Source organism: Carassius carassius, chromosome 29, assembly GCF_963082965.1.
Source record: "Carassius carassius chromosome 29, fCarCar2.1, whole genome shotgun sequence".
NCBI lineage: Eukaryota > Metazoa > Chordata > Actinopteri > Cypriniformes > Cyprinidae > Carassius > Carassius carassius.
The window spans coordinates 793,407-937,585 of record NC_081783.1 but is presented as its reverse complement, the minus strand read 5'-3'; the positions used below and the strand labels follow the sequence as shown (position 1 = coordinate 937,585).

At 40.4% G+C, this 144,179-nt stretch overlaps 4 protein-coding genes, 1 long non-coding RNA gene and 2 pseudogenes across 10 annotated transcripts in view; 2 read left to right on the top strand and 5 right to left on the bottom strand.

Moving 5' to 3' along the window:
* Positions 1-24,808, bottom strand: part of LOC132109357 (ankyrin repeat domain-containing protein 50-like) — a 164,480-nt gene extending 139,672 nt beyond the window's left edge. For 2 of the 5 annotated variants that reach the window (XR_009424488.1, XM_059515377.1), the window contains exons 1-5: positions 24,639-24,808; positions 21,972-22,710; positions 18,290-18,507; positions 3,015-6,550; positions 1-780 (exon numbers count right to left, since the gene is read on the bottom strand). The exon at positions 1-780 is cut by the window's left edge. Coding sequence is in view for 3 of the 5 variants with exons in the window: in XM_059515377.1 (XP_059371360.1) it covers positions 3,018-6,550; positions 18,290-18,507; positions 21,972-22,432 (4,212 nt within the window). In the remaining 2 variants the exon portion in view is untranslated. Of the gene's footprint in view, positions 798-3,014; positions 6,551-18,289; positions 18,508-21,971; positions 22,711-24,638 lie in introns of all 5 variants that reach the window. The other 3 variants (XR_009424487.1, XM_059515378.1, XM_059515379.1) reach the window with 3 other exon arrangements.
* Positions 24,809-29,917: 5,109 nt separating this feature from the next.
* On the top strand, positions 29,918-78,375 carry LOC132109375 (uncharacterized). The gene is made up of 3 exons (XR_009424489.1): positions 29,918-30,070; positions 31,726-31,760; positions 78,253-78,375. It is a non-coding gene; the product is annotated as an uncharacterized LOC132109375 (long non-coding RNA).
* Positions 50,398-63,825, top strand: LOC132109364 (uncharacterized). Of its 2 annotated transcripts, XM_059515385.1 has the most exons (6): positions 50,398-50,528; positions 51,501-51,830; positions 61,109-61,444; positions 62,515-62,748; positions 63,122-63,214; positions 63,307-63,825. In XM_059515385.1, the coding sequence occupies exons 1-6, from the start codon at positions 50,486-50,488 to the stop codon at positions 63,381-63,383; spliced, it is 1,113 nt and encodes a 370-aa protein (XP_059371368.1). In that variant the 5' UTR covers positions 50,398-50,485; the 3' UTR covers positions 63,384-63,825. The 2 variants fall into 2 exon arrangements, with proteins under 2 accessions (XP_059371368.1, XP_059371369.1); XM_059515386.1 differs by lacking the exon at positions 61,109-61,444.
* On the bottom strand, positions 75,919-100,030 carry LOC132109362 (tripartite motif-containing protein 16-like; annotated as a pseudogene).
* Positions 82,803-83,383, bottom strand: LOC132109371 (E3 ubiquitin-protein ligase TRIM62-like; annotated as a pseudogene).
* Positions 100,031-109,636: 9,606 nt separating the features above from the next.
* Positions 109,637-118,413, bottom strand: LOC132109360 (tripartite motif-containing protein 16-like). Its single transcript, XM_059515382.1, has 6 exons — positions 117,732-118,413; positions 115,935-116,030; positions 115,622-115,855; positions 114,976-115,135; positions 114,805-114,852; positions 109,637-110,349 (listed from the first exon to the last, which is right to left on the bottom strand). The coding sequence occupies exons 1-6, from the start codon at positions 118,302-118,304 to the stop codon at positions 109,826-109,828; spliced, it is 1,635 nt and encodes a 544-aa protein (XP_059371365.1). The 5' UTR covers positions 118,305-118,413; the 3' UTR covers positions 109,637-109,825.
* LOC132109374 (tripartite motif-containing protein 16-like) lies at positions 109,637-142,740 on the bottom strand. Its single transcript, XM_059515394.1, has 7 exons — positions 142,138-142,740; positions 141,693-141,788; positions 141,380-141,613; positions 140,892-141,051; positions 140,704-140,751; positions 139,881-140,476; positions 109,637-109,753 (listed from the first exon to the last, which is right to left on the bottom strand). Exons 1-6 carry the CDS (start codon positions 142,708-142,710, stop codon positions 139,890-139,892), a joined length of 1,698 nt encoding a protein of 565 aa, XP_059371377.1. The 5' UTR covers positions 142,711-142,740; the 3' UTR covers positions 109,637-109,753; positions 139,881-139,889.
* Positions 142,741-144,179: the final 1,439 nt, after the last annotated feature.

Sequence of the window (144,179 nt, the reverse complement as noted above, 5' to 3'; positions counted from 1 at the left end):
CATTTATGAAAATAAAGGAAACACAAACAAATAAAAGACAGGTCCCACAGGGACTAAATAATGAAGTACGTTAAAGCCAGAGTTACTCTTCTTTAAGGGCATCAATAATGCTACAAACATAATTAAATGAGTTAAAATGCCAGAGTAAGAGATTTGCGGTCGAATAATAATAAAAAATATATAACAGGCAAAGCCAAAACATAGCACCATGATTTAAGCAAATACAGCATACACAGAAGCGGCTTTTACTCTGAAATAAATATGTGCGAAGAGTAAACTTAAGACTGGTTTTGTGATCTTATGAGTGCACCGAAGGACTAATGGAGACTTTAAGAGATTTAAAGATGTGAATACAACAGAGAGTTTGTGATATCTGTCAAAGAAACCAACGTACTCCAGTGGCACATTGCTGTCAGTTGCACTTATGCAGGTCAAGATAAAACAAACAGAAACATGTAAATTTATTTTTTAAAATAAACTCTGAGAAGCAAACAAACAAAGCATTAAAAGGCCAAAAAAGGAAGAAAGTGCAGCCACTGCCTATTAAATATTAATGCATTAAATAAAAGCGTCTGTGTGCATCATGGTCACCACAAGAAGGCTGGAGCATCGACAGGCACGTATGAGTTTGCATCACCGTTGGTTGATAATCCCTCTTCGGTTTCTCTCACGTTCCTTTTCTTCTTGAGACCTTCCACAGAGAAGTGTGGAAAATGGTTTCAGTTCTTTTGCAGATGAAAGCATTCACTTTGTCTCTTTCTGAAGGATGAATTGGGACATCTGAAACTGCATCAAAACTACTTGGGTCAGTTTTGAAAAGTTACTGATATTCTTACAACATGTTCTTAAACATTTCAGACCAAGTACCACCTTTGATCGAATCAGGGTGTCTAAGCACTACCCAGTCGCCAAGTTTCTTCGAAAACCAACATATTTAACCACATTTTGATTATTATTCCTGTTGTTTAGATAAATCGTGCTGCTGTTTGCAGTAGAAGAGCATCAAAAAAACGTACATATCACAATAGTAGCATTTAGCTACTACATATATCACGTACCATACTTTGAGAACCACTGACGTAAGGTTTTTTTTTTTAAGACAAAGGTAGGGCTGCAACTAACGATTATTTTGATAATCGATTAATCTGGCGATTATTTTTACGATTAATCGATTAATCGGTTTATGTACTTATATTTTAGTTTTTTCCATTTTTCCCCCAAAGTAAATTATTAATAAAGGGTCTTTATCATTCAGCATAGATTTTTAAGAGATTTTAATAATTTTGCATTGTCATATCCTCATCACAAATATACCTGAAGTTGTTTTATTGTGTTAGTAATCCTTTGTTGAACTCTTCTGCAATCAGAACACTGACCCATACTCTAGCAAATTTCACAAGGAGATTTCAAATAATGTTTTCACCATGTCAGTCCTTAGAGCTCCTAAAGTAGTTTAACATCCCGGACAAAGCTTATTAAGGAATCTTTCAGAACATATTTTCACGAAGAATAAGGATAAAACAGAATAAAATTGCAGTGCATTGTATTTTATTATTTACTGGGAAACAGCTTTATAGCTTATGCTGTGAAATTGTAAACAATCCTTCGAATAAAGTGCCAATGGCATGAAACCTGAATGGAACTCACAATTTAAAGTAAAATCCATCAGAAGGTTGTCCAGAAAAAACGGACACACAAAAAACCTGCTGTGTGAAAAAGAGCAGTGAATACTTAGGAAAAAAAAGTGCATTTCAAATATCTTTAAACATTTACCTCTCTTATTCAGTCATAATTAGGCTGCACGACTGAATTTTGAACTGGTAAACGACAAACTGATCACAGAACATGTTTGTAAAGCTTTAAATGTTAACTGTTAAAAAGCAATGTTATCAGCTTTTACAACTAAAAATTTGCAAACAACATTGTACTGGAGAATCTGCACAAATAAAAGGCTTAGGGGCCGTTCACATATCGCGCCTAAAACGCTAGGCGCACCCATAGACTGTGCGCACCGCTTTCTCCTCCTTTCCCAAGCGCTCGGGAAGAAGCGCCCCTGAGGCGTCTGCCTTTGATAAGCAACCATGACGTGCTCTCTCCTTGAAGACGCGGAAATTTCAGCAAAGGATAAATGGATTTGCAGCTCTAAAAATCGCTTGCAGTAGCTCTGCTACTAAATTTATTTCAAAATGGGAATCCATATACAGCTATGATCAGCTGTTCCTTCATCTTGGCTGAGCTTTTAACGTTGTTACGGGAAAGGATGAAGCTGATTATTTAGTTCTTGTCACATGACCCGCGGTGCGCTTGCTGCATTCTGAAAAGTTCAAATGTTTTTAACTCGATGCGGTGTGCACGCGCCTGGAAAAACGGGTGCGTCGCGACCGCGTCGCTTCCATTATGAGCGCGCATACTGCGCGCCTACATTGGAAATAATGAACATGAGCGCGCAAAAGACGCGATATGTGAACGGTCCCTTAAACAGTTCAGTAGTGCAGAGTTTACAGGTTAATCTTCTTTTTTGAAGGCTCAAAATAAAGTACTCCCACATCCTGCTGAATGCTGCAGAGACGCCGTTCGGGAAGCACGTGACATAAAACGAGGCCAGCTATTGGCTATTCGCTACTTCTCCTGTTGTACTGGCTGAGTAAAACCTCCGGTGGCTCATTACTGCCACACTTTGGTCACCGCAGATCTGAAATATGCACGAAATAAGCCGCTTACGGCAAATAAATTATTTAGCAACGAATCGATGACTAAATTAGTTGACAACTATTTTAATAATCGATTTTAATCGATTAAATCGATTCGTTGTTTCAGCTCTAGACAAAGGCTTTATATTCTAAAACACACACACACGTATACATATATGACTATATATAAACACTACAAAACTAACAGCTTTATGTAATAATACACTGTAAATATACATGACAATCTGATTATATTGTGAATGGAAGTTTAAAAAAAAAACGTGATTTCAGCCACAAAATAATCTTTAAATGTCATATACTCACCAGTTATAACGGTGTCTCTTTTTTGCAGTTTAACCCAGAGTCTGATCCTTCAATTTGGAGCTGTAGAGCTTGTTTCAGGCTTAATTCGGTCTCCCCTATTGGGTAATTGTCCAGAAGGTCCTGGTGGCCCCTGTTGGTAACAGTTCTGGGGACTGAAACTCTCCCAAGAAAAACCTGGTTTCTCTGTAGGTGGTAGTTGGGGTTGGTCATAATACCATTCCTCTTCTTCTCTGCACAGCTCTGGGGCTCAATGTAGAACTTCTCCTGCGATTGGACAGAATCCAGAGTGCAAGATCTTCCCATCTTACATTGAAGATCTTTAACTGCAATGCTGGACACTGGCTTACTGAGCAGAAGCTTTTTATCAAACTGAGTCAGTTTGTACTCAAGAACCTGGTTCTGTGAATAGGAGTCATTTTTGCTCTTCTTCTTCTCACCAGATGTTCCTTTGTTTGAACAGTTTTGGCCATTCTTAGACGCTTTGGTGGACTTGAGGCCTGGCTTCAGCTGGCTCCAATCATACTCGCTGGTTGGAGAGCCAGGCTGGGTGCCGATGGACCTGGTGGTGGAGGAGGGAGAAGCGATTGATTGACGACTGCGACTGCGAGGCAGTGAATGTTGCTGGATCTGTTCAATAAAAGAAAGGGCATGGACACTGTCAATGGGGACAGTTTGGGCAGTCGCAGTAGATGAGGTGGTCCTCAAGGAAGAGTTCTTTGAACTTTTGAGTGAGTTATTGGAGAGGGAGGACTTCTGCCGATCCACTGTTGAGTCTGGAGACTCAGACGGTGAGCTGAAAGCATGAACAGGTCCATTGGATTGTCCTCGCCCTGCTGAATGCACATCGCCAGCTCCTGTGCTTCCAGAGCTGCTGGACTTTATAGTAAGTGACTGTACTTTACCAGCAACCGAAGCAGGTGTTTGCTGCTCCATGGTGTGAACAGGAGACGGGTTGCAGCCATTGATACTCGTGGCACCATATTTCTCCAAGAGTTTTATTATAGGGGTGTGACCACCCTTGGCTGCCACTCTCATGGCAGTGCGTCCAAACTGATCAGCGTGGTTCGGATCTGCACCATGCTCTAGAAGAGACTGAACCACATCAATGTGCCCCTCTTGAGCGGCGATACCCAGAGCTGTAGCACCCTGGTTGCATGTGTGGTCTACAATGGTGCCATTGTCAATCAAGATTTTAACAATCTTTATGTGACCCTGCCAAGCTGCCGACTGGAGGGCAGAGCGTTTCTCATTATCACACGAGTTCACATCCGCATGGAAGTTGATTAGTAACCTGACCATCTCAACATGTCCTTGCCAACATGACACATGCAAGGCAGTTCTTCCTTCCAAATCACTGGCCTCAACATTGGCTCTGTTTTCGAGGAAGTACTCCGCCATGGCTAGCTGATTCTCAAGTGCCAGGATGTAAAGAGTTGGGCGACCGTCTGCATCTTTGAAGTCAATTTCCGCCCCGTGGCTCAACAACAACTCCACAATGTCTCTGTGTCCTTCTAGTGCTGAAACTCGAAGAGCATTTCTCCCATCGTACCCTCGCTGGTCAATACATGACTTGTTCTCCAGCAAGATGTGCACACAGTCGTAATGACCCTCTTGAGCAGACAGAATCAAGGGGATACGTCCATCATTGTCAACCTCTGTGCAGCGGGCACCTTGTTCAATAAGAGCATCACAAACTTGTCTGTGTCCCTCAAAAGCAGCCATGTGCAGTGGCGTCCAGCCTGCATCATCTCTGTGGTTTTCATCAAGTCCTCTGTCCAGCAGAGTTCGAACGACTTCCACGTTCCCCTGTGCGGATGCAATGCTCAGCACAGTCCTGCCTTCACTGTCGATACTGTCCACTGCCGCACCCCAGAAAAGCAAAGTGTTGACAACTGAAGCGTGTCCCATAGATGCTGCAGCAAGCAGTGGAGTTCTCCCATTATTATCAGTGTGATCAACATCCGCTCCTCCTTCTAGAAGAAGATCAACCACATCCACATGGCCTTCGTAGGCAGCCACTAGAAGCGGGGTCATGCTGTCTTTGTCACAGTGGTCCACCTCGGCTCCACGGTCAATCAGCAGGCTCACGACGGCACCGTGGCCTTTGCTGGCAGGCACACAAAGAGCAGCAACAGAGAGTGCCGTCCTGCCATCCACATCCTCATGGTTGACCTCAGCTCCATGATCCAACAGATGCTCCACAATTTCTCTGTGGCCCATGTATGCTGCAGCAATCAATGCAGTCCGTCCTTCATTATCCGCCTTGTTGACTTCGGCTCCATGCTGAAGAAGGTTGAGGACAATATCTTCATGACCTCCCCAAGCGGCAGCTCTCAGGGCAGTCCTACTGTCCGCATCTGCACAGTCCACTTTAGCACCTGCATACAGGAGCGCAGACACAACTTCCGAGTGACCTCCCCAGGCTGCAGACCTAAGGGCGGTCCAGCCGTCATGGTCCGTGTGATTGATATTAGCATCACACCCAATGAGACAGTTGACCACCTTAGTGTGGCCTTGTCTAGCTGCCAGAGTAAGTGCTGTCTGTCCATGGCTGTCCTCCAACTCCATGTTGGCTCTTCTGCATATAAGAAGGTTCACAACGTCCAGATTTCCACTGTAGGCAGCATTGGCTAAAAGAGTTCTCCCGTTGGAGTCAGTTTGATTAACAGAAGCGCCATTATCTAGCAGAGTTCGAATAGAGTCCTCACGTTCCAAGGCCTGTTGCAAAATGCAGGAAGCATGGTCATCTTCATTGCTGACGTGTGCCCCAGCTTTGACTAGTAGTTGGAGTACCTCCTGTTCTTTTGGGATTGAAGTGGACAGAGAGTCTTTAGCAGGGGTTCCATTCCACACCATCCAAAGGGCGAGATTAAAGGGCTCAATCTGCAGGTTCGAGTTGATCAGGTGATAGGCAAACTCCTGCACCTCCAGAGGTTTAAGCTGTTTTGCTCTGCAAGTGTAACTCATGGCCATCATTCGATGTCCTTCTGCTGCATTGCAAAGGTATTTCTGTGTGCAGTGTTTAACATCCAGGAGCCATTCAGCAAAGCTGTAGTGAAATAAGATCTTAGAACTGCCAAGTCCATCAATTAGCAACTTGGAGAGAATGTCCATCTTCTTCTGAAAATCCTCCATTGTCAAAGCCATGTTTTTAGTCCAGACTGCATGATAGAGCTCCCTGACAGTCAACGACCTGCAGGCAGCCAGAATCACATTAAGGATGGGCTGGACTTTGGCGAACTGCTTCCTGACAAACAGTCTCTGGCAGAGCCAAAGGTAGAGTCCATTCAGTGTCCCCGGGATGTCTCGGATTTCTCGCAGCATGATGAAGTTCTCAACCACTCCGTCAAGAACTCGTTCAAGGTACAGGAAGCAGCCGCTGCTTTTGATGTGAAGCTGGTTCAGCATCTCTGCTGTCTCCTTGGTAAGGTGTTGTCGCAGGGCTTCCTCCTGGTCTAGGCGGTGGAGGATGTATTGCTGCACATCTTTTACGATGTAAGCCTTTCGTAAGTCATCTAGGCTGATCTTTCTGAATCCTAAAAGAAGGACAGAGACAAAAGGTGATCAGTTTGGCCTGAAGTCTGTACAGAAGATTGCTAGCGTCACATTTGGTCACACTGAGGTTTTTCTATTAAGAAACAAAGAGACAAAAAATGTGTGTCTCCCTCAATTGTGTAAAGCTCAAAATGTGCTTTTTCTAAAGAACAGTGGCAGCTTCTCTACTCAAGACAGGACCATTTATGTTCATTCAGTTGTTCTTTTGCTTTGTGGAATGTATCTGTTATGTGAAACCGCTTCATCAAGCCAAAACTAAATAAAAAACAAAATGTATTATTTTTAAATGTTAAACATCTTACAGATGCCACATGAGGAATGTAAACTTATGCACTCAACTGTATCAGCCGCATTGCAAACACACACACACACACATCTTCATGCACAATATACAAAACTCAAGACCAGCAGTGACAGATAAAGGCAGTTTTCCTGCAGAAAGGATGATTGGAATTTGCTTTGTTTTCTCTGGAAAATAAAACAAGACTTGTAATGATTCCTGTGGCAGAACTAGGTCACATCTGCAACTTCACAACGTATGAAGCACACTTGAGAGTTTCACATAAACTGTAAAAAGACTTTTTCAAAATAAAACAAGGCTGAACCAAGGGTTTTACAAACAAGTACTCATGCCAACAGATGTCAAGGCATTCTGCTTCAGATAAGTGTAAATTCCATAGTTTTTCGGGATCGGCATGCATGTTTAACAGTGGCCCAAAGGGCATATCAAGCATTTTAAGCACAGATTTTATTTACAGTTCTCATGGACTCAAGACGCGCCGAGGTCAAAGGAAAGGAAAAAACGAACTCCTCTGTAATGATAAAACCTTTCTAATCATCGGGAAGAAGGAGGCGGTAACCGGCGGACAATCAAAATGAAACTTTAATAATCAAAATAAACACAAAACAGCGCATCAGCCCCTCGCAGATGACTGATGCGCACAAATAAAAACCTAAACAAAGTAAAGCCCAGGCCTGGTCCTCTCTCGTCCTTCACTGTCGTCGCTCCTGTTTTAAATCCTTCCATCTCCTCCGTGGGACTCAAGACCGGTGCGTCGAACAGGTGTCGTTCATCTCCAATCACTCCACCGGCCTCGCTCGTTCCCACGTCCCTCGGCCCCGTCCCACTCGTCACATCCTCTAAGGTCGTTCACATATGTCTCAATCTGTCTGTAGCCCCACTGGTGGAAGAGCAGCAAAACATTCCTTTTCCATATAATTGAATTGGTCACTAACTCACACAGTCTATATGAGTCCGATTTCTATGGGAAAGAAGATAAAAATAGGCCGCCTTCCTCTCTTAAATGAGCGTTTACAACAATCCCAAGTAAATACAATACTCTTTTTCAAGCCAAACCCCAGAAAAGTGTTTCAATCCTTCAGAAAGGCAAACCAGCAACACAAAAACAGAATACAGATTACATATTTCCTGGCTGAGTTTAAAAAGTTCACAAAACCGCTTTGACTGAGATTATATAACGTCCATCTTTCTGAAAGGGTTCAGGAGTTATTTTCTTTGTCTTTGGTGCTGAAGGCCCGAGGCTGCCATCAACTGCTGAGGTTTCCCAAATAAAACCAGTGTGAAATCTAAACCGGGGCATGAATGACAACAGAGGCACACCTGTGGACAATCATCCCACCTTCATGCCATCTTTTTTCCTCTAATCTGTCATACCGTTGGCCTTTAATATCCAGTTATAGAGTTCATTAAAGCCCACCCACATTTCAGCTATGGTGGTTCTGGAAGTAATTTTCCCATATGGATTTTTAAAAAGTCTTTGTTAAAGCATTATAAGCCATGAACCAAGCCAACCAGCTAAGATAACAATCATAACATTACAAACTTTGATTTGAAGTAAATGCAAATCGAACAATAAGATAAACGTGTGATCAATAAGAACAAGGCTTTAGTGAGGGAAGTACTACAATCTCAAGAAGCATTCAAATTACATTCATCAAATTAAAAACTAAAATATTAATGTTGTTGGTTATGTCTATACAAACAATGTTCATTGCAAAAAAAATGCATATTTCTAAATATAAGTTAGTATTTTGAGAATCTTTATGTGACTCGAATTTTGCAGTGCATCATGGGAGTGGGAGGAGCTTCACAAGACTGGGTAGAGCTGAATATGTATTCTGGCGCAATCTGCTCACTGCAATTCTAGAGGAATTTTCTCTACAGCATCATGGGTAATGTAGTTTCAACAATAAATTCTGCTATTAAACACGGTTCCTTAAAAAATAAGTTGAATTAATGTGAACAGAAAGGTTCAACAAAAGCACATTAGATTAAAATCCTCTATTAACACATCTGTCTTTGCAGATTTATCTGTAAGTGTTAAAAAAATCAATCTCTCTGGAGAAACCAAATGACATTTTTTACTTCCAAAACCTGACTGTTGCGCTCTTTCATAACATTTCGCTCCAGTTCACCATAAAAACCTTTAAATGAAGTCAGAATGGCCACTAGCATGTAGTGTAGTTTACAGCCCATGTTCTCTCTTTGAGTCCTGGTGCGTCTAAGGCTTGTTTTCATTAGTGAACTAACTGACCCAGACCTTCACCCTGCCTTCAAAACACACAACAGTCTCCAAGCCTTCAGCCTGTGTGTGACTCCGGATGAAGGAAATAGAAAGGCTTAAAGAGGAAGGGGCCTTGCTGGGGGACTAAAAGTGGGGCAAAGGAACAGATGACCCAAATATATTATTTGGCCGGCGGGTCCAGCACGTAACAAACTCATCTGTTTAAGTGGGTTGAAGGGATGTTGGGTTTGGAAAGCCGCCACTGGTTAAAAAATTTACCGGGTTTAGATTACAGATGACAAAATACTGTCTAGTAAATACTGGAGGCATTTCAAGCGTTCATCTTTTTAGTCTTCTAAAATAACCTGGAGCCATCTAAACCTCTTCCATTGTTTTCAGTATCCTCACAAACACATGTACTTTCGAGGAAACCCTAAGAGGACGCCGGTGCCCTATCTGACCCTGTTTTCATGTTTCTAATGAAGAAAACACATCATATGATTAATATGCTTTATATTTTTTAAATATGCTACATGGGGTTGGATCTGATTAAATTCTGGGAGCCATGATGAAATTTTAAAACAATCAAAAATGTTTGTTTTATTATTATTGAATGAGTAAACTCTGAACATCATATTCACTGAATGATGAATGTTATAAATCAGATACAATATTAACTATTCTTAAATGATACTCAATTATAATTATCATTTATTAAAAATAAATTAAAATAATTGTACGTTAGGAATTATAATATAGCTTTAAAATATATATGGAAATATAAGGTAATTAACATTGCAAGCAATTAAGTTCAAGTATAAATTTGGGTATAAATTCAATTTATACATTCATTAAAAAAAAGGTTTTTCCTCACATAATTGCACTGTGATCATATTTGAAGTTGTTTTCTCTCAGATCTTTCGATTCCAAATTATTTAACATTTTTCTGTCGGCTTTTACCAAACTGTCATTAGAGAAAATACTCTGCTCCTTTATTTCACTAAATATTAAATCAACACAAATTATGTCTGATAATGAGATCAAATAACATATTAGTATGATCTATGTAATGTAGTAGTAACATTTTTTGGTGGTAGTTTAACTTCACCAGTTGAATACAGCAGATTATTTCAGCGTATGAATAAAGCATGTAATGTTTTTTCCAAGGGCAGTCAGGGATTTTTCTTTTTTTCCTGAGCATTATTGTTGATGACAGCAGCAGGTTTAACAGGTCTAGTTTAACAGATCACATTTTGTCTCGTCTTGTCTGTTTGGGAGGAAACTGGATCTTCCACCATAAATGAATTCATCGATCATGCGATAGAGCGACAGACAGGTGTGCTTACAGAAGGAGTGGCCTTTGTGAACAACACTCGGCTGTGTGAACTTCACATGCACGGATTCATTCAGCTTGTGTTCCCACAGGAAAGAGATTTCACAAACCAGATCTCCTCCACATCTCAGCTGTCTGCAATGAGAGGAAACTTTCGCTCAAGTCTCCCGCTTCTCTTGAAATAAAAGTGTCTCTGTAGTCTCAATAATGTCTCGAACTGTGCTCCGATTTGCCAAGATCCCAAAGCCTAAGGTCAAACTGCATTAAATCTGAGTAGAGCTGACATGAACATTACAGAAGATCATCGTTAGATTAGTTAACGGTTGCAGGCCTGTGTCTGAGTTAAGAGGGTGTTTCTGTTGATGTGGTCTTTCCAGTCCGTCTGAAATAGAGACGTAACCGTCCGATGCTGAAGCGGCACAGAAACCCTAAACCCCAGGCACATGTGTGGCTTGATTACTTGCTATTTTAACTCGCTTTCTGTACATGCGGTGAAGGCTCCGCATGAATGAAACATCGCTCGCCCTCAGCCGCCCGAAAACATGCAAGTGTCCACCGCTCCGCGTTTGTAATTACGCCAGGCGAGCGAAGTTTCCTAAAATACACTTGAATCAGCAAACTTCCCAAACGCGAGCCGCCCAGAGCTCAAGTGTGTGCGTTCTGATCCAAATCCAGTGTTCAGATTACACACGAGTGTTGAGTCAGAGGACCGAGAACTAAAATCATTATATACACACACACACACATCAAACCATGTTCAGACATGTTCTCTGCTGCAGACTCAGATGAGAGACTGTTGCACTATTGTTGAGACAGATGCAATGATACTGTAGTTTAATAGTGCACTGGTTATTTTACTCTAACTTTACGTCTCACTGCATACAGCTACAGTTAAGTACAAATTACATTATATGGAGGATTGATCAAATTACAGATGAAAAATGCATCTGATTTCACTGTTCTGAGTTTAAAACTAGTGAAACGTTATTATTTTTATAAACATTATTGAATAAAAAATGTAATTACTTGTTTTCATTTTGTAATTTTTATATTTACATTTATGTACCCGGCAGACATTTTTATGCAGTTTCATCCTGGAATATGACTTTGGCCACATTTACACATAGCCGGGTATTTAGAGAAACGAATATTCCCCCCCCCCCTCCGTTTTCAAAAATAACATCGTGCACACAACATCGTTTTCAAAAAGTTGTCGTTTACATCAACCCGCATAAATACGCCGCCGAGCGCCATCATAACTATGCCAGACCTACGGGCAGCAGTGTAGGGAGAAGGATAAAGCCATGCAAGCCAATCAGAATCCTCAAAATCGAGCAACTTCCTGTTCCTTTCAAAACAACACAGACATGGCCTCTGCTCCTCGATATAATACAGCAGTTGTGTTTGCAAATGCAAACAGACCAAAAGCGTTTGCACAAATGTAAATGAGTACCACCTCAACAGCATCCATGATCAAACAGTAACGTTACCCAAACAAACTCTAAACATAGGGCGCTCACATGACGTTAAGCATTTTCTGGCGCATAATGTGACGTTTGAGAACCTAAAACCCCGTTTCTCCCAGTTGACACGGCAACACATAACCGGCGTTTTCAGAAATCTCCCCTTTGGCCGGAGTTTTTAGAAATAATCGTTTTCAGGGATAAAAACGGCGTTTTCGTGTAAATGACAGGCCAAAACGCAGGGAAATATCTGCGTTTTCCCATCGTGTAAACGGGGCCTTAGTCTCATATTCAACACATGATTTCAGCACTTAATAAAATAATAATTATAAAGGAAGTAGCAAGTAACACAAATTAAATATGAAATTTTGATTTAGAGAGACTGAAATAGTGTGGTTTTTTTCTGTGCAGGTTTGTTAGTCCAATCCAAACAATTGTCCAAAAAATGTAAAAAAAAAAAAAAAAAATAATAAAAATAAAAATGATGTTAAAAGCCTCATCCGATCAGAGCAGAGGCTCATCATCAGTCGGATGACGGCTCAAGGATCAGGACGTTTGCAGGAAAGACAGAGACACCAGACTCTTCCTGCTCTCACTTCAGTCATTTAACACTTCTCTCTTCTCCATCACTTCAGAGGGTTTGTTCTGCCAGCTAAAGGTTAATGTGTGTGGCGTTTCTCTCTGGAGAGACGGACAGAAGACGGAGGGTGCGGGTTTGATGCCGTTTTTAAAGGGACTGCATTTCTAGGCAGAATCAGCAGTCTAGAGCATGATGGGATATGATCGCACACACAAAAACAGCGTGAACATCACGCTGGTGAGTCTGGCCTGTCACCAACAACAATATAACACAGAAAGAGACAGAGAGAGATTCCAAGGGAAGGAAACGTGAAGATTGTGGAGACGCTCAGGGAGCAGATATAGAGTTCACCTGTGGACAAGGGGCCTGTGTGTGTGTGTGTGTGTGTGTGTGAGAGTGTGTGAGTGTGTGTGTGTTTGTGTGTGAGTGCGCGTGTGTGTGTGCGCGTGTGTGTGTGTGTTTTTCTTTCTGCTCTGTGGTGATTCCCAGAACTGAAAGGGGAAAATGAACCATTAATATTCAAAGCATATTACAGTCAGCAACCTTTTTGTTATGAAGTGCCCTTTTTAGTGTTTCTAGCTGATCACTGTGCTGATATAAACACACACAGTACCAATAACAGCTAATACAAACTGAGCAGTAAATCATCATATTTTCATGATTTCTGAAGATCATGTGACACTGAAGACTGGAGGAATGATGCTGAAAATACAGCGGAGCATCACAGAAATAAATTACACTTTAACACAGATTCACACAGAAAACCGCTGCTTTCAATTGTAATAATATTTCACAATTTTTACTGTATTTTTGTGTAGTTTTACTGTATTTTCTGTTTTTAATAAATGTTCTTGTTAATAATGTTCTTATTTCAACAATTTGAAATTATACACAATTGCATAAACATGTTCCAAGCTTTTTCAAGAGAATAAAAATGTATTAGTTCATTTACAAATTACGAATGTAACAGTTGAGACAAAGATCCATATTTTCCACTGCATTACAATATCAATCATAAACTTGTTTATTTGATTAACACAGAAGTTGTGTAAAATAGCGCTGTGCCGATAGACGATAGTATCGTGTATCGACGATCGTCAGAGATGTACATAAGCAGAATTCTCTGTCGATAATCAAGACGATATTAGGCTCATTTTCCTATTAATATAAAACGCACTATGTGGTGATGACGTAGAAGGACTACGTGAGAACTACTATGGATAATAAGTTCAATCTGCCGCCTTGTTATTATTTTCATGCACACCGCACTATAATGTGATGCATGCAAAATACAGAGTTTTGGTCGTTACCAAGTCTCCATCCACAAACAGACGTACATCGTCTGTAGATATAAGGTGTTTGATTGCACTTTAACAAGTAGTCTAAACGGCCTATATACTGTATGTGCAATATATTAAACGAGTCCTCACTAACTGAGTTTAATGTCACAGTTATATTAGATGCATCTCATTCTTGTTTCTGTGACGGTGCGTCAGACTCGTCATGAGGCGCGCGGTCCGGAGCGATGTATGACTGATGCAGCAGTTCAATTCAACTTTACTACAAATATATCAACTTACCTGTTTTAAATACTTTATATTTAAATGTTCGTTTATGCCCAATATTAGTGTTAATCTGTTGGACTTTAAATTGAATCTACTATTGATTTTGACCGTTGACTGATTTTGCAGAACATTTAGACTGATAACTTCCCTGCGCAGATGCGGACGTGCGATATGACAGTTGCGTCCGACTATGTATGAACTAGCTGTTTTAAATACAGTATTTTCATATTTAATGTTAGTTAAATCAGTCAGTATTTTTGAAAGTAATTTTTTTTGATTATTGGTGACTCCATAGGCTCTCTCTCGCACACCTGCGCGGTTTAAAACACCCAATAGTTCTGCTATGACAAGAACAAATAGTCTCTCTCTTGCTCCACCCATGCTCGATAATATTGTGTATCGTCGATCTCACGGGCTGACGATATGACGATTTGAAAAATGACCATATCGCCCAACACTAGTGTAAAATACATTTTTCAGATTTAATAAAGGAAAAAAAAACTTTCAAGAATCCTAAAAGTTGTTTATTTTCAGGTGTAAAATAGACTTTAAATAAGTTTTCCAGTGTGACTGCTGAACATCACTGTATGCGTGTTTGTGCTTCATCACTGTTAGTTGTGATGTCATTGACTCAAATCATGATTAACACACTGAGTATATTAGCTTCTGATCAGGGATTTAAATTTGTATTAAGAACAACTAATTTCATTGGTTTTCAGCTTAAATTAGATTTTGTTATTGTGTCAACCACACTTCAAACTCATTTACACCGGCAGCAGAGCAACACATGACAGTTCTGCACTGTTTCCCACAGATTAGCCTTTGACCCCTGAGCCCCCGTCGTCATGGGAATGGCACAGAGGTCACAGGGATCGGCCCCTCACACCCAAACAGCGCTAACGGTCAAACGTGTTAATGAATAGACGTGTGCGGGTGAATCTGACATCTGACCCGACTCACAGAACACAGCTGTCTCAATTAGAGGTCTTCACAGTGCACCCGAGACCCGTCGACCCCGGACCCGACCCGGGACCCGTACGGGTTCGGGTCTATATTTTAAATCATCAGCCGGGTCCGGGTCGGGTCCGAATCTATTACCTCGGGTCCCGGGTCTGTTTAAAATTGTGTGTAATACCCATGCGATCGGAGTCATTGGACTCGGAGTCGGAGAACACCCGGCCATGATCAAAGACTGCTTGTGTTTTTTGTAACTTGCAACTTGTAAAATTAGGAAAAGAAAAGAGGGAGCCAAAAAAAGTGATCTCTCTCTCTGCTTTTAGAAGCAGAGCGCGCAGATTCAGAGTTAATACAAGTGCACGCACGGTATTAATGCTTGCAGACTTGACACACTCATATTTAATATATTTCAAATCAGCAACACAATCTGAGGTGGACTGTCACATGAATGTTTTCTATGACGCTCAAACTGCGTTAAAGCATTTTAGGTTGATACAGCTAGCACGCATGTGCAGTCTCGAGCGCATTTCATGTTTCTATGGCAACCAGTGAGGGACACTTCGACCGCCAAACCGCGTTTTACATTTTCTCCCATTTTTATAATATTATAAATGAACCGTTTAATCTTAAAGTTTTAGTCATTCAGATTCAGACTCGATGCAGAGCAGAGAGCACAGAGATCAGATGATAGCAAATAAATAACGTCAGCGGCCATGGCATTGCACGAGCGATCGTTATTATAGTTCAAAAGGGCAAACAGTGGAAGTTATTATGCGAATTAACTCGAGTCAGAATGTACATGTGCACAGTAGCATTTGTCATCCGTCACCGTGACATCAAGTGGACTTTTGAAACTGAAATAATGAGTGGATTCAGCTTGGACTTGGAATAACGAGAGGAATAACATGAATAAATTTCTTGTCGGAGGATTGTAATGCATCACAGGCAGTCAGGTACAAGGAGGAGAGACTATGGCTCTTTAAATTAGGTAAGACAAAAAGCTGTATTTTTCGCAACAGGTTTATTGATTTGTAATAGCAATTTATGGTGGAATATGTGAACGTCGGGTCCAGTCGGGTCTGTGTCTTCCCGGCGGGTTCGGGTCCAGATTTCAAATAATATACGGGTCTGGGTCGGGTCCGGGTAGGCATTTCTCGGATCTACACGGGTCCGGGTCCAGCTTTTGAAATATTAGACGGGTCCGGGTCGGTTCGGTGTAGTACATTACGGGTCTCTTTCGGGTTCGGGCACGAATTTTTGGACCCGTGAAGACCTCTAGTCTCAATCAGACTCTGAACACTGGGATGAAGAGCAGGATGCAGTAATTTGATCAATTAAACTGAAATATTTTTACAATGTAAAACAGCAGTTTTCTGTGTGAATCTGTGTTAAAGTGTAATGTATTTCTGTGATGCTCCGCTGTATTTTCAGCATCATTCCTCCAGTCTTCAGTGTCACATGATCTTCAGAAATCAGAATAATATCATGATTTACTGCTCAAGAAACATTTCTGATTATTATCAGTGTTGAACACAGTTGTGCTGCTCAATATTTTTGGAAACCATAAACATTTTAATTTTCAGTATTCACAGAAGAATAGAAAGATCAAAAGAACTGCATTTATTTGAAACAGAAATGTTTCTTATCATTATAAATGTTTTTAGTGACACTTTTGGTCAATTTAAATGTAGCCTTGATGAAGAAATGCATTAGATTCTGAGTGAAATCATACAGGACGAGTCATGATTTTATCTAGCAGGATCTGATTGGATCATTCGCTGTGATGTTACTAGCTAATATTAACATTTGCCACCAGCACTCTTTCATTGGCAGACAATGGAGTAGCGAGTACAATAAGAGCAGGAGAGTGTTATTCAGGATGTAAACAGAGTGAATGTCGATGTCATGTTGACTGTAGAGCAGATGTTTATAATCTACGGTTGAATGCATCTGAATTTAATGCTGGACACGAACCACTTTGGGAATTTAGTTGATCTTTCGGGCTAAGGTCAGTGTTTACTAGTCACGGATGTTTACTGTGAGCCACCACACACACACACACACACTGGAGGAAGTGTTATTATGGATTATAGACTTTATGTATTTGTGTTAAAATCATCTTAATGCTGGATGTGTTTCATCTTTTGTCTTCTCCAGATGTTCACTGATGGACTGGAGTGCTGTGGATTATTGTGATGTTTTTATCAGACTCTCATTCTGACGGCACCCATTCACTGCAGAGACATTGATGCAATGCTACATTTCTCCAAACCTGATGAAGAAACAAACTCATCCTGATCTCTGATGAACTGAGGGTGAGCACATTTTCAACACAATTTTCATATTTGAGTAAACCAATGCTTTAAATCACATATTTCAGTGGTGCAAGAAAATCACAGGGAAAAATGATTCATGTTGACTCATTCCTGCTGGCAGATAGTGTTAGGAACAAAACTAGCCAACCAGAACAACCAGAACAAAAACCAAAATGCTTTATATAGCAAATAAAACCAAAATAACACATCCCGAGCCTTTCCATGTTAATAGCTTCATATTCTGGAACACTTTATGAGCAAAGCCCAAAACAACAAGCCAAAAGATGCTCATAATAAGTGCCAATGCAAACTAAATCAAGACGGTTTTGGTGCAAGACAATTTGAGAAAGTGTTTGTTTTTGTACTGCTATGCCAAATTCAACAGTTATTTTCATTGAAAAATAAGTTGAAATCCAAGTTAAAATATATATAAAAAATTAAAAACATATGCAACGTTTGAGATTAATTTCACACAGAAAGAAAGAATAGAGTGGTACTAAAATTAATAAAAAGCTAAGAGTTTGTAGAAACGTCACAGTAGGAGAATCACACAAAAGATTTAACTTAACATACTCTGTCAATGAGCTGTTTTCTTTCACACTGAATCTGTACGGCCAAATCAAACAGCAGCGTTGATCTGTCCTCACATAACACACGCTCACTGTCTCTGCTCATTAGAAATATTCACACATCTGCTGCTGATTTCCTGCTGGAGGCCTGAGAAACTCCTCCAGTCTGATCTCCACTGACACACAACAACGCCTTTACTTTCTAGCACTCGGAGACATTATGTTTTCAAATGAACATTAGTCCTAAAAAAAACAAACATTTTGTAACAATTCATTTTTATGCAAAGTAACACTCTGATGCACCGCACACACACAACTCTCCATCTCAAGGTCAGTGATTCAGTACAGTTGCTGATTTGATCTGATGGTGATGTAAACGCAGGAAATAATCAGGTTGAGGTAGAGGCGGTCACCTGTGAAGAGTTTGGTGATGTGTTTGTTCTGCCGGCGTGTCGAGAGGACGAGGAGAAGCCACGGCGGGAAGAGCTCGTGATGAGCGGCCAGCAGCTCGCCGATGTTTGCTGACCTCTGATCTCTGTCTCCGGTCAAACAGCCCTCGTCCACCGAGTCCACCAACACAAACAGAGCCTGAGACGGAGCCGTACAGCCCAGCAGCGGCAGCAGCACACACCTGAGACACACACACACACGGATACAGCATTGGCAAAACAAATCAACTTGGTCAGATTCAGCAAGTTATTTGTTAGTGATTCAAAACCGGTTTTATTTTTCATTTTCCATTAATGTTTTTCTCGATGCCGTTTTATTGATTGATTGACTGCCATATCAGCTGCAATAGCGATACTCACATGGCAAATTTAATAGTATGTAAATATTAAAAGACAATTATCATACAACATAATATCAATAAATTGTTACAATAATAAAAAAGAAAAAAAAGAAAATCAACATACAAAAATATACATACACAAAATAATAACAACAACAGCAATATTAACAATTATGTAGAATCTTTCAATCTTTCTAAGAGTGATTTATGTTTTAATAATCAAAAAGTATATGAATTAATTTAACTTATAAAACAACTGAATTATTTATTTTAAATTTAACTATAATAAAGCCCTATAAATAGTGTTTTGTTTTTGTTTTTCAGAAAATGGATACCGTTTTATGATTTAATAAAAAATGTATTATCAAAAAAAAAAAAACGGTGGCAAACATGACGAACAGACTTCCTTATTGAAATTTGATCAAATTGAACAATTCCTTTCATATTTTGGCAATCAAAGATCTGTACAATAGCTCAGTTAAATGGACCCCATCATTGCTGCTGATGAGGTTTTGTTGTTTCTAAATCAGTAAATCATGACCAATGTGCACGTGTGTCTGATCTGGTCTGTCTCTACACAGCCAGCAGAGATGAAGCAGTCATCATATCACTGCTCTATTACTGTAATACTGTACGTCTGACTGAACAACACACAGAGGAGTCTGAATGTATCAGTCCACAGAGTCTCACACACATCAACAGAGCGATGCTCAGACACACAGTGTGTTTGTGCACGTGTGTGGACGCATGGCCTGGAATCTCCCAGCATGCACTGGAGCAGAGAAACACAGCAGATAGTCAGGTAGCAGTCAATCAGAACAACACAGACATGATTCATTTAACTGCAGCAGTGACACACATCGCTACACTACATCGTTATGAACTGAACAAAACCTTACAGGTTTTTACTCCTTAATATCACTATCAAGGCAACATTTCTCATTTTCATTTAAGTACTAACATAACTAAAATTAAATAAACTAAAATTTATTTATATATATATATATATATATCAACAATATTGACACAAAATGTAACTACATTACTGTCCAGCTCTAATCTTCTAAATACAACTACTAAAGCATGAAGATAATAAGATACTATAAACATTAACATCACAACCTTCTGTAAAGCTGTAACAATTTGCATTGTGAAAAGTGCTAGGAAATAAAATTGACTAAAAAGTCAATTTAGTAGAGTCAGGAAACTCTAGAGATCTGTGCTGCATCATGTACCAAAGACACTGATTAAATTACCCTGATATTCAAACCAGCAAACCAGCATCACAGTGTTCATGTATCATAATCAATTACATCATTGTTCTGTGGAAATGCAGGCTGAGAGGCGTTCACAGATTCACAGCTCAGACAGACAGAGAGAGAGAGAGAGAGAGAGAGAGAGAGAGAGAGAGAGAGAGAGAGAGAGAGAGAGAGAGAGAGAGAGAGAGAGAGAGAGAGAGAGAGAGAGAGAGAGAGAGAGAGAGAGAGAGAGAGAGAGAGAGAGAGAGACACACACACACACACACACAGTCTGCTGAATCATCTCTGAGAGAACGACAGAGACGGTCTGAGCTCCTCCCTGTTCATCCTTCATTAGTTCACCACACGACCAGCCCCCCAATAAACCCCATCTGTCCAGGAACAATGCTCAAGATCAGTGTCCAGTCCACACAGACAAAACACTCACATAACACAGGTTTTCCATATATCTGAAATCAGTTCTTGAAATGTGATGTTTGAAGATGTCCTGTAATGACTGATCAGTGGTGAAAGCACTTAACCTGCCTGCGGTTCAAACACAGACCTCATCATTGGGCTTCAGTTTACCATCACACTGTGCATTTCCTTCCACAACACCACCACATCCTCATCTGAGGTCTGGAAGATCACGGCTGAAACCAGCCTACAAACAAAACCCTGTGAATCAACACCAGCTGCACACGCCCAAGCACACACACACGTTCTGTTTTAATCACAACCTAACCGTTTTAATCACTTGAATCAGTAATTACAAACCAAATGCAAACCTGAGGATATATTCTGTCAACTGTTAACATCATTATGACAAAGACCCACTGTCCTTCCCTCTTATATTCTTTACAGATCTCTACACAACACATCACATCATAGTTTCCACAAAAATATTGTGCAGCACAACTGTGCTGATAATAACACTGATAATAATCAGAAATGATTCTTGAGCAGTAAAACATCATATTATCATGATTTCTGAAGATCATGTGACACTGAAGACTGGAGGAATGATGCTGGAAATACACCGGAGCATCACAGAAATACATTACACTTTAACAGAGATTCACACAGAAAACCGATGTTTTACATTGTAAAAATATTTCATTTATTTCAGTTTTATTGATCAAATTACTGCATCCTTGGTAAGCAGAAGAGACTTCTTTAGAAACATACTAGCCCTTAACTGCTGAACAGTAGAGAGAACTGATACTGAATAAACCAGATGTTGACTCAGAATTCAGAGAGATCTTTTAACACAAACACACAGCTCTTACAATCATCTACAGATCTTCTCTCTAATCCAGCAGAACTGCAGAGCTCATGTGTGAGCTGCAGGGGAGACCTTCACTTGAGGTCACGTCAACACACACACGTCAAGAGAAGAGTTCACACACACACACGTGTGATGCTCGAGGTGTTTCAGACTCTGCTCTCTCTCTCTGATCTCCAGAGCTGCTGAGCACTCTAGTATTTCACATTTGAAACAATACACAGAGAAAGTCACGTCTTCACTACCACGGTCACAATTAAACATTTGGTTTAACTTTAGCAAATTATGACAGAAATATATTACTATTTACAGTTTTAAAATATGTATATTTATGTCAAAACAGGATAAATATTTTAACTAATAAAAAACACCATACTTCCACCAGATGATTAATCGCAGTTTTTTTTTTAAATGGTATGTTTGTTTATGTAAATAATAAATATGCACGCATTTGCATACAAACAAAAATCTGAACTTTGGATCAAGCCAGGCTAAAAGTTCTTATTTGATCTTGTTGTCACAGAGTTGAAAGTTTTCCAGAAGGGATTTTTGATTTCTCTTTTCATCTCTCAGTAAATACTTTTATTAAGTACTTTTATTAATAAAATAATATTAATTAAATACTTTATATTTAGGAAAAAATATATAGATCTAGTTGATTATAAAGTCAATAGATTAAATTTTTAGTAGTTCATTAATTAAGCATTAAAATGCAGAGCTGTAACCACTACACCACGTCACCTGAAGCTGTGAATGAAAGATGCCGAACGAATGCTGCTCACCTCTTGAACGTCTCAGCAGGGTTTCTCTCGATCTCTCCCAGCTGTAGTGCGCTCTGGACCGCCGGCTCTCTCACTCTCTCCTCGTATTCCGGCACGAGTCCTGACCGGAGTATCTGAGACACCAGTCCACGGATGAAGCCGCTCACACACAGTGTGTCCGAGTCCTCGGCCCGGCAGAAGTGGAAGCCCAGACAGTGCTGATGTAGGCCTCGCTGGACGCCGTGAACCGAACTGGGCCACAGTAACTCCGTACACAGAGCAGTCTTCCCGCTTCCGGGACCGCCGACCAGCAGGACCCCCCACGAGCCGCCCTTCCCCGCCCCGCTGACAGGGTTGAGTGTCTCTGAGGTCCCCGGGGCGCTGAGGTTGCTGGTCTTCTCCTGAAGGCAGTGCTGGATCTTGTGGAAGACCCACTCACGGCAGTAGAAGCGTTTGCCCTGCAGCAGGCTGGTTTGGGCCATGATCTGTGTCCTGCAGGTCGAGAGGCGTTCAGATGTTACCGGGCATGCTCAAACCCTGAGAGGGCATCTGTGTAGACACCCGTTCATCATCACCATGAGTCTGAGTGACCCTTCCTCCCTTTGATGAACACAGAGGACCAGTGGACTGCAGAACTGGACCCGGAAGGTGATGGGGTTAAATCCTCAGACCCTACACAGCGAGGTCTCCATCAAATCCATACATATCTCTGAGACCACAGTGTTGTCATAATGCAGCTTTAACGGACCGATGAAACACCCTGAAACAAACACAGTCATCTTTAACATTTACTTGTAACACATGTCATAGTGAACAATCATCTCGGACATGGCAGTAGCAATGCAATGGTCATGGGTTCAATGCATGAACTGGTCAAAAGCATACATCAAATGCAAGACAAAGCACTGGCCAATTGCATAAATGCAACACATTTGTCTTCATAATCATTCATCAACATTTAATAACTTGATCCACCTGTGAAAGTTTATTAATGTCTTAAAAAATTGATTTGAAATGATACTCTAATGCCCCAAAACCTGTTACGTGTAGCACTTTCATTTGATTATAAATTCGATAGATAGCATTTTATAAACAATCAGCAAGGACTCTTGTTGCTCAAACATGGCACTAATGGTCAACTGTGAAGGAATGGGTTCAAAGTGATCGAATGCATACACCAAATGCAATGTATGTCACTTTGGATAAAGCATCGGCCAAATGAATGTTCGTCAAAATCCTTCATAATAACTTGCATCATCAACCATTCCTAAATTATCATTACTATCATTAAATATATCATATAAAAATATCAGCAATATAAATCAGCAAAATAGATTGTAAACACATGGTCTTGCTGACTTTATACCTGTGCAAAAACACTCAGTGGGTGCCGACCACCGAAATTGTAATTCTAAAGCATTATAGGTTTTTAGTTTGGCATGAAATATGCATGCAGCAAGCACTTTGGCCAACATTCAAAAGAGCAACAAACCACTGAAACACATGCAAATACTGAGCCAAGTGCGAGGAGAAACACAAACACTTCAATAAGTGCAGGACAGTCAAGCATCCAAGCAGCTTGTGAGTCAGCAGCATTCTTGGGAATCTAAGGAAAGACTTGGAAAAAAAAAAGCTACATTTGATGTACTTTTGCATGCCAACAATATTAGTGATTGACAATGGATCTTACCATGCCACAAAAATGTTGTTGACTCAGAAATGATACCCCAAAAATAACTTGTACAATGCACAAATATTGCTGATTAACAACAGATCTTATAATGCTGTCGATTCACAAATAACGCTCCAAAAATATTGGAAATTGACAATGATAATTTGATGACCCGAAAAGACAATGGATCCTACGATGCCCCCAAGATTTTGATGATCGACAGCTGATGTTTTGATGCCTCAAAACGTTATTGATTCACAAGTGATGCACCAAAAATATTGGTGATTCACTATAGCCCAAAAATGCTGACTAGGTTTTGACACACAGCCAGTTTCCTAATGGAAAAACGTCAATTCATGGCTGTCGACAGATAATAAAGCCAACAAAGCCTGAACACAACAGCTACTACTAAAAAAATCACGGTAAATAAATATGCGAGCTCTATAAAACACAGTTTAACAGGAAGTTATAAGTCTTTCTGATGACAGTAGTTGCTAATGCTAATAAGTTAACTTACCAGAGTTTCACAGTGGTAAGAATCACTGTAAGTTACTATAGTTTTTAACGGAAACATTGGTTCACTGTGAGCCGTGATAAATCAGAGCGCTCTCCACACGGACCTTTAAACGACATCAAACCGAACCCGTTCAAACAAACAACGAACCTACAGTAACGGGTGACAAAGACTCTGAACACACACACACACACACACACACACACACTACACGGGTTCCCGGTTTTCTTTCATTAGAAATTCTTCCTCAAATTTAAAAACATTTAACGTTATTTGAACCGTGGCGGTTATTTAACGGCTATTCTGACTGAAACATCCCGTTGACTCTGAGAGCGAGCGAGCGACGCGACGCGTCAACACCAGAACGCTCCTGCTGTCGGTGCCGCAAGCGTTGCGTTGATCATAATGGGATCGTTCTAGTTTGTCGCGTCGCTCGCGTCAGACGCGGCGACACTGAGAGGAACTTCAGCCGAACGCTGCAAATATCTGACAAATATCTCACCTCCAGCGCGTCTGTTCTCTCAGATATCATATCGCGTCCACAGAGAGACACTCTTGTGACGGTTTTCTGTCTTTATTACCAATCCTGAATCTTCCGTTCACATTTTCCACTCCGGTTGTGTGTCGGTTTGCTCTGCGGAGCTCCTCCCGCAGACCGATGCTCGCGTACTTGATGCTCGCTGAAGCCGAGGCTCCGCCCATCAAGCATGACGCAAAGACGCATGCGCAGGGGATGATGGGAGAAGTAGTTCTCCCATCATACGTAGTCATACGTACCCACACAGACATTGTAGTTTGTTAACGTTAAACATTACAAAACAATACAAACGTAACGTTGCTACTACAGAGTAACATCATGTTCAACACACAACACCTCTGCACTTATTTCTGATTTCTCTCAACATGGCAAAACAAGCGCTGTGGAAACAAATTAACTGGTGTTATCTGGAAATTCAGATATTCTCAGATATCTTCTTGTAAATAAAAAAAGTAATTCATTGCTTTATTGGTTACTTGACAAAAGTAATCTGATTACATACCTCTCGTTATTTGCAATGTGTCAACACTGAACTACATGACTCCTGTCACTGGTGATGTTTCATGTATTATATGAAACCTGAAGCCAGCCAAACCAATCAAGAGAACTCAGATAATTGCTGCAATTTTCTCTCTTTGTGTTGGTGGCAGAAAAATCTAAATCTGCTAAATCTGGGGCCCCTGGGGGTCAGAACGGCCCCGGCACTCAGGGCTTTGTGAATAAGTAAAGTGCCCTTGGCCAATCTGTCCTTCACACAGCTGTCAGCTTTTCTCCTTTACCATCATCAAATGCAGCGAAAGTCATTATTAGTCGACACTTTCCATGTGCCAAACACAAAACTCTTGTCAGGTGTTGGTTCACATGAATATGTTTGCTTGGATGCATTTTCAGGAATAACCCACCTGACAAGGAACCTTTTTTTTTCGTTATATAAATCTTAGGACAAAACGTTCTATGTGTTTATGAAACATTTTTATAACTATTGATATTTGACATACATTTTCATGATGTTGAGAGAAAACGATCTTAGAACAACTCGAAATGATCTCATGATGTTATTTGTACTTGATGAACCGAAATGTTTTTAACCTCTAAATAACACTCTAATCATGACAAGAAAACTGGAGTATGAAAATAAAATAAGTTGAATGTTGCATTAAATGGTTTTGTAACCTTGAAATACTTTTGTAGTAACATTCATAGGAAATTTTATTTCTGAAATGTGTTTTTAGAGAACATTTAAAAGTAACGTTGCCGTAAGGTTTACAACATTCTAAAATGGAATGTTGCTTTAACTCTTGCTCACAGAACATTCTGAAATAACTTAACGAGAATGTTAGCAAATTATTCTTATAACATAAAAATAATTGTCTTCGCTAATAAAGTGTATTTGTTGTCGTGATCCTCGGATGGTTTTTGTTTCTCATTAAAGCTTGTGTTAAAATCACAGTGACAAAACAAGCACATCGGATGCTCGTGACAAACAAAAAAGCATGAGTGTGATTTGAATGAGAGAAAGGTGATAAATAAATAATCACATGTAAATGAAGGACAATTACCAATCAGGTAAAGCAGAAGATGAAGAGATGAATAATCACAGTCAATAGAGGTCAAAGACTCGTCTGAAGCACACACAGTTTCTCTCCGTGTCTCTGCTCGGTGTTTGTGTCATCACTCTGAAGTGTAAAGGTTAAAGGTTAACATTGTTCTGACCTCTAATCTCCGTCCTGTCACCAGCACTGCAAACTGAGCAAATGACGACTGTATGCTTGAGGATGATTAAACAGTTTTAAATAACTTTTATATCTTCAGTAATATCTCCAGATGAACTCTTCCTGGACTGAAGCAGCTCAGCTTTACTTGATTCTCCATCAATCAAGTTTTAGAGTCTCAAATCTGATCCTCAGGATCTTTTGAGGAGCGTTTGTTTCCAGAAGCTTTACTTTCTCTGTTCCTCAGCGGAGGAATGATCTTCACAAGCCTCCAGAACATCTCACATCTTCTGAGGAGCCTTGATTTCTTCAGCTCTCAGTCACTGTGTTATATGTGCGGATCATTTACATCTCATCTCTTCACTGGAGATACAGAGCACAGACTCATATCTACATCAGTTTATATCAGTATCTGCTCTACTGTTAGAAAGATCTCAGTGATTTAGATCACAAGCATCTGCACCTAGTTGAATATTTTTGCCCTGTTTGAGTTTTTGAATAAAATTGAGCTGCTTTTTTAATATTCTCACTATTTATATGACTATATGAGACAAGTACGCATAGATTCAATAAACTCTTCCATTTCAAATAATGCATTTTTCTGACTATTTTAACATTTGTGTGATCATATATCTAGTATTTCATAAGGAACATTTCTAAGCGTATGTCTGTGTTGAATGCGGGTACATGAAGCCCCAGAGGTGTGTGTTTGAGTGTGTGTGTCGAGTCTTATCAGCAGTCTGTGGCTCTTTCACTCTGTTTGGACTGCAGCGGTTCAGATTATATCAGTGTGGAGACTGAACGCTTGAGCTCGTCTAACATCAGCGTGAACATCACACTTATATACCGTTCCCCTCACGTTTAACAGGTCGGGTCACCTCGCATCAAAACCTCTCACAGTCTCACTTAGTCATTTGATCTTGTTTTAAAGCTGTTTGGAGTCTTATTCAAAGACACAGATCAAGGAAATGATTTTTCCAGCATATTGAGAGATTCTCTGTATTTGATTTGATCCTCTGCTGCTCAAAGGTCTTTTCAAAATGCGAGTCCAGCAAATCCAAAAAAGTATTCAATACATCAATGTTTTAGTCTTTAAAGAACTGTCCCTTTTTCCTTTGTGACACTTCTGTTGCTGGTTCTCAGAGTCAGAGTATCAGTGTCTGGCTGATTATGACACTAGAGAACATTCAGAAATAATGTTTTCATATAGTGTGAACAGCAGAAACCATCAGCTCAAAAACACAGACTTATGGGATTGTCTCAGACGTCTGACCAAATCTATCAGTGAACTGTCTGCACAGACTCTTTAAAACACATTAGTGTCAAACGCCAGCAGAGGAAACGCTTCAAATCATTGTTGTGTTGTAATTCCATTAACTAGGAGGATAATACAATCACCGCAGCAGTAATGGAGACCAGTGTCTGTCAGAGAGACGAGACATGTTACTATCAATATCATATCATCTCTGAACAGATACGTCTTTTCATAGAAACAAAGGCTTCAGAAGCAGTTTCCCCAAAATAACTTTTTTTTTTTCTTAATGTGAAGAACATTTTAAAAATCTAAAGAACCCTTTTTTCTACTATAAATTAAACTTTTGTGCAAAGATTACATGTTACAGATTCTTCATGGAGCCATCAATGCCATAAAGAACCATTGTTTTTCAGAGTGTATCTATTCATTATTCTTTGCGTTAATTTATTAGAACAGTTTGTTTTAATACAGCACTTGCTCATAAACACTGAAAAGACATTGTAAGTGAGACACTTCAGGACATGAAGACTGGAAGTATTAATGTGTGTTAAGACCATTGGCCCACTCGCTCATCATCAACAGAGATGGGCTGAGTAACGTGTGTGTGTGTGTGTGTGTGTGTGTGTGTGTGTGTGTGTGTGTGTGTGTGTGTGTGTGTGTGAAATAAAGAGAGAGCGTGTGTGTGTGTGTGTGTGTGTGTGTGTGTGTGTATCTGCCCACTCACTGAATGACGAACAGCACTTATACTGTATTCCAGTTTGCTAACTTATAATATATGACCTAGTCAGTACCGGAGTTCGTAGCGGGATCGCGAATCATTTGAGTCAGTTTAGGGATCGCGAATCATTTGAATCAGTTCGGGAGTTCAAAGCGGGTTCGCGAATCATTTGAGTCAGTTTAGGGATCGCGAATCATTTGAATCAGTTCGGGAGTTCAAAGCGGGTTCGCGAATCATTTGAGTCAGTTTGGGGATCGCAAATCATTTGAATCAGTTCGGGAGTTCGTAGCGGGATCGCGAATCATTTGAGTCAGTTTAGGGATCGCGAATCATTTGAATCAGTTCTGGAGTTCAAAGCGGGTTCGTGAATCATTTGAGTCAGTTTGGGGATCGCGAATCATTTGAATTAGTTCGGGAGTTCGGAGCGGGATCGCGAATCATTTGAGTCAGTTCGGGAGTTCAAAGCGGGTTCGCGGATCGTTTGAATCAGTTCGAGAGTTCAGAGCGAGTTCGTGAATCATTTGAGTCAGTTCGGGAGTTCAAAGCGGGTTCGCGAATCATTTGAGTCACTTTGGGGATCGCAAATCATTTGAATCAGTTTGGGAGTTCGTAGCGGGATCGCGAGTCATTTGAGTCAGTTTGGGGATCGCGAATCATTTTAATTAGTTCGGGAGTTCAAAGCGGGTTCGCGAATCATTTGAGTCAGTTTGGGGATCGCGAATCATTTGATTTAGGTCGGGAGTTCGGAGCGGGATCGCGAATCATTTGAGTCAGTTCGGGAGTTCAAAGCGGGTTCGTGGATCGTTTGAATCAGTTCGAGAGTTCAGAGCGAGTTCGCGAATCATTTGAGTCAGTTCGGGAGTTCAAAGCGGGTTCGCGAATCATTTGAATCAGTTCGGGAGTTCGTAGCGGGATCGCGAATCATTTGAGTCAGTTTACCCAGCTGGCACATGACCGACCTTCAACGTTGAAATATGGTTGAAATAAGGCCAGTTGTTTTAATGAAACAACATTAAAAATGTTTAATACTAAATGGTTGAAAAAGGTTAAACTTTTAAATTATTTATATTAAATTATTATAAATTACCTATTATAAAATCTAAAGGTATATGTTAAATATTATCATCATTAACAACAATAAAACTAAATACATTTCGCTGCTTTATCACACTGAAACAACTCCTATTGTTAGTTTTGTTTTATTACTTTGATCATTATTGGTTAATCTGGCTGTCATTCAGGAAACTGGACAATGAATCGGTCGGCGCCTTTCTACATTTAAAAATATGACCGTTATTGTCGTCTTTCTGTGAGTGTCGGTGACTGAGGCGGCTAACTGTGAGCTGCTGCTCGTTATAACCAAACTGTCTCTGTTATAACTGACTGCTCGGTCGGTCCCGAATAATTTAATATTTGCCTGTTAATTTTTTTTTATTTTGAGCGAATTTGAGTCGTGATATGTCAAAGGAGAACAAAAACTGAACACAAGAAGGGTCAGATGTGTTCTGTGAGGTCCTGCAAACATACTGGCAAAATGAGGTAAGAAAATCGCTACCTTTATTATCTTTTGAAAATAGTAAAGTATAACCAGAGTTTACAAATGGGTAGCTTAAAGGACATGTAACCTGCAGATAAATAAATACCCGTGTGTGTATTTTTGCATTGCTTTATCACAGATGATCAAGTTAGATGCTCACCTACTGTGTTGCTGGTAGAGTTGTGACGTTCGCGAACGAACCGATTCTTTTGAACGGCTCATAAACATGAACGATGGGAGCCGAGTCGCGGCTGGAGGGGAGCCGTTCTTTCTGTCGTTCTTTTTTCCTATGCGTGTTTCACACAGATGCACACAAATGAGCTCCTCCGCGAGACAGAACAGTTATAGGGGGAGGGGCGCACCCAGCGCAGGCAAACCCTTTATAGCGTGATGATATTAGTTATTAGTTGTGCATGCATCCTTCACGTCCTTCACATCCTGCGTGCCTCTGTCATTGGGTAGGAGCGTTGAAAAAAAAGCTGTTTTGCACAGACATTCATTGCAGCCCACTTTGTTATTGTTCATTGACTTGAAGGGGCTGATGTTTGCAAAGTTTACAGTAGTAATTGTATGTAGTATGTAGACATTTCCATTTTATTTATTCTAACTTTAAATATTTTTTGTTTTCTATCAAAATGTTCTTGTGTGATAACAATGTTCTTGTGTGGAAGTGTTTGCAGTAAAAGCTGTTTTGCACATAAATTCATTGCAGCCGGCTTTCTTTTTGATGTTTATTCGCGAGTAGGTACTGTATGAATAACATAAGTCAACGTAGCTTTACACACACACACACACTTTGTACTAAAGGTAAATCCAAAATAGTGATGTCACTGTCTAAGCAGAGGGATTTGTGCAACCCTATGGAATATAGTCCACACATGACAAACGAGGTATTAATCAATATTTCAGAATAATTCAAACTCAGATATTGGTGTGTGATATCTGAGTTTTAATTATTTGACTACAAATCTCACCTCATCATTCTTCCCAGTGATTATTTCCGGGATAAACTGAGATGGCTCCAAGCTGGCTTCTTAAAACTGACTAAATATTTAAAAAGAGCCAAAAGAGCCGTTCTTTTGAACGGCTCTTTGAAAGGAACGGATCGCGAAGATCCGGATCCCCTCAAAGAGCCATAAATCCCATCACTAGTTGCTGGTAAGTTATGTGTTAATATCTGTCTTTTAGAGATTTTTCCACATTTTCCTGATATGAATCCCATGCATTAGGTGTGTTATTTATGTTTTTTTATTATTATAATAGTTTCAAAGTGTTTTCTGAAACATATAAGTGCAAATGTCGGTACAATTTTAATGAATTAATGAAAATGAATTTAAAAATGAATTAGGATTGTTTAAAGCAGTGGTTCTCAGTGCCAGGCCCCCTCTAGTGGTTACGCAGGTGATTCACTAATTTAAATATTAATGTTAATACATTTTAATTTAATCATTGAGTAAGTTTTTTTTGTACATTTAAGTAACGTTACAGTTAATGTACAGTAAAGTTATGTAACTTTAAGTTTTTATTTACCTGTACGTAAGCACAGTGTAGTGTTAATGTTCAAACTGTATTTCCCATGGTAAAGTGGCTGACAACAATAAATATTCTAATTAGAATAAAACTGCCTCATTTTTAACTGTAGAGCTGTAGCTGAATAGTTTGGCCTACTACGCTGCTGAAATTTAATGTTGGTCATTATGGTGGAACTTAATCAATATTTTCTGAAGTGGTACTTGGTATAAAAAGTTTGAGAACCAATGGTTTAAAGAAATGGTATAAAATGAAATCTAATAACTTTTCAGTAAACCATTTCTTCTTTCCTCTTGTAGAGTCATCAAGGATCCAGCTTGTTCTTGAAACATTGGTAAGAAATGCTGCTAGAGTCACTTCTGCTAGAGATGCTTTGACCTTTTGTGATAGGTTTTGATTTTACTTAGTTTAATAAAAATTTACTGAATTAGATTTTACTTGTTTTCCTACACTGTAATGCTAGTGTTCTGATTAAAACAGTGTAACTGGGGGCTCGGAAAACACTGCTTGTGAATAATTTGTGAATTGTAAACTTTCATCTGAATACATTACAGTTTTTTTTATTGCTAAACGACAGTGAGCACAACTGGGGCTACATGTGCAAAACTCTAACTACAGTCTGCACTAGCAACAGTCACCTGAGCTAAACAGTTCACATCACCTGCAAAACTCATTCCAAGCAACACAACTCTTAACACACGGCTCAGAACAGGCTCAGTGCAGCCAAACACTACACACAACCCTCACTGAGATAACACACACTGTCACTCAGAACACACTGAGAGGAAAAACACTAGCATCAAACACCAATACAGAAAAAACTCACTTATTTCATCTTTACAGTTTGAACAATTTCAGTGACTTCATACAAAGTAATATTTTCTTCAAATAAAAGAGGGACATTCTTTCACATGATTTATTTACATTTTTAGAACATAACAATTCTTTAAGGTAAATGAAAATGAGCAGTTTGCTTCAATAGTCTGTAGTAATTTACAGAATTACAGCAATGAGAGAAAAAAAAAGTAGAAACTAAAAGTACATACTGTAATTCAAACAAATAATTGAGGGGCTAATCCTGAAATTGCGGTCAGCAGTGTTTGAAATCTCTTCTGTTTTGAGTGTGTGCTTCACAGTTTTGACAGCAGTGTGTTAGCATTTGAACAAAGTGCTGTAAATCCACAGTGTTGTGCAGGTTGTGGTTAAAGTCGTGGGATAAGTGTGTAGAGTTTTGAAAAATGTGTTCAAGCAATGAAAAACGAACTAGAGTTTGGTCCACATGAACTGCTGCTCAGTTTTCCACATGTGACTCCACTTTTTTTCCAACCTCACTGTTACTGAACTGTAAAGTGAAAATATTGTGTGATTTATTTTGTATTCAGTTTTCAGTTAAATATATTTCACAATATCAAAGTTATTGTGAAACATTGTGAACATACCTAGACTCACTGGTTAAATCTTATGTGCCCTCCAGAAGTTTGCGCTCTGCAAGTGAACGACGCCTTGTGGTACCATCCCAAAGAAGTTCAAAATCACTCTCAAGGACCTTTTCCTGGACTGTCCCCAGCTGGTGGAATCACCTCCCAATCTCAATTCGTACAGCTGAATCTTTACTCATTTTCAAGAAACATCTAAAGACCAATCTTTTTCGGCAGCACTTAACCAACTAACACTAGTACTTTCCTCCTTTTCTTGTCTTTCATATTTAAAAAAAAAAAAAAAAAACACCTGGCTATGCGTTCTAATACTAGACTAAATGAGACTTGTCATGGCACTTGTATACTGTTGTTGTTCTCTTGTTGACCTGACTGCTTCTATTGTTCTCATTTGTAAGCCGCTTTGGATAAAAGCGTCTGTTAAATGATTAAATGTAAATGTTTATACAGGACGGTACAGAAAGTGCACAAGTGGGAGAGAGTGGAGGGGACGGCGTCAGAAAGGACCTAGCGCTGGGACTCTTTCAAGGATCACCCGAAGCACAACCACACTATATGCACGAGGCTGTTGGTTCTAACATTTAAGAGTCCCCTTTGGTAGAAATCTCATTCCGCATTCCCCACAGGAAAGAAGACACAGTCCGGGGGGTTCCCCTTAGAACCCCCCCCCCCCCCCCCCCACACACACACACACACACACTGGGGTGCCCTCTCTAATGCTGGGCCTTTGGAATTGTCCTAATCTTCCCTCCCCTTACAGCGTTCCTGGTTGAAGGTTCCCTTCTCAAACTGTGCAACACATTTTCACTGCACAAATGTACACATCTCTTTTCATGAGACACATTGCTCAAACATGTTTTTGTCAGAAACTGTAGTTTTCCTCCAAAATAAAAGATCAACTGGTTTCAGTCATAAAAGTACAAGGGTTTCTCTTGCAAGTGCCACAAAAATATGCATTTATATGCCAAATTATTTTACAAAAAACTTAAAATATTATTGTATTTGGATTGTTCTACTACATGTTTTTAACAATACATCTATGCATACTCTGCAAAAATAAAGTTTGGGATTATTTTCATCTGTTTTATACAGTATGTTTCCAAAATAAAACTGCGGTTATATCATTTTGTGCATCTGGTAGTTTATTGAAGTTGATTGTAAAGCCATTGCTGCCAGTCCTTTGATTTTTAGCCTTGCATGTACAGTGTTACTCTAAATGCCAACTAGGATCTAGATGTATTTAAACACGGTGCAAGGTACGACGGGGCAACAACGTCGTGTTCTCAACGTTGATTAACTTTTCAAAATCAACACCTCATTCAGCTTTTATCCCAGGTCTGCAGAACGACCCTAATTCACCCGTAATGCAGGTAAGACGGTGAATCAACGTCGTGATTTCAACGTTGATCCAATTTGCAAAATCGAAAGGTAATTCAACGTTGATTCAACCATGGTACCTGACGTTGTTTCAACGTTGAATCATTTGAGTCAGTTCGGGAGTTCAAAGCGGGTTCGCGAATCATTTGAGTCAGTTCGGGAATTCAAAGCGGGTTCGCGAATCATTTGAATCAGTTCGGGAGTTCGTAGCGGGTTCGCGAATCATTTGAGTCAGTTCGGGAGTTTGGAGCAGGTTCGCGAATCATTTGAGTCAGTTTGGGGTTTGCGAATCATAGCTGTATATGGATAGGCATTTTTAACTAATTTAGTAGCTAGTTCTAATTACGTTTTGCAAGCATGTTTAGGTGTGATATGTGAACTCGTATTTTTTGTTTTAATAATGTGCCTTTTAAAAGTATCAAGTATATTCAAAAACTAAACAAATCGTGTCTAAAAAGTGCATGCATCTAGGCTAATGTAAAGTTACATGATGAAGTCATTCTAGTGCGCGTGTGCATTTTGAGTGTGTAGCACGCCTGCCGTCCGGCTGGCGGTACTGCAGTAAATGTTCTGTTTGATTAAAACAAAGAGACACAGACAGTTATGCTGTTGTTAGCCACGAGTCGCTCTTGTAATCTTTATTACAATAATTCAATATTATATGTATTGTATAATCAAATCACAATATCTTGTCACCATACATGTGACTCACTCAAACAAAACACCAATAAACGTGTCACATCACTCTTGTGTCTTTCTTCTTATACTCAATTAGTATTTTCCTCAGTTAACTTAATACTTTCTCTGTAACCCATTCATCTCAATGTATTACCGTCTCTATAGTCTGAGCAAAAGTGTCATAGTACATACTGTATAACTAAGTAGTAGAGCGAACCATAGGTTAGATCCTATAACCATTTAAACTTAATTCCTAAATACAGTACTCAGGCTATACTTAATCAACAGATCAATGAAACATTATAAAATACAAATATCAACAATAACCAATCTTGTATGCAAATATTATATAAGTATAATATTAAACAATTACATATACTTCAGTCTTTAAACCCAGGCGATTGCTCAAAACATCGATCTTTCTACTATAAACACAATTATAACACTATTAACATTACGTTACCTTAGGGATTCAGTGTGTTGGAGCCTTAAACCATTCAGATTAAATTATATTAATACAAGGCCAGCCGCGAATGCACCGTCATTTTCATAAACATATCACCATCTCTATTCGATGTCTTAACTACTCAGGAAATGTATATAACCCTCTTAAAACAGTGTAATCACGTTATCAACACATTGTTTCATGTTATATTGTCCATGGTGTTTGACTTCACCCACCTGTTTGATTAAAACAAAGAGACACAGACAGTTATGCTGTTGTTAGCCACGAGTCGCTCTTGTAATGGCGTCTTCTTCCACGCGACTCAAAGTTACCCTCAAACTTTCCGCTCAGCACATGGTCTCCCCCTAATGTCCGCCGAGGGTATTACGCACCAACAGTACAGCATACCTAATTGTCTCTGAGCATACTCACAGTAGTTGAAACAATATCATCAAAATAATAAAATAAATCAAACACATCAAAAGAAAATAATTATTTCTGTGACTATACATACAGGGTGTCACAAGTGCGTTCTTTCACTGCATTATTCGGTGTATTCAAATGCATTTATGAATTTATGTGAATGATCACAAAATTCAAGATATGGGGGTTAGAAAATGTATATATTTATATCATTTTATGTAGTTAATCAATATCACACGAAGAGTGCCATTTCAGTTTTTCTCCAAAAATCAGCATGATTAAAATGTGATATTAAGTTACTACAAACAATAATTTAATTACAAATACAAAAGGTTGCAGAATAATGTAACATATGAATGAATAATAGCCTAAAGAACCTTTGTGCCAAAAGGGTTCTTTCTTGTCATTATAGAACCTTTTTAGCATAAAAGGTTCTTTGGAGTTGAGTAAAGAACCCTATGGTTCTATATAGAACCCCAATGAACCCTTTTTTTCTTAGAGTGTGTTGTCATAAAGTTCACCTTGGAGATTGAAAATGTTTATTTTTTGAAACCCCAGGAGCCCAAATTCAGACCCAGAACAATAAAACCCACAGAAGAGGTGGGAGTTCAAAGGAGGAATCTTTATATTACCAAACTGCAGGGAGAGGAAGAGTAGATATAAGTCATGATCTTTGTTTTCGGATGCTGAAATGGCATGGGATTTTTTTCATTCAAATTTTATTTCCATTGTAAATAAATATGTACCAATCAAAAAGTTTAGGATCAGTGGTAAGGACAATCATTGGTTTTCAGACAGTCTATCAGAGCTAATCTGTTTGAGAAATAAAATGTGGGCACAAGCCAGATTTTCTGACTCTTCTGCTGATTGGACTGCATTTAGATCTGTAAGAAACAAGTGCACTTCGATGATTAGAAAGTCCAAATCTGATTTTTTTTTTAAGTCAACCACAGAAAACTTAAACAATCCTTTAAAGTTTTGGAAATCAATTAAATCTTTGTCGGGTGCACGTGTGACCTCAAACCTCCCAGATCAGATTCTTATTGGTTCAGATGAAATAAAAGATAAAGCAGTCATAGTCAATCAGTTTAATAAACACTTTATTCAGGCTGGATTCATATTTAATCAAACAATAAATAAATCTGTCCCATGTCCAGCCATGTCAGCATCTGAAAATGTAAATCGGGAATTGTTTAATTTTAAACTGATTTCAGTTTCAGAAGTTCATAAAGCCCTCAGAGACATTGATCACAAAAAGTCAGCAGGTACAGATAATCTGGATCTCTTTCTGTTAAAAGTAGCAGCTGATATTATTGCTTAGCCCATAGCGCATATTTTTAATTTGAGTCTTCTTTCTAACTCCATTCCTAAAAGTTGGAAAGCAGCCTATGTTCTCCCTTTACATAAAGGTGGAGACCCATCAGAATTGAATAATTACCGTCCAATATCAAAACTTTCTGTTTTGTCAAAGATCTTGGAATCATTTGTGAATGTACAGTTAAAACAGTATTTGACTGACAAAAATATTTTAAATAATTTTCAGTCAGGGTTCTTCTCAAAAGCTCGAGCACAGCTACTTGACAATTGTGGCATTTTGTCATTAGATGGGAAATCAATTGAGAGAGTGTCTTCATACAAGTACTTGGGGATATGGATAGATGATAAGCTATCCTTCAATGAACATATTACTGCTTTAGTTAAGAAACTTAAAGTCAAGTTCAGCTTCTATTTCAGAAACAAATCTTGCTTTACTTTTAGTGCTAGGAAGAAACTTGTGGAAGCTACTTTTCTGCCTGTAATTGATTATGGAGATATATTGTACATGCATGCTGCATTTTCCATTCTGCGTCATGTTTACCTTGCATCACTACCATTCATAACAAATACAAAGTCCCTTACCCATCACTGCATTCTTTATGATTTAGTTGGTTGGACATCTCTTAAAATTCATAGACAACAGCACTGGTATATCTTTATTTATAAAGCTATACTTGGCAAATTTCCACTGTACCTATGTAAACTTCTCTCTGTTTGCTCTGGTACCTATCAGCTACGCTCCTCAAAGTGGTTGCTTTTTAATGTGCCACGAGTTACAACCGAATTGGGAAAAACTGCCTTTTGTTATTTAGCATCTTGTGGGTGGAATAATCTACAAAAAGAGCGAAAGTTAGAAACCCTTATGTCCATAAATGAATTTAAAACTACTGTAAAGAGTGTTGTGAAGGAGACATGTTCTTGTTTTTCTTAAGAGTCTCATTGTTTTCAGTTCGGGAGTTCGTAGCGGGTTCGCGAATCATTTGAGTCAGTTTGGGAGTTCGTAGCGGGCTCGCGAATCATTTGAGTCAGTTCAGGAGTTCGTAGCGGGTTCGCGAATCATTTGAGTCAGTTTGGGAGTTCGTAGCGGGTTCGCGAATAATTTGAGTCAGTTCGGGAGTTCAAAGCGGGTTCGCGAATCATTTGAGCCAGTTTAGGGATCGCGAATCATTTGAATCAGTTCGGGAGTTCATAGTGGGATCGCGAATCATTTGAGTCAGTTTTGTGGATCGCGAATCATTTGAGTCAGTTCGGGAGTTCAAAGCGGGTTCGCGAATCATTTGAGTGAGTTTGGGGATCGCAAATCATTTGAATCAGTTCGGGAGTTTGGAGCGGGATCGCGAATCATTTGAATCAGTTCGGGAGTTCGGAGCGGCTTCGCGGATCATTTGAATCAGTTCGAGAGTTCGTAGTGGGTTCGCGAATCATTTGAGTCAGTTTGGGGATCGCGAATCATTTGAATCAGTTTGGGAGTTCGTAGCGTGTTCGCGAATCATTTGAGTCAGCTCGGGAGTTCGGAGCGGGTTCGCGAATCATTTGAGTCAGTTTGGGGATCGCGAATCATTTGAATCAGTTTGGGAGTTCGTAGCGTGTTCGCGAATCATTTGAGTCAGCTCGGGAGTTCGGAGCGGGTTCGCGAATCATTTGAGTCAGTTTGGGGATCGCGAATCATTTGAATCAGTTTGGGAGTTCGTAGCGGCTTCGCGAATCATTTGAGTCAGTTCGGGAGTTCAAAGCGGGTTCGCGAATCATTTGAGTCAGTTTGGGGATCGCGAATCATTTCGGGAGTTCGTAGCGCGATCGCGAATCATTTGAGTCAGTTTTGTTGATCGCGAATCATTTGAGTCAGTTCAGGAGTTCGGAGCGGGATCGCGAATCATTTGAGTCAGTTTGGGGATCGCGAATCATTTGAGTCAGTTCAGGAGTTCGGAGCGGGATCGCGAATCATTTGAGTCAGTTTGGGGATCGCGAATCATTTGAGTCAGTTCGGGAGGTCGGACCGGGATTGCGAATCATTTGAGTCAGTTTTGTGGATCGTGAATCATTTGAGTCAGTTCGGGAGTTCAAAGCGGGTTCGCGAATCATTTGAGTCAGTTTGGGGATCGCGAATCATTTGAATCAGTTCGGGAGTTCGGAGCGGCTTCGCGGATCATTTGAATCAGTTCGAGAGTTCGGAGCGGGTTCGCGAATCATTTGAGTCAGTTCGGGAGTGGGATCGCGAATCATTTCCCGGACAGCACACATACGTTGTGCCGATGTCGAGCCGATCTAAAAGTGAAGTGACATTCAGCCAAGTATGGTGACCCATACTCAGAATTTGTGCTCTGCATTTAACCCATCCGAAGTGCACACACACAGAGCAGTGAACACACACACACACTGTGAGCACACACCCGGAGCAGTGGGCAGCCATTTATGCTGCGGCGCCCGGGGAGCAGTTGGGGGTTCGATGCCTTGCTCAAGGGCACCTAAGTCGTGGTATTGAAGGTGGAGAGAGCACTGTACATGCCGGCCCGGGACTCGAACTCACAACCCGATTGGCAGTCCGACTCTCTAACCATTAGGCCACGACTCCCCTACAAAATTCCATCGGCACGATATCGCTCAAGGAGCATTTGTTGATAGGGAAGATGTCGCCGCGACGTCGGCCTCTGATTGGAAATGCTCTCCAGCCGATGCTGGGATCCCTGCCGCTCTGTGTGGACGCGGTTCACCGGCGTTTTGCTCATCGTTATTAACAATACACACCACTCTCAAGAACAGATGCAACTTTATTAATATTTTCATTTATTTCATATTACATGTACAAATACATTAACATTTATTTACCAGATGCTTTGATCAAAAGTGGATAATTCGGGATTATTTGTAGTCTTTTGAAAATTAACCATGATTTTACTACAGCTTTTGCAGTACAACCATAGTAAAAACAAAAATAACCATTACTACAGTACTTGCATGGTTAAATGTTGTATGAGTATAGCACTTTTTCACAATACTTATTTCAGAGTAGGTTTACAGAAATTGCATATTTCAAGGTTACAGTTTAAAAAGCCAGAGGTGTCTGAGACTCACTGGGGAAGAGCATCTTCTAGTTCATAATAAAAAGTAATGTGTTCAGTGCTCTCAGCATCACAGGCTAAGTTTACGCCAAAAACTTTTTAAAAAGTTACATTAACACGAAATAAAACCAAGCAATTAAAATTTTAAATTGCATGATAAAAATTCTAAAACATTTTCTGATAAAATCTTACTAAACAAGTCTCTAGTTTTGTGTTCAGTTAACATTAACATTGTCTTTAAACATTTTTAAAGAGTAAGTAAAAAAAATATTCAATCCATTTTGCATTGTTACAATGTTGGTAACATTTGTAAAAGAACAATGTTTATTCTTTCTCCAAGATACCGTTTATTTGCCAGCAAAACTGATGCAAAACAGCATGTTTTCATTTAGATGCTGCATTGTGTCATTTCTGCAAAACTTCTCATTTCATATATCATCATCCTGCAGAGTGCTGCTTACAAATAAAAGGGGACATGTAGCTCCACATAACTCAGAGAGTAAATACTGTTCATTTACAGATATAAGAGACATTGCAATAAAGCAGGTTGAAAATCATCAAATTTACCCTTATAGACAAAATAAGGATAATAGTTGTTTTGTGTGTTCATGTACAGTCGCCGTCATCTGAAGTCTTCACAAGTGAGTTTGGATTCAGTCTGGAGCTGGTGTAATCTCTAGAAACCTTGGGATGGCTATCCTGAGATAGAAACAGGAAATAAAAAGAAAAGAAAGTTTAGCATAGCTGCTGCTGTTCATATAATTTCAGACAAAAGATTATGTATTTAATCACATATAACTGGAGTGCATGGTTATAAGATGTGTTGTGTGAATAATAAACTATGTATTTTAATCTAATTTAAACTAAAAAAGTGTGTCCGAGCCCCATATATTATTAGGAAGGCTATTTCAAAGAAAATACCCCAAAGTTCTACTTCCTTAAGTGGACTTTGATAAATTCTTGGTATTAGAGTTTAGTAAGCTCACTACAGGCCAAGCACCACAGCTGCTGCTGCCACCATTTGTGCTTATTTTGCTTTATATATCTGATCTGATCACAAGTAGGTTTTAATAAACGCACATCCTAAAACTTTAGGCAGGTGCTCAAATCACGATACACTTCACCAATCAATAAACAAAAATCAACAGACTGCCACTAATGCTCTCAAAAATCAGTTTATTGATGAAGTGTTTCATGTGATCCCTGTAAATGTATTATTTGTGGAACAGGCTTCTCTTTAGAATGGAATACACATGCCACAGTACCATTTCAGTAGCTGGAACATCATGTTTGTCATTTATACTACCGTTAAATGTTTGGGGTGAGTAAGATTTATTACATCTTTGAGAGAAGTCTCTTCTGCTCACCAAGGCTGCCTTTATTTGATCAAAAGGAAGTAAAAAACAGTAATATTGTGAAATATTACAATTTAACACGACAGTTTTCCACGTGAGTATATTGTGAAATGTATTTTATTTCTGTGATCTAAGCTAATTTTTATTACTCCAGTCTTCAGCGTCACATGATCCAAGTCAAGTCAGTTTTATTGTCACCGCACTACAGCACATGTGCCTTGGTGAGTGAAATTCTTTTGAGCTTGCTCCAGAAATGGCAGAAACAATGAACTTATAACCATACAGACTTCAAAAGGTGAAAATGTGCAATATGCACATACATATACTCAGTGCACACAGTGTACTATTAGACAAACTTACAGTTAACACTACACATTATACGCAATATGTAAATACATACAGTTAGCACTAAACATTATACACTACACACAGAATGTACACGTTCCACATTATGTAAACATATATAAGCATAAAAATATGCTAAGGTGAAACAGAGTGTGAAATGGATACAGAAATGTCATGGATGTGCATTGGATGGTATCCAGCGGAAACATGTAGGGTATTGTATTAAATGCAGTGTGTATGTGTAGTCCAGTGTTGAACTGTTGGAGTTAAAGTGCAGTGTGGCATACCATATTGTGGGAGTGTGCTGTAGGGTGTATTAGTTCTGACTGTTCATTAGTCTGATAGCCTGAGGGAAAAAGCTCTCCCTCAGTCTGCTTGTGCGGGATCGGATGCTGTGGAGACGTCTTCCTGAGGGCAGCAGAGAGAGCAGTCTGTGGGACGGGAGGCTGGAGTCACTGATGATCCTCCGGGCTTTCCTTATGCACAGCCTGGTGTAGATGTCCTGGAGGGAGTGAAGCTCACCTCCAATAATGTGGCTGGAAGTTCGCACGACCCTTTTCAGAGCTTTACGGTTTCCAGCGATGCTGTTTCTTCAGCACTGCGTCAGTGTGTATGGACCAGGTGAGATCCTCACTGATGTTAACGCAGAGGAACTTGAAGCTGCTTACCCGCTCCACAGGTGTCTTGTCGATGGTGATGGGTGTGTGTTCTCTGCTCTGTCTCTTCTGTCTTTTCAATGTTGAGTGAGAGCTGGTTCTCCTGACACCATTTAGTCAGGGTCCTCACCTCCTCTCTGTAGGCTGTCTCATCGTTGTCGGTGATCAGGCCTATCACCGTTGTGTCATCAGCGAATTTGACGATGACGTTGGAGCTGTGTGTGGCTGTACAGTCATGTGTGTACAGGGAGTACAGGAGCGGGCTGAGGACACAGCCCTGAGGAGCACCAGTGTTCAGGGTTAGCGGTGATGAAGTATTGATGCCCACTCTGACCACCTGACTTCTGCCTGTCAGGAAGTCCAGGATCCAGCTGCACAGAGATCTGTTTAGTCCCAGAGTGTGGCAGGCACTATGGTGTTAAATGCTGAGCTGTACTCCACAAACAGCATTCTCACACAGGCGTTCTTCATTTCCAGGTGGGAGAGAGCAGTGTGTAGGGTGAAAGCAATAGCATCGTCTCTAGAACGGTTGCTTCGATCAATGAGGCAGGCAGCACAGAGCAGATGTAATCTCTGACGAGTTTCTCAAAACACTTACTGAAGATGGGTGTGAGAGCAATGGGCCTCCAGTCATTTAAGCGTGTGATTTTGTTTCTCTTTGGAATGGGCACAATGGTAGATTTTTTAAAGTACGAGGGAACCACAGACAGACAGACATTCTGATTTGCTGCTCAAACATATTTAATTATTATCAATGTCTTATCAATTATCAAAAGTTAAAACAAACATTTCTGTTTTAAATAAACACTGTACTGTTTTAAAACTTTATTTATCAAAGAATCCTGAAAAAATGAAGCAACACAGCTGTTTTCAACACTGATAATAATCAGAAATGTTTCTTCAGAAGCAAATCAGAATGACTTCTGAAGGATCACGTGACACTGAAGACTGGAGTAACGATGCTGAAAACACAGCTTTACCGTCACAGGAATAAATTACTTCTCTAAATATATTCAAATAGAAAACAGTCTTTTAAAGTGTAGTCAATTGTATTCATTTCATACATTAAACTGTGGTTGCCATAAAAGACTTCCAAAAACATAAAAAAAACCCATGCCAACCCAAACTTCTGAAACAGTTGTGTATGTTCGAGATTGAACTTACTAGTCCTGCGGTGTATAGCATCTTGGAGATGTCGTCTGACAGCAGCGGTGGGCCGTCAGGGTGAGCAGGGCCTTCTCTGCTGGCCCTATAAAAAAACAAAATTGTGTGAAAAATGTTTTTACTGATTATTTTGTTATCATTTTCATTTGTGTAATGTCCACAAATTGCCTGTGATTAGTTTAGTTGAGGTTGACTTAGAATATCCTACATTAAAAAAGTCTACGGCCAGCACTAGAGATGGTGCTACCCTTTGGATGAAAGAAGTCACATCTGATTTGTTATGAGCATTCGTGACAGAATCATCAGCCAATCCAATTTTGACGTTCAATGACAGCACACCCTCTGGGTCTAGAGACGTGCCCAGTGCTACCCCCAGCGTTAGACTGCCCTTTTAGTCAGGGATTTCCAAGGAACGAAAGTGAAATTCAATGAAAAGAAAATACAGCCTACAGATCTTGTTGCCAATCTACTAAAATGCTTTTTTAAGGTGCTCTTTTGCAGACAAAAGAGAATAACTGAGAAAGGAAGACCTACACCTAAACGTTTTTATGCACCATTTCAAAGATTGCAACTACGAGTGCTATGAGTGGCTAACAGTTAAACCAAGCACAAGGTTTGTACAAGAAAATGAACACTACTTACAACAGTATTACCTTTAATCCAAAGCCTGGGCAGCCAGCTGTCAGCGTGTTCACAACTGTCCATAGATACGACTTCTCTGTCGCATGACAACGGATGCACAGGCGTGATACTGGAGCAGATAACACTGTTTCCGGCGCAGCATCGTGATGTCTATCAGCCAAGTGAACTATCAGTGAACTAACCCTTTAACCCACACTAATCTAGCCTACTGTTGAAGTTGTTGATCAGCCGTCATTGTTGTTGAGAGCCTGTGTGTGGCATAATATGTGCATTACACATACGCCTGCGTTAGCAGTAACAGAGATGTGTAAGATGTGTACAGGTATCTTACAGTTGTTTACTGAAGGCCCTGACTGAAACCCCACGGTACTCACTGTCTGACAGCAGGTTCACTCAGACTCTGCTCATCATCACTGAAGAGTCCAGGAACAAAACAAGCCATCTGACACAGACACAACAATATTTACTCTGCAGCTCCAGCTTCATTAGAAGGAAACAAGATAGAGCAGAGGTAAAATGCAGATAAAAGACAGAATAATATATAACAATTATAATAACATATGTAATAACGTTATACATATTCTAATAATATAATCTTAATATAACAGAATCTATATTTTTATTTTAGGTTGAGTGTGACTTACGTTTTGATGTCAGGGACTTCTTAAAATTGGTGAAATATATTCTGAAAAAGGCATATTAATGTATTTCATGAGCTTCTTCAGTTCACCTGTATTTCTAAGTCAGTATCTCCCTTCAGAAATGTTGAAATCTTGGAGTTTCACTTTGTTCTGTAGAGTTTCTTTCTGTCCTCCTGAAATCACAGAACAATTTGTATTAATATCTGTTTATCATGAAATATCAAAACTCACGACTTCATCGATTCAGTAAATCAGCCTTTTCCAATACACCACTGACAAATCACCAGCAAAACATTTACAGAGCCATCAAAATATCTCATACACAAACGAAGATTTGATTAAAAGCCCAGAGTCTCATCAACAAGAGCTCAAGCTATAGAGTTAACATTAGCCTACATGAAAACTGCTAAGATGCTAACGGCCTTTTGCGAAGATACTAAACCATTTCAACAAAATAAATTTAATTGAAACATGTCAATAACTAGTAAGAAACGTGTCAGGAACGTTTGTACATAATAGTTTTGTGATTTTTAGCGACTAAACATAACTAAAACAGTGTAAATCGCAGTGAGAGACGGAGATTACTGCTTGCCAGTAACGGTTTTTGTGTTGACGCCCCGTTTCCATGGCAACTCTGGTCGCCGCTAGCGCAGAATTTACCGCAAACACAGCATTTACACAAACATCTAGAGTTAGAGTTAAAACATTACATTTATAATTTACAGTCTCATTCAATAATCACTCAATAATGAATGTAAAACTAATTATGTAGCTCAGAGAGCAACAGCAACAGCTCACCGTATAGAGACGGATTCTTTCTGGCAGCCCGTGATAGAGTGAAAAACACGGTGAAGCAGTCAGGACTTCTCTTGAATAATCCGCTTTTACATTTTCCCTCCGAGAAACTGCTGAAACGCATTAAGGCGTTAACATTAATTTTAAAAACTTGTCTAAACAAGTTAACGGGAACAAGGGCGTAGATTTGGTTTGAACATTGGGGGGGTTGAACGTTGTATGATGCCCGTTATTTTTTTCAAAAAAATTTTTTTTTTTATGTGTATTGTTATTGGATAATTTATTTCTTCCTATCTATCTATCTATCTATCTATCTATCTATCTATCTATCTATCTATCTATCTATCTATCTATCTATCTATCTATCTATCTATCTATCTATCTATCTGGCAACATGCTTTAACTGATTACAAATTCAACATATAGAAATATGAAAGAGACAACATTTAGACATTTATTTTAAGATGTTTACATTCCACCTTAATGCATTTAGAAAAATTCTAAAGGGAAACACATCTTTAAAACATTAAAGGCATGAATGTATAGCCTAACTTTACAAAACTGCTGTTTTTCTATACTGTTTCTATTTTATTTTATTGATTGAATGGCATCTTCTTTATCTGATCACCTGCTCCTCCTCTCCCTCTGCTGACTTTTCTACCCTGCTGCTATATTTACCTCGAATCTATTATAAAAACATGTTTAGAGATTATACACCTCATAACCTTATGAAATTTGTGTATAATCATCATTCATAAAATTCTAACATAGTAGAGATTATCAAAAGAAAGAAATTAAGTATTGAAACCGCCAGTAGGCGGCAGTGTTTCACTGTTTTAATGAGTTAGCCACTTAAATCGTTAATTCATCCAATTCGTTCAAAAGTCAGATTAATTTAGTAAGAAAACAAACACCGATGTGAATACTTTTGTCGTGATATTGGGGGGTTACCTCCCCCCCATCCCCCCCATAAACTACGCCCCTGAACGGGAACATTATTTGAAAATGAGCCAGTTTCTTCAGGTGCCCAGACTGTATAAAACACACCGCATGCCTTCGAATTAACAAAGTAGTATTTTTTGTCTAATTGAGCTGAAGTGAAATCTTAACGTTACCTGAAAGCCACAGATGACGCTGGGATGAGTCTCTCTTCTCTCTCTCTGGGCTACTACTACGCTAAAAGAGATGAATAACTGGGCACGCGCACACAGATAAAGCGCGGCATCGGCCCGCGGTCGTGAACTGACTCAGGGCCGACGATTGATGAGCTGGAGAACAGAGCACTGACCGGATTATATCGGCCTCCGCCTGGCCGATGTTTTATAGATGTTTTAGGTAATGAGGCCGACGTTTCGATATTGGGCCGACGTCGGCCAGACGTACATGTGCTGTCTGGGTTCAATCAGTTCGGAAGTTCGTAGCGTGTTCGCGAATCATTTGAGTCAGTTTTGGGATCGCGAATCATTTGAATCAGTTTGGGAGTTCGTAGCGGGTTCGCGAATCATTTGAGTCAGTTTGGGGATCGCAAATCATTTGAATCAGTTTGGGAGTTCGTAGCGGGTTCGCGAATCATTTGAGTCAGCTCGGGAGTTCGGAGCGGGTTCGCGAATCATTTGAGTCAGTTTGGGGATCGCGAATCATTTGAATCAGTTTCGGGAGTTCGTAGCGGGTTCGCGAATCATTTGAGTCAGTTCGGGAGTTCAAAGCGGGTTCGCGAATCATTTCAGTCAGTTTGGGGATCGCAAATCATTTGAGTCAGTTCGTGAGTTCGTAGCGGGTTCGCGAATCATAGCTGTATATGGATTGGCATTTTTAACTAATTTAGTAGCTAGTTCTAATTATGTTTTCCAATCGCGTTTAGGTGTGATATGTGAACTCATTTTTTTTTTTAATGATGTGCCTTTTAACAGTATCAAGTATATTCAAAAACTAAACAAATCGTGCCTAAAAAGTGCACGCATCTAGGCTAATGTAAAGTTACATGATGAAGTCATACTAGTGCGCGTGTGCATTTTGAGTGCGTTCTTTCACTGCATTATTCGGTGTATTCAAATGCATTTATGAATGCATGTGAATGATCACAAAATTCAAGATATGGGGGTTAGAAAATGTATACCGTAATTCCTCAAATAAAAACTGGTAGTCAAATAAACGCCGGGCCTCTTATAGTGGCAGGGGGCCTGGTCAACACGGACAAATAAAGGCCGGTCTTAAATAAAGGCCGGGGGAAAATTTATGCAGCAGAGCCAGATAACGAACGTACACGCCCACTGCCGGAGCGTTTCTTGTTCTCCAGTCAAGAACCAGTTGCATCGGTTTTCGGATCACCAGTACACTGAACCGAGAAGCGTTTCTGTCAGACGCGTCCGATTCAAGAACCAAGGAGCTGATGATACTGCGCATGCGTGATTCAGCGTGAAACAGACTGACACAGAGTGCGTCTGAACTTATTCTTTTGGTGATTGATTCTGAACTGATTCTGCGCTAATTTTATTATCTCTGTCCACTGGAACGCAGTCGCTTTTAAGACCCTTTGCTGTAGACCCATTCCACATAATAATATTCATTAAAACTGTATGTTAACACGTAGGAGTTTGCTGCATGAATCCGTGAGTAGGCTACAGTTGCGAAAGTGTGCGCGCAGATTATGATTCGTGGGTACAGATTCAAAAACCGAGGGTACGGTTTACAAAATCTGAGCGCACAGATTGGAAATTCGTGGGCTAGGATAGGACATTCGAACCAGAAAGACACAGCTTACATTTGACTAAAAGATTTTTGTCTTTATGCTCAACTAAAGTGAAATAATGAGCATATTTCCACTTTGAGAAACTCGTGTTGCTCTCGCCTTGACTCGCCATGACTGCCGCACATACTTGAATAAACGGAAACACGCCCACAGTGCGTCTTCATGTTTACAGTGGTTGGCAACCACCAATCCTACAATGCATCGCTGCTGCAAACAGGTTAGGCTGCACTTCAGTCAAAATGAATTAATTTTTTAAAAAGTAACGGCCAATGCACCATATGGTAACGGTAACTTAACGGTAAGTTAATTTATTTAAAAAGTAATGCGTTACAGTATTAGTTACTGTCAAAAGTAACTGCGTTACAGTAATGCGTTACTAATAACCCGTTACTGCCCACCACTTGACAAACTGACTCAAATGATTTGCGAACCCACTTTGAATTCCAGAACTGACTCAAATGATTCGCGAACCTGCTCCGAACTCCCGAACTGACTCAAATGATTCGCAAACCCGCTCCGAACTCTCAAACTGATTCAAATGATCCGAGAAGCTGTTTCGAACTCCCGAACTGACTCAAATGATTCGCGATCCCCAAACTGACTCAAAAGATTCGCGAACCCCAAACTGACTCAAATGATTTGCGAACCTGCTCCAAACTGACTCAAATCCTGTGGTCCTGTGGTCCTCTGAGACAAGGTCTTTACAGGGGATCTGTATCTGGGGCTCTAGTTGTCCTGGTCTCTGCTGTCTTTCAGGGATGTAGAGGTCCTTTCTAGGTGCTGATCCAGCATCTGGTCTGGATACGTACTGTAACAATAAATAGCACACCTAGGTTCCTAACTGATGACGAAGAATTGACAGAGCAACCATCAAGTCTTAGACAGTGTTCTAGGTTATTACAAGCAGAGTTTTTAAGTCCCATAATTAACACCTCTGTTTTTTCAGAATTTAGCAGTAAGAAATTACTCATCATCCAGTTTTTTATATCGACTATGCAATCCATTAGTTTTTCAAATTGGTGTGTTTCACCGGGCGGTGAAGAAATATAGAGCCGAGTATCATCAGCATAACAGTGAAAGCTAACACCATGTTTCCTGTTGATATCTCCCAAGGGTAACATATAAAGCGTGAAGAGTAGCGGCCCTAGTATACATCTGTAAAAGCCATTCTTTGAAAATAAGGACATTCTGTGGAGACCAGAGTTTAAAAAGTCCCCTTAAAGGCATTTCAGTCTGGTTCTTTTCTTCTAGGTGGGGGAAAGTCAATCCAAATTGTTCGTTTGTTCTAAAGTTGAAAGCTGTTCAAGCTGCTCGTTAGTGGACTTGCTTCTGACTTGTGGTGCTAGGAAATATTTTTGCAACATCCTGTTGTTGTCTTGAGCCTTTCTGTAGAATTCAGCTCCTCATGTTTCAATCATGCTCCCAATCGAATCTTATAGTAAAGCACTATACTTATAAATGTGAATTAAATTGAATGAGCCATTGTATTATTGGTGCTATTCTGAAGTTAAGGAGTTGACAAATATGACAATACATCTGAACTAGCCTTGCATTGATGGCACACATGGCTTTATATCTCAGCTGACTTTGAAAGTGTCTTGAAAATTTCAATAGGGGCTTATATCCCCAATTTCCCAGGGTTATCAGTCTGCTTAGACAGTCCATGTTTAATTCTAACCTGACTAGATAAAATCGCAACAGCATTATTTATTGTTGCAACAAGCTAGAGTTTGATATAAATGTTACTTCTTCCTTTTCTTCTTCTTCACATTTCACCTAGTGTCACTGTCAGTTTTAGATTTATTTTAGTGCAGACTAACAGCATCATCATCTTCCCCTATAAGAGGAAGCTTCCTCTTCAGATATTTCCTCATTATGCCGTGAAGACACTTGATGAGAGCCAGAACACAGACGATCTGAAGCAGCGTCACACTCTTCTGCTGGGATTGAGTTCTTCTGAAACTGGACTTTAGAGAAATGATGCTCATCTTTGGACTGATGCTGCTGCAAACTGCTGCATGTGAGTCACTTTCACATCAGACTCTTATGAAGCTGATCAATCAGATCAATCTCTGAAATAAAAAAAGATATTTGAGTTAATATTACATTAATTAGTTTGTATCAGTGGAGTATTATAAAATGTGAGAGGAAGTGAGCGTTTAAACACTTAAAACACTGTTAATAAAGAGAGAACTGTCACAGTGTAATAGGATTCAGTAAACAGTGCAGCATGCTGCTGATCAATATCTCACATAAAAACACTGTAATATGTTACATTACAAAACATTATGCAGTGATCTAGTAATAGTGTTTTCTCTTTTAGCTGTTTAAATGTTTTGTTTAGTGTTTACCAGTGTTTTCTTAAAAGTGTAGAGTTGTGGAGTATTCATTTGCGAGACAGAAGAGTTTCAGTCAGTAACAGAGTTCAGCATCTGTGATAAAGACCCATTAATTCAAAATTAGAAGTTTGTGGCTTTAAATACATTATCGAAATCAGGAGTCTGAATTCTTTGCAACCTCCTTTATCTGTATAAAATCTCTCAGTATAACAGTGGGGTTTTTTTTTACACAAAAAATTGTGTATTTTTAGTTAACAATTTCTACTGCTTTTTCTTTTTCACAGCTCTCTCTCTGAATTTTTCTTTTACACCTTCAAATCCACTCTGTTTTATCTTACTTTATACAGTCTTTGTGTGTGTGTGTGTGTGTGTGTGTGTGTGCTTGTTTATGCTACATTGTAAGGACCAAATGTTCCCAAAAGGATAATAATACCTGTTATTTTTGACATTATGCAGACTGGCCTGTGGTACCCACAAGGGGAAAAAAACATTAAAAATAGTAAATTATGTTTATCTGAAAGTGTAACAATGCAAGCAGGTTTTCTGTAAGGGGTAGGTTTAGGGTTAGGGCATAGAAAATATTGTTTGCTCAGTATAAAAGTTACAGAAGTCTATGAAAAGTCACACAAATGTGTGTGTGTTTTGTTTCTCAGGTCTGGATCAGTTCTGCAGTTTTGATCAGTCTGATCCCTGTTACACAGCTCTGGGACACAAACTCAATCTGATGATGGTGCAGGACGCTAGTAAATATGACCTGAAGATACATAAGAGGATATACAACCCACAAGATGATCCACTTTGTAGAGTAAAGTATGGCAGGATGAGGGAATGTGATCTTTATAATAACAGACCTGAAGTGACAGTCATTAATGGGACTGTGATAATAAACCGTGTGAACAGAACAGATTCAGGGATTTACACATTAACGCTCACTCACTCAGGCGGCTTAGAAACATCTCGAGATCTTCAAGTGATTGTTGAAGGTACAGAAATTGCAATCTCATGTTCTCCAAAGATCTCACTCTCATGCAATGAATCAGTTGAATCTCTGTGAAGGTTTTTATTGCAGCTCATTATTGAATGTCTTGGGGAATTCAGTGAAAGCATCTGTACTTCATTTATTTATTTATTAATAAAAAATCTCATTAAACAAATCTACATTTTAAATGTACAGTTTCATAAATGTTTTATAAACAGTGCATTGCATTCCTTTACATTTTTAATGGTTTGTTATGTTGCTGCCTTATGTTAAACTGCTTTAAAGGGGTCATATGATGCTTTTTTAAAGATCATTTTATTTTATGTATTTGATCATTATTTTATGAATACCAGTCAAGCACAGTCCCATTCATCTCACAACGATCACGTTCAGCTGAATACTAATCACCCGCACCTGTTCACCATCAGCAACCTCATCACAGAACAGTATAAAACACTAAAACACCACAGCCCCAGTTCAGCGTCAAGCCTCCAACAGGTACAGACCATAGAGTGCCGTCTCCTGATCGACCGATGCACTGCAGATTTTGTAACGTAATGTATACTCACTTTTGAAACACTAACCTCTGTGTCATTGTTCTACTGCCCCCAGGATTCCTGAGCATTACCCCGTGGCCTGAAATCCAGCGATCTCCCGAGTCTTCTGTGTTTTCTCCAAGCTTGCTTGATAGCTTCCGTGTCTGAAAATGAAAGAAACAAGTATTAGCGAATTGTGACTGTGTGGCTTTGACATATCTGGAAAAGACATACTCACCTGCTTTCAACCCCGCACTGTGATCCGCAGTGATCTGCACCAAATCTGCACCTGAAATCACTGTCTGCTTGCTCTGCACTCACGATCTTGTAAATAAAGCACTGTGCTTGGATTCACTTACCTCTGTCTCTCGTCTGTGTCCTGACAGAAGGCTTGACACTGCAATGAATCCAGCGCAGCACGAAGGCAGTGTTTCCACAAACTCCGCTCCCATGCTGGTGTACGTCGGGAACACTATATCTCAAACAGCGCCCTTCTCTGGCCGGGCGGAGGATTGCAATGGGTTTCTGGGGCAGCGTTACGATGGGCAGAAGCGCTGTGGCTGGTGAGTGTGTGGAATGAAGAAGATTAAACCCCACCGAAGAGGATGCAGTGACTGGTGAAATTATCAACAAGGGGTATGTAACTTCTCAAATAACACCAATCACCCTCTGTGTTGAAAATATTCATCAGGAATTGTTTGCTCCATTCGTTCTTGAAAATAGCCAAGCTGAGGTAATTCTGGGCCGCCCCTGGCTCATTCAACACGAACCCGCGATAAACTGGAAAAATTCTGAACTGGGGTTGCAATTGCATAACCACAAGCCTCACACCCTCCGCCCAACCCGAACCTGTGTCCGTAAAATCTACATCCATTGAAAGACCCAAAGAAAATCTGTCCATTAACATTCCTCTGTGTTATTCATCCTATGCAGATGTGTTCAGTCCTATGGCAGCCTCCAAGTTACCACCACACCGACCTTGGGATTGTGCAATCGATTTGATCTATTCATTGTCCATCCCAGAACAAACGGCCATGCGAGAATACATCGAAGAGGCTCTGAGACAAGGGTACATCAGACCGTCCACCTACCCAGCTGCCGCCAGCTTTTTCTTTGTCCCAAAGAAGGATGGGGGTTTAAGGCCCTGCATAGACTATAGGGCCCTAAATACAAAAATCACACGAAAATTTAGTTAGCCACTCCCGCTAGTCACATCCTCCCTTGAACAACTCCGCAAAGCCTGCATATTCACCAATCTGGACCTCAGAAGTGCATACAATTTGATCAGAATTCAGTAAGGAGATGATTGGAAGATGGCGTTCATCACCCCCGCAGGTCACTATGAATATCTTGTAATGACGTACGGCATTATAAACGCCCCCGCTGTATTCCAGAGTTTCATGGATGAAGTCCTCCGAGAGTTCCTGAACAGCTTCGTTCTCATATACATTGATGATATTCTCATCTTTTCCCACAATCAAATGGAACATCAACATCATGTCTCGCAACTGCTCCAATGGCTCTGAGAATTCTCCCTGTTCTTGAAAGCGGAAAAGTGCACGTTTCACCAGACTTCCATTGAGTTCTTGGGTTACCACCTCAGTGCGGAAGGAGTCAGGATGGATAACTGTAAAACCCAAGCCATTACCTCCAGGCCCACTCCTAAGTCAATTGAATATTTACAAAGATTTATGGGTTTTGCAAACTTTTACCGTCAATTCATAAACCAGTACAGCATGATAACAGCGCCATTAACATCACTCCTGAAAGGGAAGCCGAAGACCCTTCACTGGACTCCAGAAGCTGAACATGCTTTCCAAATGCTTAAAACTGCCTTTATCACTGCTCCGCTGCTCCAGCACCCAGATCCTGAGAAGAAATTCATTGAAGAAGTGGACGCTTCAATGACAGGCTTCCTGTCACAGTACTCCGAAAACTCATCCAAACCCATGCCTTGTGCCTTTTTTCCCCAAAAATGATCCCCCGCTGAAAGAAACTACGACAATGGCAACCAGGAACTCTTAGTTGTGAAACTCGCCCTGGAAGACACTGGTTGGAAGGGGCCAGACATCCGTTTCTCATACTTACCGACAAGAACCTCCAGTACTTGAAGGAAGCCAAGAGACTTAACCCTCCCCAAGCACGATGGGCTCTGTTTTTCACGTGGTTTAATTTCCAGATAGCCTACCGTCCAGGATCAAAGAACACGAGAGCAGATACTCTGTCCCGCCTCCACGCTCCCGAGGAACCTATAGAAGAACCCGAACCCATTTTACCGACCAAGTTATTTGTCAATCCCATCCAGTAGGACCTCAATGAACAGATCCGTGAGCTATCACAAGACATGCCCGTTCCTCCAGAATGTCCCGCAAATAAGATCTACGTACCTGAAGATCTCCCCACTTCCCTCATCTCCTCCGCTCACTCATCCATTGGAACAGGTCACCCCGGCATCAACAAAATATATCCCACACTTAAGCAAAAATACTGGTGGCCAGGAATGCTGAACGATATCAAGATGTTTATTCAGGGATGCATACTCTGCGCTATAAGCAAGGTACCACGCCAGTTACGCTCCGGAAAACTAGTCCCTTTACCCATCCCTCATAGCCCTTGGTCCCAAATTGGAGTCGACTTTGTCACTGACCTTCTAGTCTCAGATGGAAACACATGTATCCTCGTAGACATCGACCGATTCTCAAAAGCGTGCAAACTGATTCCTCTAAAAGCCCTGCCTACCACCTTTGACATGGCTGAGTTACTCTTTGAGCATGTATTCCGCAATTTCGACTTTGTGTCTGATAGAGGACCCCAGTTCATCTCTCAGGTATGTCGGGCATTCTTCACCCTCCTTAATGTCACAATTAGCTTAACTTACGGTTACCACCCACAGACAAACGGACAAACTGAGCGAAAGATTCAGGACATCAGCCGTTTCCTCAGAATGTTCTGCCACTCCAACCAAAATCTCTGGAGCCTCGACTTAGTCTGGGCAGAATACACCCAAAATTCCCTCCGACAAGCATCCACAAACATCCAAAAAACAATGAAAGAGTTTGGAATCAGGCACATCACCACCTTCAGCAGGCAATAAACTGCCACCGACTATTTGTTGATACTCACCGCCACCAAAATCCCACTTACCAACCTGGACAATTGGTATGGCTCTCCACCCGTGACATTCGATTGAAGCAACCCTGCCGTAAGTTAAGCCCAAAGTACATCGGTCCCTTCCCGGTGGAAAAACAAATCAACCCGGTCACTTACCGACTTCACTTACCCGCCCAGTATCGTATACACCCCACCTTTCATGTCTCCCTATTAAAACCCCATCACTCACCTGTTTCTGTTCCCTCTGTAGACCCGGTCCCTGACGAAAACCCCCCAGTACCACCCGTTGAATCCGAGCCCATCTATGCGGTAAAGGAGATACTGGACACCCAACGTCGTAGTGGGCGACTCGAGTACCTGGTAGACTGAGAGGATTATGGTCCAGAAGAAAGGTGTTGGGTACCTCGTCATGATATCCTTGATCCCAATATGCTCACCGAATTTCATGCTCAGTATCCAGGAAAACCAGCTCCACAACCCCGCGGCAGACCCCCACGACGTCGGAGAGCAAGGTCCGCTGGTGCGGACCCTGGAGGAGGGGGTAATGTCATGGACCAGTCAAGCCCGATCCCATCCATCTCACAACGATCACGATGTTCACCATCAGCAACCTCATGACAGAACATTATAAAACACTCACCACAGCCCCAGTTCAGGAACGGAACGTAGAGTGCCGTCTCCTGATCGAACAATGCACCGCAGATTTTGTGACGTAACTTATACTCATCTTTGAAACACTAACGTCTGTGTCATTGTTCTACTGCCCCCAGGATTCCTGAGCATTACCCCGTGGCCTGTAATCCAGCGATCTCCTGTGTTTTCTCCAAGCTTGCTTGATAGCTTCCGTGTCTGAAAGTGAAAGAAACAAGTACTGTACATACTCACAGTAGCTGATTCAGAAGCACCAGATTGTCGTAGCAAAGTCAGAATGACCTCCTCCCCTAGGTTCATGAAACAGTTGTCCATAAAATGCGTTGCTTTTCTGTTGTAAGTAATCTTAAAGATTCCTAAATGCATCTAGTTTTGGAAGGCCAATGTGGTGAGTGGGGCGGGGCTGAGAGCCGTGGGAACGGAGCGAGGCCGGTGGAGTGATTGCAAATGAGCGACAACTGCTCGACCCACCGGTCTCTGTCACGGAGCGAACCAGACGGGAGATGTGCGGATCCATATGCAAAGCTTTTATTGACAAGACATGGTCAGAAACAGGCATAGATCAGGTGATGGCAAACAGGCGTGTAGAAGGAAAGGCTAGAGCAGTCCGAGAAGCAAGCAAGGGTCAGTCCACGGCAAACATAATCCAGCAGGGTGAGACAAGAGGGATAATCCAGGTACAAGCAAGGTCCAGGCAGGGGCAAACAGTATCCAAACAGGGCTAAACAAGAGAGGTAATCCGAGGCAATCATGCAAAGAAGAGAACACAGGGAAACAGGCAAGGCAGGACTGAGACTAAACTTCACCTCAAAAAAGACAGGCTCCGTAGGGTAGCTATCAGCTAACTAGTGATAAGCGCATACAATACTCGGCAGCCTGAAGGTGTCTGAGTGAGTGTTTATATAGTGAGTGTAATCAGCATATTCAGCAGTGTGTGTGAGATCAGTGCCTTCAGCTGTGTTTGCAATTAGTGCAATGGGTGATGGGAACTGTAGTCCCGGGTGAAGTGCAACAGTGGGTGTAGTGCCGGAGTCCATGTAGTGAGCGGGTGACCTCTGGTGGTGAATGGATGAAAGTTCATATACCAGATTCATGACATAGCCCCGCCCCAAGAAGCGGCTTCCAGACGCTCCTACTTCACTATAACAGGAGGGTGGTGGAGCCGAGGCGGAACAGGGGGAGGGACAGAGGTGCAGGTCCACATTGAAGTGGAGAGCACAGGGACTGAGGCAAGACTGGTAGAGCAGGGATTTCAGGGTGGAGCAGGTGGAATTGGGACCCACCGGGGCGGAGCCGGCAGAACTGAAGGCCACCGGTGCAGTGCAGAGAACCGCCACAGATGAGACCGAAGCCCACCAAGGCAGAGCAGAGGACCACCACAGCCGAGACAGAACAGACAGAAGCCCACCAGGGCGGAGCAGAGGACCACCACAGCCGAGAAGACAGGACAGAAACCCACCAGGGCGGAGCAGAGGACCACCACAGTGAAGTCAATGGAACTGGAGAGCAAGTCTGGTCAGGTGGGACTGAAATAGAGAACATAAACAGGTTAATTGCGGCCTCCGTGGCCGTGATGAGATGGTAGCTGGCCTCCGTGGCCATGACAGGATAGGACAGGAGTTCTGGGAGTTCGGCTGAGACGTGACGAGGCTCGGGGAGTTCGGCTGAGATGTGACGAAGCTCTGGTGGATCTGTGGTGATTTGACTTAGTTCATGAAGATCAACTGGGACTTGATTTAACTCACGGAGGTCAATGGTGACTTGAATTTGCTCATGAAAATCATTGATGACCTGACTCCGCTCATAAAGATCATTGGTGACTTTACTTTGCTCAGTAAGATCATTGGTAACTTGACCTTGGTCATGAAGATCATTGGTGACTTGACCTTGCTCATGAAGATCATTGGTGACTTGACTTTGCTCATGAAGATCATCGGTGACTTGACTTTGCTCTGGGAAATCAACAGGAATCTGATGAACGGGGACCTGACTTGACTCTGGGAAGTCAATGGGGACCTGATTAACGGGGACCTGACTTGACTCATGAAGTTTAACTGTTGAGTTACTTGACTCTTGGGTGTTAGAGGTGACTTGACCTGACTCTGGACGGACAGCAGTGACTTGACCTAACTCTGGACGGTCAGCGGTGACCTGACTAGACTCTGGGAAATCAACAGGGACTTGATCAACGGTGACCTGCCTAGGCTCTGGGAAAACAACAGGGACTTGATCAACGAGGACCTGACTTAACTCTGGGAAGTCAACAGGGAACAGACTTGACTCATGAAGTTTAACTGTTGTTTTACTTGACTCTTGGGTGATAGTGGTGACTTGACCTTTCTCTGGACGGTCAGCAGTGACTTGACCTAACTCTGGACGGTCAGCGGTGACCTGACTAGACTCTGGGAGATCAACAGGGACCTGACTAACGGTGACCTGACTAGGCTCTGGGAAAACAACAGGGACTTGATCAATGAGGGCCTGACTTAACTCTGAGAAGTCAACAGGGAACAGACTTGACTCATGAAGTTTAACTGTTGTTTTACTTGAGGGTCATCGGTGACTAGCCCTGACTCTGGAGGGTCATCGGTGACTAGCCCTGACTCTGGAGGGTCATCGGTGACTAGCCCTGACTCTGGAGAGTTCACTGGAACCTTACTCGACTCTGAAGAGTTCACTGGAACCTGACCCGACTCTGGAGAGTCCATGAGCACCAGACTCGACTTTGGACTGCCTGTGGAGACGTGGGACGCCTCGGCTTCGGACACCGCCTCGGCCTCGGGAACGGCATCGGTCACTGCCTCGGCATCCGGAACGGCCTCGGGCACGGCCTCGGGCACCGCCTCGGGAACGCCCTCCTGGACGGCAGCGGCCCGCTCGGGAACGTTCTCCGGGCTTTGAGGAACGGTAGGCGCCTGTCTCCTCCTCCTCCGCCCTCTATGATGGCGAGTCGGCGGTACCTTGTCTGGAGACTCAGGCGTTGAGTCGGCCATCTTGTGCTGTGGCTCTAAGCTGGCGGCCATCTTGTGCTGTGGCTCTAAGCTGGCGGCCATCTTGTGCTGTGGCTCTGGGCTGGCGGCCATCTTGTGCTGTGGCTCTGGGCTGGCGGCCATCTTGTGCTGTGGCGCTGGGCTGGCGGCCATCTTGTGCTGTGGCGCTGGGCTGGCGGCCATCTTGTGCTGTGGCGCTGGGCTGGCGGCCATCTTGTGCTGTGGCGCTGGGCTGGCGGCCATCTTGTGCTGTGGCGCTGGGCTGGCGGCCATCTTGTGCTGTGGCGCTGGGCTGGTGGCCATCTTGGACCATGACTCTGGACAGGCGGCCATCTTGTGCTGTGATTCTGAATTCATTGATGCTGTCATTACGTGAATAAATCTGGGGTCGCGTGCCTCTGTGACACCCACAGTGAATGCGGAGCTGACAATCAGCAAACCCCAGTCCATTAACTGGGCGAGAGATGAGTGGGGACCCTCACTGATTGATTGGGATTTCAGAGGTTGGTTTAATCCATCACAAAAAAAGTCTATCAATACACAGTCCGGCAGATCCGAATAATGAGCAATGGCCAGAAACTCTTGAATATAGCCTTCCAGTGATCGTGTACCCTGTTTGAGGGCTAACAATATCTTTGCTGTGTCCAGGCCTGGCCAAAGTTCATCAGTGAAGCCGCTGGATCCTTTTTGGGCCGAGTATTCTGTCACGGAGCGAACCAGACGGGAGACGTGCGGATCCATATGCAAAGCTTTTATTGACAAGACATGGTCAGAAACAGACATAGATCAGGTGATGGCAAACAGGCGTGTAGAAGGAAAGGCTAGAGCAGTCCGAGAAGCAAGCAAGGGTCAGTCCACGGCAAACATAATCCAGCAGGGTGAGACAAGAGGGATAATCCAGGTACAAGCAAGGTCCAGGCAGGGGCAAACAGTATCCAAACAGGGCTAAACAAGAGAGGTAATCCGAGGCAATCATGCAAAGAAGAGAACACAGGGAAACAGGCAAGGCAGGACTGAGACTAAACTTCACCTCAAAAAAGACAGGCTCCGTAGGGTAGCTATCAGCTAACTAGTGATAAGCGCATACAATACTCGGCAGCCTGAAGGTGTCTGAGTGAGTGTTTATATAGTGAGTGTAATCAGCATATTCAGCAGTGTGTGTGAGATCAGTGCCTTCAGCTGTGTTTGCAATTAGTGCAATGGGTGATGGGAACTGTAGTCCCGGGTGAAGTGCAACAGTGGGTGTAGTGCCGGAGTCCATGTAGTGAGCGGGTGACCTCTGGTGGTGAATGGATGAAAGTTCATATACCAGATTCATGACAGTCTCGAGTCCCACGGAGGAGATGGAAGGATATAAAACAGGAGCGACGACAGTGAAGGACGAGAAAGGACCAGGCTAGATTTATTTTGTGTTTTGATTTTGTTTGTTTGTTTGTGTTTAGTTTGTTGTGCTGTTTTGTGTTTATTTTGATTATTAAAGTCATTTTGATTGTCTGCTGGTTCCCGCCTCCTTCTTCCCGATGAATTTGAAGTTTGTACTGCGTTACACTATTTTGGGGCAGTCGTGGCCTAACGGTTAGAGTGTTGGACTTGCAATCCAAGGGTTGCAAGTTCGAGTCTCGGGCTGGCAGGAATTGTAGGTGGGGGAGTGAATGTACAGTGCTCTCTCCACCTTCAATACCATGACTGAGGTGCCCTTGAGCAAGGTACTGGACCCCCAACTGCTCCCCTGGCTCCGCAGCATAAATGGCTGCCCACTGCTCCAAGTGTGTGTGTGTGTGTTCACTGCTGTGTGTGCACTTTGGATGGGTTAAAAGCAGAGCACAAATTCTGAGTATGGGTCACCATACTAGGCTGTATGTCACATCACTTTACTGTGTAAATGTTTGGAGCTGATTTGTTGATTAAATTCAATGAACTGTATAAAAACAATAGAACACATAAATCTTGTAAATATCTCAATTCAGTGTGTGTGTGTGTGTTTTGTTCTTCAGGTCTGGATCGGTTCTGCTGGTTTGATCAGCCTGATCCCTGTTATGCAGCTCTGGGACACAAACTCAATCTGCCAATGGTGCTGGATGATAGTGTATATGACCTTAAGTTAAAAAGGATAAGAAACATAAACACACAAGATGGTCCAGATTGTAGAATAAAATGTGGCAGCAAGAAGAAATGTGATCTTTATAATAACAGACCTGAAGTGACAGTCATTAATGGGACTCTGATAATAAACCGTGTGATCAGAGCAGATTCAGGGAATTACACATTAGCTCTCACTCATCAGGAATGGGGCGTAGACCCTTCTAAACATCTTCAAGTGATTGTTGAAGGTACAGAAACTCTCTCATCAGACTCATTACAATCTCATGTTCTCCAAAGATCTCACTCTCATGCAAATGAAAATCTCTGTGAAGGTTTTTGTTCCTGTAGCACACAGTAAACACACTACAGACTCCAGGGGTGTATTTCAGAAAGCAAGGTTAACTTATCATCTGCTAAACCCTGAACTCTCAGCTGTTTAACCCAAACCTTACTTACTTGAGGTATGTATGTTCCAAAAATGCGTTTAGGATTTAGTTCATTCAACTCAGAGTATGTTCTTGGCTAACACACAAGACGAATCGACGAGTAACTATGGAAACAGATGCTAAGTAAAAGCACGTCATACTACTTATTTCTTCTTCTATTCAAAGGCCATTTGCATACATGTTTCATATCCCAACTTAACTGGTGGCTGTGCATTCATTTTTCTTTTTTTCTGTTTAATCTTTAATCCTTGAGAATATGAAATATATTGTTTGATGCTAATTATATAATAAGTCATATCGGATATGCATTTTTATTATAGAAATACATTATAGAAAATGCCGACCCATGCTGTGTTAGATGATATATATATATATAATAAACATAGTAACCATATTAAAATAATATATTACCTTATAATATATATATATATATATATATATATATATATATATATATATATATATATATATATATATATATATATATATATATATATATATATATTAGACTATATTGTACTATATTATAATAATATATAATACTGTGAACAATCTGTCATGACCACTGGAGTCTTATCAGTAGGTGGCACATGCTCCGATAGCTCTGAAATCAACTAACCCTGAAACAGAACCTACTCTGGAGCAGGTTATCTTCAGAGAGTAAGTTGCTATGGATGCTTTACATACTTTGAAAGTTACCTTTGGAACCGAAAGCTGAGTTTATCTTCTTACTTATCCTTAAACACACCCGGTATGTCACATAACCTGCTTTCTGGAATAGCCCACCAATAATAGTACGATTCGTGTGGAAGAACAAGATTCTGTGTTTGTCATGTAACTGTGATGTGTCTGTGATGTGTCCCTCCCTCCAGCTCCTACTGGCTCAGTGGAAGTGTCAATCATCTGCTCCTCCAGTGGGGTGATGAGGGTGTTCTGCTCCTCTGAGGGAGATCAGCTCCTCTACAGCTGGACTCTGAATGGAGATCCACTGATGGATGGAAACAGCAGCATTGATCTGGATGAGGAAACTGATGGAGACATCAGCTGCAGCGTGAAGAACCACGTCAGTCACACACAGAAGACCATTAGACTCAAACCCTGTCCTGGTGAGATTTTAATACATGAATGTACACATACATGAAAAAACCACAGCAACACCAGTGATGAAGAACAGTTAGTTTGCATAATTGGGCTCTTAATTCTTGAAAATCATAGTTTGTTTCAGCTTGATCTCAGCAGTGAATTGTTTTTGATGTGCTTCAGAGAGAAAGCAGCTGATTCTGTGCTGATGTTTTATTTCAGAACAAACTCCTGCAGCTGTGACCTCTGCAGTGACCAGCAGCACACAGACATCAGAATGTGGTACGAGTTTAACAAACACACTCCTGGAAACATGAAGATGGGTTTTGTATTGTGTCTAATTCTTGTCGTTTATTGTTTTTAGCGTCTGTGCTATTGATTGATTGATGTGTTGTTCAGTGTCTGTGGTGTTTGTTGTGGTCTGGTGTCTTCAGCTGATGTTTCTGTTCGGTCTGTTAGGAGCTTTTCACATCTACATGAGACACACATCAGGTGAGAGACATTGATCATTATGGGTTTGCCATGCAGATATTAAGAGTTTGAAGATGATGATGATGATGATGATGATGATGCGATGCTTTTAGGAAAGAAACCAGAAGATCAGAAAGTGAGGATGAGAAGATTTAGAGAAGGACATGAACACACAGCAGAAGATTCATGAGAGCAGCAGCAGATCATCTCTATTTATTTTTAACGTTTAGCCACAAATTTGTCTTTTTTTATTATTATAAGCTCTCTGTGTTATTACTGAATATGGATATACAATTTTCTTTAAAACTGTAAATTGAGTCAGTGTTGAAATTAAAATGAACTTTAAAAAGTTAAATAAAAATAAAATGTTTTGAAACAGAACTGTATTTCCAGGCAGAAGTCACAATATTATTTTTAAGAGGGTTTATGCAATACAGTCAATTTTCATATTCATCAACAGAAAGCAAACATAAAAAAATTAATAAATAAAAAATAAATCCAGACAGAAATCAAATTTTGTCCAGCTATAACTGAAGGACACTGACACCTCATATATTTTCAGTATTGGATGATTTGTTAATTGCATTTAGTAAATAATACTTTCAATAAAACATTTGCAATTTGTTGTAAAATGTGTTTTATGCAAATTTGTTCTGGGTTTTAGTTGTATTTACACCATTCTGTCCCAGTGTTTCGAACCGACTCACTGAAATTGATTAATTTAACGTTTTGAAAAGCTTAGTTTCTACCATCAGGAAGAGCACGTCAATTTTATTACAAGGTTGTTTATTGATAAAAATGGCAGTATTCAGAGGGAGTTGACTTACATGTTTTTAGTTAAATGCAGGGCTTTCTAATTAAATAATGATCATTCAAAAATGTTTCATGCACTGGTTCGCACATTTGGACATCTGCTATGATCCAACCAGAACCCGGCCGGTCCCAAAATCCGAACTCTTGAAAATGATAGCTGTTGTTTTTCTGTTTAATAATGTGAGGCAGATGCATTAAGTAGACTATTTCATACATGAAATGAACCCTAAATCCTGATAATTTTCTGATCAAATGTATCACAGTACTACTAAAATGTTTTGAAAAAAGGTTTGATCCAAATCAGAACCAACATTGGATTACATGATCAAATCCAATTTCAGAATCTGTTTTCCCTTTTGAACAAACTTTTTTCAATATTTGAGCCAATCCAATAACTGAAAGCCAGTACAATTTCTCTTGAACTGCAGAAGATTGAGGTCAGACATAAAGCAGACTGAAACAGGATGCTGTTACTGTAATAATCAGAATCAGAATCAGAATCAAAAGAGCTTTATTACCATGTACTGTATGTTTACACACACAAGGAATTTGACTTGATGACAGGAGCTTCCAGTGTAGAAGAAAGTACAACATAGTGCAGACATACATTGAAATAACACAGTAGGGATGTAATATAACACTAATATAAGAAAATATAATTAAATAATGTACTATACACATGAATAGAAGTATAGGGATAAAATGTATTATTCAAATAAATGTACAAATAAATGTGCATATATGTCATTTACAAAGTGTGCAGTTTACAAGTGTACAAATTTTAGATTCTGTGTATAAATATGTCAGTTGTGATGAATGATATATAACTGTGAAAGTTTAATTGTTCAGGCTGAATATAGCCTGTAGGAAGAAAAAGACTGTTCTTGCGTCTGGCTGTTCTGGTGGTCAGTGCTCTGTATCGCCAACCAGAAGGCAACAGTTCAAAGACAGAGTGGGATGGATGTGAGGGATCCAAGCTGATTTTCTTAGCCCTTTTCCTCACCCTGGAGATGTAAGATCTTGAAGGCTGGGCAGACAGTTATGGATGAACACATGACCAGAGGTGGGTAGTAACGAGTTACATTTACTTCGTTACATTTACTTGAGTAATTTTTTGGGGTAACGAATACTTTTCGGAGTATATTTAAAGATGGGTACTTTATACTCTTACTTGAGTAAATTTTTGGGGAAAAATCTGTACTTTTACTTCGTTACTGTGGGCGACGCTCCTCTCGTTACTTTATCTTAATGCAATAAATGCATCAGTTTATTCCAAACGCGCCGTCTACTTTTCTCTGGACAATGAGCGATGCCCATTCGCGAATGATTCATTCTTTTGAGTCAATTCTGTTCAAAGGCTTGATCAAACCAATTGGCAAATGAGTGAATTGGTTCATGAATCAGTTTGAATGAGTCGTTCAGTTCCCTGTCGCACGCGCTGAGCATCTGAAGTGGTTCACTCGGAGTTGTAACGTTTAAGAACAGAAAGAGCGTTGAAAACGTGGCTGGAACTGCACTGAATTGAAATCTGCAAAGGTTATTATTTGCTAGCGATGGAGATCCTTATTAGATGAACACCGCGTGTGCTGTCTACTGTTTAACAGGTAATAACTTGGGCTACATTCGATTACAGTACACGATAGCACTGTGACATTAGTTTGTTGTACGTGTGTGGCTTATAACAGAGGGGAGTCAAGTTGAATGCAGCTTCCAAAAGACAAAACATAGCCGATTAAGATTTAATTAATTTTAATACAATCACACTGGTGCAAGTACGTTCAGCGAGTCATATTATCAGCTGCTAAATTCAGATCTGTGATTGCTTGCTGGCGCTGAGCCAGAGATACAGCGTTTATACAGCGCTGCGCATTATAACCAATCACACATGATTCTTTTGAGCTTATTAAAGCATTGGCCAATCAGAGGTATTCAGATGAGTCATCGCTAAAATACCGGTGCTTCCTTCACTCGCTCACTGACTGAATACCTCTTTCTGGCGAATTCTCTCGCAGGAACAACAAAGTGCAGATGTGTGTACGAATCTTTAATTAAGATATTGATTTCACAGTGTTAACAGTTTCAGTGATTTTAATGGGAGTTTCTGAGAGTGATTGAAATCTAGACTGTCAGTGAAAATGATCTTTAATAATGTAAATGTTATTTGCTCTCTTTCTGAACAATGAAAGATTAGTAGCAATATTTAAATCACATTAACTTTCAATGTTAAATTCACATTTAATATAAAGTCAGTCGTATTAAAAATATGTTATGGCATGACACCTATATCTGTTACTTAAGTAAACAGACAGGGTTTTATAATAAATTACATAAATTGGAGTAAAGGCTGATGAAATATATACACGCACACATACATTACATACATTTTATCTATATATCTAAATAAAAATAGGCTCAGTATATATGACCCAAGGTAACTAGTAACTAACTACTTGAGTAGATTTTTTATCCGATACTCTTTTACTCTTACTCAAGTAACTATTCAAGACTAGTACTTTTACTTTTACTTGAGTAAATATTTCTAGAAGTACTTTTACTTTTACTTGAGTACAGTTTTTGGGTACTCTACCCACCTCTGCACATGACAGACTTGACAGCATGATGACAGCAGAGTAGATCTGTTTCAGCAGCTCCTGTGGCAGGTTGAATTTCCTCAGCTGGCAAAGGAAGACCAACCTCTGCTGGGCCTTTTTAACAATGGAGTCTATGTGAGTGTCCCACTTCAGGTCCTGAAAGATGATGGTGCCCAGGAACCTGAATGACTCCACTGCAGTCACAGTGCTGTTCATGATGGTGAGTGGGGGGAGAGCAGGGGGGTTTCTCCTGAAGTCCACAATCATCCAGGTTGTTGTGAAACTTCAACTTCCGGCGTGCTGCTACGATGGCATCGCTGTTTTGCATCGCTACGATGGCAAAACTTTGATGTTTTTCGTGTTATTTTGTGTTATTCATGTTACTTCTTATACATACTTTTACTCAGACAGTACAGACTCTCATACAGTATGATCGACAAACACTACTGGACATCTGATCTAATTTAAACTTCGGTTTGGAAACAACGCCGCCTCGGAACTCCAGCTTCAGCGTCTACGTGCTCCCAATGTTGCCGGCCTGCGTCCTAAGACACCGTCGGAAAAGGAGGAAAGGCAAGCTTGCTGGAATTCTATGCAGATCATGGAAGAAGAAAGTGTAATCTGTTGTAAAGATTCTGTGAGACATTTGTAGCACCTTTCTTAAAGTTATTTTGTTTTTCAATGTGATTACTTCCACATGGGTAAACATAACATTCTGTTGACAAACAGAGCCTGAAGTCTGTGAAAATAACAAGGACTGTGTATTTTACAAAGTTTCTTTAGTAAGATTATGGCGGTGAAGATCGCCGCATGAGACCTGTCTGTAAGCGTTTCAACAATTTTCTCTGGACCACTTTTCTGAAATGAGATATACTGTAGGTAAAAACACTGTGAAATAAACGGACCCAATGCCAAATTATCAGTGGTTCTCAACCTTTTTTTCCACTGGACCACATTTACAAGAGTAGCCTATGTTGATCCAAATATGGAAAGCACTTTGTAATCTAATAACATGAGGTTCTCGCCAGAGATGATACTGCGACTGTTCTTGTTTGTATGTGTTAATTCGCTGGCATTTTCAATTTCCACATTTCTTTTTTCTCCCTTAAAAAAATGTTTATCCATTCTGATGCTCCATTTTTCCGAACTAATGATTTGAATTAAATTCTGCCAAAGTGCGCGCTTGTATGTGTTCATTAAATGCATAACATTATGTGAGTAGGTCCGCTAATCGTCTGAAAATAATATATGAAAAATAGAATAATTTCACATAAAAAACATTAGGCTATAGCTTATATTTATTTAGTACATTTTAAAATTAATGTAAAAACTCAAATTAATTGCAAAATTAAAAGTAATTTTTTAAAATTGTGTTCAACATGGTGGGCCGCATTTGAATTTGTGACGGGCCACGGGTTGAGAACCACTGTCATGTAAGATTACCATGATAAAAATAAGAAACTTAGTTAAAATATAAACAAGAACTGCCAGAAAACAAATACAAAGGGAGTCTGTTTATTTAAACATTAAAGTAATATCGCTTGGTTACATAGCTTCAATTTATGTTAAATTTGGTTCCCGAAAATTATAATCCACATGTAAAACTATGTGCAGCACATTTTGCTGAGGACAGCTTCCTCAATCTGAATCAGTTTAAAGCCGGATTCACACAAAGATTATTCCTGAAAGATGGAGCAGTTCCCTCTTTGTCTGGAGAAGGCGTTGTTTATGGACCACAACCGGTAAGTGTATTTTATTATTTAAGTTGGTGCGTTTAACAGTTTCTATAACTTATTACACAAAGGGCAACGCTGTTTAGCTTTGTTAACTAGATGGTAGGGCTGTGCAAAAAATCAAATGCGATTTTCATGCGCATCTCATCAGTAAAGGCGTTCTGTGATTAGAAGTACATCTCCAGCACATGCGTTCAGATCAGGATTGCCAGGTTTTCAAAACAAATCCTGCCCACTTGCTTCTCAAAACTAGTCCAAAACTAGCCTAATCGCGTTTCCAGTAGGGTAACATGTGCTCAGCTGCTGTCGAATTACAACACAGGAACCGCTGGCACAATCACAACTCGTTACGTATTTCTGAAGGAGGGACTTTATAGAACAAGGAAGACATCAGCCCGTTTTTATGACAGTGAAAACAGCGGTATACACATAAGTTAATTGTGTGAAAAATACTGTTTTTGCACACGCGAAACATGAACACATGTAAAAACAATCAAAGCTTCAAAAAAACACGAAAAACTTGACCTTTAAAACGTTATGCCAGTTTATCTGCTTTCTCTCTTGCAGCAGACCGAAATGACAGGAACGTTTGCTCATGCAGGCGGAGAGACAGAGAGAAATAGCTCGCTAAATACAGATTTAACTTCTCATTTGAAGAATCGTGATGCACGAGGAAGACTTTCTCTCCCAAAATAATGTTGAGTGATGAGTGGGGCGGGGCAGAGAGCCGTGGGAACGGAGCGAGGCCGGTGGAGTGATTGAAAATGAGCGACACCTGCTCTATTCAAAGGTCTCGAGTCCCACAGAGGAGATCGGAAGGATACAAAAGAGGAGCGATGACAGTGAAGGACGACAGAGGACCAGGCCTGGATTTTATTTTGTGTTTTAGTTTGGTTTGTGCGCATCAGTCGTCCATGAGGGGCTGTCGCGCTGTTTTGTGTTTATTTTATTATTAAAGTTTCATTTGACTCTTCATCGGTTCCCGCTTCCTTCTTCCCGTGATTATGAAGTTTGTATATTGTTTGAAATGTAAGGGGAATTTATATTTTTATTGATTTATTCTCAGTTTATTAATATGTTGAGAATCTTTTTATACCACCATCATATTGAATGCAAACACACAAACATTGTGATATTATCTCACGATGCCGTGGTTAGGAACCACACAGACGTGTCCGCAGATGAGTCCAGATAATGGAACGGTCCATAAAATTTATAAAAACACATTCTTCAGGGATCTCATTCATCACTTGGTCTTTGAACAAACAACTAATTCCAACCCCCAAAGCTCAAAGGATGAAGGATGAATTTCGCGCACACCGGGTTTCACATTTATAAATAATTATGAGGTCGAAGGGCACATATGGACATAATTATTAGGTCAAAGGTCAAACTCATCAATCATTTTTGCCGTTAGCCGTTGGGTATTGCTACTCACCGATGATGTTCTACAATGTTGTCCTTTGACGTTGTACTGTATGTAGTCATGATGCCAAAATTGGACTCTATGCAACCTGTCCCACCCCCTGGTAGACTTAAAAAATTAAAAAGGAAAAAAAAAAAGAATAAATAAAATAAACAACAATAATAAAAACAAATTAAGTAATATTAATAATACATAAATAACAATAAAATTATTTTTACAAAGATTTTAGAAAAGATGCCACAACATTAAAAGCTGAAAGCCTGTGATGGACGGTTCATTAACAGCTGGTCTGTGTGGTAAGAGTACAGCACATTGGTCAGAACTGGGGTGTGCAATATATATATATTATAAATGATATCATAATTTACATCTGTAGATTCAGGAGGGGCTGAGAGAGACTGGAAACTCTACAGAAAACAGAAATCAAAACTCATCAGCTCCACACTTCACCCAATAACCTGCACCAACATCAGATTTGTGCAGCTCTTGTTGACTTGACAGATCTTTAGTAACTCATCTCAATCCAGCACTTTCACAGCATCAGCTTCATTTTGATTCTGATTTTGATTCTTCTCATATTCATTACATTACATTACAGCTACAGATTCTAGTGTATACCACTTACACTATATTTTAACTTTTTAGGAAATCGATTGGATGATAAAACATCTGCTGAGAACATATATATCCATCTAACAGCTCAAGCACATCAATGGAGCCTTATTGTAGGGTTGAGTAGATTTGCTCAGGAAAAGCAGATCTAAGCCTACAACTAGACTGAACATTATTTATAAATTTAGAGCGGTTAAAGTTCACAAGGACCCTTAAGCAGAGGTGTAAATTAACTCATTACAAATACTTTCATTATAGTACTTGAGTACATTTGTCATTTTTTTCTACTTTCTGATTTTAAATTGTTATTTTGACTCCTCCTGAAATGGGTCATACCATTGATATTACCAGAGGATGAAGCACTTTAAGTAAAGAGAAAACTGTTTATAGAAAGGAGCAGTTATTGCATGGATGGAGCACAAACAATTTAAGTGTCTAAAATGCATGCACAATGTTCTGCAATTGAATGTAAACAGTTGTGAAAGAAAATGCATGTGTAACAGTATATTGGATCTATATAATATATTGGGTCCATGAGTCTCACTTATGAAACAGAAATTACATGAGAATGTTTAATACTCTATAATGCTCACATCACCTTATTTTGGTTAAAATCTCAGATATCAGTGCAGCGTTTGACACAATAGATAACTTCATTTTATTAAATCATTTAGAATGAGTGGTTGGCTTTCAGGGGATTGCATTAAGTTCTCCTCATATCTTAAAGGTTGTACATTCTCTGTTAATATGGGTAAGTATAATTCATCCTCAACATTGATCACATGTGGTGTACCACAAGGTTCGATTTTGAGTCCCCTGACTTTTTCTTTAAACTTTCTTCCTCTTGGCTCTACCTTCCAGATATATGATGTCTCTTATCATTGTTATGCTGAAGATGCACAATTGTATCTTCCTGTCAAGTCTAGCAATGGAAACACCATCATAAATCTTATCTCCTGGCTGGAGGAAGTTAAAAAGTTGTTGTCAGAAAACTTCCTAAAGTTAAATGAAAACAAAAGTGAGGCTTTATTATCTACACTGTGTGTTGCTAATATTGGAAACGAGTTAGGTTCCCTGTCTTTAACACTGCACAACAGAGTCAAGAACCTTGGTTTTGTCTTTGACTCTGATTTGTTATTACAAGCAGATATATTCTGTTATCAAAGGAAGCTTTTTTTTTTTTATCTCCAATCCATCGCCAAATTAAAACTCTCAAAGAAAGACCTAAAAGTAGTGATCCATGCACTTATTACAACCTAATTTGATTACTAAAATCTGATGTATATGGGTCTATCTCATTCCTTTATACATCGTTTGCAATTTGTCCAGAATGTGGCAGCTAGACTTTTGATGAGCACTAGGAAGAGAGAGCACATTAATCCTGTTCTCACTTCGTTGCATTAGTTACCGGTTAAATACAGAGTTGATTTTAAAGGGGTCATATGATTCTGCTAAAAAGAACATTTACTTTGTGTTTTTGGTGTAATGCAATGTATTTATTTTGAAATAAATAAAGGTTTAAGGTTCAGAAAACACATTATTTTCCATGTAATGCACATTATTGTTGCTCCTCTATGCTTCGCCTTCTGAAACACATTGATTTTTACAAAGCTCATCGGTCTGAAAAGTCAAGTCAAGTCATCTTTATTTATATAAATCTTTAAACAAAATGCATTGCGTCAAAGCAACTGAACAACATTCATTAGGAAAACAGTGTCAATAATGCAAAATGATAGTTAAAGGCAGTTCATCATTGAATTCAGTGATGTCATCTCTGTTCAGTTAAATAGTGTCTGTGCATTTATTTGCAATCAAGTCAACGATATCGCTGTAGATGAAGTGTCCCCAACTAAGCAAGCCAGAGGCGACAGCGGCAAGGAACCGAAACTCCATCGGTGACAGAATGGAGAAAAAAACCTTGGGAGAAACCAGGCTCAGTTGGGGGGCCAGTTCTCCTCTGACCAGACGAAACCAGTAGTTTAATTCCAGGCTGCAGCAAAGTCAGATTGTGCAGAAGAATCAGCTGTTTCCTGTGGTCTTGTCCTGGTGCTCCTCTGAGACAAGGTCTTTACAGGGGATCTGTATCTGGGGCTCTAGTTGTCCTGGTCTCCGCTGTCTTTCAGGGATGTAGAGGTCCTTTCTAGGTGCTGATCCAGCATCTGGTCTGAATACGTACTGGATCCGGGTGACTGCAGTGACCCTCTGATCTGGACACAGACTGGATCTGATGGCTACGGTGACCTCGGAACAAGAGAGAAACAGACTAAAATTAGCGTAGATGCCATTCTTCTAATGATGTAGCAAGTACATAGGGTGTTATGGGAAGTGTTTCCGGTTCCGGTTTACCTAATTAATGCAGCCTAAAAATCCTTTAACGGATTTGGATAATAAAAGCATATTAGTATGTTATGTGTAAGCCAGGTTAAAGAGATGGGTCTTTAATCTAGATTTAAACTGCAAGAGTGTGTCTGCCTCCCGAACAATGTTAGGTAGGTTATTCCAGAGTTTGGGCGCCAAATAGGAAAAGGATCTGCCGCCTGCAGTTGATTTTGATATTCTAGGTATTATCAAATTGCCTGAGTTTTGAGAACGTAGCGGACGTAGAGGATTATAATGTAAAAGGAGCTCATTCAAATACTGAGGTGCTAAACCATTCTCTGATTGGCCAGCTATCCAGTGCGTTGTGATTGGCTGAATGCCTTGAACGTGTGATGGAAATGTTACGAACAATTCTACACTACCCTGCTCAAAACTCACATTTGAATGAATACAGAAACACAAAGCAATTCAACTACTCTTCAGCTTATCTTTTACTGAAATCAGGTGAATCCTGTTTATTTTTTTTTTCTGTTTGTGTGACATGTTTAAATAAATAAATAAAACACGTTTGTCTGCAAGTCTTTGTAGCAGGTTCCTCATTCCTGCTCCTGTAGACTCTCCTATACACACACATGCTGAACTGAGGGAGCAAACAGGATACAAAATAGGATTTCAAATTATCTTAGGATCTTTTCTTATCTTATCTTATCTTATCTTATCTTATCTTAATAGAGTTAAAATAACTAGAAAAGTGAAGTTTATTAAAACAGACTCTGAATTTCTTCAGATTACAAATTTTTAAGGCTGATATATAGATACAGTTAATAGATACAAAAATGTCTTGTTGGTTTTATTTAGTGCTGCCCTGAACAAGCTGTTTGACACAACATCACCAGAACACCCACCACACAAATCAGTTTTTACTAGAGAGGAGACAGAGTGATGAAGCCCATCAGTAGATATATGGGATGATTAGTATGTCATGATACTCAGAAGCCAGCATTCCATTAAACAATGTCCAATAGAGGGTTGAAACAATTAGTTAACACTATCGACAATGTCAACAATAAAAATTGCAGACAATATTTTTTTGTTGTCGAGTAGTCATCTGATCTCATATGACCTGATCAACCCATCCCTAACCCTGGCAATAATGTGATTTGATCAGTGTGGCACTGTAGCCCGAGATTGTAATTCAGCCCTCCTGAATGCAATTCAAGAGAAGAAGACACACAGTGCTTCAGAGAAAACGCAGCCAAACCTCAAGCTGCTGAGCGCCATTTGAATGAATATGTAAAAATGATGCGCCTTCATGCCTTACTATCAATAACAAAACAACCACAACAAAAACTGATAGTGGTGAGAGAGCAGCATTTAAGAACTTATCTGATTACAGAGAATTGTTTGTTTGATGTGGAAGTGTTTAAAAAACAGGTTTGTATGCAAGTCTGTGAAGCAAGTTCCTCATTCCTGCTCTCTCTCTCTCTCTCTCTCTCTCTCTCTCTCACACACACACACACACACCCACACACAGAGACAGACAGTGTAATTCATAGCATGGTGAATCTTTACAGTGACTGTTCTGTTCATGTCACTGTTGTGCGTTTTTCAGATGAACTTAAAATACCTTGAAATTCGAAAACAATTAATAAAATTGAATTGAGAGAGCAAAATGTTTGGGACCCTGTTTGTTGCTGATGTCACTTCCTATTTGTTGCTGCTGTTTGTTTTGAATTTGGAGCTCTTTATTGTCTATTTTTTTATCTTAATATCAATTTTATACACCATCATTTTCATTTCTATAATGTCTGAACATTTCTCCTATCGTACTCAACAACAACAAAAAAACAAACAATTGGAGTGCCTTATCACATTTTATTTTGATGTCCTGATTCCACTACTAGCTTATAGCCTGTTAGCATCGCCAGTGCGACTGTCGCTATTCTTGCTTACATTACTCTATTGACACACATTACTATTGTTTCACTCACTGTTACGGACTCTAATGACAGATATGTTTCTAACTTTAAGTGCTGGTGAGGGCACGGTGCAGCTCGAGCTGAAGGCTTTGGAGAAGCAAATCCATGAGAAGCAGGCCCAGCTGAGAGAGCGGAGAGCCACACTGGAAACATCCCAGGCTGATGCTCACAATCCAATGTAAATTTACAGCATGATATTAATGCTCCCACGACCTCTACTCCATGTGTTTCTCTGCACAGGCTTTATGCAGGACACAATCTTCCCAGATCTCCTTTACTCTGATGCCGGGTGCACCAATAGCAGAAGACGTGAGCCAGGCCTTGAGTGAGAGACTGCATCAACCGATATGCCTGAGCTTCCTTAGCTAATGGAAATGTGCACACTCACTGGTTCCCTAGTAATAATAAATAAAAGTTCACAATGTAGCTTAATAAGCCTAATTTCCTAATTTTTCAAATTTTTAAGTTTTGGGCTCAAATGTATTATTTACGTGCTGGTATTACCTTATGAAATGTGATTACATTACAAGTTGCCACAGTGTATTCATGATTTCATGTTTTCTGTTTCTCCGTCGTGGTCATGGAAACATGATTTTCCACCCTAGCCTGGAAGGATCTCCTGTTCGTTGAATATGCCTGGGAATTTTGCGGGCTTGCGGCGAAGACAGCGATGGAGAGCAGAGGGCTCCAGTCCCCGGGTTTATCCCAGAGATGGCGCCCTAAGCTCCCTGCTCCACCATGGCTCCCTGAACTGCCTGATCAGACATGGATCCCGGAACAGGTACTGCCCCCCCCACCCCCACCTAATTTCTCCCTCATGTCTATTATGTTCATTTGTTTCAGCTGGTTCCCATTTATTTCCTTGATTATTCCCATTACTTAAGTCCTGTGTCTTTCCATGTCTAGCTTCCAGTATTGTTAATCTATCCCCTCTTCTATATGTGCTTAGACTGCTTTTAGAATTTCCCTCTGTCTCCTCGCTCCTTTGCTCTTCACTCTGTCACAGTAGCAGCAGCAGCATGATTTATTTTTTTTATTACATGCACTGAGGATTTTTAAGTTTTGAGAAAATGATTACATTAAGAACATTTGATTACAACAAAAATGTAATATTTATTACATCATGAGTAGTTATTATATTAGTTTCTACACACGTTGAAGTTAAAGGCGGATATGAAGATTTATTACACATTTATTCTGACATGTTATTTCACTGACAGACTGCATTTAACTGTCATTTTGCATTATTGACACACTGTTTTCCTAATTAATGTTGTTCAGTAGCTTTGACACAATCTTTTTTGTTTATAGTGCTATATAAATAAAGGTGACGACTTGAAGTTCAGCTGTACTATTAATGTCAGGAAAAGAAAAGAGAAGAGACTCTATAACATCTCACTGTTACTGATTCATCATGCAGCTCAAAGCATTATGGGTAGTATCTTGTCAGTCTATTCTGATTCATCAGCACAGTTTCACTGATGATCCAATACAAACCCAAAACCCAGGATAGAGCGGCTGAGTGAATGTGGTCTGTACTGTGTGGATGAGGCTCATTGTGTCAGAGACGCTGTAGAAGGACAGAGTTCCTGCACTGTGATCCACAAACACTCCTATTCTACTGCTGATGGACTTCACAGAGAGATCAGTCTTTATGTTATTGTGCATAAATAAGTAACTAGAGGGAGAGCAGAACAAACTGCAGGACTGATCATTATATCCAAACAAACACGCATTCCCATATCCCTTCCTGCTGATGCTCTTATATGACACTGATATATAAACATCTCCACTCCACTCAATCTCCCAGTAACAGCGTCCACACACACTCTCTCTACACAACACCTGTGACCACTGATCAAATCGGTCTGCATGATCAGGATATGGTTGATCTGTGCCAGTGTTAGTAATCACTCTGTTGCTCTCAGACAGACGGAGTCGTTTATTCACTGTGTTCAGATCCAGAGTGAGCTGATGGGAATCTGATGGAGATAAAACACATCAGAATCAGGAATTATGAATCTGTTTGATCTTTTCATGCAGCTGAACTCTTCATGTTCACAGTGTATCCTCAGTGTCTCAGTACAGATGACCAGATATTTGTGTAAACCATCGTTTACTAGGGCTGCCCCCTAATAGAGGCTAACATTTTTATTAGTTGCAGGTGAAAAATAAAAAATAAAAAATCCACAGAAAGTGGTGAAGTCAGTAGTCCTTGATGGACAGGTCATTAACCGCTGGTCTGTGTGGTTTTTATGGCACATTGGTCAGGACTAGGGGTGTGCAATATATATCTGCAGCAATATCGTAATTGTCGTTTTAACAATGTGTGATTTGACATAATCGAGTATATCGCAAATCCATGAAAAACACACTACAGAGTGCACGCATTGTAAGTGTAGCAGGTTAAACTAGTGCGCATATGCCTTTACAGTGTGTTCTTTCACTGCATGATTCAGTATATCAAAAATATTTAGAATGAGCACAAAATTCAAGATATGGGGGCAGAAAATGTATATATTTATATAATTTCATATAGTAAATATCACACAAAGAGTGCCGTTTTTCTTCTCCAGAGTTTAGCATAATTACAAATGTGATATAGATTTTTTTTTAACAGTTCAATAAAAAATAATTTTGTAAATATTAAGGGATTTACGTTTTAGACCATATTGCCAGTCCCCTTTCAGTCGGTCACTCTTGACGTTACTTTGGATGAATGACGAATTGGGATCTCGCTTAGAGAGACTAATCTACTTTGAGTGTAAACTGGCATGCAATTTTTGCATCCAGCTGCCGCTGATCACAGTGTGAGTATACTGTAAGTAGGCAGGTGGTGCACTGCATATTTAGCTATTCGCTTCGGAGCCGAGTGATCACTTCGTTCTGCTCCTGACTACATTACTGAGAGAAAAATACTGAAGGCAGTGGCCCGGGCAGTCTGAGGGTAACACTACTGTGGGTTAAGTCCTACCTCTCTGACAGATCTTTCAGTGTGTCTTGGAGGGGTGATGTTTCTAAGTCACAACACCTTGCTACTGGGGTTCTTCAAGGCTCAGTACTTGGACCACTTCTCTTCTCCCCATTCTTCTCTTCTGAACCCATTGCTTCATCACAACTTCTCTATACAACTGGGTTCGTCAACCATTACTCCTTCGAGGACAGCCAGAAACCTAGGAGTTGTGATGGATCATAAGTAAAGCTTCACAGTCCACATTGCGACAATGACTCGGCCCTGCAGATTTGCATTATACAACATTAGGAAGATTAGACCCTTCCTGTCAGAGCAAGCCGCCCAACTTCTTGTCCAAGCACTTATTCTCTCCAGACTGGACTATTGTAATGCTATCCTGGGGGGCCTTCCTGCATGTACTGTCAAGCCTCTGCAATTGATCCAGAATACAGCAGCCAGGGTTGTCTTCAATGAGCCAAAAAAAGCTCACGTTATTTCTCTCCTCATCAGGTTACACTGGCTACCAGTAGCCGCTCGCATCAGATTCAAGGTACTGATGCTTGCCTACACGACGACCACTGGCATAGCACCAACATACTTAAACTCACTGGTTTAATTTTATGTGCCCTCCAGAAGTTTGCACTCTGCAAGTGAACGACGCCTTGTGGTGCCATCCCACAGTTCAAAATCACTCTCATGATCCATCTCCTAGACTGCGCCCAGCTGGTGGAATGACCTCCCAATCTCAGTTCGTACAGCTTTACTTGTCTTTACTCATTTTCAAGAAACATCTAAAGATCGATCTTTTTCACCAGCACTTAACCAACTAATACTAGCACTTTTCCTTCTTTTCTTGTCTTTTCATAAAAAAAAAAAACCTGGCTATGCATTCTGTACTACACTAACTGAGACTTGTCATGGCACTTGTATACTGTTTTTGTTCTCTTGTTGACCTGACTGCTTCTATTGTTCTCATTTGTAAGTCGCTTTGGATAAAAGTTTCTGCTAAATTATTAAATGTAAATGTAAATGTAACAGTGATGGCAAACCCTCCAGGGAACCATTGCTCCTCTTGCACTCCGCAACCAGTTGAGCAGCCAATGGAACATGTAGGGGCCCTAAACCAGGACCATACCAACAGTATTTTTTGGCACTCCTCCTGACGACCGGTGGTCATTTGGTGCATCGAAGGGTGAGTCAGAGCTTTCTGTAGAGGAAGATTATGCTGCACTGCTGTCCTTCGGGACGGTAGCTATGCCTGAATCGGATCCTTCCCAGAGGTGCATGAAGGCCTTACAAGCTTGTGAATGGCACCTTTTTTTTGCCCGAAACTGTCCTGCTATCTCCTCCCTCACCACTCTTGAAGTGGTGCAGCTAGGAGGTATATGCGGGTCCCCCCGATGGAGCGATTGGTTGGGATGCAGTTGTGTCCTAATACGACCTCCACCCGGCAGGGTGAACTGTGCCTCTCCTTCATGCCATTCACAATCCTGGTCTGCACAACCAGGCAGCCGACAAGTTGACATGAGTTGAGCTCCCAGGAGAATGGAGACTCCATCCCCAGATGGTCCAGCTGATTTGGAGTCATTTTGGAGCTGCTCAGGTAGACCGATTTGCCCCTCAAGAAGCCTCTCACTGCCATTTGTTCTACTGACAGTGAGAGTAACACTCGGCATGGATGCACTTGCACACAGCTGGCTGTAGGGCCTTCGCAAATATGTGTTTCCCCCAAGCGGCAACCTCCTGTTCTCTCTCGTGAAGCCAACAAGAAAGTGACTAAAACTGTAATTCATCGACTGGCCGCATGAGGCTGGCTGCAAAAGGGAGTCAGTCCCATAGACTCCCCATGTTAAAATGCCCAACTTTACAGCAGAAAAAAACGTTTACAGCCTGGTTCAAAAAAGTATTTTGGTCTATATAGCTAATTTTGCCCTTTATGACAACTGTGAGGGGGGTGAATTTTTTTATAACTCATCCGTTTAAATTATATTAAGCCTTAGAATTCTGCATAATCAAGTGCGTGGCCACTTGAGTAACAGGTGGATTGCCTCTGCTGACACTGCTGTCAAGTTAGGTGGGCATGGCTTCAGCAACGAGCTCCCGCCTTTTTGCCCATTTTTGATTGCCCGGGAGAGTCGTGCAGTGACTCGCTGCCAAGATGGCGACTGCCTGCTCCGTCCACTATGTGCATCAAAAACACTCTTCAGGAGTCTATGGGTGACGTCACAGACACTACATCCATGTTTTTATACAGTATATGGTTTCCCCCAGTAAGCCTTTTTGCACAGACAATGTGCAAGATTAGGGAGGACAAGGAGGAAGTCCTGCTCGTGGCGCCTTACTGACCAACTCGGACTTGGTTCGCAGAACTGATTCTCCTTGTGACAGCCCCTCCTTGGTAGATTCCTCTGACGAAGGATCTACTGACTCCCTGAACAGGATGCAGAGGTTCTAGGTGACCTACACCAAGAGGTCGTTGACCCCATTACTTCAGCAAGAGCACCATATACGAGTTACGCTTATGCCTTGAAGTGGAACCTGTTCTTCAAGTGGTGTTCCTCTCACTAAGAAGACCCACGGAAATGTCTGATCAGAGTCGAGCTGTCCTTTCTGCAGCAGGCGTTGGAATGAAGGCTGTCTCCCTCCCCCCTTAAAGTCTATGTGTCTACAATTGCTGCCAACCATGACCCTGGGGAAGGGAAGTCAGTGGGGAAGCATGACCTGATCATCAGGTTCTCCACTGCCCCCCTCTATACCCTCTTGGGATCTTTCTCTAGTGCTCAGAGCACTACGGCAGGGCCCATTCCTAGAGTCCATATCATAGACCCTGTTGAGCTTCTCCATCCTCTGGGCAGTCAGACATCGCGGTGTATTCAGCATCAGGCCCTCACTCAATGTATCTGTGATAACCGGTAGAGGGCAGGGTTCCATATATAGAGACCTAAGTGGATCCCATATGTGTCAAATACATGGTATAGCCTCAGAGGCCATGTTTCCCTGGCAGATTTAGTATTTTTCAAAAGGGTTACAATCACCTTTAATCTTCCATTTGCACCTAAACAGTTGTTCATATGTCTAAGTGCTTCCAAACCCTCCTTCGGGAAGGATGGGGCTTTCCGCAACGTTACTTTCCCAAGTGGTACGGGTATGTTTTCCCAGTCTTATCCAGTCTTACTGAGTGGGTAGTGCCATATTAGCAGTAGCTGGTCTTCTTGTGGTAAGTCAGGAGGCTTCTACAGGACACTGGAAGGGGCAGTATCCATAGCGCTTTATTGGGGATCTGTTCGTTGGTATAATAACAACAAAACGTTGTGCTTTTGTCATATGACAAAAGCAAATAGGGTGTACTTTCTGCTGCCTAGGTTTATATGAACTTCTATCCTATGAATTAAATATCTATCTATCTATCTATCTATATATATATATATATATATATATATATATATATATATATATATATATATATATATATATATATATATATATATATATATATATATATACTTAAACTCCATAACTCCATGCTTGTCTTACAGACATGAAAAATCATTTGTCAAGGGCAGCCCTATCATTTACATAATTTATAAAGCTCTTCTTTCACCTTCCAAAGGAAGAACATGGAAACACTCAGTAGTTTTTTTCTGCTTGTTTTCTCACTGACTTACATTGTAGGAAGTCGTTCCTGGTTCTGGGAACAATGTTGGTGAATATGACTGTGGAAATCAAAAACACGAACAGTGTGATTCTCATGATCATCCATCCATTCCTAAGACATTTCTAATATAATGTTCTCTATGATATGAGATGATGATGGACTGGTATCTGAGAGCAGATGACTCTCCGGGACTTTACCTCTGTCTGAGATCTTCTTGAGCTCCTCTTTACAGAAATCCTCCAGTTTGTCTCTCAGCTGACAGACAGATTCTCTCAGATCATCAAAAGTGATGAGAGTACCGAAGGGAGCGTCATTTACATCTGTAGATTCAGGAGATGCTGAGAGAGACTGCAAACTCTACAGAAAACAAAAATCAAAACTCATGAGCTCCACACTTGACCAACACCAGATTTTTGCAGCTCTTGTTGACTTGGCTGATCTTCAGTAACTCACCTCATTCCAGCACTTACACAACATCAGATTCATTCTTCTCACTTTTATTATATGATATATATATATATATATATATATATATATATATATATATATATATATATATATATATAATATATAAAGTGGCGCTAGAGGTTTTTGACAGCTAAATATATCTTACAGAAGAAAAAGCTCAGAGAAATGATTCCTAAGAGATTTCCAGAAGTGAAAACCATTTGTAAGTGGCATCTCTTTCACAAGAAGATGATTAGATTAGAGTCTGACTGATGATTATATATACTCTATAAGACACTGCTTCTCTGTGAGAAGCACTTGTTCTGTGTTACCTGCAGGAACTGGATGTAATCCTGTGTGTGTGAAAGCTGCTCCAGCTCAGCGTCTCTCCTTCTCAGATCATTGATCTCCTGCTCCAGTCGCTCCAGTCGTTCTTCAGCTCGACTCACTGCAGTCTTTTCCTGATCTCTGATCAGTTGAATCAGCTCAGAGCGGCTTCTCTCAATGGAGCGGATGAGCTCAGTAAAGATCCTCTTACTGTCCTCCACTGCTGTCTGTGCAGAGCGCTGTTAGGACACAGTGATACAGCTTCAGTGAGTCTGAACTGAGACGGAGACAAACTTCTCTTCTTCTCCAGACTCACCTTATGAGACTCCACAGTCTCTCTCAGCTGCTGGAGATCTTTCTCTCTCTGCTGGATTCTCTGCTGGAGCGTCTTCTGCGTCTCCTTCAGCTGCTTCTGCAGGACAAACAGATGATAGTCAATCTCACAGAAAACTACTGGCACTAAATCATCATGAACAGATCAATCCAGTAAAAGTGGAGCTGATAACTAACGACTGAAATGTGTTGTAAAATTGAATCTGACACAGACATTGAGATCAACACTGAAAGTGTTTATGTGTTCTGTGTAATTAAGCTGTGGCTTTAAAGGAAAAAAATAAATAGACTATTGAAATCACTACACAGAGTATTAACTTGATCTCTAGTTTTAAATACCTGTTTCTCTGTCCTCTGTGCTGCAGCTGGTACAGTGTCATGGTTCTTATGTTCATCCATACACAGCACACATATACATTTCTGGTCAGTGTGACAGAAAACCTCGAGGATCTTCTCATGTTTCTGGCAGATCATCTCCTGCAGTCGTCCAGTGGCATCAGTCAAATTGTGTTTCTTTCCTATAAATAAACTCTCATGTTGTTGGAGGTGATTCTGACAGTAAGAGTTCACACACACCAGACAGGACTTGAGGGCTTTGTATTTTCTTCCAGTACAGACGTCACACTGCACATCTCCAGCTCCAGCGTAACAGTCATCAGAGAGTCTGGTCTTCTTCAGTTTCTCCACCACTTCAGCCAGCATGGTGTTTCTAGCTAAAGCAGGTCTTGGACTGAAGGTCTGTCTGCACTGAGGACAGCTGTAGACTCTCTTCTGATCCTCCTGATCCCAGCAGTCTGTAATACAGATCTTACAGTAACTGTGTCCACAGGAACTGGTCACTGGATCCTTCAGGAGATCCAGACAAAGTGGACACAATAACTCATCCTGAGAAACTCTGGCTTCTGCCATTTTACTGAATGAATACAAAGACACAGACAAACAACAGCTCAACTACACTTCAGCTTCTCTTTCCCTGAACTGATGAGTTGAAATAATTTCCTGGTTCTGTTTGAGTGAAATGTGTAAAACAGGTTTGTAAGGCTTTAAAGAAGGTTCCTTGTTCCTTGAAAGAAGTCTTTCTTCCTCTCTCTCTCTCTCTCTCTCACACACACACACACAAACACATTCTTGCATATGTGGTTTAACGGGAATTTCCATAGGCGTAATGGTTTTTATACTGCCCTACAACTTTATTTGCTATCCCCTTAATCTAACCCTACCCCTCACACACAACTATCTAGCCATTCTACAGATTTTCAAAAGGGGAAAAACACAGTTTACTGTGTTTTTAAGCCATTTGATTTATATGTTCATCTTATGTCCATGTTGTTATACCCATGTCATTATGCACATTTGTCACACACACACACACACACACACACACACACACACACACACACACACACACACACAAGATTAGAAGTTTTCTACAAGGAACTGTCACCAACTAAGGTCTTGATTATCATCCTGTCTGAACTATGACTAATAAGATGCAGAGCTCAGACCGTTCAAGACCCAACCATCAAAAAGATATTAACGAAGATTTGGCAGTCTTGGATTACTTCCTAATCTACCAACGAATTTGATCATAGCTCAGAGATATGTTCTGACCATTATCTTGTCTGTGCCAAATTGTAGCTTTGACTACAGCAGGCCAGCAAAAAAGTGATGACAATGGTGAAGCTGTACTTAAAGCGGCTCAACAACTCTGATCAGGGACCAAATCTCACAAGTTTAGATGACATTGATGAAGAAGAAACAGTAATCACCACAGCCATGATATATTGTGCCATGCAGCCAGCAGCTAGCTACTAGTTCTACGAGGAATCTCTGATCCAAGAAAAGATGATCATCTCGACCACCGAATTTTGTGTCCGAATCGGCCAGACAACAGCAGTTTTTGCCTCATTGTTTGTGGAAAAAGGCCAAGATCAGTACTGCAACTATGATTTGACTCTTCTAAATCTTGGTCATTCCTATTGCGTTATATGTATCAGAAACCTGGACCAAGAAGTCAAGTCAAGTCACCTTTATTTATATAGCACTTTAAACAAAATACATTGCGTCAAAGCAACTGAACAACATTCATTAGGAAAACAGTGTGTCAATAATGCAAAATGACAGTTAAAGGCAGTTCAGTTCAGTGATGTCATTCAGTGATGTCATCTCTTTTCAGTTAAATAGTGTCTGTGCATTTATTTGCAATCAAGTCAACGATATCGCTGTAGATGAAGTGACCCCAACTAAGCAAGCCAGAGGCGACAGCGGCAAGGAACCGAAACTCCATCGGTGACAGAATGGAGAAAAAAACCTTGGGAGAATCCAGGCTCAGTTGGGGGGCCAGTTCTCCTCTGACCAGATGAAACCAGCAGTTCAATTCCAGGCTGCAGCAAAGTCAGATTGTGCAGAAGAATCATCTGTTTCCTGTGGTCTTGTCCTGGTGCTCCTCTGAGACAAGGTCTTTACAGGGGATCTGTATCTAGGGCTCTGGATAGTTTGGATAATAAAAGCATATTAGTATGTTATGTGTAAGCCAGGTTAAAGAGATGGGTCTTTAATCTAGATTTAAAATGCAAGAGCGTGTCTGCCTCCCGAACAATGTTAGGTAGGTTATTCCAGAGTTTAGGCGCCAAATAGGAAAAGGATCTGCCGCCTGCAGTTGATTTTGATATTCTAGGTATTATCATGTTTTGAGAACATAGTGGACATGGAGGATTATAATGTAAAAGTAGCTCATTCAAATACTGAGGTGCTAAACCATTCAGGGCTTTATAAGTAATAAGCAATATTTTAAAATCTATAAGATGTTCGATAGGGAGCCAGTGCAGTGTTGACAGGACCAGGCTAATATGATCATACTTCCTGGTTCTAGTAAGAACTCTTGCTGCTGCATTTTGGACTAGCTGTAGTTTGTTTACTAAGCGTGCAGAACAACCACCCAATAAAGCATTACAATAACCTTGAGGTCATAAATGCATGGATTAACATTTCTGCATTTGACATTGAGGGTATAGGCCGTAATTTAGGTATATTTTAGAGATGGAAAAATGCAGTTTTACAAATGCTAGAAACGTGGCTTTCTAAGGAAAGATTGCGATCAAATAGCACACCTAGGTTCCTAACTGATGACAAAGAACTGACAGAGTAGCCATCAAGTCTTAGACAGTGTTCTAGGTTATTACATGCAGAGTTTTTAGGTCCTATAATTAACACCTCTGTTTTTTCAGAATTTAGCAGTAAGAAATTACTCATCATCCAATTTTATATATGGACTATGCATTCCATTAGTTTTTCAAATTGGTGTGTTTCACCGGGCCGCAAAGAAATATAGAGCTGAGTATCATACGCATAACAGTGAAAGCTAACACCATGTTTCCTGATGATATCTCCCAAGGGTAACAGATTGTCACGTACGGTGATACAAGAAACACAGGAGAGATCCAATTGCAGGTGTGAGATTTATTACAAGGGCAAATCCAAAGGGGTAAACAGTCCAGGCAGGGTCAAAACCAGAAAATCCAATAACATGAACACAAAACAAGAACACACGGAAAGAGCAGACAATGAACTGTATCTCACATACAACAAGGACTCCGTGACAAAGACTCAGACAGACCAGGTATAAATACACAAAAAGGAAAATGGGGAAACAGGAGACAGGTGGGGAACAATCAATTAACTAAACAAGGAGGAAGGTGACCAAATAAGGAGACAGGAAGTGATAATATGATAAACACCGTGGAAAAGGAGGACACCTAGTGGAAACCCAGGGAACACAACCCAGACACTGTGACAGTACCCCCCCTCTACGGAGCGGCTCCCAGACGCTCCAAGACAGACACAAAACAGAAACCTGGAGGGAGGCGGACAGGTGGAGGCTCAGGGGGAGGGACGGAGGGCCAGACTAACAGAGGGGAACAGGGACAGAATTGAACATAAAAACAAAAGAAAAAAAAAACAACAACAACATGAAGCCCCCCCCCAGGGCGGAGCAGAAGACCACCACGTCCTCGTGGTCAATGCCAGAGTCCTCCAGGGCGGAGCGGAAGACCACCACAACCATGTAGTCAGGGCAAGCGCCCCCCAGGGCGGAGCAGAAGACCACCATGTCCGTGTGGTCAGAGCGGAAGCCCCCCAGGGCGGAACAGATGACCACCACGTCCTCGTGGTCGACGTCGGAGTCCCCCAGGGCGGAGCAGATGACCACCACGCCCCTGTGGTCGATGCCAGAGTCCAACAGGGCGGAGCAGAAGGCCACCCAGTGACTTGACCTGACTCTGAAAGGTCCATGATGACTAGCCTTGTCTCTGGAAAGTCCATGGTACCTAGCCCTGTCTCTGGAAGGTCATCAGTGACTGGCCCTGACTCTGGACGGTCATCGGTGACTGGCCCTGACTCTGGAAGGTCATCGGTGACTAGTCCTGACTCTGGACGGTCATCGGTGATTAGCCCTGACTCTGGAGGGTCATCGGTGACTAGTCCTGACTCTGGAGGGTCATCGGTGACTAGCCCTGACTCTGGAAGGTCAACGGTGACTAACCCTGAATCTGGAGGGTCCACAAGCACCTGACTAGCCTCTGGAAGGTCAACCGGAACCTCACTCAACTCTGAAAATTCAACAGTCATCTGACTCGACTCTGGAAGGTCAACAGGAACTTGACTCGACTCTGGAGGGTCAACAGGAACATGACTTGATTCAGGAGGAACAACTGGAACATGACTCGACTCTGGCTGATCAACAGGAGCTAGCCCTAACTTTAGAGGGTCAACGGTAACTAACCCTGACTCTGGAGGGTCCACAAACATCTGACTCGACTCTGGAGGGTCAAAGTCAAAGTCACCTTTATTTATATAGCGCTTTAAACAAAATGCATTGCGTCAAAGCAACTGAACAACATTCATTAGGAAAACAGTGTCAATAATGAAAAAATGATAGTTAAAGGCAGTTCATCATTGAATTCAGTTATGTCATCTCTGTTCAATTAAATAGTGTCTGTGCATTTATTTGCAATCAAGTCAACGATATCGCTGTAGATGAAGTGTCCCCAACTAAGCAAGCCAGAGGCGACAGCGGCAAGGAACCGAAACTCCATCGTTGACAAAATGGAGAAAAAAACCTTGGGAGAAACCAGGCTCAGTTGGGGGGCCAGTTCTCCTCTGACCAGACGAAACCAGTAGTTCAATTCCAGGCTGCAGCAAAGTCAGATTGTGCAGAAGAATCATCTGTTTCCTGTGGTCTTGTCCTGGTGCTCCTTTGAGACAAGGTCTTTACAGGGGATCTGTATCTGGGGCTCTAGTTGAGGGGTCAACTAGAGGGTCAACTGGAACCTGACTCGACTCTGGAGGGTCAACTGGAACCTGACTCGACTTTGGAGGGTCAACTGGAACCTGATCCGCCTCGGCATCGGCCACCACCTCGCCCTCTGGAACAGCATCGGGCACCGCCTCGGCCTCCGGAACAGCTTCGGTCACTGCCTCGGCCTCCGGAACAGCATCCGGCACCGCCTCGGCATCGGTCACTGCCTCGGGGACGGCGACGGCCTGCTCGGGAACGTCCTCCTGGACGGCAGCGGCCCACTCGGGAACGTCCTCCTGGACGGCAGTGGCCCGCTCGGGAACGTTCTCCGGACCTTGAGGAATGGTAGACACCTGTCTCCTCCTCCTCCGCCCTCTATGATGGTGAGTCGGTGGCACCTTGTCTGGAGACTTTGGCATTGAGTCGGCCATCTTGTGCTGTGGCGCTGGGCTGGCGGCCATCTTGTGCTGTGGCTCTAAGCTGCTGGCCATCTTGTGCTGTGGCGCTGGGCTGGCGGCCATCTTGTGCTGTGGCTCTGAGCTGGAGGCCATCTTGTGCTGTGGCTCTGGGCTGGCGGCCATTTTGTGCTGTGGCGCTGGGCTGGCGGCCATCTTCTCTGGAGACTCAGGTGTGGTTGCTGCATCCCACTGAGCACGATGGCGCAGGTAATAGGTAAACCCCCAAAAGTCCAGGATGTCCAACCCCTTCATCTCCCATTGAGGCAAAGGGTCATCCAGGCAATTATTAAATAAGTCTTTCAGTGCCGTGTCATTATACCCTAATCTGACTGCCATGGTCCAAAACAATTGTGCCAGGCCACCCACCTCACTCCCCCTTTGACGAAGGGTGGTCAAGTTTCGGAATCTCCCCCTCCGTTCCTCCATGGTGGCTGGGGAACAGATTCGAAATCCCACACCGCTGGATCTAGGCATGACGGAGTCCTTCTGTCACGTACGGTGATACAAGAAACACAGGAGAGATCCAATTGCAGGTGTGAGATTTATTACAAGGGCAAATCCAAAGGGGTAAACAGTCCAGGCAGGGTCAAAACCAGAAAATCCAATAACATGAACACAAAACAAGAACACACGGAAAGAGCAGACAATGAACTGTATCTCACATACAACAAGGACTCCGTGACAAAGACTCAGACAGACCAGGTATAAATACACAAAAGGATAATGGGGAAACAGGAGACAGGTGGGGAACCATCAATTAACTAAACAAGGAGGAAGGTGACCAAATAAGGAGACAGGAAGTGATAATATGATAAACACCGTGGAAAAGGAGTACACCTAGTGGAAACCCAGGGAACACAACCCAGACACTGTGACACATTTAAAGCGTGAAGAGTAGGGTCCCTAGTACTGAGCCTTGAGGTACTCCATACTGCACTTGTGATTGATATGATACCTCTTCATTCACTGCTACGAATTGATGGCGGTCATATAAGTACGATTTAAACCATGCTAATACACTTCCATTAATGGCAACAAACTGTTCAAGTCTATGCAAAAGAATGTTATGGTCAATTGTGTCAAACGCAGCACTAAGATCCAATAGAACTAATAGAGAGATACAACCACGATCAGATGATAAGAGCAGGTCATTTGTAACTCTAAGGAGAGCAGTCTCAGTACTATGATACGGTCTAAATCCTGACTGGAAATCCTCACATATACTATTTTTCTCTAAGAAGGAATATGATTGTGAGGATACCCCCTTTTCGAGTATCTTGGATAGAAAAGGGAGATTCAAGATTGGTCTATAATTAACTAGTTCTTTGGGGTCAAGTTGTGGTTTTTGATGAGAGGCTTAATAACAGCCAGTTTGAAGGTTTTGGGGACATATCATAATGACAATGAGGAATTAATAATAGTCAGAAGAGGATCTATGACTTCTGGAAGCACCTCTTTTAGGAGCTTAAATGGTATAGGGTCTAACATACTTGTTGTTGGTTTAGATGATTTAACAAGTTTATACAATTCTTCCTCTCCTACAGTAGAGAATGAGTGGAACTGTTCCTCAGGGGGTCTATAGTGCACTGTCTGATGCGATACTGTAGCTGACGGCTGAATGGTTACAATTTTATCTCTAATAGTATCGATTTTGGAAGTAAAGTAGTCATTACTGCTGTGATGTTGGGAAATGTCAACACTTGTTGACGCTTTATTTTTCGTTAATTTAGCCACTGTATTGAATAAATACCTGGGGTTATGTTTGTTTTTTTCTAAAAGAGAAGAAAAGTAATCGGATCTAGCATTTTTAATGCTTTTCTGTAGGATAGGTTACTTTCCCGCCAAGCAATATGAAAAAGCTCTAGTTTTGTTTTCCTCCAGAAGCTTGAGGTCTTCCAAATTCAATGGTTCTACAAGTGCTTAGCATCTGTGACCGACTATCAAATTAGTGTACCCAAAAAGAGTGCGGTGACCAGAATAAACTTGAATAGGCTATTCAGAAGTGATGTCTGCAGTGGTTTGGACACGTTTTCCAGATGAGCAATGACCGACTTCAGATGAATTGAGAGCATCTTTAAATTACAAAACAATTAATTAATTTGAATAGGAGCAAACATGATACAAAAAGTAGTTTGAATAATGTTAGAAAGTAGAATTGAAATCGTAATATGTGATCATGCCCATCTTCAAGAAAGGTGACAGCCATGAATGTAAGAACAATCATGGCATTAGTCTACTGTCAATTAACGGTAAAGTCTTCATGAAAATCATACAATTACAGCTACAGCAACATTGGGAGCAGATGAGCCATAAGGCACAGGCCTGATTCAGAGTCCTCACTGAGGCTGTTATGAGAATCATTATGTCATATGCATGGTCAGCGTCTTTATTGACTTCAAATTAGTGTTTGATTGTGTGCACTGGACATCACTGTGGAAGGTGTTATAGACTGAAGGCGTCCCACCTAAAGAACTTCTACATAGACTTGAGAAGCTTCGTACATGTTTCCAGAAAGGTGTAGGTGGAGTCTTCCATCTGTACAGGTGTCAGGGAAGGTGAAGTCGCATCCCTGTTTTTGTTCAATACATTGATCGATGCAATCATGAGGAAGGTCTTCAAGAACAAGCAGAGAGTTCAATACAGCATCGACAGTATATGGACCGGCAGCCATATCACCCTGGAGCCCAAGACCGGGTGCCCCCTGAAGCTAAGCTGGGTTTGAGCTGGTCAGTACCTGGATGGGAGACCTCCTGGGAAAACCAGGGGTTGCTGCTGGAAGAGGTGCTAGTGAGGCCAGCAGGGGGTGCTGACCCTGTGGTCTGTGTGAGTCCTAGTGCCCCAGTGTAGTGATGGGGACACTATACTGTCAACAAGCACTGTCCTTCGGCTGAGACAATAAACTGAGGTCCTGACTCTCTGTGTTCATTAAAAATCCCAGGATGTCTTTCAAAAAGAGTAGAGGTGTGACTTCGGCATCTTGGCTAAATTCGTCCATTGGCCCCTGACCATCAAGGCCTCCTAACAATCCCCATATCTGCTGATTGGCTTCATCACTCTGTCTCCTCTCCACCAGTAAGCTGATGTGTGGTGGGCGTTCTGGCGCAATATGGCTGCCATCGCATCATCCAGGCCAACATTACCCTTTTAGCCTGTTTCACTGAGCCATATATACTGAAAATCAACATTGATAAGACCACAGTTATGATGACTGATGGTTCACCAGCATCTGTCATAAATGAACAAGTACAAAACTTCAAGTAGCTATGATCTCTGCAAGAGACAAAGATTGCCTTGATGTATGAAGTTCATAACCGAATTGGCCAGGCATCAGCAACTTTCACTTTTGGTGTGGAAGAAGGTCAACATTACTATTGCAACTAAGATAAGACTCTTCCAAACATGGTCATTCACATTTTGTTATATAAATCAAAAAACCTGGACCATCCTGAATTCGAAACTTTGCAAGCTGGAGGTCTTTCAAATGTGATGCTTCCGACAAATCCTCTGCTTCTCTCATCATGACCTACTCCGGAACAAGGGTATCCAAAAAGACTATGTCGACCAGCCTATAACGGAAGGGCCTTTGCAGAAGCGATGTCTGCTGTGTTTTTGACACATCTGCTGGATGAGTAGTGATCGAATGCCACCCTAACTTCTCTGGCGCCGCCGGCATGAAAAGTTCACCATGCCGGGCCGAAGAAGACCTAGCTGAAGCAAATTGATGACGACCTAATATATGCATCACCCTTAAAGATGCCAAGGCCTTGGCCACTGATCGATCTGCATGGAAGAGTGTAATGAATGAGGATCAGAATCCTACGGCACCCACAGCAGCATATGCACTGTAGAGGCGGCTCTGGACTGATGCCAGTCAGGGAAAAATGAAAAAGAAGACCATGGCAAGTTTTTACAGTGTCAGTGCTTAGCATCATTCAGATGAACTGATAATGCCTTTAACCCTTTAACACGTGATTTTAAATATACTTGCCTATCCCCCAGCATGAGTTTTCTTAGGCGAATGTTATTTTAGAATGTATGGCCTTATTGTTTTCATGGCGATGCATCATGCTTGTCATGTGACACACCTCAGCCACAATAGTGCTGAATGACAGATCTATCACTTTTATTTAGTTTTTCCTTTTTTATTTAAAACATTCATATACGTGTTCACTATATTATGAAATATCTGACATTGCAATTCTCAAATACGTGTATATAAATCCATTTCTTATTTTAAACACTTTTATAATGACCATGTTAGTTTATCTATGACGGGTTTGCGCTGAATCTGAGCTGTGGGATTTACAACACATAAATTCATCCTCTCTTCCTGAAAAACAAGAGTTACTAGACTTTACTTACTTTCTCCTAGTGCGTCTAGCAATCAATGATAGGAAAAGCTATTCATGCACGCACAGGGATGGATTGAATGAATTCTGCTCTCTGCTGATTTCTCTCATCAGAAACAACAAAGTGCAGATGTGCGTATCATGTTAAGAAAGATTTTAATTTCATAATGTAAGAAACTTCAGTGTTTAATGGGAGTTTTTGAGAGTGCTTGAATTCTGGCTAGACTAAAGTCAATGATAATGTTCTTAGATAATGTAAACTATATTTTTTATTTAATATATAAATAATAAATAATACTATTTAAAAAAATTAATCATTTATTATTGCTCTTCATAATAATAATTAATGTTCTTATAATAAGTATAACAAGAAATATATTACATTGTAAGGTTGGATCTCCTCATCCACCACCAGTGTGCAGCACACCTAGACGAATAAGAGCAGTCACAGTGCTCCAGAACACTCAAAACACAGCAGCTTACTGGTGGAGAGGAGACAGAGTGATGAAGCACATCAGAAGATATAAGAGGATGAGGAGGAGGTCATGATGCTCAGAAGCCAATAGACAAATTTGGCCAGAATGCTGAGGTCACACCTCTACTCTGCTCGAAAGATATCCTAGGATTTTTTTATGACCACAGAGAGTCAAGACCTCGGGTTAACATCTCATCTGAAGGATGGTGTGTTGTGACAGTATAGTTTTCTTCAGAATCTTTCGACTGATAAGCGACAGTGCGATTCGCGTGCAGCTTTATAGCATGTCCAACAGAGTCGTACTATAAGCACAGAATAAAAAGCCCTCCTGCAAGCCCGATGTAAGAGTCCTAAGGGTAACATGGGGTTTTTTGCTGTTCACGGCCTCACACCCAGCCCACTCTCTCTCTTTGAACTGTTGCCCTCTGGCCATCGCTACAGAGCACTGAGCACCAAAACAGTCAGACACAAGAACAGTTTTTCCCCCAGGATATATTCCACCTGAATAACACAACACAGCTCAGTACTGTACACTCGTAAATAACTCATCAAACCTTCATCTGTATATAGCTCATATGAGCTTTCATAATTCTGTCTATGGACATTTTCTTTTTCTATATTTTCTTACCATTGTATAACAAACTATTACTTCTGTGAGTAATAGTACGCTATAAATCTTAAAGTCTTTTTCCTTTGGGAGGGATCTACCTACCAACTTCTCACAATCATTAAACAATAGAACAGACAACTGATTTTCTTAGCATAGATATAATATGAAAAGGAACAACAACAAAGATTAAATTCACAATAATAAACACCAAAACAAAATAACTGTTACGGTGGAGAGTCAGAGACATTCGGATCCAATTGCAGTATTTATTTAAGAGTGGTCAGAAAGGCAGAAATCAGGAATGGCATCAGGTATGTCAGGGGTAACCAGAATCGAAAACAGAAACAGGCAGAGATGGGGCAGGCAGCAGAGAATCAGAGTCAGAATACACAATCCAAAGGTCAGACACAGAAGAACAAACAAAGGCTAACCGCTCAGAAATGCTGATTCTGACGGGGCTAAACAAGACTTCACCCTGAGTTGGCGTGAGTGTGCTGCTTATATGGGTGTGTGTGTATTAGCTGCAGGTGTGTAATCAGATGCAGGTGTGTGTGTGCAATCAGTCCCAGGTATGAGGAATTGGAGTTCTGAATGAGTCCTGAGTGGAGTGCCCTCTACTGAAGTTCATGAGCACTCCAGCTGACGAACATGACAATAACACATCGTAAACCGATTGCACAAAATGACCCAAGAAAAGAAATAAAAAAATATGTAATGACGATGGTTATACTTATATGTCACAGTCCAAGGGCTAAAGAAGAAACCTCGTAGAAAAGGCAGATGTAAATAGTTTGTATCCTTGTTAGTAATATCCAGTTTCGATGACTCAAAGTAAGGAGATGCAATGCAGGGAATAGAGTAATTTATATTTTCCAAAATGTACCATGCAGTAGTAAATGCACCATTGATACAGCTAATAGGTCAAAGGAGTCCTTTTTGTTGGAGCATATATCAAAGTTTCCCAATCTGGACATCTTAGCGAAGGTAAAGCTACGAGAGGGAAACCATGCTTTCCCCTAACCAAATAGCTCTCTCTTCTTCTACCATCTAACTGTATTTAAACTTAGCATGAGAGAACCATAGTGTCCCCTAATGATGGGTAGTAGAATAACACTCTAAGTAACACTCAACTGTTACAATCTTTATTTATAACTTGTTGTCTATTCTCTTGAATTATTAGTGTGTTTTATTATCTTAATTATTTGTATGTCTGCACTATGTTTGTACTTTCGGTAATGGAAGATCTGACACCAAGAAAATTTCCTTGTGTGTGTTAACACAATTGGCAATAAAGCTCTTTCTGATTCTGACAAAAGTCAGATTTGAACAGACAGTCTGAACAAGGCTTTAGAGAACATTACAAAGTAAGATTCTCATAATGTTTGCAGAATAACAAAATGTAACCAAGAGTTTTTTTTTTAAACATTTAAAAACTATATAGAGAGAACACCCAGAAATAATGTGTTCATAAGGTAAACAGAACATTAGAAGATATTTCTAATTAATTTCACAAATAATTATAAAGAAAAAGCAAGTAAATAATTTGAATTAAACATGAAAAATAGTATTTTCTGGTAATACCACAAATCATCTTTGTTTTACATACAATAATAAATAAATAAATAAATAACCTTTTCAGTGCATTATGGAGCAGCATTTCAGTTCACTTCATAAAAAAAAGGAAGACACTAAAATAATGCACCTGACTCACCTGACCACCTGTGATACACACACGTTTATGTCCAGTCTTCATCGGCCAGCTGGACATAAAAAGAGAAAATGGGGGAGTGACTTTTTGTGTCAGACATGTGTCACTTCTCTCACATCTATTTGGTCCAATTTCAGTTTGAGATCTCTTAACCAGAACATAACCTGCCCCGGAGCAGGTTAGCTTTGGAGTGTAATTTACTAAGGCAATGAATGCTGCTAAAAGCCAAGCCACTTACATGGTACCTTAAACCTAGTAGTGGTGCAAACTTAACTGAATCTTACCTGGCTAGCCAGCTAATCCGGCTTCATTGTACAGGCCCCGGATCTGTAACACTTGAAAGCCATACAAAGCTTTTTGAGATGTGTTAAAACTGGATGGGGGTAAAAGGATAGCTCATTTATGTCATGTGACTTACACGGTGCACATGTAGTTTGATTTAGTTGTCTAGAAACACTAGGTTAGGGATTTGTACCACTTTTTGAATTTCTTCCTACAATGTTAGTGTAATTGAGTTACAACACCTCGGACATTGAATATGTTTTACTTTTCACATTTTTCATAGATACTACCATTCACACCTAGTGTGAAGATGGTAATGGTCTGAACTGGTCCAATGTTCCCCTTCTTAATCCCTAGACGCTTAAGAGCAAAAGAAGGGTCGTAACACACTACAATAAAAACTAATAGTTTAAGAAATGTACAGAAACACATGGCACTCAGCATGACTCACACACACTGATCTTACTGCCTGTAAGAAGATTTATTACATTTATTCTGATTCATGTTATTTCAGTGACAAAAAGCTGCAGTATTAATGTCATGAAGAGAAAAGAAGAGACTGTAACATCTCACTGTTAACCAATTCATCATGCTCAAAAGCATGCTTAAAGCATTATGCGTAGAGACATCAGTCTTTTCTCATTCACCAACACAGTTTCACTGATGATCCAGAACAAAGAGTAAACCCGAATCTAGATCCAAACCCAGATTCAGATTCAGATCCAAACCCAGTTCCAGATCCAAACCTAAGCCTAATTCCAGATCCAGACCCAGTTCCAGATCCAAACCTAGTTCCAGATCCAAACCTAAACTCAGATTCAGATCCAGATCCAAACCCAGTTCCAGATCCAAACCTAAACCCAGATTCAGAGCCAGATCCAGATCCAAATCCAGTTCCAGATCCAAACCCAGATCCAGATCCAGTTCCAGATCCAAATCCAGTTCCAGATCCAAACCCAGATCCAGATCCAAATCCAAATCCAGTTCCAGTTCCAGTTCCAGATCCAAACCCAGATCCAGATCCAGATCCAGATCCAAATCCAGTTCCAGATCCAAACCCAGATCCAGATCCAAATCCAAATCCAGTTCCAGTTCCAGTTCCAGTTCCAGATCCAAACTCAGATCCAGATCCAAAACTAAACCCAGATTCAGATACAGATCCAAACCTAAACCCAGGATAGAGCGTCTGAGTGAATGTGGTCTGGACTGTGTGGATGAGGCTCATTGTGTCAGAGACGCTGTAGAAGGACAGAGTTCCTGCTCTGTGATCCACAAACACTCCTATTCTACTGCTGATGGACTCTACAGAGAGAATAGTGGGTATGTTATTGTGTCTGAATAAGTAACTGGAGTGAGAGCAGAACAAACTCCAGGACTGATTATTATATCCAAACCCACACTCATCACCATCTCCCTTCCTGCTGATGCTCTTATATGACACTGATATAAAAACACCATAATCTCCACTCCATTCAATCTCCCAGTAACAGCGTCCACACACACTCTCTCTACACAACATCTGTGACCACTGATCAAATCTGTCTGGATGATCAGGATACGATAGGAGTGAGTCAGTGGCAGTAATCACTCTGTTGCTCTCAGACAGAAGGAGGTTTTTATTCACTGTGTTCAGATCCAGAGTGAGCTGATGTGAATCTGATGGAGATAAAACACATCAGAATTAGGAATTATTAATCTGTTTGATCTTTTCATGTATTTTAACTCTTCATGTTCAGTGTATCATCAATGTATCAGTACAGATGAACATATTTCTGTGCAAATCATCATTTACATAATTTACAAAACTCTTTCACCTTCTACAGGAAGAACATGAACACACTCAGTGAGTTTTTCCGCTTGTTTTCTTACTGACTTACATTGTAGAAAGTCGTTCCTGGTTCTGAGAACAATGTTGGTGAATGTGACTGTGGAAATCAACAGACATGAACAGTGTGATTCTCATGATCCTGCATCTATTGCTAAGACATATTTAATATAATGTTCTCCATGATATGAGATGATGATGGACTGGTTTCTGAGAGCAGATGAATCTCCAGGACTTTACTTCTGTCTGAGATCTTCTTGAGCTCCTCTTTGCAGAAATCCTCCAGTTTGTCTCTCAGCTGATGGACAGATTCTCTCAGATCATCAAAAGAGAAGAGAGAACTGAAGACCATCATTTACGTCTGTAGATTCAGGAGGTGCTGAGAGAGACTGGAAACTCTACAGAAAACAGAAATCAAAACTCATCAGCTCCACACTTCACCCAATAACCTGCACCAACATCAGATTTGATCTTTAGTAACATACCTCACTCCAGCACTTTCACAGCATCAGCTTCATTCTTCTCATATTGATTATCACAATAGAGCTACAGATTCTAGTGTTTGCCTCTTACACTATATGTTAACTTTCTAGTAAATAGATAGGATGATCAATTTTATACAATTTTAGGATCACCTGATCCAATTTTGATGAACGTTACTCAATATTTGTATAATTTCAGTTTATTTAGCAGCTCAAACATTGAGATCAGTCTGAGAAATGCAGTGAAAGTGAAAAAAAAGTGACGTGACATTCAGCCAAGTATGGTGACCCATACTCAGAATTTGTGCTCTGCATTTAACCCATCCGAAGTGCACACACACAGAGCAGTGAACACACACACACACACACACTGTGAACACACACCCGGAGCAGTGGGCAGCCATTTATGCTGCGGCGCCCGGGGAGCAGTTGGGGGTTCGATGCCTTGCTCAAGGGCACCTAAGTCGTGGTATTGAAGGTGGAGAGAGAACTGTACATGCACTCCCCCCACCCACAATTCCTGCCGGCCCGGGACTCGAACTCACAACCTTTCGATTGGGAGTCCGACTCTCTAACCATTAGGCCACGACACAGAATCAGAGAAAATGTTCATACATTGCTCATCGGTGCTCTCTAGTGCTTCTCTAATTCACTGCATGATCAGATAAGAGTCTGGCTGATGATTATATAATAAGACACTCATGAACTGTTTCTCTGTGAGTCTCTGTCACAGCAGGATCTGCTCAAGTCCACTATGATCCTGTTCTTCTAGATCTGTGTTACCTGCAGGAACTGGATGTGATCCTGTGTGTGTGAAAGCTGCTCCAGCTCAGCGTCTCTCCTCCTCAGATCATTGATCTCCTGCTCCAGTTGCTCCAGTCGTTCTTCAGCTCGACTCACTGCAGTCTTTTCCTGATCTCTGATCAGTTGAATCAGCTCAGAGCGGCTTCTCTCAATGGAGCGGATGAGCTCAGTAAAGATCCTCTCACTGTCCTCCACTGCTGTCTGTGCAGAGCGCTGTTAGGACACACAGTGATACAGCTTCAGTGAGTCTGAACTGAGACGGAGACAAACTTCTCTTCTTCTCCAGACTCACCTTATGAGACTCCACAGTCTCTCTCAGCTGCTGAAGATCTTTCTCTCTCTGCTGGATTCTCTGCTGGAACGACTTCTGCGTCTCCTTCAGCTGCTTCTGCAGGACAAACAGATGATAGTCAATCTCACAGAAAACTACTGGCACTAAATCATCATGAACAGATCAATCCAGTAAAAGTGGAGCTGATAACTAATGGCTGTAGGTTCAAACTCCTGAAGTGATGATCATTTACAATCATTATACATGAATTACTACAAGTGTAAGTATTATAAAAGTAAAAATTAGAACTTCAGACTGACAGTTTTTCTGTGTTATGCGTGATTAAGCTGTAGCTCTACACAAAAAATAGACTATTGGATCACTGCACTGAGTATTAACTTGATCTCTAGTGTTAAATACCTGTTTCTCTGTCCTCTGTGCTGCAGCTGATACAGTGTCGTGGTTTTTATGGTCATCCATACACAGCACACAAATACACTTCTGATCAGTGCGACAGAAAACCTCGAGGATCTTCTCATGTTTCTGGCAGATCATCTCCTGCAGTCGTCCAGTGGCATCAATAACTTTGTGCGGCTTACGTGAATGAAACTCTTCATGACGATCAAAATGACTTCGACAGTAAGAGTCCAGACACACCAGACAGGACTTGAGGGCTTTGTATTTTCTTCCAGTACAGACGTCACATTGCACATCTCCAGCTCCAGCGTAACAGTCAGCAGAGAGTCTGGTCTTCTTCAGTTTCTCCACCACTTCAGCCAGCATGGTGTTTCTAGCTAAAGCAGGTCTTGGACTGAAGGTCTGTCTGCACTGAGGACAGCTGTAGACTCTCTTCTGATCCTCCTGATCCCAGCAGTCTGTAATACAGATCTTACAGTAACTGTGTCCACAGGGAATAGCCACTGGATCCTTCAGGAGATCCAGACACACTGGACACAAGAACTCATCCTGAGAAACTCTGGCTTCTGCCATTTTACTGCATGAATACAGAGACACAAACACACAACAGCTCAACTACACTGCAGCTTCTCTTTCCCTGAAGTCACGTGATTCCTGTTTTCTGGTTCTGTGTTTGAGTCACATGAGTAAACAGAAGTGCTCCTGTAGAGTCTCTCTCTCTCTCTTTCTCTCTCTCTCTCACACACACACACACACACACACAGAGAGAAAGTGTAATGCAGTGCATGGAGAGTCTTTATAGTGTCTGTTCTGTTCATGTCAGTGTTGTGCATCATTCAGATGAACTGAGAACAACTTTAAATTACAAACAAGTTAATGGTTTTATTTGGTCAGAGGTGGAAAGAGTACAAAAATATTCTACTCAAGTAAAAGTACCATTACATTAATGAAATTTTACTTAAGTACAAGTAAAAGTACCAGTCTAAAAATCAACTCAAGTAAAAGTAAAAAGTAGCTCATTTAAACTTTACTCAGAGTAAAAATTACTTAGTTACATTTTAACAGTGGGAGGGAGTCAAAAATGGGACAGGCCAAGGGTGTCAAACTCAGTTCCTGGAGGGCCACAGTCCTGCACAGTTTAGATTTAACCCTAATTAAACACACCTGATCCAGCTAATCTAATCATTTAGGTTTATTTGAAAACTACATGATATGTGTGCTGGAGCAGGGTTAGAACTAAACTCTGCAGGGCTACGGCCCTCCAGGAACTGAGTTTGACACCCCTGGGATAGGTCTATTAATCTCAAACTAGTTGTTTTTAATTAAAGGAATCAGTTATTTAGAATAATAAAACATTTGGGCTGTTACCAGGCAAATCAGTATCAACAAACTCATCTTTTAATGCAGAGGAAATGCAGAAGATTCATTGGAAGTGGCGTTTAGATGTATTACACTGTTTAGTGCAGGACAAGAATGCATTTAACCTGCAGTTACAAATGCATGAATAATGTTTTGATATACAAGACATAAAATGTTGAATACTCATTTGAAATTATAAAAACTTAATTATAAAAAAAAATCAAAAGATACTTTAAATGTGATATTAAAATGGCCAGTATGTGTCAGCAAGTCACTGTTAATAAGTGAGTCATTGCGATTGAACCGAATCATTTAAACGATTGATTCATTCAGGAACGAAACACTGTCACGTTGCTCAGAGACGCAAAACTGTGCTTTGGTGGCTGTGTTTGGAATTATTTTCTGTTGTAGAAATAGAGCTAAAAAAGGCAATATGGTGTCTAAAACGCAAGTCTCTTAATTAACTTGTTTACTGAACTGTTATATATATATGTATGTATGTATATATTCATGATGATTTTTGGAGGAAAAGACGGCATTCTTTGTGTGATTTTGATTTAATGTATGAAATTATATAAATATGTGAATTTTCTGCCCCTATATCTTCAATTTTGTGATCATTCTAAACATAGGCGCCGATTTATGTTTTTCTCCGTGGGTGCTCAAGGGCGCAAGCCATTTAAAAAATAAAAAAATAGACTAGGCTATTAAAAAAATATTGCATTTCAGAACCTTAGGCTAATGGACAGCGGCCGATACAAACACACACAACAGCGTCACTTCTCAAAAATACAAACAGGATTGGAGATGAAAAGTTTAACTGACACGTAACCGCTAATGCGTTCAGCTTCTTGGGAAATTAATGTTTTGTAAATATTGATTAAAAGACTATTGCGAAAGGACAGCGTTTCCATTAACCGATTGTTGCTACTAAAATAATGAGTTTCTGGGAATGTCTACCTCATTTATGTTTCGAGGTTTCTTTTGATAGTGGCATGGCTTTTCTTTGAGGTTTCGAATCCATTATTCATATAGGCTAAAAAAATATTTTTTTATTTTATGTATTTAACAAAGAACTCATATTCTGTCCAAAAGTAGGCTACTTTTGTGTCTATTAGTTTTTCCTCTTTTAAACCGTATATAGGCCTATACTTGAGCAGAAAAATGTTCCCATTTAAACCCTGTTACGAACTTTAAGGAGTCTAGGGAATGTACCGTAACATTTACATATTAACGTACTGCTGGGTATGAAATGAGGTGGAAGAACATGACAGACAAAACTTTGAAAGAGAAAAAATACTGGACGTTTATTCACAAAAAGCCAAAGCCACTAGATCCAGTAAAATAATGTCGATATATCAATATTAATAGGTTTGGCTTTTTTTATAACAAATCTGTCCATTTTAGTCTGATTAATGATTAGTGATTACTGAAAGCATTACATGATTACATACTACGGCACTGTATAGTGGGGGATGGGACGTTTTCAGAAACGCTGTGATTGGTGGATAGGATATGGAACATGCATGCGACTGGTTATGTCACTGTCACTGACAACAACATAACCAATCACAGTGTGGCAGACGCTTCATAGCGCCAACTGCAATGTTTAATTTTAAATAAATGTAGCCTACTGGCAGTCTGGCACTGGCACACGTGGGTGCTCATTTTCCGTGGGTGCTCGGTATTTTCCGTGGGTGCTCCACGGTATCGGCGCCTATGATTCTAAATGCATTTTAGGAGACTGAATCACACAGTGAAATATGAATCACACAAAAAATATGATATTATCGCAGATGATATATATAGCACACTCCTCACCACTGTCTTTTTGGCTAATTTGTGCAAAACCTCTTGCTAAAATGTCAAAGCTTAATTTTAACCACCAATGCAACGATGCAATTATTTAGCTTACCTCTACATTCTTGCGAAGGGTTGATGTCTTGTCGAGATTTTATAAGCTGCTAGTTTGGTCTTCCTAAGCAAGTACAGCTTACACTGCATAATAGAGCATACATATGGCCAGGGGTTCACTTCATTTCCTTGAGTTCAACTTCAGAATATGACGGGGTTTCGTTTTCAGCGGTGTCTGCACCACTAACGCCTGTTTTGACCGTCTGCATCTTTCTTGTGATTTTAGCGCCAGTTTGCCCTCCTGCCCATTATTTACTGACGTAGTTTCCAGGGAGCGATTTTTTTTTTTTGTTTTTTTTTTTTTTTACTCAGTAATTAATGTGTTTTAAAATGTAGCGAAGTACAATACTTTAAACAAAATATACTTAAGTAAAAGTAAAATTACAGATTTAAAAAAATACTTTAAAAAGTATTAGTACACAAAAAAGCTACTCAATTACAGTAACGCGAGTAAATGTAATTCGTTACTTTCCACCTCTGTATTTGGTCATTTTAACTCATGACCTCTGTCATGGTATTGAAGGTGGAAGAGAGTGCTGGTCATTTACTCTCCAACCAACAATCCCTGCTTGTACCGAGACTCGAACCCAAGACCACTGGGTGACAAGTCCGACTCTGTAACATTTCCCATCTTAGTAAAGTTTCTACACTATATTTTTGTGTGTGTGAATGTAAATTTTTATGATCTAATTTTTAATTTTATTTTCATATTTAAAAAAAGGCACCTATATTAAAGTAAAATAAGAAGGAAACCTGGCTGAGCTGATCTGATACTACAGGGATGTTAAAAATGAATCAAAGAAGCTCATTCATGAACTCATTCACTCTCTCTCACCCCATTCATGAAAGTTATCAGCATTTAGAGATATAAATCTGTGTGTCATTGTCTCTCTCTAGTTCTCTCTCCTCAAAAGCACATTCTCAGATCTTGTATGAGATCATATTCAGTCTCTTTTCAGAATAGCTGGAGCTCAAAGCGTAGGAATTCAGTGAGATTCTTCTGTAGAAATACACCTTCAGCATGTATAATGTCAGTGTATCCATCAGCTCAAGCAGTGAGCTCAGTCTGAGAACTTAGAAGAGACAGAATTAGCGAAGATGTTCATTTGTTGCTCAACGGTGCTCTCTAGTGCTTCTCTAATTCACTGCATGCTGATGGGAAGATCTGAGAGAACAATAAAAAAATAGTCTGTCAAAAGGCCATAAAGTACAGTGCCTGTAAAGTGACTTGGTCGGTTTACTTATTTTTGTCATGGCCACAATATCATTTTGTCGAGGTAACGACATCCTTATGTTGTAGCCACGACTTCTTGTGTTGAGGGAATTACATGTTTTTCTCATGGCCAATTGCATATCACAGAACTTAGCTGCCTGCCCAACCGTCCCGCCAATAGCCCTCCAGTTCCAGAGACATGCAGGTTGAATCCACACGTCTGTCATCTGAAGAACACAAACGCCGGCTCGCAGCGGGACTCTGCCTTTACTGTGCCACACCAGATCATGTCATCCATGCCTGCCCAGTCAAGCCCCCACGTCCTTCGGTGAGTACTATCCATCAGAACCTTGTAATTTCCAAACTTACCACCATGCCAGTCCAAATAATCACCCCAGAATGCACAATTTCTGTTTCAGCCCTGGTGGACTCGGGCTCCTCGAGCAACTTCATCTCACAAAGCCTCCTAAGCCGTCTCCAGTTGCCACGCTGTCTGCATGCCCAGGAGCTTTGAGTCGAATCTATACAAGGAAAGCCGTTAGTACGTGGGTGGGTTAAATTTCAGGCACCTCCATTAATCCTCAAGATTGGGCTCTTCCATGAAGTGGAAATTCATTTCTTGGTACTGGAGGGACCCAGGGTTGATATCATCCTGGAACGTCCCTGGCTAACGTTACATTCTCCATAAATCAGGTGGAATTCATGTGAGGTAATTCGTTGGAGTTGGAGCCATTCAATTCAATTCAATTCAAGTTTATTTGTATATCGCTTTTTACAATACAAATCGTTACAAAGCAACTTTACAGAAAATTATGTTTCTACAATATTTAGTAATAGCTTATAAGTGGTGACTGTCAGTTTATGCACGTTTGACAGGATTTGTAGAAAAATGAATACAAGACGTAGTCAGCCAGATGATGAACATTATTAGTATTATTAATAATTAATAATTATTATATGATGCAGTCACATCAGCATAACAGTGGAAGCTAATTCCGTATTTTCTAATAATATTACCAAGGGGCAACATGTATATTGAAAATAGAAGGGGACCTAGGACGGATCCTTGTGGCACTCCATATTTTACTGATGATAAATGAGATGACAATATATATATGTGTGTATATATATATATGTATATATATATATACATATATATTTTCATCTGATTTATCATCAGTAAAATATGGAGTGCCACAAGGATCCGTCCTAGGATCCGTTAAATGTAAATATTTAAATATTTTTATATATATATACATATATATACACAAATTTGGACCGCATGTGGTGTAAAGTCCATCTATGCCTGGAAATGTGCAGGTGTACACTGGTGAATCCCCTGGACAAGCACCTGAAAAAAATCAAGGCATGAGGGCGGTACTAAACATGACTGAGAGACTGCATGGCCATAACATTATGTGAGATCATTTTTTAAAGGTCCTTGACATCTTGTTCAGATACATTGCATCATGGATTCTATAAAATAGCCAGAGGTGGGTAGAGTACCCAATAACTGTACTCAAGTAAAAGTAAAAGTACTTCTAGAAATATTTACTCAAGTAAAAGTAAAAGTACTAGTCTTGAATAGTTACTTGAGTAAGAGTAAAAGAGTATCGGATAAAAAATCTACTCAAGTAGTTAGTTACTAGTTACTTTGGGTCATATATACTGAGCCTATTTTTATTTAGATATATAGATAAAATGTATGTAATGTATGTGTGCGTGTATAAATGTATATATTTCATCAGCCTTTACTCCAATTTATGTAATTTATTATAAAACCCTGTCTGTTTACTTAAGTAACAGATATAGAGGGTTTTCACGACGCGTCATCAACCCGGAAGTCGGCCATTTTGGAGGCACTGAACGTAAACAGTGCCATTGAACTGAATGGACTCGCAAATTTGGCTGATTATTGCTTCTGAAAAATGGTCAAGTTTTGGTCTGTACTCATTGGTCGCACCGAGAAAAAACATTTCTAGTTCTATAGACTGCCGAAAGTTAAAGAGAAGAGTGCAAAAAACTGATGAAAGATGGCGTTTGAGGTAGAGAGAGGCACAGCATCAGCCACATGTGTAAATGAAGCATTATCTATGGCTACATTTTTGAAGTAAAATAGTTAACTATGGGTACATACTGTCAATCCGATTATCTTTGTATCCGTTTGGAATATTATCTAAAATGATGTCCACGCTGTATTGCAACTGTTCAGGTCCGATTTGTGTGTCCACGCAGCTCTTTGACAACACGGCAATGATGTTGCGTTGATGGAGGGGTATTGCATTTGCAATATAAATGTTTTCTTATTTAAATTTGACGCGTCTTTGCATTGACTTAACATTGAAATCACTCGCGCCTGAAGCGCTATTCGCGTCCGGTCTGAACGCACCTTTCAGTGCGTGTCCTGTCCACTACAGCGACAAAAGTCCGCTCAGTGCGCATGGCATCGCTGTAACGTCTCCGCTTTGGGGTGTCTGTTGCGAGTGTGTTTAATCTAAGTTTTTTTTCAACACACGGACAGTGGTTAAGGCGGCTCTGCGGCTTACTGCGTCTCGAGCTGCAGAACTGTAGGAGGCTGGTAAGTTACTGTTTGCACAACTCTTTTTCCGCGCCGGTTTCAAAATACTTTTCAAAAATAATAATTTTCTGCTCGTCCGGCACTTTGCAACAACACAGCCTTGTTTCGGCAGCGACTTTTAGCAAGTTCCCTATAACAACGTCTGATGTTTACATTTTACGTGGCGTGAGAAAGTCACATAAACCACGCGAAAGAGCGTTCAGACTGGTGGATTTCCTGATATGTGATTTGAATAGGATATTAAACCACATATGGATGTATAGCTTGAAACGGATTTCATGTGCTTTTTTTTGGACTGACAATCTGAACGTAAGTTAGTCAATGTCGGGATATGAAATAAAAGTAAGGACTAGTTAGAGAAGCTAGCTCGTTCAGATCTTTACCACATATTACCTTAAGTTTGTCAAAATGTTGAGCTCTTTCCTGCTTTAAGTCCTTCTCTATATGATTTTGCAGCTTCCATGTGTTGTTCCCGTGGTTTAGACATCAGAAATTAGTGTAACAATGTGTTCAGTAGTACATAAACAGTGCAATCCATGCCGTTGTTTACATCCGAGTACCTCCAATATGGCCGCGCATCCGGGTAACTGACCAAATCGTGACGTAGGTGCAAAACCCTCTATAGGTGTCATGCCATAACATATTTTTAATACGACTGACTTTATATTAAATGTGAATTTAACATTGAAAGTTAATGTGATATAAATATTGCTACTAATCTTTAATTGTTCAGAAAGAGAGCAAATAACATTTACATTATTAAAGATAATTTTCACTGACAGTCTAGATTTCAATCACTCTCAGAAACTCCCATTAAAATCACTGAAACTGTTAACACTGTGAAATCAATATCTTAATTAAAGATTCGTACACACATCTGCACTTTGTTGTTCCTGCGAGAGAATTCGCCAGAAAGAGGTATTCAGTCAGTGAGCGAGTGAAGGAAGCACCGGTATGTTCATCTAATAAGGATCTCCATCGCTAGCAAATAATAACCTTTGCAGATTTCAATTCAGTGCAGTTCCAGCCACGTTTTCAACGCTCTTTCTGTTCTTAAACGTTACAACTCCGAGTGAACCACTTCAGATGCTCAGCGCGTGCGACAGGGAACTGAACGACTCATTCAAACTGATTCATGAACCAATTCACTCGTTTGCCAATTGGTTTGATCAAGCCTTTGAACAGAATTGACTCAAAAGAATGAATCATTCGCGAATGGGCATCGCTCATTGCCCAGAGAAAAGTAGACGGCGCGTTTGGAATAAACTGAAGCATTATAACATTTATTGCATTAAGATAAAGTAACGAGAGGAGCGTCGCCCACAGTAACGAAGTAAAAGTACAAATTTTTCCCCAAAAATTTACTCAAGTAAGAGTATAAAGTACCCATCTTTAAATATACTCCGAAAAGTATTCGTTACCCCAAAAAATTACTCAAGTAAATGTAACGAAGTAAATGTAACTCGTTACTACCCACCTCTGAAAATAGCAACAGATAAAAAATATATATAATTTTATAAACAACTGTCTGGATATTCCAACAGGACAATGATCCAAAACAAACATCAAAATTAACACAAAAATGTGTCACCGATCATAAAATGAAGCTTCTGCCATGGCTGTCCCAATCCTCTGACCTGAACCTTGTAGAAAATGAGTGGGGTGAACTGAAGAGAAGAAGAACCAACATGCAGCTGTGAATCTGAAGGATTTGGAGAGATTCTAGATGAAGGAATTGTACTGATCTCTTGTTGGGTGTTCTCCAAACTCATCAGTGGCCTGTAGCCAGAAGAGAGATAAACAAACTCAGAGTTTCAGAATAAGTTTTGAGTTTACAAAACCCGATAAAGCCAACCTGGTTTAGATCAGGGGCCTGTACCATGATGGTAGCTGAACAAACTCAAAGTTACAGGATTAGTTTTGAGCTGACAAAACCAAACCAGCAACTCCAATCCGGCTTTATTGGTACCATGAGGCTGATCATCAACTTTCTGCCAACTCTTGATGTAGAGTTAATGCATGTGCATATGAAAGTAATGAACAACCAATCACATGCCTTGAAATTGTGATTCACTTCTCATGAGACAGTCAGTGCAAATCACTAGCAAAGATGAAAAGATTGAACAATATGAAGAATTTAAACACATTTACATGCGATGAAATGATCTATCCATGATCTATACATCTATCCACATATTAATATATGAATCATATAAAAAACTAAGTAATTATCATTAAACCCAGACAATTATATAATTTTAGTACTTGTCACCTGTAATTTGGAGCAAGAGAAACTGGGTAGTTACTTTTTTTCATCAGACTTGTGTCACTTTGCTCAATTTCAGTTTGAGATCACTTAACCAGAACATAACCTGCCCCGGAGCAGGTTAGCCGTGGAGTGAAAGTTAGCATGGCAACGAATGCTGCTAAAAGCCAAGCCACTTTCATGGTACCTAAAACCCAGGATTGGTGCAAACTAAACTGAAACTTACCTGGGTAGCTGGTTTGGAAAATCGGCCCAAATGAATCAGTTGCAGTGTATCAGCAATTGAGAAAAAAAAAACTGTAACACAAATGTAAAAATTTCTGAGGTTAACAGCTAAATGTATGACAAAAACAGTGCTGGAGCTCCATAAGCTGAATAATGACAAATATTTATTAAACTGTGTGATCATTTGAACTGAAAAGTCATTTTGATATTAATAATAAATTGATTTCTGTCACGATCATCAGCTGGAGTGCCCATGTACTCCATTAGAGGGCACTCCACTCAGGACTCTGGCATTCTTGTATTTCCATTCCCAACTTCATTTCCCATAATCCTGTGCTTAGGTCTAATAACCACCAGGTGTTCCCCATTACCACTCCCCTATATAAACTGTGTTTAGACTCTCTAATAGCGCGAAGTCTTATTTAGTTCTGTATGGCATTTCAGAGCAGTTTCCCTGTTTGTTTCTTCCGTGTTTGACTTTGGATTGTGTATACTGACTTTGATTCTCTGCTGCCTGCCCCGACCTCTGCTTGTTACTGATTCTAGATATCCCTTGACATACCTCACCCTATGCTCTGATTACTGCCTGTCTGAACATTCTCTTTATTAAACCATTGCGTATGGATCCGAACATTTCTGACTCCATGTTACATATTTCAATCAACACAAACAGAGAAAGCAGAGAAACACATGGTCACTCAGCAAGACTCACACACACTGATCTTACTGTTTATATGAGGATTTATTTAACATTTATTCTGATTCATGTTACAGTATTTCACTGACAGAAGTTCAGCTGCAGTATTAATGTCATGAAGAGAAAAGAAGAGACTATAATATCTCACTGTTAATGATTCATCATGCAGCTCAAAGCATTATGTGTAGAATCATTCATCAATCTATTCTCATTCATCAACACAGTTTTGCTGATGATCCAGAACCAAAAGTAAACCCAGGATAAAGTGGCTGAGTGAATGTGGTCTGGACTGTGTGGATGAGGCTCATTGTGTCAGAGACGCTGTAGAAGGACAGAGTTCCTGCACTGTGATCCACAAACACTCCTATTCTACTGCTGATGGACTTCACAGGGAGAACAGTCTTTATGTTATTGTGCCAGAATATGTATTTGGGGGGAGCACAAATCAAACTCCAGGACTGATTATTAATTCCAAACACACACTCATTACCACATCCCTTCCTGCTGATGCTCTTATAAGACACTGATATTTCGACACCTTTATCTCCACTCCACTCAATCTCCCAGTAACAGCGTCCACACACACTCTCTCTACACAACACCTGTGACCAACCATCAAATCTGTCTGGATGATCAGGATACGGCTGCTTTGAGCCAGTCTCAGTAATAACTCTGTTGTTCTCAGACAGACGGAGTCGTTTATGTGCTGTGTTTGGATCCAGAGTGAAGTGACGGTGATCTGATGGAGATAAAACACATCAGAATCAGGAATTATGAAACGGCTTGATCTTTTCATGTAGCTGAACTCTTCATGTTCAGTGTATCATCAGTGTCTCATTCTTACGCAAATCATCATTTACATCATCAATTATAAAAATATTGTTTCCTGCAAGACCATGATCACACTCATGCTGCATCCCAGTTTGCATACTAGCCATCCTAAAAAGTATTCAAAATTATAATTAGTATGTCCTAAATCGTAGTATGTTGAAATGAGTATTCCTAGGGTACTCGGATGGTGTACTACGTTAGGTAGAAATTCGAAGTGCAGAAATATACACACATGGCCATAGCCAGGCTTTGAAAATTAGTGAGGTCCAGAGGGTTTCTATAATAACCCCCTTATTATAGAATTGTGCTATAATAACCCCTATAAATACAACTAATTATATACTCTAACACTTGAAAAGAGACAGAAATGTAGATGTTTTTTGGAGGGATGCTCATTTTTAAATCATACCCTATTTATTGCATCAAAGTTTGTTAATACTATATTTATGGGTGTGGATAATTTTATTAGTTGTTTATTATTCATGCAATTATTCATTTTACACCAAGTGTGTTAGATAAGATAAAGTTATCGCAGACCCTAAACCGCAACTTCCTACTTTATTAACTTTCTAAAGTGTTAGATTTAGTGGCCATGGTACGGCCGTGGGTTCACACTCTAACAGCTCATTTTGCCCACAACACATTGCACGGTGGCTGAGGATTTAACGAGAACTACAAACACTCATAAAAAGTATTTAAACCTACAAACATGATGGCTATGCAAGACAGACGGACAGGTAGAGAAAGGGATTTGAGTCATAAATGATCAATACATAACCTGTTGAAAAATATTTATTTTTGTTGTTTTGCGTTTGCCTATGGCGGGACAGCCCAGTTTCGGTCTGCTAAATAGTGAGGCATGGCCAACTAACTTCAATGATAGGTAATCAAGCAAATATAAAAGTGGTAGAGGTAGTAGACAGCCCTCGTGTGAAAACTGACGAGTGTAAATTCAATCGACTCTACCTGCGCGACTCCACCGAGCAAGGTCACCGACAGAGCACTTGAGTATTGCTTTTCTCCCCTTTTAATTTTTGTAAAGCTTGTTCTCAAATACTTATTTCGGTCACTTGTAGTCACTATGTGCTTTCAGATCTCTACTATCACTACTAACACTCGGAGACCACGCAATGTACGACGAAAGAAGGCCTATCTGGCAAATTTACGGCCTGTCCCTCTGACCTCTACTACTACGCTCTCTATTCCAGTTGGTCTCTGGAACTTCATTTCTTGAATCAGACTTAATTTCTTGAATCACATGCCCTTACTGTAACCCACCCTGTTAAAATCCACTTTTCTGATCATTTATCGTCCCCCAGGTCAAGTGGGAAACTTCTTGGAGGAGTTGGATGTGCTGCTCTCAAACTTTCCTGAGGATGGTACTCCTCTGGTACTGCTTGGTGACTTCAACATCCACCTAGACAAACCCCAGGCTGCTGACTTCAACACTCTGCTTGCCTCATTTGATCTCAAGCGAGTGTCTACTACAGCGACTCACAAATCAGGCAACCAACTGGACCTCATCTACACGTGCTGTTGCTCCATGGACAACTTTTCAGTTGCTCCACTGCACACCTCAGACCACTTCCTCATTACTGCTAACCTACCACTTACTCCTGAAGTGGCACACACTCCAATGCAGGTCACCTTTTGACAGAACCTGCGCTCACTCTCTCCATCTCGCCTATCTTCTGTGGTTTCATCCTCACTTCACTTACTCTCTCAGTTTTCAGCTCTGGACACGAATAGTGCTACGAACACTCTTTGCTCCACCTCTTGCTTGGACAACTTTTGCCCACTGTTGTCTAGACCAGCACACACCACCCCATCTGCCCCCTGACTGTCCAAGGTTCTCCGGGAACATCGCTCTAAACTCAGGGCTGCTGAGAGGAAATGGCATAAATCAAGAACCTCAGTGTGTATCAGTCTCTCCTCTCTTCCTTCTCTGCAAATGTCTTCATGGCTAAAACATCCTACTACCCCAACAAAATTAACAACTGTTGTGATGCTCGGACATTCTTCAAAACTTTCTCATCTCTTCCCAATCTTCTTCCACCTCCTCCTCCACTGACTCTTACAGCTGATGACTTTGCAGTTTTCTTCACAAATAAGACAAGAACCATCAGTGACCAATTTTCCACACTGCAGACTGAGGATAACTTCACAATGACCAATGTACACTCTCTCTCCTCCTTCTCTCCCCTCTCAGAGATGGACGTTTCCAAACATATCCTGTCCAATCATCCTACTACTTGTCCACTTGATCCGATCCCCACTTACCTCCTTCAAGCGATCTCTTCTTCAGTCATATCTTCACTTACTCACATTATCAACTCCTCTCTTCACTCTGGAACATTTCTCTCAGCATTTAAGCCCACTGCTTAAAAAATAGTCTCTAAATCCAGCGCTTCTAGAAGACTGCAGACCGGCATCCCTTCTTCCATTCATTGCAAAGACACTTAAGTGAGCTGTGTTCAATCAACTCCCTATGTTCCTTGTACAGAACAACCGCCTGGACAGCAACCAATCTGGCTTCAAAAGTGGCCACTCAACTGAGACTGCCCTGCTCTCGATTACTGAAGCCCTGCGAATGGCAAGAGCAGCTTCAAAATCCTCAGTACTCATCTTATTGGACCTGTATGCTGCTTTTGACACCGTTAATCACAAGATTCTCCTGTCCACTCTCAGATTGATGGGCATCTTTGAAACCGCACTCCTGTGGTTTAATTCCTACCTCTCTGGCAGATCCTTCAGTGTGTCTTGAAGGATGTTTCTAAGTCACAACAACTTGCTACTGGAGTTCCTCAAGGCTCAGTACTTGGCCCACTTCTCTTCTCCATTTACATGAAGTCATTAGGATCTGTCATTCAGAAACATGGCTTTTCTTATCACTGCTACGCTGATGACACTCAACTCATAACCAGATGACCCGACGGTAGCTGCTCGCATTCCAGCCTGAGTGATATTTCTAGCGAGATGAATGACCATCACCTTCAGCTCAACCTTACTAAGACAGAACTCCTGATGGTTCCAGCTAACCCATCGTTTCATCACAACTTCTCTATACAGCTGGGTTTGTAAATCATAACTCCTTCCAGGACAGCAAGAAACCTAGGAGTTGTGATGGATCATCAGTTAAGCTTCACCGACCATATTGCTACAATGACCCGGTCCTGCAGATTTGCCTTATACAACATTAGGAAGATTAGACCCTTCCTGTCAGGGCAAGCCATCCAACTTCTTGTCCAAGCTCTTGCTCTCTCCAGAATGGACTATTGTAATGCTCTCCTGGCGGGCCTTCCTGCCTGTACTATCAAGCCTTTGCAGTTGATCCAGAATGCAGCAGCGAGGGTTGTCTTCAATGAGCCAAAAAAAGCTCACCTTACTCCTCTTCTCATCAGGTAACACTGGCTACCAGTAGCCGCTTGCATCAAATTCAAGGTACTGATGCTTGCCTACAAGACGACCACGGGCGGGGCACCAACATACCTAAACTCACTAGTTCAATCTTATGTGCCCTCCAGAAGTTTGCGCTCTGCAAGTGAACAACGCCTTGTGGTACCATCCCAAAGAAGTTCAAAATCAATCTCACGGACCTTTTCCTGGACTGTGCCCAGCTGGTGGAATAACCTCCCAATCTCAATTCGTACAGCTGAGTCTTTACTCATTTTCAAGAAACATCTAAAGACTCATCTTTTTTGCCAGCACTTAACCAACTAATACTAGCACTTTTCTTTCTTTTCTTGTCTTTCATATTTAAAAAAAAATCCTGGCTATGCGTTCTGTACTAGACTAACTGAGACTTGTCATGGCACTTGTATACTGTTGTTGTTCTTTTGTTGATCTGATGCTTCAATTGATCTCATTTGTATGTCGCTTTGGATAAAAGCGTCTGCTAAATGATTAAATGTAAATGTCATTTATTTAATTTTATTTGCATTATATTTAATCTGCAGCAACATTGTGAACTTTTCTAATGATATGCTTGGTCACTTTTATATGCTACATTATCCAAACATATATGAAGAGTTCTTAGCATTATAGACCCATGACTGGCAATGTGGCTCTTCATTTATCTCCAATACGGTAAGAAATCAAATGAAACAAAATATGGATAATGTTAACTTAGATTGACAGTGTAATTTAAATGGTGACAGGATGCACGTAACTAAGCAACAGAGAATCCGTTAAAGATGCAGGTATGACAAAGTATGTCCCAAAGCTCTCTTACTATTCTTCTACATACTCAAAATTGTGTACTTTTTCTTCACTAATAGAGTACATATTTTTAGAGCATAGTATAAGTGGGCAAATTGGAACACAGCATCAGAGAGTTTTTCTGCATGTTTTCTTACTGACTTACATTGTAGGAAGTCGTCCCTGGTTCTGGGAACAATGTTGGTGAATGTGTCTGTGGAAATCAACAGACATGAACAGTGTGATTCTCATGAAGATATTTCTAATATGATGTTCTCTATGATATGAGATGATGATGGATTGGTTTCTGAGAGCAGATGAATCTCCAGGACTTTACCTCTGTCTGAGATCTTCTTGAGCTCCTCTTTGCAGAAATCCTCCAGTTTGTCTCTCAGCTGATGGACAGATTCTCTCAGAGCATCAAAAGAGACGAGAGAACTGAAGACATCAACATTTACATCTGTAGATTCAGGAGGTGCTGAAAGAGACTGGAAACTCTACAGAAAACAGAAATCAAAACTCATCAGCTCCACGCCTCACCCAATAACCTGCACCAACATCAGATTTGTGCAGCTCTTGTTGACTTGACAGATCTTTAGTAACTCGTCTCAATCCAGCACTTTCACAGCATCAGCTTCATACTTCTCATTTTCATAATATCACATTATAACTAAAGATTCTAGTGTTTGCCACTTACACTATATGCAAACTTTCTAGGAAACAGTTTGGATGATAAAACATCTGTTAAGAAAATGTCCATGTAACAGCTCAATCACATCAATTGAGTCTCATTGTAGAGTTGAGTAGATTTGCTCAGGAAAAGCAGCTCAAGGCAATGGTTAGATTGACCATTATTTACAACTTTAGAGTGGTTAAATACACTGAAACTTCGCAAGGACCCTTAACACATGCTCAGGTTTGGTTTGGATTCAATACACTGAAGCATTGTCCGCTATGATCCTGTTCTTGTAGATCTGTGTTACCTGCAGGAACTGGATGTGATCCTGTGTGTGTGAAAGCTGCTCCAGCTCAGCGTCTCTCCTCCTCAGATCATTGATCTCCTGCTCCAGTCGCTCCAGTCGTTCTTCAGCTCGACTCACTGCAGTCTTTTCCTGATCTCTGATCAGTTGAATCAGCTCAGAGCAGCTTCTCTCAATGGAGCGGATGAGCTCAGTAAAGATCCTCTCACTGTCCTCCACTGCTGTCTGTGCAGAGCGCTGTTAGGACACACAGTGATACAGCTTCAGTGAGTCTGAACTGAGACGGAGACAAACTTCTCTTCTTCTCCAGACTCACCTTATGAGACTCCACAGTCTCTCTCAGCTGCTGGAGATCTTTCTCTCTCTGCTGGATTCTCTGCTGGATCGTCTTCTGCTTCTCCTTCAGTTGCTTCTGCAGATCAAACAGATGATAGTGAATGTACATTAGAAGCTGTTTCCCCCATCAAATTGAAAAAGGTTAGAGAAAAACGTACTGTGCCATGGTATAACAGTAAGAAACTCGAAGTCTTGAGTGTAAATGGAGAAAAACTAACTTGGAAATGTTTTGAATTGCGTGGAAAAACTGTATGTTCAGCTATAGACAGGTTCTAAAAACTGCCAGGGTAGAGCATATCCACAAACACATTGAAAATAACCAAAACAATCCAAGGTTTTTATTTAGCACAGTGGCTAGATCAACAAATATCCAGACGCCACCCGATCTTAATATTCCCTTACAGTTAATAATGACTTGAATTTTAATTTCTTCACTGATAAAATAGATAACAACAGAAATACAATAACAAATGTAGATTCTACACCATCTAACACTTTAGTTCCACCCAAAGATAAACTGCAGTGCTTTACAACTATAGGAGAGGAAGAGCTAAATAAACGTATAACTGTATCTAAACAGAGTTGCTACCTGTAGCCGAAGAACCGCTTCTCAATATTATTAGCTCATCGTTATCTTTAGGTAACATCCCAAAACCATTCAAGCTGGCGGTTATTAAGCCTCTTATTAAGAAACCACAACTAGATCTTAGTGTACTGGCAAATTACAGACCCATTTAAAATCTTCCATATGTGTCTAAACTTTTTGAAAATGTTGTGTCTGCTCAATTGAGCTCCTTCCTGCAAAAAATTAACTGACATGAAGAATAACAGTTGGGTTTCAGGCCCCACCATAGCACAGAAACAGCACTTGTTAAAATTACAAATCTTGTGTCAGATCAAGGCCGCATCTCATTGCTAGTTTTACTTGATCTTAGTGCTGCATTCAACACCAAAGATCATGACATACTCATAGATCGATTACAAGACTATACAGGTATTCAAGGGCAGGCTTTAAGATGGTTTAGATCCTACCTGTACGATCGCTACCAATTTGTTTATTTAAACAGAGAGTCATCTCATTTATCACCAGTAAAATATGGAGTGCCACAAGGATCCGTCCTAGGTCCTCTGCTATTTTCAATATACATGTTGCCCCTTGGTAATATTATTATAAAATACGGGATTAGTTTCCACTGTTATGCTGATGATACTCAGCTATATATCTCAACAAGACCAGATGAAACTTCTAAATTATCTACGTTAACAGAGTTCGTTAAAAATGTCAAATATTTTTCTCCTATTAAATTCAGTTAAGACAGCGATATTACTTACTGGACCAAAAAAACAGTACACAGAATTTTGTAGATGACAATTTGCAACTAGACAGATGTACTGTTACTTATCTTTTGAAAACCATATTTCCCATGTTACAAAAACAGCTTTCTTCCATCTTAGAAACATTGCCAAGCTACGAAATAGGTTACCTGTTTCTGATGCAGAAAACCTAGTTCATACATTTATGACCTCAAGACTGGACTATTGTCATGCACTTCTGGGTGGTTGTCCATTAGTTTATATTGCTTAATCAAAGACCATTTATGAAAGATTGTGTTGATAAAGGTTTACAATTCATTTTCAATATACAGTGAAACTTTTCTTTTAGCTGCTGTTCTTTTCTGCTGCAGTGTGAATGCTGTCAGCTGTTAATATGGGTGCCGATATAAACACATATGAAATGAGTGTCAGCAATATTTCATCAGTATCTCGTGTTAAATACCTGTTTCTCTGTCCTCTGTGCTGCAGCTGATACAGTGTCATGGTTCTTATGTTCATCCATCGTACACAGCACACAAATACACTTCTGGTCAGTGCGACAGAAAACCTCGAGGATCTTCTCATGTTTCTGACAAATCATCTCCTGCAGTCGTCCAGTAGCTTCAGTCACTTTGTGCGGCTTACGTGAATGAAACTCTTCATGACGATCAAAATGAGTTTGACAGTAAGATTCCAGACACACCAGACAGGACTTGAGGGCTTTGTATTTTCTTCCAGTACAGACGTCACACTGAACATCTCCAGTTCCAGTGTAACAGTCATCAGGAAGTTTAGTCTTCCTCAGTTTCTCCACCACTTCAGCCAGCATGGTGTTTCTAGCTAAAGCAGGTCTTGGACTAAAGGTCTGTCTGCACTGAGGACAGCTGTAGACTCTCTTCTGATCCTCCTGATCCCAGCAGTCAGTAATACAGATCTTACAGTAACTGTGTCCACAGGGAATAGCCACTGGATCCTTCAGGAGATCCAGACACACTGGACACAAGAACTCATCCTGAGAAAATCTGGCTTCTGCCATTTTACTGCAAGAATACAGAGACACAAACACACAGCAGTTGAACTACACTCCGGCAAAGACTAATAGAATAATTAAAACATGTCACTTGTATAGTTTTGAATGGGGAAAAATGCAATGCTCAATATGGCCGCTCAAACGCAAGACGCCCCACTTTCGAAATGAAGGAGCCAATCGCTAATCGGTAAAGTCAGTGTGCCACTGCAGCTGCCATTAGAAGCGTCTCGATTACTATACAAACAGTCAGCGTTCAGAGACATGCGCTCAGGACTGGGCATGCGCACTGGCTGATCTAGCCTGAGAAATAAGCTTTTTATAACGTTATTTGAGCACAATAAACGACATTTATGACACAGTCGTTGTCAGATTTCTTTGGTGATTTCAAATATGAAATTTAAATCACAAACCTAGTAAACATTTTGTAGAATTTTTTCCCCAGGAGCTTTATTCCCCCCAGACCTGTTGCTTTCTGTTTCCACCGCGGTCTAAATTACAGGGAAGATAATGCAAATAGTTTGGTGACGTAGGTCTGCGCGCATTTCTCAATACGCTGATTTTGGACTTGCTTCCTCGGTAGCATTCGACTAGGGAGTGTGATGTCCGCTATATTTTTTAGGCTGTTTGCTCATCTGCAATAAGTCTATTTGACGTTTCCTTTTAGATGTCAAATCAGTGCTTTAAGTGGGCTGGTACGCACCGGTACTCAGTACCGCCACTTCCAAATATAGCTCTTGAGCGTACCACCACCTCTCCGTGTGCCCAGAACGTGCTTTTAGCGTACCGGTACACTCATTTGGACATCTGTTTTAATAGAGGTTTTAATCTTTTGCCTGCGCTGCCGCTTTTCAGAGCGCCCATACACCCTTGAGTTTCACAAGTGAAAAGCGCATGCGTCGCTTTTGCCGCTGTCAGTAACAACTCAACATGGCCCGAGAGGATGAAAACGCGCACACTCGGCACGTTAAAAATTCACATACAGTGAACAACACTTAATATGCTCTCCTGGCTTCAGACTCTGAGTACTAAAAGAACACGGTCAGAATCAGAAGATTCGCTGGCTGACACCCCACCAAGACTGAGTGATATCGCTGCAGGTCAGACGCAAGCTAATGAAGTAATGCAGTAGCTCTTTCAGGTAGGATGACCAGACGTCCCAAAAAACTCGGGACAGCCCGAAATCTAAACTGTTGTCCCGAATCCCGAATCTGGCCCTAATTGTCCTGAAAATTATACTAAAGCAAAATCTTGAGTAGTTATTGTCTGATAAACATTAAAAACTGTCTGCGGAGGTTGAGTCATCCTGCAACCAGCCCCCACCGGCTGCTAATGGCTGCAGCATCTTTTTTCTAAGTTCTAAACAAATACCGTAGGCGGCTAGGCATGAATTTAGATATTCATTTATCTAATTAATCTATATGCACAAAGACAATACGACCTTTTTGTCCCCTTTTTGTTCTAAAGCTTGATGAAGAGAGCGCAAGTTGCTGCAGCTGCGAGGAGGACAGTGATGCACGCGTACAGGAGTGATTGACAGTTCGCAGCACTGTGTACAAAAAATACGTTTAAGCTCATTAGCCTTAGCGTTACAGAAAGGTCCGATTTACGCACTGTTACAACAGTCTTTTTTTTTTTTTTTTTACAATGACATTTGAGTTCATGATTTTAATGTTGTTGTTTCTTGTGGCAGACTAAAGAGTAATGAAAGACGGTTGATCTTTGAAAAAAAAAATGTGTTTAGTTAAGGTTTGAAATTCATTATATTTTATTATAGGCTACGAAGTCTAATATCATAAGCCCCCCATCCCGTCACCCAAGACCGCAGACACCCCACTTACCCCACTTTTATGTTTACTCATGAGACATCAGAGCCGGCGGCAAATGTTAGAAGGAGAAAAGAATGGGAAGATACATGTGGTTGAATAAAACTTCCTAAATACCCGCTTTTTTTATCTCCACTTTAGCCTTAATGCCTTTTGAGGTTTTTAGTGGACCACAACTACTGAAACAGTTTACAAACGGCTGAGACAAGAAACGCTATACCAGAGTGAATAAAGAAGATCAGAATAATGTCGCCCCCACATTTATTATTTTTTTATTAATTCAAACTTATTATTATTTCTAATTATTGTCCCTGAATCAGTAGGGTACTCTACTAATAAAGTATTTTGAATATTGATATTGTCATTTTCATGTACTTTGTAGACGGTCCCTAAATGTGTCCCTTTATGCAGAGTCCTGCACGGGTTCGGGTACCCGTAAATTTGGCTGAAACGGGTGAATAATATACAACTGTGTCGGATACGCAGTAGTTTCAGATAATGCAGTTTGTGTAATATATCTTATTTTTGTAAAATAATTAACATTTTGTCCACAACTATATCTTCACAGAACTATCAGAATAAACTTAATTCAAATGGACCCATATTTTTTTTCATGCATAATCAGGTGTACAATGTATTTTCTGCTGGTTGATATTCCAAGACGTGCTTGCGGCTAAGGTGCTGGAGTAAATTGCTCGTGTTGCACCTTTGGGGACAATTTAAGCCCGACAGCACTTCCATAAAATGGATATTATATATGCATAATCTGCCTGCGGTGCATATGCAGTCCACAGCATGTCCACAGCCTGGTGGGTATTGACGGACGACCGAACACGGAGCTGTCACGCAGCGGAGCCGTAACGCAGCCGTTACGCATCTGGTGGAAATTGGGGGTTAACAATCGCTGCACTGCTGCAGAGCACCGCTCCTTGAAGCCTCGTGCAGTATGAATCCGTTAATACGCACTGCAGACGGACTGTGTGTAACCCCCAATTTCCACCAGATGCGTAACGGCACCGCTGCGTGACAGCTCCGTGTTCCGTCGTCCGTCAATACCCACCAGGTCCGTATTTGTTGCGGAACGGCTGCGGTCATGACTGACAGCTGACGTCACGATGCCCCATGTAATCTCGCGAATTCTGGTGTGATCGCGCGATATGTAGTTTCTATACAGAACTACCAAACCAGGAACAGTTTTCCATCCGAAGGAGTATTGGATATAACTCTTTTCTTTTCTCTTTTCATTTCTTCATCCATCGTGGCAATGGGGTTAAAACTTCAACAAGCCTGTCTCCGCCCATTATGACGTTTTCAAGGTGTAGTGTAGGGAAATATGGATCTTTTATTTTGTTTCTGGCTGTTCTGTTTTGTCACTCGACTTCCTGTCCTGCGTACTCTGCCCTGTAGTGCTGCGGAGCGCTCCGGCATCCGGCAAAAATAGAAGCTCTGCGTATCTGCTCCGGAGGGCTGCGGATCGCCAGAGTCGGAACGCAGCTGTAACGCATTCAGTGGAAATACACTCATTGACTTTAATGGAAACCTATTGACTCCGCCGCCGTGCCAGAGCCGTAACGCAGCCGTTACGCATCTGGTGGAAATTGGGGGTAACAGGCGTTATAACGTAACACCAGAGCACTGCTATGTTTACCCTCACCACGCCTAGCAGTCGCTGCTTAGAAGTGCAACATTGTAAAGGGTCCGTCTGAAACAGTGTCTCGCGGTAAATACACCGGCATGGCGGTATATACAAAATTAACATCGTAACGAAAATATACACCGGTTTTTGGTATGAACCGGTTTACCGCCCAGCACTATTTCACAGCTAGGAAATGTTTATATTAATTTATCTTTTTACTTTTATTTAGAATCACATTTCTAAATGTTACCATCCAAAATAAACAACTGAAATAAATTATGATAATAATAAAATAAATATGAACTAAAATAAAAAGTTATTTTTCAATAATTCATAGTCTTTTTTTACAGTCTTCAGTTGCAGTCATCCAGTGTTTATTATACATTTAACAAAACAAGACTTTTTAAATACTGTCTGTAACATTATTTTTTTAGATGGTTTCCTGATTAAATATTTTGATTTAAGCATTATTTTTAAATACTTTTTTATTTTTTTATAACGATATTCATTAAACAAAATAATTTCCTGTTTGAATATATTTTCTGTTCATGTCACTTAAATAACATTTGGGACTGTCCTCAATATTTTACTCAAAAGTACAGTAACTTTTGTTTTAAAACTAAGATAATATATGCCCTCTTTTAAGAGTGCACGCTTACTTTTTAGGTGTGGTAATGCATGGATAGAAACGTTATGCTGATTTATATGTGTGTGTATGTATGTGTACTTATAGATCTATAGCTACATTGCTCCGGGTGTGTGTTCACAGTGTCTCTGTGTGTGTGTGTGTTCACTGCTCTGTGTGTGCATTTCAGATGAGTTAAATGCAGAGCACAAATTCTGAGTATGGGTCACCATACTTGGCTGAATGTCACGTCACTTCACTTCACTAAACTGAGAGAATAAATCCAGAAGAACTGAGACAACGAAACGCTACAAGAAACCTACTGTTTAATTCAATAGCATGTGTCCTGTATTACATATGAGAGTAAAACCTGAATTAAAATTTATTTACAAATAAGAAACAAGACACACCTTTTGAAGTTGAAATAGAGGACTTTATTGATTTTAAAATAATTGATATGTTTGAATGTCAAACTCAGTCAAGGCAAGTGCAGTATCTTCCTCTAGGGGGCGGTAAACTGCACAATCTTTGTAATGCTTTGCAAGTTTTTTTTCTCAATTGTTCAAAGTATTTCAATAACTTTTGTTAAGCTATAACTCTGTGAATAAAACCAACATCTAAATGTTCTTTTATGAGCCAGTAATAAGACACACCCCTATATTTAATTATTCGTTTTATACATTTCACAAGTGAAGCTTTTAGATGGAATAATTGTGCCTTTTGCTCTTTGTTTTGCACTTTGCAGACGGTCCCTATCCTGCATTTTTACATTATAAAGTCTATCAGCTACAATACTTTAAGACAGATTAAAACGAATAAAACACACTGTGTGTTCTCTCTTCTACATTTGAAAACCATTAGAGCACATTATGTTTCTTGTCAATGTTCTAATATGTAAAGAAGATTTCTGAGGCTGAATCACTGATAAATGTCAAACCAACTTTATATCGGTGCTCCCGAGCAGGTCTAAGCTCACTGACCTGTTGTTATGATAACAACTCCGGGATGAGCTTCGAAGAACCCACCGATCCCAGATCAAGCGAAATCGTCAACAATCAGATCCAGCTAACTGAGTTTGCGACGGATGAAGAAAACACCCTCATCTTGTTCTTCTTATTCTTAGCGTTTAATGGCGGATGGCATACAACTTTTAGGTGCATTACCACCACCTACTGATTAGGAGTGTGAATCAGGACCATAATCAACCTAAAATTCTATTAAACATTGAAAGTTTTTAACCCATTTAATCCCTAATTTTTCCTAGACATGAAAATATCCAAATGATGTCTCATTATTTGAAATAATAAATATATATATTTTTTTTAATTTAGGAAAAGTGTGTGAAAAAATGTGTTTTATATTCGGTTCCAATTGTGACCGGTGTGATAATGTGTGTACTGAAATAACGTATTTCTGCTGTCATAAAAATGTTTAGATATCTTAACCCAGCTATTTGATCACTTTATAGGGTTAAGGTAAAAAACGTATGCAATATTGATAGGAACACTGAGATTTAAAATATATATATATATTTTTTTTCAAAATGTTTATTTTTATATTATTTTTTTTATATTAATGCTTAGAGTATTACAACATCATTATTGTAACATTTGAATTTTTTTATTTAGTGCATATTTAGTGCTATATTTTGTCACTGAAACATTTTATTGTCATTTTCACTAGCAACTGCAATTAGATTTATATTGTATATTTAAGTTCACTGTTATCCCACTGGTCACTATTGTGTCCATCAGCATGTTTACTCATTCTATGGCCACATGCAACAAAACTAAATATATATGAATGAATATATATATACTACATATCCTAAAGATCACGTGTACCAAAAATCGTTGTCATATCTTTATGTTAAGACACTTGACTAGCCTTTAGTTTTGGAGCTTTGATGCAGCCATCATCTTCTCAAGGTGCAAACAGGAAGTAAACTGCTCTGGTCATGTGACAATTTGCACTAATCACGTGAAACTGCACATATTTCATTGAGATCGTTTATTTTTTCCTTATTTTCAGTAAGTGCAATAAAACATCAATCAGTAAGGTTTGTAGAGCTTTATAAATGAAAACATTTTTTTACGGTTACTACTGTGACCGGTAGGATTAAACCTTGAGATGATATTTTCCACTGGATATTTCTTCCTGTTACTTACCAACAATTCTTTCTTCCCAATATTTCTGCCATGTCTTCTTCACATGTTGCCTGATTAACACTTCATTTTACTCTTAACATACTTTATCTGCATATCCAGGGGCGGATTTAGACATTTTGGGGCCCAAGGCAAACACAGACCTGGGGCCCTCTACATCTCTTGTTTCCCTCCTTTTGTCAATCCTTATTTAAAAAAAAAGCCCTACTTGTTACTTCTCTTCAGCAGTCTTCACACAGCAATGATGTAGGCTATAGACATCTGGAGTTGTATCTGTAAGAAAAAAAGAAGAAAAATAAAAAACACAGAACAACATTCTGTTTAACAGATGTATCCTCTGTAAAATTGTATTTACATAAAATTTTCTCTGTACAATAATATGTATTGTCTATTTACACAGGGAAGAGCTGTCATTGGTTGTCATTTACCTTGGTTGTTCTGATAGTATCTTCTATATGGATCTGCTTGCTGCTACATGTTGTTTTTGGACTCCTGTCTTGTGTTACTAAAGTGAGAAGAAACACACAAGACAATAAGTGATCAATTATGGAGACATCATTTTAGTAAAAATAACTTACCTTTTTTCTTTCACTGACTTTCTCCTGCTCTCCCTTTTTTTCTGACCATTTCTTAATTTCCCTTGTCTCTGTTTTTGCATCTTTCTAGTCTTCTCTCTTTGGTCTTTGCCTATCTTTTTCTTCTTCTCTCTTTGGTCTGGGTGTGAGTGAGTGTGTCTGTGTGGGTGAGTGTCTCTGAGTGAGTGTGTCTGTGTGTGTGTGTGTGTGTGTGTGTGTGAGTGTGTCTGTCTGTGTGAGTGTGTCTGTGAGTGAGTGTGTGTGTGTGTGACTGTGTGTGTGAGTGAGTGAGTGTGTGTGTGTGACTGTGTGTGTGACTGTGACTGTGTGTGACTGTGTGTGTGAGTGAGTGTGTGTGTGTGTGTGTGTGTGTGTGTGTGTGTGTGTGTGTGTGTGACTGTGTGTGTGAGTGAGTGTGTGTGTGTGTGACTGTGTGTGTGTGTGTGTGTGTGTGTGTGTGTGTGTGTGTGACTGTGACTGTGTGTGACTGTGTGTGTGAGTGAGTGTGTGTGTGTGTGTGTGTGTGTGTGTGTGACTGTGTTTGTGAGTGAGTGTGTGTGTGTGTGACTGTGTGTGTGAGTGAGTGTGTGTGTGTGTGTGTGTGTGTGTGTGTGTGTGTGTGTGTGAGTGAGTGTGTGTGTGTGTGTGTGTGTGTGACTGTGTGTGTGAGTGAGTGTGTGTGTGTGTGTGTGTGAGTGTGTGTGTGTGTGTGTGTGTGTGTGTGTGTGTGTGAGTGAGTGTGTGTGTGTGTGTGTGTGTGTGTGTGAGTGAGTGTGTGTGTGACTGTGTGTGTGAGTGAGTGTGTGTGTGTGTGACTGTGTGTGTGAGTGAGTGTGTGTGTGTGTGTGTGTGTGTGTGTGTGTGTGTGTGTGTGTGTGTGTGTGTGTGTGTGTGTGAGTGTGTCTGTCTGTGTGAGTGTGTCTGTGAGTGAGTGAGTGAGTGTCTGTATTGTCATGTCTAAAGCACTATAATCTGACCTTGCGAGCTTTGGCCTCAGCAAATCTTGCTATCACTGATTCCATATCCAGTGACTTCCTGACTTCCTGCTCGATGGAGAGAACAGCTAGAGCAGACAGCCTGTCCTGTGACATAGTTGATCTGAGGTACGTTTTGATTAGTTTCAGTTATGAGAAACTTCTCTCACCCGAAGCTACTGTAACAGGGAGAGTGAGGAGGAGTCTGAAAGCTATACTCAAATTTGGATATATGTCAAGTAAATTCTCTTTATATATATAGTCAAGCATCTCAAATGGTGATGAAACATTTGGCGGGAATGACCTAACTGCACCCTTAACCTCAAGCTTCAGATCTTCTGCATCAATGTCATCCATCCTTTGCTCTAATCTGTGGCAGCATTCATCCAGCTTCCCTTCCTTCTCAGTGCTTCTCATTGTGTCGAGTGAGTAGAGAAATTCATAAAGCTGATAGAAGATTTCCATATTGGAAAATCTGTTCTCTACAGTGACAAGAGCTGTATCTATTAGATGTAGAAAAAACTCTCTTTTGAAGAGCTCTTCTGCAGTTGACTGAGTCTGCTCTGCTCCCTCATACTCAAACTGTTTGGTTTTTCTTCTCTGACACACCTCAGGCCAGCTCATCTCCACCTCAAGCTTCTCTGCTATCTCCCTGGCATCTGTTTTCGCAGAATGAAATCCATGACTGCGAAATTCCTGAAGAAATTCTTTCACTGCCCTGATTTCTTCTCTCACTGTCTCAACTGAAACTTTGGGGCTCTGAAGGATCTTGCTCACTTTGTTTATCTGGAACAACACATTGTACCACACAATGGTACTTACCACAAAAGGCCATTTCTGCAGCTCCTTGCAGATGCTTTCAGCTGTTGAGACAACATCTGCATCTCTTTTCTCTGTGGCGTACTCCTTTAAAGCAGTTAATGCCTTCACGATTTCAGGCAGCTGGTAGCGAACAGCTTTCACAGCTTCAACTCTGCACTCCCACCTGGTTGTTGACAATGCTTTAAGTGTCAAATTCTTGACGTGTTCTTTGAGAATACTCCAACGTTGAACTGAAGAGCTGAAAAGATTGTAAAGTCGCTGTATCAGCCCAAAGAAGCTGATGGACGTCACGGAGGACTTGGCTGCATCACCAACAACAAGGTTCAGTGTGTGACTTCCACAAGGAACATATAACGCTTTGTTGTTTATTTCCAGCACTCTCTTTTGGACTCCCTGCTTTTTACCCTGCATGTTGCTCCCGTTATCGTAAGACTGGCCCCGACAATTGCAAAGATCCAATCCTAGTGTTTCTAGTTGGCCTAAAAATGTCTCACATAAGCCTTTTCCTGTTGTGTCAAGTGCCTGAAGAAATCCAACAAAGTGCTCATGGATGGAGGCACCCTTTGATAAATCACAATTAACAATTCGTAGCACCACTGAGAGCTGCTCATTGTGACTGAGGTCTGGAGTGCAGTCCATAATTACTGCATAGTATTTGGCTGTTTTCACTCTCTCTACAATTGCATCAGTTGTACATTTTGCCACAAGGGAAATAAGTTCATTTTGGATATTCTTGCTTAAATAGGTGTCACTTAGCTGTTTTGCCTGAATTCTCCTCAGATGCTCTCGCATCACTGGGTCAAACTGAGCCATTAATTGCACTTGTCCAAGAAAATTTCCATTACCAGCCTCAAACAATTTGTCTGAGTGGCCACGAAATGCAAGATTGTGCTCTGCCAGATGGTTTACAATTGCAATAAGTCGTCTTAAAATCTCTTTCCAGCGGTTTACTTCAAGAGCAATTAGATCTTGGTTTACCTGATCTATAGCTGTGTTGGTTTGTAGTTTCTGTGAAAGATTGCGCCAAGCATCCATGTTTGTGATGTGTTCTGCAGACCTCTCATGCTGTTTCTAGTGTGCAGAAAGATTTTTCCAGTAATTAAACCCATCTGCACTTAGCTGAGTGGCCTTTTCTCGGTTACCAAACAAGCGGCAACAAAAGCACAAAACACAGTCATTTTTTTCACTGTACACGAGCCAGGACCTCTTTATTTTTTCTCCATTCTTCATTTGCAGGTAATAATTGCTGTTTGTAAATCTTCTGCCCTCTTGATTTTTAGGATAAATTCTATCCTTGCTCTGAACTGGGCCTCTCTGCACTATTGAGCAGCGCTCTTTGTCAGTGAGATGTTTTGGCCAGAGTGCTGGGTCATCTTCAACTTCAAGTGTAACACATTGGTCAGAATGACTGCTAGTACTCATTAGTTGTTCATTGGAAATGTTGTCTTTTTCGTCATAGACGTCGTCATCATTATTATCACTGTAACTGAAAGTGAACGCGGAAGTTTTGTTACCTGCAGCTGCAGTTGAAGGATCCTCCTCATCCTGTAAAATTGCCGTGCATGTAACGTTAGCAGCAATATCGCTTGAGCAGCCTGGGCTAGCACTGTCGGCGCCGGTGGCAACGGGTAGTTCCTCCACGCTAGCAGCAGTGCTAACAGTCGTGATGGTGTTAGCGTTGTTGTCATTGTCAGCGGGGCCGGGCATCACAAAAAAGTTTGTTACCTTCGGCAATTTTGCTAAAAACTTTTTGCTTTCCTCCCGTTTCTTCCTTTTTTCAGCACCGCTTGGGTAGCTTCGCTTCATTTTTACTGTCAACACTCTGTTTTACACTCTGTCTATCACTGTCAATCACTTCTTCTTCGTCAGTTTTTTGGCGCATTACAGCCTTGTCACTTTCGCAGATGCGCAGTAAGTGAAATAATGGAATAGTCCAATGTAGTGAGGTGGGGGGGGGGGGGGGGGGGCCTCCTGTCTGCGACACTAATGATTTGATGCCATTTTTCGCAAATGGAGTTTTAGAAATATATATTTTACACGAAGTAAAAAAAAAAATCTCTAAGCAAGTTAATGGGGCATTTTGGGGGCCCCTAGGTAGCTCGGGGCCCAAGGCAATTGCCGACCTTTGCCTAATAGTAAAGTACGCCCCTGTGCATATCTACAGTATGTTCTACTTTCCTTTGCATATTGGTCTGCTGAATCGTTTCGTTTTACTCCCACATGCGCTGGTACCCAACAGAAAGCTACATAAATTCCCATCATCTGGATCCTATATATTGTTTGAAGAATCTCAATCATTACATCTGCTCTGCTCTCTGAATTACATGTTTTAATTGTAATTAAAGATCAACTTGATTCAGAATATATGAGTGTCCGCATTGGCCTATTTTCCTCCATCCATTACAATGCCAGTAAAATTGCAATCATTTCACCAGTGTACACTGACAAATTATCCGTGATTCTTTTTGACTGATTTTTACATTAAATTCTGGGATACTGAATGCCACGCCTACTTTGTCTTCCATATTTTTTGATTTATCAGAATTTATTTGAACATAACTATTATAATTTTCATGAATGTACTTAATTTGTGGTACCTGAACATTTGATTTGAACTTATCTTAATTTTCCTCACTTAACAATGTCATATCCACCGTAGGTTGATATATTAACCCAGGGGCTTTTCCCGGTGGGCCGCCAGCCAATGTGGGCCGGCCCGCCCGGTACACAAATATATATATATTTATATATATATTTTATTTTATTATTATTTTTTTTTTAATTGACGGAAATCATAATATTACATCTCTTTTCTACGCAAATGGATGAGTGAGTCGATCGCGCAGCCAACAAGCGCGTTTTCGTCTAATTTAGAGAGAGACAGATTCATCTGGTACAGCGAATTTCTCTGAGCAGCAGGCCACTGTATACATTCACTTAAAACATAACCGACTGTGTTTACGAGAATACTTGCAGAGACAATTATTTTGAAATAATTGTGTGTGTATTTGTTCATTCAGAAGTTACGATACCCAAAAGATGAATTAATTCTTTGTACGCGCATTGTCTGAAATGCTGCTCACAGCGCGTGCTTTGAACGAGTGCGCGCAAGCTTCGAACGCGCGCAAATTGTTTAAAAAAGTTGAATCAGCAAGATTTAGAAACAAGTGAAAACGATCAACTACGATACATTTCACCCCTCCAAGCAAGTGAACAACGCGAATTTTAAATCACTATTCACGATAGCCCGTCGGGAAGAGCAGTGATACATTTTGGAGCCCGACTGCAAAACACAATAGCCCCTGGACGTCGGGCTAGCGATTTTGCGAGCCCTGCACCTCAGATCTATCCAGTTTGTGAACCACTGGTTTCCACAATGTTTTCGTTAAACAAAATAAATGATTATTTTAAAAGATTTACTCAAGAGAATAATCTGTTCACGAATCGCATCATGAACTTATATTACCGCATATTCATGCATCTGTTAATTGCAGTGTTGGGAAGGTTACTTTGGAAATGTAATAGGTTACAGATTACAAGTTACCCTATTTAAAATGTAATAGTAGTGTAACTTTTTCAATTACTTTATTAAAGTAATGTAACTAATTACTTTTGATTACGTTTTGATTACTTTTCAAAATCTCCAATAAATGTTTATTTGCAACTGTTAATCATCTTCAAACATTTACACCATTCAGGTTTAACCTTACAGCAGTGCTCAATACTGTCAGACTTTTACAATCCTTCATCACTTGAATTAAGATGATCAAATTTGAACACATGTCTGCATGTCTGCTTCATTAATTTCCACATGGGGCGGACTGGGATAAAATTTCAGACCGGGAAATCTCAAACTCATACAAACAAATTCATGGACAACACTATTTTTTGTATGGACCTGATATAAAAAAAGATTTAAATCTTTAGTTTGGGGACATGCAAAATCATTAAAAGTTCTCTCCTGAAGTTCACCTTCACTTCATTTCTTTTTTCTTTTCAGTCTCTTTATTTTGCCCTGTTATCCATCTACCTCATGACTTTAACACTCAAGATTTAACAAAACTATACTTTCTAAATTGCCTACATGTCAAATTGAGTGCATCACTACAATATAAAATCCTAATACTGAACATGAGTCATGTTTTTCCCTCACAAAAATTAACTGCTTTTATTACGTAAAAGTACAGTAACCATGTTTTTTTTAATTATTATTATTGCAAATGGATTACCATTTGTATTTATTTTTAAATAAATAAATATGTACATTTGTGGCATGGTTTAACAACAGTAACCTTTGTCTCTGAATTTATAGCAAATATTAAAACTTTGCATATGCTTTGATTCAAGTGTACTTTTGATATATTTGTCCAAAATGTGGCATATTCCGTCCGTGTTAGGCAATAGCAATCCCGTTTTTATGACTGGATTCTACTAACCAGACTATGTTTCTGCATCGCGGAAATTATAGGGCCGTACGTCTCAGAATAGTCAGTTCAATTTGGGAAAGAAATCAATTACATCTGTATGTGGATGTGTGTAAATATTCAAATGTAATCCCCACTGTAATCTTTAAAATTTTCAGAAGTAACTGTAATTTAATTACTCATTTTTTCTTAGTAACTGTAACTGATTACAGTTATTTTTATTTTGTAATTAAATTACGTAATTAAGTTACATGTAACTAGTTACTCCCCAACACTGGTTAACTGAATGCAAAGTGTGAGTTCTAGGAGAATGTTTGTCTCGTGATGAACATGTATCGCTCACTAGGAGTCGCTAAATGAACAGCTGCAGCACGCAGGTTATCTTTTTTTTTTTATTATTCAATGGAGGATCAGTTGCCCTATTGGTTAAAATCCCCAAACAGTATACTTAAATATCAAATAAATAAATTACATCAAAACAGGGGCGTTTGCGTTTTGATGTGGTGGGCTGCTGTGGGCCAGAAAGTCCAGGGCCACTTTTTGGTCCCAGTCCGCCCCTGTATTAACCACAAAGGGATTTTTGATCATGGAACTGTAGAGCTTATTGGAGTTTTACCTGTTTCCATTTGTTTTACCACTCTAGGCACTTCCCATCCAAAACTTCTGATTTCTTTCTTTCCTTTTTCCCAGAAAGGTTTTAGAACTACCCTAGCTGGGTGTTTAACTCTTTACTTATCATACATTTTGAAAATATTAAAGTTTTTGATTTTTCAACAGAGAATCTAAAACCTATATGACCACCTTTCTACTTCTGTCATTGCTTCTTGCACTTTCCTTACAACAAACTCTAAATTCATCCCTCGTTCCCAGATTCCACCATCATCTGCATAAAGAGAAATTTCTATTCCTTTTTCAGTACTTAAAAACACATCATTAACCATAATAGAAAATAATAAAGGACTAATTATAGTCCCTTGTGATGTTATACCTTTATTATCTCTGAAAATTCTTTCCCAATCTTTAATTAGATTTACATTTTGCATTTAAATTTATTCATTTAGCTGACGCTTTTATCCAAAGCGACTTACAATTACTATATATACAGTACAGACCAAAAGTTTGGAAACATTACTATTTTTAATGTTTTTAAAAGAAGTTTCTTCTGCTCATCAAGTCTGCATTTATTTGATCAAAAATACAGAAAAAACAGTAATATTGTGAAATATTATTACAACTTAAAATAATAGTTTTCTATTTGAATATACTTTAAATAAATAATGTATTCCTGTGATGCAAAGCTGAATTTTCAGCATCATTCCTCCAGCTTCAGTGTCACATGTAACATCAGTCTATCACACGATCATTTAGAAATCATTCTAATATTCTGATTTATTATGAGTGTTGGAAACAGTTCTGCTGTCTCATATATTTGATCAATAAAAAGTTAAAAAGAACTGCATTTATTCAAAATAAAATAAAAAATCTAATAATATATATTCTAATAATATATTTTCTTTACTATCACTTTTTATCAATTTAACACATCCTTGCTGAATAAAAGTATTGATTTTATTTTAAAAAAAGAAAGAAAAAAATGACTGACCCCAAATTACTGACCAGTAGTGTATATTGTTATTACTAAATATTTATATTTTAAAAACATAGCTTCTTTTTTTTTTTTTTTTACTTTTTATTCATCAAAGTATCCTAAAAAAGTATCACATGTTCTGAAAAAATCTTAAGCAGCAGAACTGTTTCCAACTTTGATAATGAATCATCATATTAGAATGATTTTTAAAGGATCATGTGATAATGATCCTAAAAATTCAGCTTTGCATCACAGAAATAAATGATAATTTAAAGTAGAATAAATTTTAAAACAATTATTTTAAATTGTAATAATATTTCACAATATTACATTTTTTTCTGTATTTTTGATCAAATAAATGCAGGCTTGATGAGCAGAAGTAACTTCTTTCAAAAACATTAAAAATAGTAATGTTTCCAAACTTTTGGTCTGTACTATATGAAGTGAAGTGAAGTGAAGTGAAAGTGACATTCGGCCAAGTATGGTGACCCATACTCAGAATTTGTGCTCTGCATTTAACCCATCCGAAGTGCACACACACAGAGCAGTGAACACACACACACACACTGTGAGCACACACCCGGATATATGTCAGAGGTCGCACTCCTCTGGAGCAACTAGGGGTTAAGTGTCTTGCTCAGGGACACACTGGTGTCTCACAGAGGATTCGAACCCGTGTCACTCCAAAGGCATGTGTCTTATCCATTATATTTAATATTTTTCTCAATTGAATTATTAACCCGTCTTTCCACATCATATCATACGCTTTCTTGATGTCAAAAAATACTGCCACTACACTTTCTCTGTTAGCCTGAAATTTTGTCCAACCTGAGATGGCACAGACGCCACATGACTGTCACGTGTGGCATCAAAGTACCGCAAGAGCATTTCAAGAGCAGCCAGCTGACTCAACCACCACAGTTTCTCCAGGGGTTTCATATTTTTTGAAGCACCCCTGGGCGCCGTCATTGGCTAGCGGACCCCCGCCTACTGTTAGCATTCCATTGACTCCTATTCATTTTTGGCGTCACTTTGACAGCGAATAACTTTACATCTGAGGCGTTTAAAGACTCAGTTTGTCCATTCATTATTTCTAAAGAAACATGAAAATGTATTAAAGGCTCCATTACTTTGTATCTTACGTTATGGTCCTGTAGAAGCAGTTTTTGTAAAAAAATAGGCTAACGATTGCGTCATAACCAGCGACTCTCTGTCGCACAGTAGAGAAATTACTGTATGGACAGGAGGAGAAGCTCGCAGGCAATCTTTTACTGTCTATGAGGCAATCGGGGGAATATGGAGGCATAAAGTCAAGGTAGATAATTAATCAGAATACTATCCAAAATTTGCTCCTGTTCACGCTCGCCTTCTCTGCAAGATTCGGTGGGTGATTCAGATTTCTCTTGGCAAAGCGATTAGAATATTTACAGGTTGCTAACGTGACATCTACGTCATCAAGCACAGTTTGAGTCTGCGCAGTACGCTCGACCCCCAGGATGCAAGTGCTTCTAATTGACTTCACTTCTCTCGGTTGAATCCAATGGGGTCACTGTGTCCATTTCTTTTACTGTCTATGGTTTCTCCAGAGGGACTGCAGGAGCACTAATGACGACTGCTTCACAATTGGCCAGATTCACCACATGACAACAATCACATGTGTTTCAGGTTTTTTATAACTTTTCAATACCAATAATCTGTGTTTTTAGCTTTTTTACTGTAGTCACATTGTTGTATTAAGTCATGTTTATCATACAGCACTGAAAAAATCCTATATACCCCCACTTTATTAGTATTTAAATAATATATGATTATGTTGAACTTAATTCTTGAAAAGATAGCTTTGTATTAAGAAGTATATAAAAAGTGTTTCTGTTGGTCATGAAAATGTTTCTGAAACATCTGTATATTTGACAAATATTGCATTTAATTCACTAAACACCGTGTGAGTGTCAATAACAGGAGCGGAAAGTGTCCGGCTTGACTTGTCTGTTTTCAACTCCACCCCCGACTGCAAGCGGCTGCTCTCGTTGACCGCCGTCTGTAGCCCTGCTTCAAGTCGAACGCACCTATAGGTTCTCTTGTTAATTGTGTCATGTGCTCATTGGTTGTCTTAGTCACGTGACCTGTATTGTTTGCTATCAGTAGCCATGTCGTCGCCTTTGTTCTTTGTTTCTTTGATGTTGTAACCTGCTGTCGGTGAGTCTAGTCTATGAATCAAGTCTGTTCATGCCTAGTCAAATCTGTTCAAGTCTAGTCAAGTCTTCATTTATTGTTTGGATTTTGGATTTCACGTCTGTAAATAAACTGCACTTGGGTTCTCACTACGCTTGCCTTCAGTTGACTCATTACATTAGGTTGGTTTCTCACCACCCTTCCCAGCCTGTAAACATTGACTGGGGTTGATGGTTTTATTTATTTTTCTCCTTTTTTAGAAAGTGGGTTTTTTTCTTGGCCACTGATTAAATTGCTGAATAAACATGTCAACTTTTGAAAAGAAGAATTTGATACTTTTAAAAGACAGTTCTTCCATATGCCAAAGCCAGGTCATAAATGATGGTGATATATTGTCCAGCTCTGCTCTATGAGATGAATAGATTTCGCATATAACGTCTCTAGGCTGGGCTGAGCCAGCAGAACCACCTCCCCGTTTGGGTGCCACAGAGGCCAAAACAAAGACTGGACCGATGTTCTTCTTCTGCACATGCTTCTTGCTTGAGAAATGAGGCAGAGGGGCAAAATCTGCTGGTGGGAAGTCAATGTTTTCACAGAGCAAAAATGCAGCAGTCCGTGATCAAAGGTGAAGCTTTCTAGAGCATATGTGTCGACTGCCTGTGTTTGCACATGTTATCAAATGGAATATGCTTTGAAAGGTTATGTGTTTGATTGTATGCATACACTAATGTCCACATACAAAAACAAAGTATATCAAAAAGTTTTCTTCCTCGAAGTTCTTCCTCTTGTGCACATGCTTCTTTGCTGGTGAAAGGAGACAAAGGGGCAAAATCTGCTGCTGGGACGTCAGTGTAAATGGATTCAACTTGCCACAGATCTTCTTCATTAGTGGCAGAAGACATGGTAATCAATAGGGTGAGTAATGGCATAGACGAGTAATTGGATAAAAGGCAGGGAAAGCAGGTGTTGACTGCCTGCGTTTGCACATGCTATCAAATGAAACTGAAATGAAACAAATGCAATGCGAGCGGCTACTGGTAGCCAGTGTAAGCTGATGAGGAGAGGAATAACGTGAGCTTTTTTTTGGCTCATTGAAGACAACCCTTGATGCTGCATTCTGGATCAGTTGCAGAGGCTTGATAGTACATGCAGTCTGGAGAGAACAAGAGCTTGAACAAGAAGATGGGTGGCTTGCTCTAACAGGAAGAGTCTAATCTTCCTAATGTTGTATAAGGCAAATCTGCAGGACTGGGTCATTGTAGCAATATGGTCTGTGAAGCTTAACTGATGATCCACTACAAATCCTAGGTTTCTGGCTGTCCTGGAAGGAGTTATGGTTGACAAACCCAGCTGTATAGAGAAGTTGTGATGAAACGATGGGTTAGCTGGAACCATCAGGAGTTCTGTCTTAGTAAGGTTGAGCTGAAGGTGATGGTCATTCATCTCGCTAGAAATGTCACTCAGACAGGCTGAAATGCGAGCAGCTACCGTCAGGTCATCTGGTTGGAATGAGAAGTAGAGTTGAGAGTCATCAGCGTAGCAGTGATAAGAAAAGCCATGCTTCTGAATGAATGATTCTAATGATGTCATGTAGATGGAGAAGAGAAGTGGTCCAAGTACTGAGCCTTGAGGAACCTCGGTAGCAAGTTTTTATGACTTAGAAACAACACCCCTCCAAGACATGCTGAAGGATCTATCGGAAAGGTATGACTTAAATCACAGGAGTGCGGTTCCAGAGATGCCCATCTTTCTGAGGGTGGACAGGAGAATTTGGTGATTAACAGTGTCAAAAGCAGCAGACAGGTCCAGTAAGATGAGTACTGAGGATTTTGAAGCTGCTCTTGCCAGTCGCAGAGCTTCAGTAATCGAGAGCAGGGCAGTCTCAGTTGAGTGGCCACTTTTGAAGCCAGATTGGTTGCTGTACAGGTGGTTGTTCTGTACAAGGAACATAGAGAGCAGGTTGAACACAGCTCATTCAAGTGTCTTTGCAATGAATGGAAGAAGGGAAATGTTTTGAAAGGCTACATGTTTTATTGTACACATACACTAATGTACACTACACTTTGGGCTTTACTCTAGAGCTGAATCAGCCTATGCTGAATCATCTGAAGCGGTTTTTGAGTCAGTAAAACAAAAAAGAATGCAGAGACCAAACTGTGATGGATCATGTGGACAATTAGCTACAAACAACTGAACCAGAGAACAACATTTTTAATTCTGAGTCCTTTGAATAAGCGGCTGCTGTTTTTATTTAAATGGGTGAAATGTGTTTTGAGAAAAGTGTCTTTGTTTCGAGAACTGAATGAATGGTTTGGGAAATTGGGCCAAATTAATAAGTTAAAGTGTGTTAACAATCGAGAATAACTGTAACACAAATTATTAAACAGCTGTTAGTAAAACAAAAAAATAATTCTAAGGTTAACAGCTAAATGATGTTCTATTAACAAGATACGGGAAGAGCGCGTCACATACTTAGCCTAAATCAACACAGGTGGACCACAATCAAGTAATCAATACCACAGTATAAATATCGCTGACTTACCTCTGTCCATTGACGGTTTATGAAGTGAAGTGAAGTGAAGTGACATTCAGCCAAGTATGGTGACCCATACTCAGAATTTGTGCTCTGCATTTAACCCATCCGAAATGCACACACACAGAGCAGTGAACACACACACACACTGTGAGCACACACCCAGAGCAGTGGGCAGCCATTTATGCTGCGGCGCCCAGGGAGCAGTTGGGGGTTCGATGCCTTGCTCAAGGGCACCTAAGTCGTGGTATTGAGGGTGGAGAGAGAACTGTACATGCACTCCCCCCACCCACAATTCCTGCCGGCCCGGGACTCGAACTCACAACCTTTCGATTGGGAGTCCGACTCTCTAACCATTAGGCCACGACTTCCCCAAAGTCAGCATCCCTCCTCCACCCCATCTCCTCACTTCGAGTTCACCTTATAAAAAGATGGGGAAGGGGGGGTACTCTAGGTTCGGGCTATTCCCGAGCTCTGAGCCCTTCCCCGGACAGCACGCCAAATACGCATACTATACCTTAGCTAATTATATTGTAAGCGTGAACTCGTGAAATATACAGTATGGCAATAAAAACAGCGTCTCAGCATCTCAAGGTGAATAATGAAAATGATTTATTGATTGTGTGATCATTAGAACAGAAAGATAATTTTGATTGAAATGTGACACCACAATAAAAGCTAAATGACTGATTTTGTCCAACACAAACATAGATTGAGTAAAGCACAGAAACACATGGTCACTCTGCAGGACTCGTACACATTAATCTTACTGTCTATACTAACAATCTTGATAACACCATTTTGAGCAATTTTAGACCAATATCTAATCTTCCTTTTATAGGCAAAATTATAGAAAAGGTAGTTTTTAATCAGCTGAACAAATACTTAAACTCAAATGGATACCTGGACAATTTTCAATCTGGTTTTCGACCGCATCACAGCACAGAGACAGCACTCACTAAGATAATAAATGATATTTGCTTAAATTGTGACTCTGGCAAAATATCGGTGCTGGTATTGCTAGATCTCAGTGCTGCGTTTGACACTGTCGATCATAACATACTACTAGAGAGACTGGAAAACTGGGTCGGGCTTTCTGGGATGGTACTCAAATGGTTCAGGTCACACTTAGAAGGGAGAGGTTATTATGTGAGTCTAGGAGAGCATAAGTCTAAGTGGACGTCCATGACATGCGGAGTCCCACAAGGGTCAATTCTTGCACCGCTCTTGTTTAGCCTGTATATGCTCCCACTAAGTCAAATAATGAGAAAGAACCAAATTGCCTATCACAGCTATGCTAATGATACCCAGATTTACCTAGCCTTATCTCCAAATGACTACAGCACCATTGACTCCCTCTGCCAATGCATTGATGAAATTAATAGTTGGATGTGCCAGAACTTTTTTCAGTTAAACAAGGAAAAAACTGAAGTCATTGCATTTGGAAACAAAGATGAAGTTTTCAAGGTGAATGCATTCCTTGACTCTAGGGGTCAAACAACTAAAACTCAAGTCAGGAATCTTGGTGTGATTCTGGAGACAGACCTTAGTTTCAGTAGTCATGTCAAAGCAGTAACTAAATCAGCATACTATCATTTAAAAAACATTGCAAAAATTAGATGTTTTGTTTCCAGCCAAGACTTGGAGAAACTTGTTCATGCCTTCATCACCAGCAGGGTGGACTATTGTAATGGGCTCCTCACCGGCCTTCCCAAAAAGACCATTAGACAGCTGCAGCTCATCCAGAACGCTGCTGCCAGGATTCTGACTAGAACAAGAAAATCTGAGCATATCACACCAGTCCTCAGGTCCTTACACTGGCTTTCAGTTACATTTAGGATTGATTTTAAAGTACTTTTACTCATATATAAGTCACTAAATGACCTAGGACCGAAATATATTGCAGATTTGTTCACTGAATATAAACCTAACAGAGCACTCAGATCATTAGGATCAAGTCAGTTAGAAATACCAAGGGTTCACACAAAACAAGGGGAGTCCTCCTTTAGTTACTATGTTGCCCGCGGCTGGAATCAGCTTCCAGAAGAGATCAGATGTGCTAAAACACTAGTAAGATTTAAATCTAGACTTAAAACTCATCTGTTTAGCTATGCATTTATTGAATGAGCACGGTGCAATGTCCGAACTGATTGCAAATATTCATCTTAAGTACATTTTTAAATAATTTTAAAAGTTTTAAAATTGCTTGTTTTATTCTTGTTGAAGGAAAATCAGACTCTATAACGTTTCACTGTTACTGATTCATCATGCAGCTCAAAGCATTATGGGTAGAATTTATCATCAATTTATTTTGATTCATCAACAGTTTCACTGATGATCCAGAACCAATATAAAACCCAGGATAGAGCGTCTGAGTGAATGTGGTCTGGACTGTGTGGATGAGGCTCATTGTGTCAGAGACGCTGTAGAAGGACAGAGTTCCTGCACTGTGATCCACAAACACTCCTATTCTACTGCTGATGGACTTCACAGAGAGATCAGTCCATTTGTTTTTGTGTATGAATGAGTAACTGGAGGGAGAGCAGAACAAACTCCAGGACTGATCATTACCTCCAAACCCACACTCATCACCATCTCCCTTCCTGCTGATGCTCTTATATGACACTGATATAAACACACCATAATCTCCACTCCATTCAATCTCCCAGTAACAGCGTCCACACACACTCTCTCTACACAACATCTGTGACCAACCATCAAATCGGTCTGCATGATCAGGATATGGTTGATCTGTGCCAGTGTTAGTAATCACTCTGTTACTCTCAGAGAGACGGAGGCATTTATTCACTGTGTTCAGATCCAGAGTGAGCTGATGGGAATCTGATGGAGATAAAACACATCAGAAACAGGAATTATGAATCTGTTTGATCTTTTCCTGTAGCTGAACTCTTCATGTTCAGTGAATCATCGGTGTCTCAGTACAGATGACCAGATATCTGTGTGAACCGTCATTTACATCATCAGTTATAAAACTATTATTTCACCTTCTACAGAAAGAATATGAATACACTCAGTGAGTTTTTCTGCTTGTCTTCTTGTTGACTTACCTCGTAGGAAGACATTCCTGGTCCGGAAAACAATGTTGGTGAATGTGACTGTGGAAATCAACAGACATGAACAATGTGATTCTCATGATCCTGCATCTATTCCTAACACATTTCTAATATGATGTTCTCCATGATATGAGATGATGATGGACTAGTTTCTGAGAGCAGATGAATCTCCAGGACTTTACCTCTGTCTGAGATCTTCTTGAGATCCTCTTTGCAGAAATCCTCCAGTTTGTCTCTCAGCTGACAGACAGATTCTCTCAGATCATCAAAAGAGAAGAGAGAACTGAAGGGATCATCATTTACATCTGTAGATTCAGGAGGTGCTGAGAGAGACTGGAAACTCTACAGAACACAGAAATCAAAACTCATCAGCTCCACACTTCACAAAACATGCACCAACATCAGATTTTTTTATCAGTTCTATCCAATCTATAAATCACCTGATCCAATTTTGAATCAATTTTAACTGATTTCATATGATGTAGTAAATCAGAAGATAAAATTAGGTAAAAGCTGAATTGTTGGTGAAGATTTGAACTGTTGGTGGTTTTCTATTGGTGTTTTTCAGCTAAATGTATCTTCAAGAAGAAAGAGCTCAGAGAAATGTGAGTCTCCTGTTACAGAATCTGCTCAAGTCCACTATGATCCTGTTCTTGTAGATCTGTGTTACCTGCAGGAACTGGATGTGATCCTGTGTGTGTGAAAGCTGCTCCAGCTTAGCGTCTCTCCTCCTCAGATCATTGATCTCCTGCTCCAGTCGCTCCAGTCGTTCTTCAGCTCGACTCACTGCAGTCTTTTCCTGATCTCTGATCAGTTGAATCAGCTCAGAGCGGCTTCTCTCAATGGAGCGGATGAGCTCAGTAAAGATCCTCTCACTGTCCTCCACTGCTGTCTGTGCAGAGCGCTGTTAGGACACACAGTGATTCAGCTTCAGTGAGTCTGAACTGAGACGGAGACAAACTTCTCTTCTTCTCCAGACTCACCTTATGAGACTCCACAGTCTCTCTCAGCTGCTGAAGATCTTTCTCTCTCTGCTGGATTCTCTGCTGGAACGACTTCTGCTTCTCCTTCAGCTGCTTCTGCAGGACAAACAGATGATAGTGAATCTCACAGAAAACTACTGGCACTAAATCATCATGAACAGATCAATCCAGTAAATGTAGGGTGAGGCAGTTTAAAAGTTACTTATATATACTGATAACAAATGGCTGTAGGATCAAACTCCAGAAGTGATCGGTTGCAATAATCAATCATTAATTAAAATAAAGATTAAGGCCTGTTTATAACAGTAAATGTGACACATACATAGAGCTTCAGACTGACAGTTTTTTCTGTGTTCTGTTTAATTAAGCTGTTGCTCTAAACAGAAAATAAAGAGACTACTGGATCACTGCACTAAATATTAACTTGATCGCTAGATTTAAATACCTGTTTCTCTGTCCTCTGTGCTGCAGCTGAAACAGTGTCATGGTTCTTATGTTCATCCATCGTACACAGCACACATATACATTTCTGGTCAGTGTGACAGAAAACCTCGAGGATCTTCTCATGTTTCTGGCAGATCATCTCCTGCAGTAGTTCAGTGGCATCAGTCACCTTGTGTGGCTTATGCGAATGAAACTCCTCATGACGATCAAAATGAGCTTGACAGTATGATTCCTGACACACCAGACAGGACTTGACGGCTTTGTATTTTCTTCCAGTACAGACGTCACATTGCACATCTCCAGCTCCAGCGTAACAGTCATCAGAGAGTCTGGTCTTCTTCAGTTTCTCCACCACTTCAGCCAGCATGGTGTTTCTAGCTAAAGCAGGTCTTGGACTGAAGGTCTGTCTGCACTGAGGACAGCTGTAGACTCTCTTCTGATCCTCCTGATCCCAGCAGACTGTAATACAGCTCTTACAGTAACTGTGTCCACAGGGAATAGCCACTGGATCCTTCAGGAGATCCAGACAAAGTGGACACAAGAACTCATCCTGAGAAACTCTGGCTTCTGCCATTTTACTGCTTAAATGCAGAGACACAAACACACAAAAGCTCAACTACACTTCAGTTTCTCTTTCCCTGAAGTCACATGATTCCTGTTTCCTGGTTCTGTGTTTGAGTGACGTGTGTAAAACAGGTGTGTCTGCATGTCTGTAAAACAGGTTCCTCATTCCTGCTCATTCCTGCTTTGTTCTGTCAAGTTAATTCTCTATTCTCTCATTTTCAGTCTTAAAATACATTTTATACATCATCATTTTTGTTTCTATAACATGTGAATACATCCACCCTTGTATTCTACAACAAAAACAATCGGAGCACTTTATCACTAGTTTTATTTTGATTTCCCGATTCTGCTACTAGCTTATAACCCATTAGCATCGCTAAAGTGGCTACCACTAATCTTGCTTACATTACTTACACTCTATTCACAGACAATACCTTTGTTTTACTCACTGATATTTGCTTTAATGGCGGATTTGTCAAGTCAAGTCAAGTCACCTTTATTTATATAGCGCTTTAAACAAAATACATTGCGTCAAAGCAACTGAACAACATTCATTAGGAAAATGCAATAATGCAAAATGATAGTTAAAGGCAGTTCATCATTGAATTCAGTGATGTCATCTCTGTTCAGTTTAAATAGTGTCTGTGCATTTATTTGCAATCAAGTCAATGATATCACTGTAGATGAAGTGACCCCAATTTGTGTTTAAGTTTGAGTGCAGGTGAGGGTGCATTCAAGTTGTACTCAGTGCAGCTCGAGCTGGAGGCCATGCTGAAGCAGATCCACAACCTGGTGGAGAAGCAGGCCCAGCTGAGGGAGTGGAGAGCTGTGCGGGAAAGTCAGAGGTAAGTATACAGCGATTTCCACCCAGAACCACTTCGCTCTGCTCCGCGAGACAGAACACTAAGCTGTGATCATTGGAGATTCCATCGTCCAGAACGTCCATGCTACCTTAGCTAAAGGTGAAGTACACACTTACTGTTTCCCTAATGCTTGTATTCTTAGTGTTTCTGCGCTTATATCTGCGATCCTGAAGGGCAACTAGAGCCCGAGTGGTTGGGCTGCACACAGGGGTTAACGACAACTAGCTGTGGCAGACGGAGACAGTGAAGAGGGACTTCAGGAGCCTGATCGAGACAGTACACAGCACATCGCCCACAACAACGGTCACAGAGAGCAGCCCGAAAAATGGAGCGTAGCTGGAGGAAACCAAAACTAGAGGTATTTCGTATTGCTTGGTGAGAAAGTAACCTATCCTACAGAAAAACATTAAAAACTGCTAGATCCGATTAGTTTTCTTCTCTTTTGGAAGAAAACAAACATAACCCCAGGTATTTATTCAATACAGTGGCTAAATTAATGAAAAATAAAGCCTCAACAAGTGTTGACATTTCCCAACATCACAGCAGTAATGACTTTATGAACTACTTTACTTCTAAAATCGATACTATTAGAGATAAAATTGTAACCATTCAGCCT

Excerpts from the sequence above, each read along its gene's own strand:
- LOC132109360 (XM_059515382.1), bottom strand. The coding sequence starts at position 118,304 with ATGGCAGAAGCCAGATTTTCTCAGGATGAGTTCTTGTGTCCAGTGTGT. Across the intron at positions 115,136-115,621 it reads ATCACATCCAGTTCCTGCAG|AGTTTCCAGTCTCTTTCAGC; the intron begins GTAACACAGATC and ends TGTTTTCTGTAG. Across the intron at positions 114,853-114,975 it reads CAAGAAGATCTCAGACAGAG|ACACATTCACCAACATTGTT; the intron begins GTAAAGTCCTGG and ends TGATTTCCACAG.
- LOC132109364 (XM_059515385.1), top strand. The coding sequence starts at position 50,486 with ATGATGCTCATCTTTGGACTGATGCTGCTGCAAACTGCTGCAT. Across the intron at positions 61,445-62,514 it reads TCTTCAAGTGATTGTTGAAG|CTCCTACTGGCTCAGTGGAA; the intron begins GTACAGAAACTC and ends CCCTCCCTCCAG. Across the intron at positions 63,215-63,306 it reads CTACATGAGACACACATCAG|GAAAGAAACCAGAAGATCAG; the intron begins GTGAGAGACATT and ends CGATGCTTTTAG.
- LOC132109374 (XM_059515394.1), bottom strand. The coding sequence starts at position 142,710 with ATGGCAGAAGCCAGAGTTTCTCAGGATGAGTTCTTGTGTCCACTTTGT. Across the intron at positions 141,052-141,379 it reads ATCACATCCAGTTCCTGCAG|AGTTTCCAGTCTCTCTCAGC; the intron begins GTAACACAGATC and ends TGTGTTCTGTAG. Across the intron at positions 140,752-140,891 it reads CAAGAAGATCTCAGACAGAG|TCACATTCACCAACATTGTT; the intron begins GTAAAGTCCTGG and ends TGATTTCCACAG.